This window comes from Megascapheus bottae, chromosome 1 (genome assembly GCF_031878675.1).
Source record: "Megascapheus bottae isolate mThoBot1 chromosome 1, mThoBot2.hap1, whole genome shotgun sequence".
Classification (NCBI taxonomy): Eukaryota; Metazoa; Chordata; class Mammalia; order Rodentia; family Geomyidae; genus Megascapheus; species Megascapheus bottae.
In genome coordinates this window covers 77,288,471-77,408,899 of record NC_143509.1, presented here as the reverse complement: position 1 = coordinate 77,408,899, position 120,429 = coordinate 77,288,471, and the positions used below count along the sequence as shown (strand labels likewise).

Here is a 120,429-nt window from a genome sequence, read left to right as displayed (position 1 = left end):
AGAGGCCTGTGAGCGCTGGATCGCCAGGCTTAGAAAACGAAATTCTGATGGACTGATTTGGCTGCGAGGGTGATCATCAAAACCTAGCTGGCAAGGATGGGTTAGGACAGCAATGTAGAGATTAGAACTATCGAAAGAAAGGAAGATCATTTAGATCAGCACTTTGTTTTTCTTCATGTGTTGATCGTGGGAAATATCAACAACCCCAAAAATGTTTTGGCACCAAGGTAATATATTAGATTCTATCATCTTCACGCAGCTGGTTGTGGTGTTTGCCTTAATTTTGGTCCTTAGACATACCCACCTTTGTGGCTGCCTCTGGAGTTAGCCGAAGAAAGATAAGATCACAGTGCAGACTAGGCTTTTTCCTAATTGCCAGTTGTTTGGCTTTTTTCAAAGCTTTGGTCTTATTATCTGCAAAAGAGGGGTAATCGTTTTCAGTGATGATTTTGATCATCACTGATCAAAACTGATTAGTCTGTGTCCAAGAGTGGTATTTATCGCCTAGTTGCTATTACCCATTCCCTGGCCAAATTAAATACCAATTGGGTTTGTGTGTGTGTGTGTGTGTGTGTGTGTGTGTGTGTGTGTGTGTGTGTGTGTGTGTGTGTGTGAAATTCAAAAGGGAGCCCATCTGTGAGCATTGATTTCCAGCTCTAGTGTTTTATGACTCTGTAATCATCTAGTTGGATGAAAGGTGATTTATATTAGAATTCACTATTTTCTGATAAGGAAAATTAGCTGGAAAATTCCCTTGTGCTTAGTCCATTCTATGTTCTTTATCTAGTGTAGGAATTCAGATAGACTAACAGTAGAAAATAATATCTATTCATATAGATACGGGATTCATATAGGTACGGGAGTTTTGCAACAATATGAGATGTGAAGATGGGGCTAGAAGGTGATAGCACATTATCACCCTGAGCTAGGCAGATTAGAAAGGAAAGGGAGTTTGCAGCTGTGGAAGGAAAGTTGGCGAATCCAGGCAGGGAAAAATGTGTGATTAACAAGCTTCTCCCACAATGACTTCTCTAGAAGTATCCTTCTGGGTACAGGAGATTCTTTGCTAGGAATAAATGTTATAGTTTGGATCTGGAATGTCCTTTAAGACTTGTGTATTTAAAAGCTTGGTTGCCAGTCTGTGTTGTTGATCGCAGAAACTTTGGAAGTAGGGATTGTGGTGGGTCATTGGGGCAGGCCTTTGAAGGGAATATGGAAATCCTTGCTCAATCTTTTGTCACTCTTGGCTTCACAAGGTCATGAGTGAACAGTTGTACTCCAGGACTCAATCCTGTTCCTGTTCTTCCAACAAGCAATCAGATTGCCATAATGTACTTTTCCATGGAGGCCCAAATCATTTAGGTTAAACGCCCAAAGACTAGCATATAATGAGCCCAAACTGATCTTTATTTCTTCCTTAGCTTGGTTTTCTCACATATTCTGTCATAATGAGAAAGATGGATAATACAATTATTTCCAACAGAGGAAAATTACTTTAGGCAATTAGGGGTAAGTAAAAAAACAAAAAACAAAAAGCAACAAAAAAACTTTGCTTCTTCTGAATTTCAGTTCCCTTTAGTTCAAATATCCCATATTTCAAAGTGGTATATGTTGGTGTGGCATATTCTAAGTCACTTCAGTTCATTGAAAAAAAAGTTGTTCAGCATATCTTTGGGTACTCCCTGTTTTAAATTTTCTTCTTTTGTTTATCTGGCTCATTAAAGTCAGTCTGCTTACTAGTATTCTCTTAACACTAAGTGATTCGAATGTAAATATTATATTCACTGAAAAATTTGTTTGGATCACATCAAACCAAAGAAACTTTAAGAACTGTATTTAATTACTAAATATTTAAATGCATGTTGGTCCTGATAGTTCAAATAAAAGCCCCAGTGGGAATCTCCTCATGTTGTAAGGATGATTTGAGAAATGACAAACTTTGATAACAAAATTTCCTATGAAGGAACAATGTCTCTAATTAAGAATCAGTAATATTTATAACAACATATCCCCAATACAAGCATAAAGTGATAAAGCATGAAGAAAGAGATGATAAGGAACTATGAGGTACTTAATGAAAAGAATATCTTGCTCTTCTAAAGACTTAGCTAAAGTGGCCTTGTTTTTGTTCACAAATGTATAGCACAATGTAAGCATCACTGTTAATAACTGTGGAATGTCAAAGTTAGGAAAAATATTAAATACCTAAAAATTAAATTTGATATATTCTTGCTTAAAAATTCCAGGTCTTTAATGGACATAACAAGTTAACTCTGTAGTAATGCCTATTTTGGGCTCAATATTAACATTGGTCAATCTCATTTGTTTGAAATTTGTTTTTAGTACAACTTTAAGTACCTAACTAAAATCTGTCAAAATTCACCTCTCTAATTCCTAATGCTATTCCTATTTCCTACCCACTTTTACTTTTATCACATCATCGTCAGGTAATAGATTGTGCATAACATTTAAGAAATAAAATTGTTTTCTACCTTTTCCTTCCTCCGATCAGCAGAATTTAATCTATGAGGGTAGAAACTTTTTATGCTTTGTTCTCAATTAAATTTCTCATGACCAGAAGAATGAATGGTCCATAGCTAGTAATAATTTCAACCCGGGAAAGTATGCCAAAATATGAAAAGTCAATATAAAATGAGTCTTGAGGATTGCTTTGCTTTCAGTCAATAGGATCCCCGGCCTTATGTATTTTATGTCAGTATTAGATATCTGAAGAAAAGCCTTATCCAGAATTAATCAGAATGATAGCAGCAAGACTCTTTTCATAATTCTTAATATATTAGTTTACTTGTGATAGAAGAGCCAAAAATTGAAGTCACTGATTGTTTATGGGGAGTCTAAGGTTGCATAAATTTTCAGATAGCTGTCTTCCCTAAATTGGCTCAGCATTCTGTACAGTTTTATTTTGTAGTTCTCATACAGTGTTATTTTGTAGTGTTCAAGTCCATTTATGTTAACACAACTACTATTACAAGAGATTATCCAGGACCTAAACCAGCTCTTAAATGCCTTCATCAAAGTGACATAAAACTCACATTTCTTTGGATGAAAAATTTGAATTGCAAACCTGGCTTGGAGATGTTAACTCATTGATCACAATCCTAGATAGTTGAAAAGTATGATTTGATTTGGGAGGATTGTGATTTGAGGCTGACTCAGACACAAAGTTAACAAGACTCCATTTCAACACACAAAAAATAGCAAGACGTTGGGCTAATCCTAGCTACTGTCAGGATTGAGGTCCAGACTGGATAGGCAAAAATGTGACAACCAATTTCAAAAATGAAACTCAAGGAAGAGAGCAAGTTCTGCCCACCAAGTGGCTTCAAAAATAATGGCAAACAACACATATCAAATATTGCATTATCCAAGAGTCAAAGTAATTAAATGTGTGACTCTATTGGCAGTAGAAAGATCTCATTACAAGGATATCAATGTATGTGAATTAATGCACCTTCTATCTGGCAAATCTCATGTAACCCTTTTATTAATTACAATAAAAATATAAATAAAAAAGAAAGATCTCATTACCATAGCTGGGAAATCTATGAATGAGATCAATATTATAATTTTGGAAAATTACTTGCGTTGAATATCGTTTCACAAATGCTTCTGTCACAAAAAGTAATAATCGAATACTCCCAGATAACATTTTTTAAAAAGAGAAGTGGGTAGAATTAGATCTTAAAAAATACACACAACAGGGCCTGGAATTTAGCCTAGTGGTAGAATGCTTGCCTACCATGCACGAGGACCCGGGTTCAATTCCTTGGTACCACATACACAGAAAAAAAAAAAGTCAGAAGTGGTGCTGTGGCTCAAGTGGTAGAGCTCTAGCTTTTTTTTTTTTCTTCTTTTTTTTTTTTTTTTTCCAGTCCTGGGCTTGAGCTCAGGGCCTGAGCACTGTCCTTGGACTTTCTCAAGGCTAGAGCTCTACCACTTGAGCCTCAGCACCACTTCCGGCTCCTTCTCTATGTATGTGGTACGGAGGAATCGAACCTGGGTCTTCATGCATGCTAGGCAAACACTTTAACCACTAGGCCAAACTCCCGGCCCCGAGCTCTAGCTTTGAGAACGTCAAGGACAGTGCTCAGGCCCTGAATTCATGGCCTAGAACTGGCAAAAAAAAAAAAAAAATACACACAGCAAGCAGGGAAGACTGGCCAGGGAGAAGAAAATTCTAAGGAATTTTAGAAAACATTAATGTTAAATATTTATGTTAAATTACATAAAAGAAAATTGATTTGGTAATGAAGAAAACAGAGATTACATGGAGAGTTCATTCTGAGTAGTTGAATGGGACTATAGCCCCAGCATATCAAAAGGATGAAAGAGTAAATGTCATCAGCAGTGTTTTTAAAGTTTGCAAATGACTTGTTTTAGAAAGTGGGTCATAAAGTCGAATTAGAAAAAAACATTATGAATCTGGTTTACAGTTAAGGCCTTCAACTGCCCTGCCTTCCCATCCCTCACCATGGAAATTGGAAGTAAGCATGACATGCATACATATTTATGCAACAAATGACATCACATTCTCTTTTATCAGGATTTGCATGTACTCAATCAGGAACTTTCCAAACACACACATGCTTGGGACAGATTATCCATGCAACATATGGAATGTACTTATCAAGTATTTCCTCTCAAAGTATATATTACAGCCAGTTAGTCAATGTCTCACACTTTTAAACTCAGATGTTTATATCTGAAAATACATAAGAGTGTTAGTTCTAAATAACCAATAAAAAGCTAGAAGTGGAGGCAGTGGCTCAAGTAACAGTGTTAACCATGAGTGGAAGCCTGAGGCCCTAAATTCAAGCCTCAGTACTCTCACACACAAAAATATATTATTCATGTGGCTATATTATGCCTGTTTAAAATATTTCAAAAGAATCACTTTCATAAATGCAAAATGCAAAAGTCCATTACTCATAATCTTTGTTTCTAAACGTCTAGGAACATACACATCAAAATGTTAACGGTTGGTTATGAGTGGTGATTGTGGAATATTCGTGTCATTTTTTTTTCCTGTCCTGAGCCTTTTATTTTGAGCCTGAGCTCTGTCACGGAGGTTTTGTGCTCAAGGCTAGAGCTCTACTTATGCTCCACTTACGCCTTTTTGTGGTTAATGGGAGATAACAACCTAATGGACTTTTCTGCCCAGACTGGCTTCAAACTGAGATCCTAAGATTTTAGCCTCCTGACTAACCAGGATTACAAGGCTTGAGCCACTGGCATCCAGCTATCTTGATTTTGCTGGTGTCACCCCATCCCTCACTCCCTCAATCTACAAAGAACTTATTTCTATAATGAAAAACCCCGACTACAAAAATCAAAATCACATATAGTAGTTTACATAACAAAAAACTCTCATTTGAATTATTGGGAAAATTAAGTGAAAGTTTCCGAGAAGTCTTTAATTTATAATTGCCTCTGTGTATTGTTGCTGAATTTTCCAGCTTGAGCCGGCCAGAACCCCCAACCCTGGCGCACAAACCGACCAACCAACAAAAAACCCACAAAACAAAACCCTTGCACAAGACGTGAGATTCCTGAATCTCAGTCGGAGGCATCGCAGACCAGATATAGCACGCCGCGCACGTAACGTGTTTATAGGGATAAAGACGGGGTTTGCAAGAAATTCTGGGTGCCTCCACTATCTCTGGACGCTACCGTTGCCTAGTTACTAGAACTACCTTTCCCTAGCTCCGCCTCCTATCTCCAGGCCACACCCTCTTTCCCATGTTCACCTTTCCGTCGGGGGTGGGACACGAGACACTCTTAACCAATCAGAGGCCAACAAATCAGAGTCTCAATCGATGATTGCAGGATGGAAATGTGGGCGGATCTTCGGTGGGGGGGCGGGTCTTCCGTGCTTCGGAGAGACGTCAGCACGTCGACGAGTGGGTTTTCTCTGGCAGAGATCAGCTAACGCCTTGCCGGGGTGTCACTGTCTCCATTCCCGGTGCCCCGGGGCAAGAGGGCGGTCGTTACCCTGGAGCTCGCGGGTTGACGTGGTTTGCGGGGCTCGGTACTCGCAGTGGTCACCTTCACCCCCTCCTGGCTTGTCCTCTGGGCCTCTGCGCCTCAGGGTGGCTCTGGGGGTAGGGAGGGGTCGCCCGGAGATCGGCCCGGGGGGGGGGAGCCTAGGGGCCGCTCCCCGCTCTGGGCTCTGATGGGAGGCGGCGGCGGCGGCGGCGGCGGCGGGTGGAGCGGCCTGGGATGTTCAGTCTGATGGCCAATTGCTGCAGCTGGTTCAAGCGGTGGCGGGAGCCCGTCAGGTAGGCTGGACCGGCGATGCTGACCCGGTCCCCGGGGTGGGGACGGCGCGCCCCGGCGTCGGGCGCGCTGTCTGGACTTGGGGAGCCGGGCCCAGAGTCTACCAGGCCGCAGGGGATGCTTTCCTTCCCCTCCGCTGGCTGGCCTCCCCCGGGGGAGGCGCCAGATGAAGCCTCCGGGTCTGGTTGAAGTCAGTTCTCAGCAACCGTGTTAGGTTTTAACTAGATTTCAAATTGCTTAAAAAGTTACGGAGTCCACGTGTGTGATTGAAAACCATTTGTCGTTCATTTTTCTTCCAAGACAATGGTAAGGGATCTCATCCCAGCTCTTTCCTTCGCTTCTCACTCTGTCTGCCTCTCGCTTGTCTGTCTGTCTGTCTGTCTGTCTGTCTGTCTGTCTGTCTGTCTGTCTCTCTCTCTCTCTCTCTCTCTCTCTCTCTCTCTCTCTCTCTCTCTCTCTCACACACACACACACACACACCCATTTTGTTGGTCTTGAAGTCTGGCTCTTACTGCTTAATAATTATAGGATTCAACCCAAGTCCCAACCCCGTTTTTCTCATATTAAATGAAGGTGATAATATGTACCCCAGCCTAAATGATGATAGTGGGGTTTTTTCCCCCTCTCTCTCCTTAATCTATAATTATCTTCAACTTTCATGTGGACTCTCAGATCTTCTAATTGAAAGGGTTGCTACTCAAATCTTTTAATTGAAAGGGTTGCTACTCAAAGTTTCATGTGACAAAGCTTTGTTGTTGACAATAACCTGTACCTGACATTGTGTTAGGAAGAAGTTAGTAAAAAACAAAAAACAAAAAAACAACATGATGTTAAAATTGAGATGCTTATATTATAGAGACATTATGAGTTGGTGACTCTTTGGAGATGTTGGCTTCCGCATAGTTATGCTCTAGTTAGGCCAAAGATTAAAAAGAGTAATAAATAAGTGTAATTTTAGCCATTGCCATAGAATGCTCTTTAAAGAGTGAATCTGAAAATGTGTTCAGGAATGAAATGTTTTGAACATAAATGTGTTTGGAAAATAAATTTGCATTAAATTATGCTATTGAAGTTATTTTTCCCTTAGAGTCTTTAGTTAGATGTTGTTTGAACATGTGTTCTCAAATTTGAGAATTGATGATTGTTAACACATTCTGAGATTAGTTTGCTAATTTGTCCAATCCATTTTACACTTGATCTTAACCAAAAGGCTGAGAAATTATCTACTATATTGTATATATTTCATAGTTACCCACCCCTCCTTACATTTCTGATTGAGCATATTATTCTAGAAGCTGGACTTTACTGACAATGCAGGAGTCAATGGTCAAATGTTGAGGCATAGTCTAGGTTAGAAGTCAGGACAAAGGTGCCAGCAACTCAGGAATCCAGCCAATTCTTAAACCATATTTTGTATTGTTAACTACAAGTCAGGACCTGAACCTAGGATTTTAAAGTATGTTAATTAATTTTGAATAGCTTAGAATTCTAGATGCACGGACAAGTGACTTTCTTCAATAGAAGCAGTGCAGTATATAATGCTGTCTTTTTGTTTAAGAGTACAATTATCAAGTCTGAAAATTTAACTTAAGTAACTTGCTGTTAATTAAAGTGCACAATGCAGAGTCTGAGTTTACTAGTGTCCTGACTAAAGTCTCCCCTTGTTGATCCAAGTCTCTTAAGATACCACACAGCATTTCTCATGTCCCTTTATTCTCCTTCAAATTGTCATGGATTAGGGGAGAATATGCAAACATGCAGTATTTTCCTTGTATTTTATAACTTTGAAACTTTGGGTAGTACGAATTAGTTCACTGTAAAATACCCCTCCATTTGTTTCCCCTTTATTTCTTTTCATTTGATTAGCATGTTTGAATTTTTCGGAGAATAGCACAGAGGCAACATGCTCTTCACAGCCTATCCTAGCAAGGGATTCATGACAGTGAGGCACTGACTCCTAAGGATGTTAACCTTGATCACTTAGTAAAGCTGGTGTTTGCCATGTTTCTCAATATAGGGTTGGAATCAAATAGACTGGAGGCTGATCCTAGCAATTCTAGTACCTCTTCTCTGTCCAGCTGTTTGCAGTTTCTACTTTGCATTTTTGAGATACATGCTATGTAGTAGTCACTCAGGAAAGGGACCTGATTCTGAGAGACAAGTGTAGATAAATGGCTTACTGTTGTTCACTCATGTTTTATATTTATCACTATGTAAACCTTCTTTAGTTTCTTTTTTAGTGAAAGAAGGAAAACTTATTTTCTTTACTTATATATATATATTAGAAAAAATGTTACATATACATATATACATAAGTATATATGCATACTTACATGTATGTATAAACATATGTTTCGTTTATTTGGTGGAAAACACATTTATTCTTTCCTAATGCTGAAGGCTAGCCTCTTTAACCAGTAGCAGACTCTGTAGTCTAGGCTGGCTCTGCTGTCACTTGTGGGCAATGAAAGCCCCAACCCTAGTTCTTAGACTTCTGTTCTGTTCTATGCTCTTTCTTTGTTTGGTATTCAACCACCTCTGAAATTTGAAAAACAATACATAGCTGAAATCAGATCACAGCAAGAACTTCTTGAATATAAGAATACATTTAAATAACCAAATAAGCATATATACAATATATCAGATAACAAGGTAAAAATACTGTAACAATATTCAATAACCAAGGGACAGCAAAAGAGATGAGAGATAAGGGGGGAAAACAAGATGAGGGGCGAGGGTGGAGGGAGAGAAATAGGGACCAAGACACGAGAAAGGGTATCAATGTTTGTGAAGTAATGCACCTTCTATCTGGTGAATATAATGTAACCCTTCTATTAATTACAATAAAAATATATGAACAAAGAATAAATTTAAACATAAATCTGCAAATGTATTACTCTGTTTTGCGATCAGAAATACAAGTGATTTTTCCATCAGTCTTTTTAGAGCTTCTCTTTTACGCTTTCGTACATCAATATCCAATGTAATTTAAGCAGTATTGAATATATCAGTTTCCTATTGTCGCATCACTATAAACTTGGTGACTTAAAATAATACAGATATATTATATTATAGTTACGAAATCAGAAACCTAAAATAGTTGTGCAGATTTGTATACTTTCTGGAAACTTTCCGGGGTGGGGAAGGATCAACTTTTCTTTGCCCTTTGCAACTTTGGGCTACTTGAGTTATTTTGCTCTTGGCTCTTTGAGCTCCCTCTTCTTGCTTAGATGGACCCTTGTGATTATATTGACTCCATGACGATAATCCAAGATCACCTTCTGATCTTGGATTCCTCAGTCATAGCTATAAAATTCCCTTTGCTGTGTTAGGTGACAAATGCACAGGTTAGAGAATGGATATCTTTTCATAGACCATTTTCTGTCTACCATACTGGATAATCTCTGACTTTCTGAAGCCACACCACCCTTTCTTCTTTGCTTCATTTATTAGCCCCAGTTCACACTGAATTATGGGCATTGTCACAGTTTTCCTCTCATGCTGGTATTTTTTACCTCCCTGTATTAAAAGACTCTTTAGTTTAACTGACCCTTTAGTTTAACTGTCTTATCATAGTAGTTGTTTGACTGATTGTTGATATGAGGTTTAAACTCTAGGCCATATAATTTCTAGGCAGGTGATCTACCATTTGAGCCACAATCCAAGCCTTTTGTGTTCAGTAGGTTCTTGAATTTCTTGTTTGGGCTTGTCTGGATCATAATCTTCCTCTTTACACTTTCCTTGTACCTGGCGTAGGCTAGGATAGATAGCTAGGATGAAAAATGTTAGTGTGTTCTGTCCTTGAAAGACTTAGAGATTGCTTCACTTGAGATTGGAGGTATCCCGTGAATAATTTAAAACATGATAAAAAATTGACATTTCTTCCTTCATTTTTCATTTGTCTCTTACAGTCCAAATAAATGGTAATTTTACCTGGGCCTGAAAAAATTCTTAAACCATAAGCTTTCCATAATCATGATTTCATGAATAGCCCTCTTAAGGAATATATTAAGGCCAACTTATTGAACATTTGTATTTGTATATTATATCCATGTGCCTGTCACTTGAGTTTTTATGAATGTTAACCTTTAGTATCACATTTTTCTATTTTAAGGCAATTACTAAGAAATCTTTGAAGTATTAGACACCTATACTTCTAACACTATTCCTCCCGAAGGTACCAAGAATTTGAACTAATTTCTTGCTCATTTATGCATATTTCTGCATATCTGTTCCCTTTATCAGGTCTTTATTTCTTCCATTTTGTTCCCTGTTACAAAGTCTAAATGAAGAGACCAAGATGTAATTAAGCAGTTGTGGATGAGTGTTTCCTGTACATCAGTGATCAGTGTGTCTTTTTCTTCTAGAAAAGCGTGTTTTTTTTTTTTCTCCCCATTGTTCAAATAACTTACTAGTGCTATTTTTTTTGGTCTAACTAAATGTACTAAATCTTGACCATTTATAGAAATTGCCAAGTCATTAACGTCCTAATTAATTAGCTGCACATACAGATTAGCAAGGATTATCTTATGTGCTGTATGCTGAACTGGAATGTTTTATGTTTCTTTCTGTCCCTCTAGTGCTTATTTATGCTAAGTAAGAATTGATGAATTGCAGGAGGAAAACAGAACTATACATTTTGCATTTCGTGCGAGCGCGCGCGCGTGTGTGTGTGTGTGTGTGTGTGTGTGTGTGTTAAGCCTCAGTTCTATCACTGTGCTATTTTCCAATGCTATGATTTACATTTCAGATATAAAACACATAGTAAGAAATTGACTTTGTGATGCCTTTGAAGTTGGACTGTCAAATGAAGTTTTGTCCCTTCAGACGTTATTAGTAATCAGTAACCTAGACTGTGATTGTTAAATACTGTTATGTTGAGCTCGTTGATGAGAATTTAAATGTCAGGAAGTAGTACATTTGTACAGTGATAGCACACTATAATTTATTGGTAAATTTTTTTGTTCTATCAGTTTCTCCTTTTTTTTCAGAATTATATCATAAAATAGTATTCCTATTCTTTGTTTTTGAAGCTATATGTTGTATTTGTGTTAGCATTTATAACATGTTATATGTTCTAACTATTTTCAGTAACAGGCTTTCATGCCTTAAGCTTTGTTTTTTTTTTTTTTTTGCCAGTCTTGGGCTTGGGCTCAGGGCCTGAGCACTGTCCTTGGACTTTCTCAGGGCTAGAGCTCTACCACTTGAGCCTCAGCACCAGTTCCGGCTTTTTTCATATGTATGTGGTACCGAGGAATTGAACCCGGGTCTTCGTGAATGCAAGGCAAGCACTCTACCACTAGGCCAAACTCCCTGGCCCTTAAGCTTTGTTTTTTAATGTTGATATTTTACCTTTTATGTGCAGAGTAGGATGTGGTGTTAGAAATACTTCTGTGTATTTAATTACATCAGGTAAAGTAAGGTTTTTGGTTGACAGATGAGAAATTTAGACTGTAGTTATTGAAATATTGCAATAGAGGAAAGTGACAAGAGAATGGGTAGATTGAATAGAATACATGTATGAACATGCCTGTAAATGCCTCAGTGCAACCCATCTGTATATAATTAGTATATGCAAATAAAGTTGGGAAAACAGAAAATACTGCAGAAGTTTCATTATAAACTCAGTATTCTCAATTGTGTGTGTGTGTGTGTGTGTGTGTATCATGGGGCTTGCATGTGGTCTGGGCACTGTCCCAGACATCACCTCAAGACTACAGCCCTACCCGAGCCTGGGGTGTCATCCCTGAGTTCTTTAGCTCAAGGCTTCTACCCTACCCATGAGCCAAGCTCCACTTTCCATTTTCAAGAGGTACTTGGAGATAAGAGTCTCAGAACCTTTTGTGCCCTGGTTGGCTTTGTACCTTGGTCCTCAGATCTCAGCTTCCAGAGTCGCTAGGATTATAGGCATGAGCCACTGTACCTGGCTCTCAAATCTTAGAATGCATACATTTCTGATATATTGATTTGTTTTTATAAAAAGTTTGGCTTATAAAAAGTGACCTTGAGAATTGATGCCCTAAGAGGGTATCTATCACTTTAGGAAACTGCTTATCACTACATTGACTTGAACAACAGAAATATTAATCACTGGACTGTACTAGTATTCACTTCATGAAGCAAATAACTAAAATAATATAAAACAGATTTTTGGGTCTCTTAATCCTTGGCTTTGATGCTTTTTTTTTCCTGAGAATTATTTTAGTTTGCTAAACCTTTTGGTTAATGATTACTTTGAATCCACAAGTACATAAACCTTTTCAGGACATTTCAACCAATTTTGATACAATATATATTTAGGATTTTAAGCTGGTACTAGGTGCTCACTCCTACAAACTAGTTACTGAAGAGGCTGAGAACTGAAGGATCACAGTTCTGGTCAATGGGCAGGAAAGGTTGCTAGATCCTGTCTTCAAAATTGCCAGAAAAAGCAGGGCTGAAACAAGGACTCAAGTGAGCAAGAGAGGCTGAAGCTGAATTTGAGCCATAGTACAAAAAAAAAAAAAAAAAAAGGTGCCTGGTGGCTCACATCTGTAATCCTAGCTATTCAGGAGGCTCAGATCTGAGCCATCAGATAGTTCGAAGCCATCACAGGTGGAAAAGTTTGTGAAACTCTTAGTTCCAATAAACAAGAAAAAGCCAGAAGTGGTACTGTAGTGTAGCTCAAGTGATAGAGTACCTCTAACAAAAGAAGTGCAGGGACAGCGCCCAGGCCCTGAATTTAAGCCCCAGGACTGGACAAAAAGAAAGAAAGAAGGAAGGAAGGAAGGAGGGAAGGAAGGAAATGGTCATATTAATTACATTTTTGTGTCAAACTGTTTTGAAGGAGCTGCCGCTGGCTTTGGACTTGTTTCTGTACATTTAAACCAAAAAAATGCCACAATCAGAATTGCACGCACCATGCAATTTCTGACCCTAGTTGATACACTTACTCATTACTAGATAATAATCCTTTTAGATACAACACCTAAATTGTAATTGTGGTGAATTGAGCTATGGGGAAAAATTCCAAATTATCTTTTTGAAGATGAGCTTTCCTCCCTAGGTATCTGATTGGATGTTTGAATGTAAACATCACACACATTGATTGCATACCACTAGAAATGCTCATATAAATTTGCTCCAGACGTGAGTAAAATTTAAGAGAAACAAAAATGTTTTGTTACTATAGCATAATGTTATTTAATATTTATGCAAACAATTTGTATTTCAACTTCCTCTAGACACTGCTCTGCTCCAGCTTCTTATCAATCCTTAAGCATCTTGGCTTGAGCCCTGCTTGCTTGGGCAGCAGTGAAGGTAAACGATAATGAGGTGACTTTAAGTAATTGTGACATGCTATATCAAGTCAAAAGCATTGCTGCTGCAGGGTTGAGGAAAGCTAAGAGCATTCAATTCTGAGGCAATTAATTTGAAGTGCTTATTTAATAAGATATTTGAAATAATGTTTTTGGACAGTATTCCCTGTGCACCTTAAGATAGCTTTGAACTCCTTCTTAGTATCCTGAGTGCTGTGATTATAAGGATATATGTACCACTCTGTCCATTGACCCAAGAAGATACTTAAATTTTTTTTATTTTTATTAAAATATTAACACTGATTTTTACGTCATATTTCAGATGTCAAGTTTAACAAACAAGTATTCAAGAATGGAATCTCTGTATGCAAGCATTGGCACATACATTTAAGAACAAAATTAAAATTAAGCTGAGAGTTTGTATGTCATATATACATATTGATCTATATCAGTATGTCTATAGAATAAATATCCATCAAAGATCCAAATGGCACAGAATATGGTTCCATCTTGGAGTTTGAAGTGGTCCCTGACTGCTAGCCAATATATCTGAATCAACATCTTACAATGAGAAGGGAACTAATTCTTCCAAGAGAGTATACATGGAAGCAAATTTCCTCTAAAGCCTCCAGAAAGAATTTATTGCAGCTAACAAAGTGACAGTGTGCACAGAGACTTCAACTGCATTGAGTCAGACTTCTGATCTTAGAACTATGATAATAGTATTATGTATACTATATATAGTATACTATATATTATATAGTATACTATATATTATATAATATACTATAGTACACTATATTATGGTAATATGTTAAGCATCATTGGAAACCTACACTGTCCATACCATTTTTATTTGATTATTAGATAGAATTTGATTGACAATTTAAGTAACACTGGCTTTTTGATGGTTAAGACAGAGAGCACAATCACCTGGTTCTCCTCAATCAGACACTCTTAAAACAGTTGCTCATTCAAAGTAAAAAAAAAAAAAAAAGAATAAATATCCATCATAGATTTATATGTCTGTATAGTTATATTTATATCTCCGTTCATGTTAGTGACTTTGAGTACCCAAGTCATCGCTCTTGTACTGTTTAGATCTAATATTCACATATTAAGGATATCATGCACCTTTTGTTCCTTTGGTCTTGGCTTATCACACTCAACATGATTTGCTCTAGTTTCATCCATTTCCTAGTGAATGCCATTATTTTATCTTGTCCGGTGGCTATGTAGAATTCCATTGTATATATGTGCCACATTTTTTTTTTGTATCTATTCATCTGTAGTGGAGCATCTGTGTTATCTCCATCGATTGGCTATTGTGAATAGTGCAATGATGAACATGGCTGTGCAGGTGTCCTTATCATATCCTGATCTGTGATTCTTAGGGTAGATGCCTAGGAGTGGTATGGCTGGGTTATAGGGAAGGTCTAGTTTTAATTTTTTGAGGAACCTCCAGACTTGCCTTCTAGAGTGACAGTAAGATACTTTTTAAGTTTACAAAAATTTCCAGTGTTTGATAGTGTTTATTTCTTTGCTTTTTGGAATTGGTTCTTATTGATGCTGTTTATTTAATCTCTCTCTCTCTTTTCTGCTCTAATGTTCAGAGTTTCCAAAGGTTATTGGAATTCTTTTCCCCCTGACTCTTCCTGTGTATTTCCTAGGCTAACACATTTCAGTTGTTAAAATTATTTTAACAGCCATCTAAGTGATTCATAAATTTACAATGACAACCAGTATCCCAGCAAATGAACTTAAACTGAACTCATGAATACTCTCCCTTAATCTTTTCTCAGCCCTTTTTGTATGGACTCCATGTCTTGAACTTTGTGTATAATAGAAGTTGGCTGACCACTCCCTTGTGCTATCTAAATTTTATTAAGTTATCTAAATTTTGCCACATTATTTTACTACTGAAATTTTTATATGTTAGGTAATGTGTCACTGGTCATACAGCTTTAAAAAATTTCAAGTTTGTGACTATAGACCAAGTCTCTGTGACACTTATTTGTGGCTATAAGAGTGCTCACTTTATGTTTACTTAGTACTGGTACAAAAACTCAATCTTTATAATACCACTGAGCCCCTTCTATCTCAGTCTTTCTGATTTAGTGTGCAACCTAGGACTCTGGGATACCTGTAATAGTAAAAGTGACATGATTAGTTTACACATCTTAGAAGGCCACCCTTTAAGTATTTGCTAACCCTGGTTCCTTAAGTGAGAGTAAGTCAAGACTTCCTTTCAGACTCAGTACATATATATCCAGTTACTTTTGTCTTCTTTTTGCTTAAGTCTTCTGTACTAACATCAACTTTTAAACACTGGATTTGCTAGTTCATAGGATATCTTTGAATGAGATGTTCATGATCTGGACTCCCTTTTTTGATTCATGCTGTCTTTGCCTTTCCCTTCCTTTGCAAAATTCTCAGTTAAGTACTTATCTCTGACATGGCCTTGTTTGAGAAGATTCTCTGACTACATCTAATGCTGGGCTGCATAATGTCCCCATTTTCTCTGTATCTTTATCCTTGTGCACAGGTAAATGAATACCTGTTATAGTTTCACCAGAGTTAATATTTATGTTTTAGTAACTCTCCATAAAGGATGAGCAGTTTGGGTTAGAGGTCATGTCTGATACATTTTTGTATCTATAATCACTGAGTTTTTGGTTGAGCAAATGATTGATATCATTGCTAGTATCCATTTTTCTAGACTCAACAGTGCTAAGAACACTGCCTTACTTTTTTTTTTTTTTTTTTTTTTTTGCCAGTCCTGGGCTTGAGCTCAGGGCCTGAGCACTGTCCTTGGATTTTTCTCAAGGCTAGAACTCTACCACTTGAGCCTCAGCACCACTTCTGGCTTTCTTCTATGTATGTGGTACCAAGGAATTGAACCCGGGTTTTCATGCATGCTAGACAAGCACTCTACCACTAGGCCAAACTCCCGGTCCCTTTTTAAATATAAGAGCTAATGTATTTGATCTATGATCATGAGAATAAAAGACAATCTTTTATCTCTCTTTGTCCTCTGGAACCTCAACTAAACTGTCACCAGTGAAATGTATCATATTAAAAAACTGTAAAGACATATACATCTTAACATTTGTTCATACATGTTATACATGTTCATTCATGTTTATATATCTTTTAAAATTATACAACTGTTTGAAAATTGCATAGATGTGATGGTGATTGCCTGTAACCCCTCTACTATTAGGGAAGGTGAGGCTACCAGATCATAGATTTGTTGCTTGCCTGGATTACTGATTTAGCCAGACCCTGTGGCCAGACTGGGCTACTTAGAAAATCCCTGTCTCAAAACAAACAAGCCAGGCAGGGTGAGTCATGCTTGTAAATCCCAACTATGTGGGGGGCTGAGATGGAAAGAATCATGGTTATGGCTGGTTTAGGCAAGAAAAACGGTTTGCAACACTCCATCTCCATATGAAAAGCTGGGGATAGTAGTATGCATCTAACCTTCCAGCTACATTTAAGATGCCTAAATGCATTCAGGCTAGCCTCAGCAGAAGGTGAAATCCTATATTAGAATAACCAGAGCAAAAAAGGCTGGAGGCAGTGTCTGAAGCCTACTTGCCTAGAAAGCCTGCCTACCAAGTATGAAGTTCTTAATTCAAATCCTAATGTTGCTAGAAAAGAAACCAAACCAAATGATAACAGTTTTATTCAATTTTAAATTTTTAAAAATATTAACATTTTGAATCTATTCCTTTTTTTTCTGGGGGGGGGGTTCGGTGGGGGAGTGGAGTTGGTTATGGGGCTTGAACACAGTCTCTGAGCACTTCAGCTCAAAGCTAGTGCTCTACCACTTTGAGCCACAGCACCTTCTGCTTTTCTGGTGGTCTCATGGATTTTCATGCCCTGGCTGGCTTTGAACTGCAGTTGTCAGATCTTAGCCTCCTGAGCAGCTAGGATTGCAGGCATGAGCCACTGGCACCTGGTTAAATCCAGTATTTTCAAAGAGTATATATTTAATTCTTATAAAGCATTACAGTAATAAATATTGTGGTTTTTATTTGTGCTGATGTTACATATTTAATCACCAAGTTTTTAATTATTCAAAGCCTTTTTTCAAGTATAAGTCATAATGTTAAAAATTTATTAGTAGTGGGGATAAAGTAAAAAAAAAAAGAATCCAAAGAGACTTATTTTTGCTTGTTTGAGCTTGATTATAATTTTTCAAAATAATTTTCGTCTTTGAAAACCTCAAGCACTTAAGGTATACCTAAGAATTTTGATAGCTTTAAAAGGAATGGTCAAGAATGACTGTGTACAGGCTCAGTGGTCGAGCACTTTCTTGCTTGCACAAGGCCCAGGCAGTGCTCAAAATACATAGTAGATATGAAGTATATGCTATATAGCAAGTAACAGAGTGGACCTAGAAATAGTTCTTTTCTTGTGAACTTTTATGAGATAAATAGATTTGTGAGTGGGATGCTCAGGCCTGTAATCCTTACTTCTCAGGAAGCTGAGGTATGAGGATCATGGTTCAAAGCCATCTGGGGTAGAAAAGTGAAACATAGCTCTAATTAAACCCTCAAAAACTGGAAGTGGAACTTTGGCTTAAAGTGGTAGAGTGCTAGCTTTGAGCAGAAGAAGAGTTCAGGACAGAGATAAAGCCCCCAGGTTCAAGCCCTATGACTGAGGGGAAAAAAAAAATACAAAAACAAAAGTGTGAGACACATTGAAAATCTGAGTCCTTGGCAGTATTCAATAACCTAGGACCGGACTCTACCACACACTTTCCTTTTCCTTATTTTCTATTTTCCTGATTGTATACTGTATAATTTTACTTTGTTTAGAAAAAAAAGGATGATAGTGTACAGCTATTTTTGTTTCAAATTTTCCTCCCTTTATTTTATTCATCATAGTCCCTCCCAGCATATGGCATATTTCTTTTTTAGAATAGATGCTCTTTAAATGTTGCTTGAATGAATGAATAAAGTTGTTTTTATTCTTTTCCAATACTAACTTGAAAAAGAAAGTGATTTCATTTTTTTTTTTTTTCAAAGAAAGGTGACTCTTGTGATGGTGGGACTTGATAATGCTGGTAAAACAGCAACTGCAAAAGGAATCCAAGGAGGTAAGCTGAGAGTACTTGTGCTTCTCTAACTCTTGAGTTATGCTCACTCATTTATGTTCAATTGCTATGTTAAACTGATAGGGTACAAATGGTCTATTCCATGACTATCTGTTCTCAACAAGTATAAACTCCAGTTATCCATACCAGCCTGTTATGTTCGCATTTAATAGCTGGCTGTTGATGCTGATGCACAGGGCTGGAGGTAATGCATCTGTGTTTTCGACAGCAGGAAGGAAAAACACAGGATGATAAACCCAACGCCTTCCAAGTTCTGTTGTTCTTCTAGGGTTAAGGATCCCCATCTTTACTTACATTTTCTGGGCCAGAATTTATTCATACTGATGTTCTACAGAAAAGAAATGGAAGGAAAGAGTATTGTTAATCTACAGAGCTGTTTGTGCATCTTAGTGGGTTTTTTTTTTCCTCTTTTTTTTAATCAGTCACTTATTTTTTCTGGGAGGAGTTTGAGCTCAGTACCACAATAATCACTTCCCTCGCCCATTTTGCTTTATTCTTCAGATAGGGTTTGTGCTTTTTCCTCCTCTCAGCCTAGGGCTACAATCTTCCTAAATACATGTATCTCCTGTGTAGCTGGGATTATAGGCATGCATCCACGAAAATTCATTGTTCCAAGAGGTCTTGCTTACTGTTAGGCAGGCTGACCTTAACCACAGGTGTCCTAGTATCTGTCTTTCTAGTAGCTGGAATTAGAAGTATATATCACTTTGCTTAGTGAAGATAGTTTTAATTTAATCATTTTTTGTACTATATAGTAGTGTCTATGGTAATAGTGAGCCAGGCATCTTAAGACTATCGTCTAGGACAAAACCCTAACTTTTATTTGTTCCTGAAAACTGATGGTGAAGGTAATAGATTTTGTACACTAAATAGTCAGAGATCTTCTATTTATTAATGCCTTGTAAAACTTATGGTTGGAGGAAAAGATTTAGTTATCACAGTCTCTGCTATGCAAACATTAGATGCAAATTACATAATATGTTCAGGATATTCCTCTGAATCTCTTTTGGATATATCTTCTAGGGAACTTTGTTGCATAGAAAACTCTGCCAAGCGATAGTGAATATTTGAGACATTGGAGCCAACTGCACACAATTCTGACAGGGTAGTGAGAAAGCAACCACAAACAGGCTAACAATTGAGTATAGCCATATTCCAAAAGCTGTTTATTTATGGATATTTAAATTTGAATTTCATGTAATTTTCATGTGTGTTGAAATATTTTTCTTGAAGTTTTTAATCATTTGAAAATATAAAGTATGTTCTTACCTTTTCAAATATGCAAAACGAAATAGTATTGACCTGCAGGCCTTGAAACTTCATTTAAATTTCTTCCCTTTTTCCATTCCTTCAAAAGCTTACATTCAAGAAAGCTCACACTTTAAATTTGCTAGTCAGACTCAGAATATTCTCTTTTTATTTGTCCCTTTCTTTGCTGTGTTATACTTCTGTGTTTGTCAGTTCCTTTTTCTGAGTCTAGAAAATGCCCAGGGCATTACATAATAAGGTAAAAGTCACAGTTATCCCCTCCTTTGAGCTTTCTGCCTGTTGTTATTGTTCTCCATCTCATATTTCTTCTTAATCTACCTTTATCTCAAGATTCTGGTTGTACAGAATGATTCCAAGTGTCCCAAAAGGATCCTTCTCATGCTTTTGTATTTTTGTGTCTGTTATTTTTATTCCTAGACTGAATAGTGACCGTATCTATAGTAGTTTCTCATGATGGAGACAGGATGGAACTAAGTAAACATAAAATCTGAGCATTTTTCTGTAACCACTGAGTCAGCAGGGTCTATTAATCTTTCATTGTTCTCTCTTATGCACTCTATTTTATTTTCATACCTCTGTGAGATTCTAATATAATTAATTTCAAGTCTAAATATTGTACCTTTTGTATCATTTGAAACAGAGCACCCTGAAGACGTAGCTCCTACTGTTGGATTTTCTAAAATTGACCTTAGACAAGGAAAATTTGAAGTTACTATCTTTGACTTAGGAGGAGGAAAAAGAATTCGGGGAATCTGGAAGAATTACTATGCTGAATCCTATGGTGTAATATTTGTTGTGGATTCCAGCGATGAAGAAAGAATGGAGGAGACAAAAGAGACAATGTCAGAAGTGCTAAGACATCCTAGGATATCAGGAAAACCTATATTGGTGTAAGTAACATTACTGGTATTGTAAACCCAGGGACAGCAGCATTAACCAATCAAGAAATTTATCTGTGACAAAGTACGGAATAAGCTAAATTGGTCATCCACTATTATAATAAAATGTTTTTGTGAGTTGCTGATTACACTGAGGATTTGTTTTAATGGTATCCATAGTGATAAAGAATTGAGGCTATACTTTAAAGAAGAGTTATAATTAGATCTTCTGGGTATTCACATACAATGACTGTTTTATTTAATGATTTACTTTGTATTTATTTTAACATTTCAAATAGTTTATTAACAAGGTTCTCTTTGAGAGAGAGAATTATCCGAGGCTAGCCGTGTGAAAGTGTGAGGTGCTATATCAAATGCATTCTAAAGCAAAAGGGATAGAAATGTGGCTTCACTTAATTCCCAGTGCCACAAAAGATGAAGAAGGAAAAAAAAAAGAGAAAAATACTGAAATTCAGATTTTTGTTTTCAGGTTTTTTTATTTTTTTTTTCTATTTGGAGAGTGCTTTTAAGGCCTTTTTTAATTGTTTAGTTTTCTACTGCTATATTTCTTTAGCAAGAAGTTACTTCTAGATATCCATATTTCGCATATGATATTTGTTACTTTCCTACAAGTCACATGCTTATATTATTTTGCCTCCATATCTGCATAATTTAAATATGACAAGACTTTTATTCTCATAGCATTTATGCATAATAATCACCAGATGGCGCTGTAGTTGTGAGACATGTTAAAGTGAAAGCTCAGGTTTTTTGTTTGTTTTTAAAAATATTTATTGTAAATGTGATGTACAGAGAGGTTACAGTTATATAAGTCAGATGTGAAGTACAGTTTTTGGACAGTGTTACCCATCTCTTGTATTTGTTTATTTAGTTATTTTTTTAAGTTGTGATGGTATTTTTATTTTCTTTTTTTCATATATTTTTTCTTGTAATTGATAGAAGGGTTACATTATATTCACCAGAGAGAAGATGCATTACTTCACAAACACTGATACCCTTTCTCGTGTCTTGGTCCCCATTTCCCTCCCCCCACCCCCACCCCTCATCTTGTTTTCCCCCTTCCCTATCCTATTTCAAATAACCAACTAAACATATGTACAATATATCAGATAACAAGATAAAATACTTTAACAATATAAAATAACCAAGGGACAGCAAAAGAAATGAGAGATAACATAGTACCTTAAGGACAGCAATCACTGATTATATGGTTTTTGTTTCTATATCCTGGAGGTCCTTTCATTTAGCATCATACAATATGGCCTTATGTATCTAGGTTTTGTTCTATTGTAAATCTCTGCTAGGAGAGCCCAAGGTTTCAACTGATTATGACAAATGAGGGAAACCATTGAGCCTATGTTCCTTTGAGTCTGGCTTACTTCACATAATATGATTTTTTCTAAGTCATTCCATTTCCTTAAAAATGGGGCAATGTCGTTCTTTCTGACAGCAGCATAGAATTGAATTGTGTGTAAATACCACATCTTGTTGATCCACTCATCAACTGAGGGGCATCTGGGTTGGTTCCATATCTTTGCTATGGTAAATAATACTGCAATGAACATTATTGTGCTAATGAATTTAGTATGTCCTTGTTTCTGGACGAGTGAGTAAATGCCAAGTACTGGAATTGCTGGGTCATAGGAGAGCTCTATGTTTAGTCTTGTGAGGAACTGCCATACTGCTTTCCATAGTGGTTGAAGAGTTTGCACACCCACCAACAGTGTAGTAGTTAGCCCTCCTGGCCACATCCCCACCAGCATTTGTTGTTATTAGATTTCTTGATCCTGACCATTCTAACTGGAGTGAGGTGGAATCTTAGAGTTGTTTTGATTTGCATTTCTTTTATGGTCAGAGATGTCAAGCATTTCTTCATATGTCTATAGGCCATTCTTATTTCTTCTTCAGAGAAGACTTTTTAAGTCTTTGGCCCATTTTTTAATGGGTTGTGTTTTGGGAGATTAGTTTTGAAGTGATTCAATTTTTTGAGCTGTTGGTATATATATTTTAGATATGAGGCCTTTGTCCATTGTATGGCTAGTGAAGATATTCTCTCACTCTCTATAGGCTTTCTATTTAGCTTGCTAGTTATGTCCTTTGCCATACAGAAGCTCTGCAGTTTAATGCAGTCCCACTTATCCAGACTTTCTCTGATTTGTTGTGTTTCTGGGACCTTATTAAGTTTCGACCTGTACCAAGGAGACCTAGTGTGTTTCTTATTCCTTCTTGTAAAGTTTTCAGTGTATCTGCCTTTACCTCCAGGTCTTTGATCCATTTGGAATTTCCAGGTTTTTTTCTAAGTATGTGGTACCAAGGAATTGAACCCTGGTCTTCATGCATGCTAGGCGCGCACTCTAGCACTAGGCCAAATTCCTGTCCTAGTTTATTTTTTTATGTTGCATTGACATACAATTAATTGAACACTCCCTATTTTGCTCTTTCCTCATTTTCTGACTCATTATGAAGGATCTATCTTTTAAAAAATTATGGGTAGGTGAAAAATTGTAAGTACTCTTTCTCAGTGTTTTAGGGAAACAGTAGTAAATAGAGTTTTAAAAAGGCAATTTGGAAGCTTTGATTGCAAATGCTAAAACTTTATTGCAGATTTCATTAGTAAAGCTTTACTTTAAAATTTTTGTGAGCTTAGTAGGGAAATTGGTTCATGTAATCAGTTCACATCTGAACTGAGTCTGAAGTAAAATGTTAATAGAGATACTTATGAAAGGTGAACTTTAATGAGTATCTGTCATTTGTGAAGTAAGGATATGTGCATCCTAATTAAAATTACCATTATTTTTTGCATTTATTTTTCTGTAGATATATTATTTCAATATTTATTGACCATCAGCTATATTCTACATATTATTCTGGTGAGAGGGATATTTTTGTGGAAACAAAAGGAATAAAAGTCATATGTGACCTCTAGAGTTTACTTACATTGTAGTGAGTGAGGTGCACAATATATGTATGCAATAAGTCATATCATACAATAGGTGATAAGTGGATTGCTCATATTGATAAACAGCATATTTATATGGAATAAGAATTATAAGGGCCGGGAGCATGGCCTAGTTGTAGTGTGCTCGTTTAGCATGCATGAATCCCTGGGAACCACATATACAAAAAAGCCAAAAGTGGTGCTGTGGCTAAAGTGGTAGGGTGCTAGTCTTGAACAAAAAGTATTCAAGGACAGTGCCCAGACCCTGTGTTCACGTCCCAGGACAGGCAAAAAAAAAGGAATTATTACCTGGACATCATTGATTTGCTTGTAATCTTAGAGAAAATGACTATCTTTTCCAAACATATAGTATGGCATTGGTATATACCCTTTATTGTATTAACATAAATTCCTTTTTAATATATAAAAAAAATTAGGATAAAGTTACTGCATTTTCTGTGTATATTATCATCATCGTGAAAATTTTGTCTCCCATTGTACAAATGTAGTAAATTCTTATTTAGTGTACTTGTCTACAAATAGTGAACCATCCCCTCATATCTAGGATGCATCTAATGTCACTGTGGTGGGTTAACTTTTTGTGTATTTTTGTTACTAGCTCCCGAAGTTTCTATAAATTTAGTGGGAAATGCTACAGGAAAAAATTATAACTTAGCAGTGATAGAATTATGTGAATGGAACTGTGAAATGAAGATACACAAACAAGGCATTGAAATATGGGATGTCTTTCACTTAAAAACTAGAGAAATTTCTAAAGTAGCTTCTTTATTTTGAACCACAACATGGGCAACAGCAACAGCACAGTTCCCTGCAAGGATTTCTTCTCTTGTATTTTACAGCAAGTCCAAATTTCTCTCTGGTGTTGTTAACATAATCTTTTGTACTGTTCACCATCATTTCAATGTTGTTGATAATCACTCCTTGTTCCTCCACTAAAAGAGAAATTTGAATGAAAAGATCTCGTAAATCTTTTATGTGATTCTCCAAATTAACAAGTTCTTTGTGTCTGAGTTCAATCTCTGAGAGTTGTGCTTTAGTGATACTGATTTCTGTCAGTAAGCTTTCATTAAAAACTTCCCATTTTCCTTGATGAAGCATATCATTTACTTCTTCCTCAGGCAGTTCTTTTCCAGCAACTTCAAGTTGACGGAATATAAATGTCTTGCATTTTTCTTGCTTTGCTGCTATTGTTTCATTGTAGATAAACATGGTTTGCTGAAAATGGTGGAACATGGCAGCATACTGAGATTTAAGTATCCTTGTGACCGCAGATGTTGGACCATTTTCAATCTCTGACTTTTTAAGTTCTTTAACTAAATTACCCAAACCTCTGTGAATGTTTTCTGCTTGGAATTTGATCTCCTTTGCCATGGTAGTGTCTCTCTTGAGTAGACTAAACCTTCTCATGGAAGCCACCAGACTTTTTTGTTGCTGTCCAAATCTTTCAACATCATCTGCAAACTTATTAATGTTCTCCTGCAGCTTTTGGATTTCATGTAGGTGCTTTTCAGCTACTGGTTCTCTGTCATAAACAACAGCTTGCTGCACTAATGCCCCTTGTTCCTCTGACTCTGTAGTCAATAACTGGTTGTTTGTAGAGAGTTCAATTTCTTTTGTTCTCTGCTTTAGTTCTTGAAGTCGGTCTTTCATCTTCACTTTTCCCCTAAGTAGAGAAAATGACTATATTAAACAAAGATAAATTGGGCATTTTCCCCTAGTAGCAGTTGGCCTCAGATAACTATGTCCTAGCCAAAGAAGGAGAAGAAAGAAGGAAGAAGAAGAAGAGGTGGAAGAGAATAAGGAAGAGGAGGAAGAAGAGGAGGAAGAGCAGCAGGAGGAGGAAGAACATGACAAAAAAAATCCTCCTGTGTTTGAAAAAGAAGCTTTAAAAAATAGGAAAATCATAGTGGTATGGTGACACAGGGCTATTACTTTAGGCAATAGGATCACCAGTACAAGCTTGAGGCTAGCCTGCACTACTCTGAAACTTTGTCTCCAAAATACAAATAAGAAATAACAATAATAGTCATTTTTTTAAGTTAGGGTGAGCAAAAATATTTCCTCATACAGAATAATGAAATAGGAAAAGTAATGTAAAATACATAAAGTAAGGTTGCTGTGACTTGAATGCAACAGAGAAAAGGACGTGATGGGGAAACTTCCCACAATAAGTTCTTTAGCATCTATATACTACCTGGGATGTTTTTCTTTAGTAAACAGTGCTTTAGGGCACACTTCCAATTTTTATGATTAACCTTTAGAACCGAAAGCACTTTTATTACTAAGGATGCTTTACCTGGCCATGTGATCTATGTAATGTTAAAAATACACTCATTTTAAAAAAAAAAAGTATAAAAGCTTTATTCAGACTTTACAGGAAAGGCACAGGCTTTTCTATCCCTGGTTAAAAATCTATCGACCTGCTTTGCAAACCCACTTCCACTGACTAGAAAACCATGGGAGTGACTAATAGGATACTAATAGGATACTTCCCTGAGGAAAAAAAAGCTTTCCATACTCTCAAAACTTTTATAGACATTAACCAATTAATTGATAAGTGAGATTGACCATTTTAAAAGTGAAAATTGAAGCAGAAGGTATTTTAAAGAATTTTCTACAGAGAGATTCATTGTCTGAATTAGAATTTGGGCCTTCCTAACAGCAGTTCAGAGATTCAACTCATGTAAGCATTCGAAAGGTCAGCTGTTCATCGAATAGTTTTCCAACTATAGCAAATGTATCCTTATTAAGTTTATTTTGTAAAAGTTCCAAGGTGCTGAACGCTCATCTATTGCTACCAATAATTAACAATCCAAAACAACCTAAATACAGAGGATTTTTTTGGTAGGCATTTTGAAACTGTAGACTATCTTAGGATCAGAGAATGTGGAAGTGGTAATAGCTAAAAGGCAGGCTAGGAGGAGAAACATCAAGCTCAGAAGTTTCCCAGTATAACCCCTTCCCTGCTCAAACAAATTTGCAACAGTAAGAAAAGAGTTTGTTTTCAAAACAGGACTTCGTACTTCCAGAAAATGGCCAGAAAAGTATAAAACAAGCAAAATAATACTACTGGTCTAATGTTGAAAAGACTGAAAATGAATGATTCCTTATTTTACCTAGCTAACTGATTTGAACACAGCTATCCACTGAAAGATTAATGATCTAGCATTATAGCTAATGTATATTATATAAAAAATAGGCTACATGGGGGGGTGGGGGGGAGGGTAATCGGTACCAAGACATGTGAAAGGGTATCAATGTATGTGAATTAATGCACCTTCTGTCTGGCAAATATCATGTAACCCTTTTATTAATTACAATAAAAAATATAAAAAAAATAGGCTACATATTTCGAGGTAGGGACAGAAGGTGGAAAAAATGGAAGAAAACAAAGGAAGAAGTAACATTGACCAAGAAGCATTATATTCATAACCTGACTTACGGAATTGTAACTCCCTTGTATAACTGCCTACCCATAGTAAATAATTTTGAAAGTTTAAGGACAAAAAAATATATACTCATTTTGCTAAATATGTGTATTCAGTTAAAACCAGTTCAGTGACAAGGTGAATTTTAAGCAATATAGGTAATTTTGAACTTAAATATTCTAATATGTCTAGATTACTATTATTTTACATTACATACATCTGAAAAGATGTCTTTGATTTTATTTTGCAGAGTTTTCTTAACACCTTTGCAAAGATAACCAGACTATTTTAGAACAATATATATATATATATATATATATCAGTTTGTATTCAGTGATGTCTTTTATGAACCTGAGTACATATTTATAAAATAGTCTTATTTTGAAAATGCTAATAATGTTAACATTAATCTAATCCTTATTGGTAATTATCCAGAAAATCGGGTCAATGAACATGATTTATATTTATATAAAATTATATGCACATTTGAGGGAAAGTTTTAATAATCTGCAACATTAAGCTTGGAAAACTTGTGAGAGGAAGATAGGTTAAAGGAATATTAGACAATATTGATAACACTGCCAAATGAAGTACTATGAAACTTGGTCAATATAAAACATGTATGTTTTCTAGAACAATAATTGTATACAGGTAATCAATTTTAACAATTTGTTCTGGGAAATAGAAAAAGTAGATATGAGTGATTCAAATTAAACTTTCTTTATTGCAGATAATAAAAATTTCTAAAGACAAAAATGAATAAAAACTCTTAATTGCTTAAGAAATATATATTGGGGTATATATATATTATATGTTTGCAAATATTTTGCCATATCCCTTTTTTTCTGTTATTGTACTATGTCAAATAAAATGTTTATATAGAAGCATTACCAGATTCTACCCAAGGATTAGCTTTGGATTTCACCGCAATTCAGGTCCTTTGGTTCCTTAGGTTAAAGAAAAAAATTAGATTGTGTCTAAAATGAGTTAAGAATTATTATATGTTGTACATATCATGTGAGTTTGATATTTTTATAAAATAACTAATGCTGTTCTACTTTTTTGTTTTGTGTACATTTACTTGATTAGCAAGATCATTTTTATTAAAACTTACATGACTTTTTAACTTATACTTCTTGATTAAACTAACTCACATATGTCAAAACCAACTTTTAAGTTTACTGTTAAAATATTTATAAAATTATAATTATTTTAGTATAAAATGGGATGTTTATTAAATTCAGAAATAATATCTCTTATAAGATAACTTACAAAGCATCTGACCTTATATAAGTTACATTTAAACAATGCAAACTTAAGTATTGTAATAATTTAATGCTTTGAAAACCTCCTCTTAAATTCTGTAACTTAAGTACTCCCAGTATTCTAGCTGAAACATTAAATAGGTAGTTGAGTCTTTTTATATTTTATACTAGTCCTCTTACAATATTTTTTTTCTTCAGATTAGTTAGTAGCCAATTCTGAAACCAGCAAGAAGGAACTCATTTAAATTATGTGGAAAACTGTCATAACTTCAAAGCTTAGGCTTTTGGGCATTGGCCAATGTAAAAAACATCTGAAGCAAGCCCACCATGATTAATTTTCCTGTAGAAGAAACGGATTGTAGTTTTTTTTTGAATTGTCTTTTATTGTCAGGGTGATATATAAAGGGGTTACAGTTACATTCTAATGCTTCCAAAATGGGAAGCCATTTCTTAAAGAAGTTAAAAATGATTTCTTTTAAAACCAATTAACAAAGAGCTCTACCACTAAATTCTTTTCAGTTTATCAGCACTACATACGGACAGAACAGCTATGTTGTGGCTCTTTCTAAATCTGAACAAATGAACTAGTCTTAGCTAAGCTGTGGAGCTACTTTTAACTTCCACAGTAAAACTAGATTTCTGTCTAGGGATGCCCCAATGTTAAATGTACAAAAAGAATAACTTACTTTTCTGTTTGTTCCTTTTGCTGTTTTTCCCGACCTGTGATGTTGGAGTCCTTTCTCTGAAAGAAAATCTGAGTGCCGGCTAATGAAATGCTTGATCAAAGTACTGAGATCTCTCTCTATGTTATAAGCTAATTTTTATGGTTCTCATATAGTTAATTGAAAGACAAATAGTGAAGTCAAATAAGTTAGAGATAAAGCATACTTTTGTTAGTCATATTAAATGAGAGCAGATTGCTTACTTCACACCTGGAGAATCTGGTTCTGCCTGTTAGACGCCAGTTCTTTAGATTAAAGAAAGATCATTTTCATTGGAGCTAGGTGGTAACCAGAAGCTTTTGTTAAACTGCGTACATCAAGTGTTTTGCATACTCTATAAATCCGGTTCTACATTATGTAAAATATATAATTTCAAAATTGTATTATATTTAAACAAATGTTACTTTTTCTGTAGATAAAAACACTTAAAATGTAGAATTTTTTAAATAAGAAATAGAAATAGGAAGACATTTGGTATTCTTTTAATTCATTTATGATTGGATCTGTCCTATTTTAGGAAACTCCTTCAGTCTCATAAAGTCACAGCATTTCAGAAGTAGAACAACCAGAAAAGACCTCATGATTTTAAACTTCCTGCCATACTTTTCTTTTTAACTACTATGTAACTTATGATTGTTTTATAATTTTTTAGCATAGAAAAACTAAAGGGTAGCAATGTCAAATGATGTGTTATGCTACTATAATAATCCAGAATCAGTATTACCAGGTAGAAATAAGTCTCATGGCTTTTCCTTCTTCAGCTGATTTTGAACTATGATCTTCAGCTCTCAGCCTCCTGAGTAGCTAAGATTATAGGCGTGAGCCACCAGCACCTGGCTGATTTTTTTTAAACTTAGTTTGATTTTTCATTTTGTTCCCTAGTTGTCTCTAATATGTATGTGTGTATACTTACATATATATATGCATGTACATAAGAAAACACACAAACATATACCATACATACTTAAGCTCAGTGCTATGTCAGGTAAAGTAGAAGTGCTTAGGTATGGTAAGTTGAGTGTTTATGTAGAAGTGTTCATACATTATTAGTAGCTTTAGTGTGGCCTGGTTTGTGGTTAATTGGATAAATACCCAGGAATAGAATTGCAGGGTCATAAAGAAGCTGTACATTGGATCTCTTGAGAAGCCTCTGGATTGCTTTGCAAAGTGGCTAAACAGTTTTACACTCCCCCCTCCCCCCTTAATGTAGTAGTGTTCCCTTTTGGCCACATACCCACCAGTTTCTTTTACTGTTAGTTTTCTTGATCATGGTCATTCTAACTGGGATGACCTGGATTTGCATTTCTTTTATGGCCAGAGATGTTGAGCATCTCTTTATGTGACTCTTGGCCATTCTTCTTCCTCTCAGTCTCTCTTTAAATCTTTAGCCCCATTTATCAACTGGGTTGCTGTTTCTTTGAGGATTTGTTTTTCTAGGGTTGAATTTTTTTTTTTAGCTCTAAGTATATTTTAGATATGTGGCCCTTGTCTGCTGAATAGCTAGTGATGATCTCCTGTTCTGTGGACTTTCTAATTATCTTGTTAGCGATGGCCTTTGCCATGCAGAAAATTAGAAATGGAGATGAACTAAAATATTATAAACTTATCATAAATGTTTGGCAGTTAAAACATAATATGGTTTGTATTCTAAGAAGATAAGATCAGGAGATAAGTATATTTACACCCTTTTTTTTTCCCAGAAGGAGATAGTTTTTATTTGTAAACTGTGGGAAGGAGCCTATTAGTTTTTCTGTTTGTAGCTTTTTATATTGACCTACTTTTTCCTCCTTCCTTTCTTCCCTGCTTCTCTCCCTTTACCTTTTCTTCCCTCACTCCCTTCCTGTGATCCTCTCCATCTATTTGCTGAGACACAGGATTTTGCCATGTAATTTAGAACTTGTAGTCTTCCTGTTTAGCTTCCAAGTATTGGGATTATAGGTGTGCCACTTTTCCTATAGTCTTTGCTTCCTTGACAATTCCTTTCTTTCCATAGGCTACTGTTTACAAACTTTATTTTAACAATAGGAAATAAGGAAAAATTAACTAGTATAAATAAATTCTAAAATAATTTTCTTCTATAATCAGTGGCTTTTACACTTTGGAATAAAAGAATATGGTCAGATTATTTTTAAGCTGCCATCTAATTACATATTGTTCTAAGACCACTTCATTTGTCTTCCTAGTTTGGCAAATAAACAAGACAAGGAAGGGGCTTTAGGAGAAGCTGATGTAATTGAATGTCTTTCTCTGGAGAAACTGGTCAATGAGCACAAATGCCTGTGTCAAATAGTAAGTAATTTTAAATTTTTTTCCTCTCCTTTTTTAAAAAACACTTTTATTGTAATTATTTTGGTTTTGTACAGAGGGGTTAACCATTTCATGTCAGGCAATGTATATGGGTTTCATTGGTGCTGCTTCTTCCTTCATTTTCTCTGAATTTCCCTATCCTGTCCCTGGCCCTGTGTTTAGTTTCCACATAATGTATGCTGAAAAGCATGATTGCATTTATTCACTCTTCTTTTCTCTTTGCATTCCACTTTGACCCCCCCCTCCAGAAAAATTAAAAAAAAATACAAGGAAAAGAAAATTACACCACCATCATCACCAACAGCAATGGCAACAACAAAACCCATGTTTTCATTTTCTGGAGTTGGTTTTGATGAATAGTATTTTAAATCCTCAGAGAAGTTACACCTGTGGCTTCTTCCCCTCAGAGTACCCTCCTTTAGTCTGACTGTTCATGTGCCTAGAGTCCTGTATAGGTTATCATGTCATTTTATTTTCAGTCTAGCTTCCACATAGGAGAGAAAACAGGTGGCATTTGTCTCTCTTGAGTTTGGACTACTTCCCTTAGCCTGATTTGTTCTAGGTCTGTCCATTTTCCTGCAATGACAATCGTATTCTTCCTGATGTATAAGTAAATTCCATTGTATGTATTCCACATTTTATCGATCTTTTCCACTTTTTTTAGATGTGTTCAAATAACTCTTTTTATAAAGGCGATAAGCAATTAGAAAATATAATTTTAAGATTTTCTTTTCCGCTCAAGGAATCATCCTCATTCTGTTCTGTTGGTATTAGTTAATAATTTAAGACTTGATTTTAGGACAGGTTAGTTCTGCTGTGAATTGTGGACATTAAGAAAGATAAGGTATAAATATACAATTTATAAAAAATTTTAGGAGAGTTACCATACAATTTTAAGGAAGAAGACAGGAGTAATTTTTTTCTAGCTTTATAATTCAATCTTTGGGGTGTGTGTGTGTGTGTGTGTGTGTGTGTGTGTGTGTTGATCCAGGGGCTTGAACCTCAGGCCTCTGTATTGACCATGAGCTTAATTGCTCAAGGCTAGCTAGCATTCCACCATTTGAGCCACCTCTTTGCTTTTGGCTTTTTGATAGTTAAGTGGAGATAAGAATCTTACTGACTTTGCTGTTTGGACTAGCTTAGAATCTACATTCTTATATTTCATTCCCTTGTGTGGCTAAGATTACAGGTATAGGTATTCTCTAGTACTCAGCTCTAAAAGTCTTTAAACTCTGAATTTATTGATGCTTACTGCTATAAACTCCTCAGCACAAGAAATTAAGACTTCCTTTATATTTTTATAAAACAGAATTTTATCCTTAAGTTAGTCTAATGTCATATTCCAATATACATTTAAATATTCTTGGTTTTAATACTTATGTCATAGTATCTCTTGTGCTTTACAGATAGTAACTGTCAAAAGTTTTTTTCCTTCCCAAGTTTTTCTCCCACTTCTGTCAGTTTTTTAACTTTTATATAGTACTAAAAGTTGTTTATCATAGTTGTTGCAAAGTTATTTTGTATGTTAGATAAACAAATGTTTCATATGACTCTTTGATTTTGATTTGTCAGTAATTTTTCCTAACGACTTTTTATTACATTTGTATTGAGAATTTTTAATCTTTGAGTTAAAATTTTGTTTTCAGGAACCTTGTTCAGCAGTTTTGGGATATGGAAAGAAAATTGATAAGTCCATCAAAAAAGGACTTTATTGGCTACTTCATATTATTGCAAAAGACTTTGATGCTTTGAATGAACGCATCCAAAAAGACACAACAGAGCAACGTGCTCTTGAGGAACAAGAGAAACGAGAAAGGGCTGAACGAGTGCAAAAATTACGAGAGGAAAGGTAGGTAACATAATTTTACATCACAGTTTACTTGAAGAGCAAAATACATAACATTTTAATGAATGATTTGCTAGTTTTATATATGATAAGTCTCTCTGCATGCTTAAAGCCATAATTCACTGGTTTTGAAAGTCTGAAAGAACAGGACTGTAGTGTCAGATTAAGACTTTGTGCACTTAGGGGCCACTGGTTGTGGGCACTGGAAGAGCTTCTCCTTGCTTACTCGTGACTGCTATCCAGGAAGAGCAGAGAGACTCCCACCAGCTGATCAGAAATAGGATCAACATCCATGCCCTCCTTACTGTGCTACTCAGTGCTTGAACTAAGTACTGGGTCTTTCACTGTTGGGGACCGACTGTGGGGTCAGTGACCTTGGACCTGACCTTGGACCTGACCTTGGACCTACACAACTGTATACACAAGGAAGTAACTCTTATCAGGATAACTTTAAGCAATGTCAATCAGTTCTTATCAGGATAACTTTAAGCAATGTCAATCAGTTCTTATCAGGATGACTTTAAGCAATGTTAATCCTTTCTCATTTATCCTATACGTGACTTGTTTACTATTTTGTATGAATGTAGCCTCTGGCAGTTCCCTAGTTTTAAGAAGAGTATTTAAGGTCGGAACTTAAAATAAACAGGACAGTCTTAGGTGGCAGTCTGGAGCACACAGCCTTCTTGGACTGCTGACTTGGGCTGTAGTCCTCCCGAACTCCATCTGTTTGTCTCTCTTTTAATTTTTCCTAGTCCTTGCCCCTATTTCAGGAATCCCAATCTGCGAACCCTGGTTTGCTGCCTGCTGGCCCTGGCATTTCACTGATATTTCCTCTATCTTGTACGGAGGTCTTCTACATACTCTATATGCCACGGTGTATGTAAGGATTAGTTCAGTCCAGAATACTTTAGTTCTTGCCAAGCAATGTAATAGAATTCTTTTGTGCCACTTTGTAATGCAGGAGTCACTTTTGCAGCAATACCCCATACTGCATTTAAAGCTTATAAGAATCATGTGTATTTTCCTGTACTTTGGACTTCTAGTCTGCTGTTGGCACAGGGTTTTTTTGGTTTTTTGGGGGGAGGGGCACTTTCAGGCTCACTTAGGTCTGAGGCTTAGGAACAAGCGAACATGAGTTGAAGTTGCCAATTACTTTATATTTTTCTTTGCATTGCCTTTCTACTCCATAATGTTTGAATTTCTCTTCACTTATTTATTAAGAGTAATTTAAATGCCATAAATCTATTGCAAACAGGTTCCTTAGGAATGATTCAACATCTTTTGTTTTTCAAAAAGAATTTCAATTTTTCTCCCTCAAACAATAGAGAACAAAGAGAGCGAGAGCAAGCTGAACTGGATGGAACTGTTGATCTGGCTGAGATGGACCAAGCACCAGTTCTTGTGAATCCTTTCCAGCCAATAGCATCTGTAATAATGGAGGTATGGCTTGTGGCAAATTTATATTTTCTTACTCTTAAATGATAATGTAACAATTTGGGAAAGGAAGGTGAGGAATTGTATCCAGAAGTAGACAGACAGAAGACATTGTTCAGTGAGATTATTCTAATGAAAGTGCAACTGAAAGACTGAATATTCACAGGTTTTTTTTGTTGTTGGTGGTGGTGTTTTTTTGCCAGTACTGGGCTTGAGCTCAGGACCTGAGCACTGTACTTGGGTTTTCTAAAGGCTAGAGATCTACCATTTGAGCCTCAGCACCAGTTCCAGCTTTTTTCTGTGTATGTGGGACTGAGGAATTGAACCCGGGTCTTCATGCATGCTAGGCAAGCAGTTTACCGCTATGCCAAACTCCCGGTCGTATTCACAGGTTTTTCTTCCTCTTATAACTTATCTTCTGAGGCTAAGGATGTAGCTCAATAATAAAATCAATTACTGGTATGTCTGACTTACGAAGAAATTAAGTGCTTATGTGTGTATATGTGTGTTTGTGTGAGTATAGGCATATGTGTATGTCTTCATTTTCATCTTTGGTTCATGCCTACAGTTTGCATGGCTTTCCTATAATTTTTCCCAGCAGCCATGCCCCTTCCCAGGCAGCCAGTCACCCTCCTGTGCAGGACTTCCCAAGCCTTCCTGCATTTTCTTGTACTTGCTGTGAAGTCAGGATTGCTGGTCTGCCCTTGAATTCTCTGCTCCTTGTCCTGTTATTCCCTTCTTTCAGCTGTCCATCAGCAAAGGTGGTAAACGTAGACATTTTGAAAGACCTTTTATACAAAGTTAGAAGGCAAAAATAAAAATAAAGCTATTTCTATGTGAGAAGTAAAATGCACACTGTTCAGTGTGTGAAAGTATGACTAGTTTTAGTGATAAAAATATGAAAAAATAAAAGAAGTTTTGTAACACAAATAATAGAGAAGTGGGCATTTGGCTACTGCAGTTCCCTAAATAGAAAAATAAACAAGTTAAGAAATCAAAACATGCTGAAATGAAATTCAAACAACCCTGTTAAAAGTATTATTTATTAGATAAGCTAGGCACCGGGGGCTCAAGCTTGTAATCCTAGTTACTCAGGAGGCTGAGATCTGAGGACTGCAATTTAAATCTAGCCCGGGCACAAAAGTCTGTGAGATTCTTTTTTCTTTTTTTTTTTTTTTTTTTTTTTGCCAGTCCTGGGTACTGAACTCAGGACTTAGAGAACCATCCTTGGGCTTTCTCAAGGCTAGACCCCTACCACTTGAACCACATCACCACTTCCAGCTTTTTCTGTATAGGTAGTACCTAAGAATTGAACCAAGGTCTTCATGCATGCTAGGTAAGCACTCTTTCACTAGGCTAAACTCCCAGCCAGATTCTTATTTCCAGTTAACTGCCAGAAAACTGGAAGTGGTGCTTTGACTCAAGTGGTAGAGTGCTAGCTTTGAGCTGAAGAGCTCAGGTCCAGCACCCAGGCCCAGAGCTCAAGCCCCATGACCACGACCACCACCAACAAAATAGTATTATTTATTCGTTTAGTGGCATTATAAAACAGTGATAATGAAATGCAGCTTTGAAGATGACTTAGAGAAATGTTACTCTTTTAACCCTTTGGGTCAAATCAACTAATTCAGTTATTCTCAAGGGAAGTTTGTGGTTGTATGTCACATTTGAAAACATCTGGACTAATCCAGAAGTTTAATTTTTGAAACTAATAAAAGTATACTTCTTATAATAGTAAATTTTTTGAAATTTCTTTGTTTATGGAAAAGGAATTCATAAAATAAGGTATGGTACAACTTTGAAATAATTGGTGAAGACTTTAACTGCTAAAACTTGTAGATCACTTATTACATATGAGGTACTATTCTAATCATATCACATAATTAACATTAGTTAACAAGAACTTATATTCTTATCTAAGAAATTTAATTACTGGAGATAGTTATACATTTATATATTATTGATAGTCTGTGCTTCTCTATCTGTGCAGATATGCCAAGAAAAGCCTCCTTGGACTAGTGATCACCTATAGGTTATGTAATTACTGATAATATTTGAGGGTTGTTTGTTTATTTGTTGATGTTGATACTGGAGCTTGAATTGCACTCACACTTATCTTTTTCACTCAAGAGTGGGATTTTACCAACTGAGCAACACCTCCACTTCTAGCATTTGCTGGTTTAATTGGACATATGAATCTCTGAGATTTGTTTGTAGGCTCGGCTTTGAACTTCAATCCTCGGATCTTGGTCTCTTGAGTATCTAGGTTATTAGAGAGCCAGCCATTGTTACCTGGATTGGTATTTTTTTCTGTATAATTTCTGTGCTTATCAGTATTTAGTAGCCATTATGTTCTAGTGACATAATCATTTGAACAGGATTTTCTTAGATTATTGAGTCTTAGAAATGATCTTAGGTATATCCTAATAATAAAGATTTCATTTCACTTTTGTTAGAATGAAAAACGGCTTGAAAAAGAAAAAAAGAAGAAAATACTGGTGAAGGATAGTGAGAGTAGTGATTGCCACCTGAAACATAAAGTGGAACATGAGCAAATAGAGTCAAAGAACCAGATTGGTGATAATATCCACAAAAACAATGAATCTGAAATAGTAGAAAATTGTAAGGAGGCAATAATACAACAGTTGGAGAATGAAGATGAGACAGATCAACAGTCTTCCGAATCAGGTAAGAAATCTCACTTATTTAAATAATAGGTATATACTAGTACTTCTATATACTAATATGTCATGAACTGTCACAAGCCCTTATCCTGCCTGGCTGTGAGAAGCACAGAAAAGGAGACCAGACTTTGGAGCTGGTTTTGGGGGGGGACCAGCGGGCCATGCCCCTTGCCAGCAAGAGACTTCCCCAAAAAAGGAGAGTAAGCGCAAGAAACAAGTTAATCTTCTTTGAAGTTATAGATACAGATACGGTGATACAATCTCAGGATGAGTGACTTCCTTATTTTAGGAAGGGGTAGGGGGCAGACAGCAAACAACCACAATCTGTTTAGGCCTTCACCTGAATTCAAGGTCCAAGGAAGTTTGGATTCTGATTAACTCACATTTAGGGTAGAATCTCAGGCCGCTGTAATTCTAGGAGCAGTTAATTTTTCTCGGGCCACTCCCAGTTTTCTGGGAGTCAGAGAATGGCATTCCCGTTCTCTTTATTAGGACCTCATGAGTTTAAGTTAGAATTTATAATTTTATTTTTTGTTCTCTTTTCATTTTAGAAATATATATTAAATTCTGCGTGTTTAGATTGTACATATATTGTATAATGATTCTATTTGAGTAATGTGTTAATAATTTGGGTCTCTTTGGTGCACAGTTCAGACTATCATATTTGAGCTTGTTTTATAGTGTTTCCTATTATAGAAGGCCACCTTTCCCCAATGATACAAAGTAACATTTTTATGTCTTGTAGATACCAGTAAAAAGAAAACTAAGAAACTAAGAATGAAAAGGACCCATCGTGTAGAACCAGTTAATACAGATGACTCTGTTCCTAAGAGTCCAGTACCACAACCACTGCCTCCTCCTGGTGAGTAAATTGACACTGATACTGAATGAAGAAATACTGTCTTAAGGAATACAGAAGAAAAGGGAAATAGATTATATATGTTTTATTTTAGTATTTTTTAATTACCTTGTGAATTTGTGAGAAAGTATCCTGCAGTATGTGTACTTTGTATAGTATTTGTCAACCTATGTTTGTTCTTTAGGAAAATGAAAACAGAAAAAAAAACAACAAAGGTGAAATCTACTTAGTAAACCTTACCCTGAAATTTCTAGACTATATTCAAGTTCTGTTTAAAATATTAATATTTAGGATACTGGAAGAAAATCAAGTTTCATGAATTGATGGCAAATGAGAATTTAAAACTAAATGTCATACTTTACCTATAACAGGTGCTCAGAAACACTTGATCAATACATGTCAGTGTCCTAAGAAATGATTGTAAAGCTTACAATGGTAATATTTTATGGACTTCTCAAAGACTCATTTTTAATATTCCTTTTAATAAGACATTTTTTAAGCTTTGCTACAGATTAAAATGGGCCCAAAGTTTATTTATGATGGTGATGAAGGAACACATATTTGTAACTAAAGGTGGATTAACTATTAAACAGATGTTAACAGCCTGTTTTGGAATAGGTTAAAATGGGCTCATGGCTATTTGGTACTGTTATTTGGTACATTTGAGTCAACGCTTCTTTATCAAGGGAGGAATCCTTTCAACAGAACTGAAGAGACATTTATTTAACAGTGCTTCTAAATGTTTTTCTTTTTCTTTAGTTGGCTGGGGAACCCCCAAAGTCACTAGACTTCCAAAACTTGAACCTCTTGGTGAAACCCGTCATAATGGTAATACAAAAGGATCAGTTTTCAAATATCATCTATGCATATTACATCCACTTCTCTTTACCTCATAACTGCAGCAAGCCTATTTTATTTTTGGAAGCATTTTACATCCATTACCATCCTTTTTTTGCTATACTTAGATTTTTTTTTCTAGTAGATTCAAGTATTTCTGCCTTATTTGCTGATTCTTATGTTATAATATCTCTGTTGATTATAATAGAATAATTCCTGCTTTATACCTGATTTATATGTGCTGGAGTATATTATCAATATAAATATTTGTAAAATAGAAACTTGAGCTTAAGTATGTGTATACATATATGTACGTATATGAATATATGTATATGCATACTTCTGTCTAAAAATACCTTCTAATAGAACTGGTAGTTTTTCTCTAACTGAATTCATAATTCAGTAAGCATCTATTTTTTGTTTGAAAATAGCTAAAAAATTCTAATAATAAGATCAGTAAGGTGGATATAGGAGAGAGCCTTACCTAGTGGAGAAGACGGTACTCCAGCTTACAGTAATGTTTATGACAGAACATTCTATGGTGCAGAATAATATATATATATATTATATATATATATATTTACTGTGCATGAACTGCAAGAGTTAGGGGGAAATCTCCTTAGAACTCGGTCTTCAAACGTTAAGGAGTCAGTAAGTGGAAGAAACAGACTTTTCAGTAGTAGGTACAACTATAATGTATTCTGGAAACTGGGGCAATAGTATTAGAAATTCCATGTCACCTTGGTCTACACAATGAGATTCTATCTCAGGAACAACCCCCCCCCCCCCACACACATATATGGTACAAGGTGAGGAGAACAGGCAGTACATGGTTTATTTGGACAATAGCATGCAATCACTTGCAATTAGAGTTTAAGTTCATGTGCATATAGTAAGCCAAAGACAGTTTTAAATTCCAGGACATGTTGAAATTCAAGATTTGAGATTGATGGAAAGGAATCTCATATATATGTTAAAATATCTGGACTTCTTTTCAGGAGATAATATTCATGTTAAGCTTATAAATTGTGTGAGTACATTTGATGCTTAGGAAAATGGTTCTTCACACAATGTGAAGTACAGACTTGATGATAGGTACAAACCTAAGTTCAGAATCCCAGTTAGGACACTGTTGTAATCAAAGTAATAAATAAGCACTGAAATTGTACTGATAGAGAAAAATGCACAAAGATATTTAAAGAGTTATTAGTAAAGTTAGATTAATCAAAATGTGGGTGGAGAAATACATAATTTTTGGCTCTAAGTCTAGCAAGGTTAGTGTTGTCTCTAAGATTAAAAATATGAGTAGGAAAAGGAACATAGGCTCAATGGTTTTCCTCATTTGTCATAATCAGTAGAAACCTTGGGCTCTCCTAGCAGAGATTTATAATAGAACAAAACCTAGATACATAAGGCCATATAGTATGACGCTAAATGAAAGGACATCCAGGATTTAGAAACAAAGGCTATATAACGAGTGATTGTTGTCCTTAATGTACTATGTTAACACTCATCTCTTTTGCTGTTCCTTGGTTAGCTCATATTGTTACAGTATTTCACTTTGTTATCTGATATATTGTATTATGCTTATTTGGTTATTTGAAAAAGGATAGGGAAGGGGGGAAAACAAGGTGAGGGGTGGGGATAGGGGGAGGGAAATGGGGACCAAGACATGAGAAAGACTATCCATGTTTGTGAAGTAAGCACCTTCTATCTGGTGAATATAATGTAACCTTTCTATTAATTATAATAAAAATATATGGACAAAGAAAAAAATGAAAAAAAATATGAGTAGGAAGGAAGTCCATTTTGGAGAGACATGAAGAAGTGTGTGATGTATCTGTCTGGAAAATTTGACAGGAAGTCCAACTAACATTGTGACACAGAGCAGAAGGGATTCAGGAAGGTGAGGAAGAGAAAATGAATAGGCAGGCTATTTTCTCAGTGATTATCACATAGCTAGAATACTTTGCCCGTAAAGAAAAGGAAATTGAGAAAATGCTAGTTTGCTGTGAGTGGGAGAATGTCTAGTGACATGCTAAGAATGGATGGTGCCTTCATGAGGCAGAGGAGAGACAAGCATCACAAAGACAATTGGTTCAAGAGTTTGAAGAATGATCTTGCCCCTCAGTTTTCTATATTTGCTCCTGATTTGTAAAAATAAGGTAAATTTAAGATCCCTGTGTTTCAGTGTTTTAGTTGACTTTTATTATTCATCAATTATATTACCTCCCCAGAACAGAGATACCCAAGATAACCTTTAAACATTTTATAATCTTTTTCTATTAATTTTATGTTAACATATACATAACTTGTATTTAAAAAATGTGTATTCAACTCTTGAAAAGCAAACAGGTGTAATAAAATTTTGTATTTTAATATAAGACACTGTAATGCTTTTTGGTTTATCAAAAGATGTTCCTCTCATATACTACTAAATACCTATTATATAAGTACATCTTCTTTTTCTTAATTTTGAACACATTTTTTGGTTTCTATGTCTAAATAGACAACAGACAAATACATGAGAAGCTAGAACATATAATTAAAAATCAACCCTAGTGTTAGCTTCTCAGTTAAAGTTTATTGAGTTGAAAAAAAAACTTGCTATAATTTTGTCAGGAATTTTTAAGGCAGAGTTGATTTTAGAAACTTACCTTGGTAAAGACTTGACTGTGTGTGTGTGTGCTTGCACAATTGTGGGTCATGAACGTACAGCTCCTGTGTGGGGGCTCTTGCCCTTAGCTTTTTGTTTTGTTTTGTTCTTTCTTCTCAAACTTGAATAGCACTCTATCAGTTGAGCTGCAGCTCTACTTATGAGTTTCATATAATTTTCTGCCTGGGCTGACTTCTAGTTACAATCGTCAGATCTCAGCCTCCCTGAATATATATGATTACAGGCATTAGCCACTGGAATCTGCCTTTGACTCTCCTTTTAAAATAGCATTATTCATTCAAAGCTTGCTTAGTGTAACAGATAAGACGGATGCATTCACAGACACGACATAAAAGAGAATACTGATTAGCTTTGTGGGCACACTCAGTCTGTATTCTGTTCATGTCATATATTACATGAAAAATGAATAAAAGTGTCAGAAACCTCAAATATACAAACTGAAATGTTTAAAGTTCTTTATTAAGATGTGTATTGGCAATTGAGTTAGTCATTTATTAAGTTCAACTTACATTAAATTTTACTTATATCCTCTGATGAAATCAATAACAAACCTTTTCATGGAACAGTTCAGTGTTTTGGCAAAGAAATAGTATAAAATCAGTGGCAGATATGAACCTAATGCATATGATCTATCTTTTCCTAAAATATTTTAATTTTATCAGAATACCTATCTGTATCTTCATTTTAATTATAGCAAGAATAGTAACTCATAATCCCATATGCCTATCATTATGCTTCATTTTAATTCTCTCACATTAGTTTATATCATGGGAATAATGTTTGCCCATTGTTTTTGATAATCCTGGACCTTGAACTCAGGGCCTGGGTACTCACCTTGGGATTTCTCAAGGCTAGCACTGTACTCCTTTAGCCAGACTACCATTTCTGGCTATTTTTGTATATGAGGTACCAAGGTTTTGTATATGAGGTGCCAGGTTTTCTTGCATACTATGCAAGCACTCTACCACTAGGCCACGCTCCTGGCCCCAGTGTTTTCCATTTGAGCATGATGATACTCTATACTCCACATTGCTAATAAATAGTAGAGTCCAGATTTGAACTTAGATCTGTAGGAGACCCATACTTTAGCTCATTGTGTTATTTTATTATGTTAGTATTTGTTGGGACATCATTGATGCTTACTAATTGCATGCAATTTTAATATGTTTAAGTGGTCCTGAATATCTAATGATTCTGGGATGATTTTAAGGTAATAGACTGGGAACTAATTACTTATTGATGATATATGTACCATTAAGCTTATAAGCCAATGTATGATATAAATAAAAACTTACTTTGAAGATAGACTATTTTGTGGAAAGTCTCTCCAAACCCGTAAACTATGTAGAAGCATTATTGTAACTTGTTTCTCCTAAACTACTTAACAGTAATCACCACTGACTGGTATGTACATGGTATGAACATAGTATGCAAAAATACAGATTTACCAATATCTTGGCCGAGGATTGTGTAGATTGAGAATATGTTTAGTCTGTTCTTATCTGATCATGTAATTAGAAACAAATATAGATGTATATGAGTGTGTTTGTGCCGTGCTTTATTAGGTCAAGTAGAATATACCCTGGCTGTGTGAATTTATTTACTTTTCTTGGTTTCTTATGTGTATTTTATTTTTATTTTATTTATTTATTTAGTTAGTTATTTTTGTTGTTGGTCATGGGGATTGAACTATGGGCCTGGGCGATGTCCCTGAGCTTCTCAGCTTAAGGCTTATGTTTATTTTTGTTTTCCTATTTTCCTCATCTATCATCTTACTTGACCAAACCTATCATTTTAACTTTTTTAACTTTTTTGGAAATGTTGGTTGGAACATAAGAAGCTCTATGAAAGAGTTTGACTAGCATAACGCTTTTGTATTTTTCGTTTCCTTCTTTATGTAGATTTCTATGGGAAGCCGCTGCCTCCACTGGCTGTACGACAGAGACCCAACAGTGATGCTCATGACGTGATTTCATAACCTGGTCATGTAGATTAGCTCTCTTAGCATTAAAAAAGGGGAACTGGAGCCTTCCTATTTCTAAAAGGAGAAAAACCCTGAACATTGATGACTGCGATAAATAAGTGACTTTAATATGAAGAAAATAGCCAAGACCCTGACCTTATAATTTCTTTCTCCATAATCGTCAGAGATAAAATAAGAAGGAAACAAAATAATAGATTGCACGAGCATTCAGATCAAGTTAGCAAGATTTAGTGTTGACATTCTGGTTTACACATCCTGCTAATGAGTATATTGCTAAAGGAAAACCTCCTCAGAGACAGAGACAATGGACTCAAAATACTTTATTTACTATTTAATAGTCTGTATTTCTATACAATAAACATTGTTTTTGTAAGATACAAATGAATGGAAGGGGATTCCTGGGGATTTGTAACTACATTTTTAACTATTTTTATATTTTTCTAAGCTTTTGTTTAATTACAGTCTTATTCATTTTGTACTTTTCTGCAAATCCTTTCTTTAAACTGTGTCTAGAATATAAAGTTGACTGATTGACAGACATAATCTGTACAAACAGGATATATTTATATGGCTTGAGGTATGTTTTGTGATAGCATTATTCTTGAAGTATCCATCTTCTTTTTGGCCTAATTTATTTTTGTAATAAAATTAAATTTTCACATCTTTATTTTACTAAACTATATGCACCAAAGATGACAGTTAAATTTTGTGGTTATTTTTCTTGTTTTCTTTGGTATTCTCCCATTAAGTAGACTTGAAAATACATTTTTTACCTATTTTTTAAAAACTCATTAAAATATTCATTAAAATTTATTAAAGGTAAATGTATAATGTTTTGGGGAACACTATCCTTAGCTCCAGTAGACCCCTGTTTCTAGAACCAGACACTTTCAGAGGTCATGGTGCTCTGGGCCACACCTTTATTTTGTCAGAAGCTTCAGTGACCTTCTTGTTCTTTTCTGACTTAACTTTCAAGGCAAAAGGCTTTAAAGGGTACTTACAGGTCCAGAGGTTTATATTTTTCAGCCAGTAGTTTGGACATTCAAATCAATAAGAATAAAAGCTCAAAATTGATTATAGAGAAAGTTTCTTAATTTTTCAGTTTAAAATAATAGCATTTCTTTTATACTTGAGTATCATTAGATTCTACTCATCTGTCTTCACACTTCTAGTTATTTTGAATAATGGCTTCATAATGTTACATTTTATTGAAAGCCTGACTTTATTTCAAGGATAAATAAAATTAGATAAACACAGTAATTATTAAGTCACCTTGCTAAATTTGGTACATCTAGTAACAAATTGACAATGTACAGGCTCTTGCATGAGTAAGTACATCTAAGACAGTTTAGCAAGGTTAAAATTTTACTTCAGAACATTGTACTTTATTCATATTTTTAAATAAACAGGCGACTTAATTCTATAGTCAATATGACACCAACTTTTGGAATTTATATGTGGAGCCTACCTATCACACTGATCAAGAAGCATCCCACTTCACATGCAAAATTCCTAATTATCTAAATTTTATAGGTGGTTGAAATGTGAGAAAAAACAAGAGGAAGACAGTATGCAGGTTTTGGACTGGATTTTAGGGACAAATTTGCTTATGTTTGGCTCCTGTAATATGAACATTTATTCATAAAAAACTAACATACATTTCCTATTTTTTAACATTTATCTGATTTGGAAGTAAAGATGTTGTACACTTCTTATACTATACAAATTTACTTTTCTGTGTGGTAATTACTGACATTATTTAATTTAAAAAGCTTTTGAATAGTATAAAATGGAATCAATGTTTTATATAGTCCTCTTGAAAATTAATTCCCTAAAATGTTCTAAAAATACTTTGAAAGATATTTTGTTAATCTAGGTTTTAACAATTAAATGTTTATTTTGTTACATCTTCTTAATCATTATGAATTACATTTTTCCACAATAAAATAATTTATTCCACTATATTGTTTCTCTTACATTTGATGGTTTTAAATGATTATGAGTTGTTTGTTGTTTTTTTTTTTAATGGTTTCAGAAAGACAATGCGGGTTTGACTGACTTTGGTTTCTTTAGGTTTGGCATAATTCCCAGCAAATGGAACAGTATCATTCTTTCTGATGGAATTATGAATTTCCATGTGGAATTATGAATTTCCATGACCTTTTTATTATTCGACTTCAAAGCTGCTATCCTAGGTCAAGGCGAGATCTAACTTTTCCTGCACCTTTCCTGAGGTGACCTGTTCATAGACTGGATGGAATCAGTTAAGTAGGCCCCTGAGCATAAGCCAGGGATGGTGAATAGCCCCGTGGCGATCAGGATGGTTTGTTGAGACCATGCACTAGGCAGATTGGTCCAGAACTCCCTCGGGTCTCTCCCGGAGTTCCCAGCAGGGCCACCAGCCTACCCTCCGCCCATCAGCACCCCTGCATCCGGGTCCCAAGCAACCCTGGCCTCACAGGCCCGGGAGAAGCCTCCCGCGGAACTGACGCGGGACCTGTCAATCTCAGCATTAGACTCCTCCCCCCGCAGGATGGGCTCGCGAAAAGCCAGGGGCTGTTCGCGCAATTGCGGAAGTCGGGCTGTTCTTCCTCCTTGTCGCGGTCATTTTCCTGTCGAGGCTCGTCGCAGTCTCGCTTGGACGCCGGTGCTGCGATAATGCTGAGTCGGGTGAGGCCCTAGGGCTCCGGCACGGCGAGTCTGACAGGGCCCGACGCGAGTCCGGCTGCCGCGCGGCGCGGGAGGGGCGGGCGTGGGGACTCCGCCTCGGGGCCGCCACTGGCGCCGCGCGCCGCTCGGGCCTGGCGGCTGAGCGCGCTGGAGGGGAGTCGTGTGCGCTCATTCTGCCTCCAGCGTCCTCGCGGGTCTCGGCCCCGGACTTTCCTGTCATCGCGCTCCCCTCAGCCCAGCCCGCCGACCCTTCGCAGCTTCCCCTAGTTCGAATCCGGCCTGCGGGCCTCGAGGGCGGGGAAGGGTGTTGGCTCCGGCCGCCGCGGGAGCCGGAGATCCCGGGACAGGGTTCATTACATTTTTCTTGGACCTAGAAACGCTTTTCGTTAAGGAATAAATGAAACAATTGCAAAGATTTCCAAGAAGAAACGAGGGTGACTTTTTTTCCTCTTAAATCAACTTTTTTATTTTGTAATAACCTTAGCCTTAAAGGAGGATTACAAAGATAGCAGTGTTCCCGTGGGTATTGTAAGAAGTTGCCTCTGGGTGGACCATCTGCGGTCTCTAAGTTAATTTTGTTTTAGTTGATAGAGTTTTACCATCAGTTTGAGAAACCCTGTAACATATAAGTAACACAATTTTGTTAATAGGCAATACACTGCTTCCTTAGCCAAATGTCAGTAATATCTTTTAAAATGTCCTTAAAAATGAGAAGACTATGATACCGTTGAAGTTCAATAAATTTGTACTATTATCATTGAGTGTGAGCATCTTTTTTCTTATTGTCTTAGCTGAAAACAAAATCAGAGGGGAAGCTTGCAAAACAGATTTGCAAAGTTGTGTTGGATCATTTTGAGAAACAGTATTCCAAAGAACTTGGAGATTCCTGGAATACAGTAAGGTTAGTATGATCTCTTAATACTCTGAGGGAACAGTGGGAGAGAGGATGTAGTATAACTTTGGGGACTGCAGTGAGGATAAACGGTAGACTCTCAACTTGAAAGCAGAATCTAATAGGAGATAGTTTGTACGATAGGCTAATGATAAGCAGAAGGAAAATTTGTGATAGCAAATTATGTCCTCTTGAACAATTGCTTGCTTTATGAAACAGATGCTCACTAAGTTTGAAAAGTTATGGCAAAAAATATCTTAAAACTTTGAGTAGTTTCTGAAATTTAAAAATGATGCAACAAGCTGGGCTGTGGTGGTCCACACCTGTCATCTTAGCCTCTCAGGAGGCTGAGAACTGAGCATCGTGCTTCAAAGCCAGCCCAGGCAAGAAAGCCTGTGAAACTCTTTATCTCCACTTAACCACCAGAAAACGAAGTAGCTCAATGGATCAAAACGGAGGAGCACTAGCCCCACAGCTGACCAAAGAAAAAGAAGACGAAGATGCAACAATAAGTCATGCTTTAATCAATAATAATTTATTCCCATATGTGTCTGTTGAACTTACATATATGCAAACATATTAATTATACAAATGATGCATGAAATTGAGCAATTCGACTTGTCTATTGAGTTTTCCTGTTCACAGGGTTACTGTATGGGTTTTTGACACCAACTATAGATGTACCCACTATCCTGCAAATAATAGGGCAATCTTAAATGTCTGGATTGGTTACTCTAGTTATAAGGAGAGAGAGTGGCGTGGTTGTAAATATGTGAACTTGTAATTTGATAAGTGCTAGAAATTGTTTTGTCAAAATGAGCAAAAGCGAGGTCTTAGTGACTTGAATGTTAACTTGGCAAATGAAAGCAGACATTCTAGGTAGAGCAAAGATATGAACTGTTGGAAAAGTTAGGAACAAACACAGCCCATTATTTCATAGGAGAAAAAGTTATAGATGTGGATCATGGTTCAGACAGTAGTCGTTTTACTTTGTCTCTTGAATTAACTCAAACTATTATGTACACAAAATAGCTTTAAGTAATTTTTAGAACAAAAACTAAGTCTTGGCAAATAAAGACAATAAAGCCTGACATAATTTAAGATAATTAAGCTTTTTAGGAAACATATGAAAAGGTAGTATATAGAGGGTTTTTATTTCACAGCTAGATTTTAGTATGAGTTATCTTCTGTCACAGAGAAGGAGGAATAGAAGTGTGTGATAAATTAATGAAGTTTTCAGTATGCAAAGATATATCCCCAAATCATATATCTTGAATGCTTACTATATGCCAGACAATTATATGCTAATTTATATGCTTTTTAGACACAATTTGTGAGAGTTGTTATTTATGAATATTAAAACCTGATGAATGTAACTGTAACCTCTCTATACATTATCTCGACACTAAAATTAAAAAAAAAAAAAGAATATTTAAGTTAACCTGACCACATTCACTTAGCTATTAAAGAGCAGAGCTGGGGCTTGTGCCTAAGTTCTCTATCTCAAGACTTCCCACCACTAACCCTTGTTCTGTGCTGCTGCTCTTACCTGGAATGTAAATAAAGCATACTTTGATGATTAAAGATTTCAAGAGATACTTTGTCTGTAGATTTTAAAGAAATTTGGCACCTCATACTCTAATCGGTTATTTTTGTATTTACTGTTCTCTGGCAGACTAATAAATTATTGTTTGACGCTAAACAAAATGATTGGTGAACCTCAAAGTCATTTAATTAGCTGTGCCATCTGCTTTATTCTGATTTTACGTTAATTGAAGTACATAAATGTGTCCTAAATTTGCTAAAAGCAAAGTAAAGGCTTTTTCAAAAAGCAATCCTTAAATAGAAGATAGCTTAGTTAATAAGAAACATTCCATATTTTTGTTTTGTAACCATTTATAAATTATGCTTTTTTTAAGTAAGTCTAGTTACAGAAGAACTTGTGTTTTATTATTTTTCCCTATCTAGATACTAATTCAGTAATTTTAGTAGTAAATTTTAGTATTTGTTTTAATTGCAGTGAGTCATGCCTTTTTAAATATCCTTTCTTGCCATTCAATCCTCTGAGAGACCCTTTAAAGTTCAAGTTTATCTGAGTTCAACTTTTCATTACTTGTTACCTGCCAGTTCTTTCTCAAATCCAAAGCAATACTTTAAACTTTGTTGTGTTATTGTGTGAAGTCATACAGTTCTTTCTAGGATCATTTCCCTATCTCCAAGTGTTCTAAGTATTACAATTAGTTGTTACACTCAGCAAATTGAAAAGCATAGCATTCTCCTTGCTTTGGAAATTTGCTTATGTTATCCCAAAAGTATTAATCTGATTATCTTTTTTCTTCCATGTTTTCACCACTGTTGCAATAAAAAAAACATAACAGGCCTTATTCAGATATAAATCCAACATTTCTCCTTTCCTTTGTGGGAGGTGATATCTAAGCCCTTGAAATGTGCCTGATAGTGTATCATGTTTACTGGACAGCTTGAGCCACACCTTATAGCTCAACAATGTGATTTGTCTGGAAAGTTACCACACATACCAGCTCAACCCTCCACAAGTATTGGAGAAAAAAAAGTATAGGATGGTTGACTATGTCTGCCTTTCTGGATCTCCATGAAAGTAGATTTCAGAGCTTATTGAGCATCTTTGAGTGGCAGTGCTCCCATGCATATTTTCATATATATTACTGTAAAGAAAAATGGGTCTTATCTGTGCTAGTTTGAACTCAGAAATTTGTGCTTATTATGCAACATTACCTCTTGAGCCATGCCTACACCTTATGTGCTTGTTCTATGGTAAATCATAGCCATCATTGTAAGTACAGCAGTTTTGTAGTCAAACTTTGAGAGTAGTCTAAGGGATTCCTCAATGGTATAGTTGGTGTGAGAAGCAAAAGAGGGTTATCATAGTGACTCCCAAATTATATAGTGTGACACAACACTGTTGTCTCCCCTATCAAATTTAAAAAACAAGGCTGTTGCTTCTGCGTGGTAATTTTATTTTTAATTCAGAATTCCTTTCTAACTTTATAGGCCTTACTTACTTCGGCCTTTATGATCTCTTATTGGCCATATTATAATAGCTGTAGTTTCCTACTTCCTACTTTTTATTTATTTATTTATTTATTTATTTATTTATTTATTTATTTTAACAACTGCTACACATATCAGGCAGTAATCTCATCACTAAAACTAGTAACAATTCTCTGTACAGCTCTTACTATTAATTTACTTGGGAACTCAGGCACTTAGCCATAGTGACAATGAATATGCTTGTGTTTTTTTTTATGGAAACTATGTATTCTATAGAAAGCAAATAAGCAAAACCATATAATGACCTGAGTTTGTGTATACAATGGGAAAATAATTGTATGATTAGATAATGTCACCAGACTTGTATAAGGTGGTATATTTATATAAGAGAGAAGTTAACTAGTATCTAAATTTCTATGTTGTCCTATATGTTGGCTTTCTGTACATTTACAAGTTTAATTTGTGAAAAACCCTTAAAAGTATTACTTTTGTGCTCCTTTTAAACTCATTGGTAAGAACAATTTCCACACTTATGGCAAGTCCATGCCATTTGTGCTGATATGAGAAGCCTGGGATCCAAAACTCGAGGGTGTACATACTTCCCAATTTTAGGGAGTTCTTTTTTTCTTTTTTAATTGTATTTTATTGTCAGGGTAACACATAAAGGGGTTACAGTTACATTTGTTAGGTAGTGGATAGATTACCACTTGAACATTGTTACCCCTTCTCATGTTGTTCTCCCACTTAACCTTCCCTCCTCCCTCCCAATGTCTTGTTTTTCCTCTTCTTAGGGATTTCTTTTTTTTTTTTTTTTTTTGCCAGTCCTGGGCTTGGGCTCAGGGCTTGAGCACTGTCCTTGGGTTTTCTCAAGACCAGCACTCTACCACTTAAGCCATAGCACCACTACTGGCTTTTTTCTATGTATGTGGTACCGAGGAATCGAACCCTGGTCTTCATTCATGCTAGGCAAGCACTCTACCACTAGGCCAAACTCCCGGCCCCCTTAGGGATTTCTTATATATTCTGTATTTTTAGTCTTTTGCTATCTTGACCAAAAACACAAAGTTCTTATTCAGAACTTCCTTGCTGGTTGGTGTACTGCAGATTAAAAAACTTGCACATAAATTTCTCTTGTATGTGTGATAAGGAAGAAACTTTGCCAAGGAAGAATAGGAAACCATCATCTCATCATTACAACTTCTGATGACTGAAAATAAAGTTGATTGAAAACATACTTTTGTGCATTTCCATGAATCCACTTATTTTTCCTAAACCAGACTGTTAAAATGATTGAGTGAGCACCCTCTAGTGGATAGTTGTAGTAGTTAACAAGGAACTCAGTTATACCAGTTCAGTTTAGCAATTTCTAGATGAAATGTATTTTGGTCTCCCCTTGATTTCTTTATAGGACTATATATCTCTTATCCATAAGAAAATCAGAGAAAATAAGAGAAAAGGGGAAAATAATGTCACAAAAATATTAAATGAAAATCACACAACCAAATGATGAGTTGCCAAATATCTATTTTTTAAGATTGTAATTTCCTAGATTTAAATTTTGTTAAATTTTGTTAAAATAATTATGCAGCTACAAGTGTAGTTCAGTGGTAGATTGCATGAATCCTAGATTAATCCGAGGCAAATAATAATATATTTATAAATAAAATAAATTTTATTTTATTCATAAATTTAATCTTATTAATTTACTCAGGAGCTTGGGCACTTGGTCATAGTGACAGAATATGATATTGCGATCCTATATAGCTGTGCGGTTAATACTGACTACTTTGCAAAAGTTCAGTGTTTATTTGTATAGTTCCCCTGTGTTACTGAACCATTTAGTTTTAGTTTTACCTTAATATTTGTATTTAGATGTGCCTAGTATATAGTTAAAATAAAAGGTACTTTACTTCACAAACATTGATACCCTTTCTAATGTCATAGTCCCCATTTCCCTTCCCCCACCCCCACCCCTCATTTTGTTTTACCCCCTTCCCTATCCTTCTTCAAATAACCAAGTAAACATATATACAATATATCAGATAACCAGGTGAAATACTGTAACAATATGAAACAACCAAGGGACAACAAGAGAGATATACATTAAGGACAACAATCAATCATTATATGGCTTTTGTTTCTATGTCCTGGATGTCCTTTCATTTAGCGTCATTCTATATGGCCTTATGTATCTAGGTTTTGCTCAGTTATAAATTTGCTAGGAGAGTGCAAGGTTTCTACTGATTATGACAAATGAGGGAAACCTTTGAGCCTATATTCCTTTGATTCTGGCTTACTTCACTTAATATGATTTTTTCTAAGTCTTTCCATTTTCTACAAATGGGGTGATGTCGTTCTGACAACAGCATAGAATTGCATTGTGTATGTATACCGCATCTTGTTGATCCACTCATCAACTGAGGGGTATCTGGGTTGGTTCCATATCTTTGCTATGGCAAATAGTGCTGCAATGAACACTGTTGTGCTAGTGGATTTAGTATGTCCTTGTTTCTGGATGATTGGGTAAATGCCAAGTAGTGGAATTGCTGGGTCGTAGGGGAGCTCTACGTTTAGACTTTTGAGGATCTGCCATACTGATTTCCATAGTGATTGAATAAGTTTGCACTCCCACCAACAATGTAGTGGTGATCCCTCCAAGCCACATCCCCTCTAGCATCTGTTGTTATTAGATTTCTTGGTCCTGATCATTCTAACTGGAGTGAGGTAGAATTTTGAGTTGTTTTGATTTGCATTTCTTTTGTGGCCAGAGATGTCTAGCATTTCTTCATGTTTCTACAGGTCATTCTTATTTCTTCAGAGAAGACTGTCTTTAAGTCTTTGGCCCATCTTTTAATGGGATAGTTGTTTCTTTGGAGATTAATTTGGGAGTGATTCAATTTTTTGAGCTGTTGATATATTTTAGATATGAGGCCTTTGTCTGTTGTATGGTTAGTGAAGATCTTCTCCTACTCTGTAGGCTTTCTATTTAGCTTGCTAGCTATGTCTTTTGCCATACAGAAGCTCTGCAGTTTAATGCAGTCCCACTTATCCAAACTTTCTCTGATTTGTTGTTTATTGGTCTTTATTAAGAAAGTTTTGACCTGTGCCAAGGAGACCTAGTGTATCTCCTATTCCTTCTGCTAAAGTTTTCAGTGTATCTGCTTTTACCTCGAGGTCTTTGATCCATTTGGAGTGAATCCTGGTGCAGAGTGACAAAGAAGCATCCAACTTTAGCTTGCTGCAGGTGCTTAACCAGTTCTGCCAGCAACACATGTTGAAGAGACTATCTTTCTTCCATATGGCTCCCTTATCAAAGATTAGGTGGCCATAGGTCTGTGGGTTATTATGTGGGTCCTTAGTTCTATTCCATTGGTCTTCAGGCCTTTTCTTGTGCCAGTACCAAGCTGTTTTGGCCACTATAGCTCTGTAATAGAGCCTAAAGTTTGGTATTGAAATTCCTCCTGCGCTGTTCTTTCTGCTAAGAAGTGTTTTTGCTATACGGGGTCTTTTATTATTATTCCATATGAAATTTCGGATTGCCTCTTCTGTTTCTTTAAAGAATGACATTGGGATATTGATGGGTATTGCATTGAATTTGTAAATAGCCCTTGGCAAGATTGTCATTTTCAGGGTGTTAATTCTTCCAATCCAGGAGCATGGGAGGTTTTTCCATTTCCTCAGTTCTGCTTTAATTTCCCTTTTCAGGGTTTTAAAATTTTCATTAAAAAGATCCTTTACATTCTTAGTTAATTCCTAGGTACTTTATTTCTTTTTGAGGGTATTGCAAAAGGAGTTGCTTTTCTGATTGTTTCCTTGTTCTCATTGTTGGCATATAGGAAGGCAGTTGATTTTTGAGGGTTTTTTTTTTTTTTTTTTGCCAGTCCTGAGCTTGAGCTCAGGGCTTGAGCACTGTCCTTGGACTTTCTAAAGGCTATCACTTGAGCCTCAGCACCACTTCCGGCTTTTTGCTAGGTATGTGGGGTACCAAGGAATCGAACCCAGGTCTTCATGTGCCGCAGACCGACTCAGCGGGATTGCGGAGAGACCAAGTCTGGATTCACAGGTCAGGAATGGATTCGGCGATGACAGACAGACACAAACGCAAGGGAGGTTTGAAATCTGCTGCGAAGTTTTACTTGTTGAGTGTGAGATTATATACAGTCAAAGTAGGAGTAGTTTCTTTCAGTTGGCATAAGGTCAAAAGATTACAATCACGTTTAAGAATGGTTACAGGGTACATTTTTCTGAGTAGAAAAGAAACTTCTCCCTTCATTCTAAGAAGCCATGGTTAATAAGTCAGACATTATGGTTAGGCGTCATCCGCCTTGGCATTAATCACTATTAGCTTTGTTTACCATCTGTTTTCTAGTTCTTCCTATGATTCTGTTTCTAAGTTAGTAATTATTACCCTGTGCCAGGAATTGTAAAACCTTAAACCTAAGAGTCCATTGTTGCTGTTCAGTTAGAGCACACCACGGTGCTCTAGCCCTTCTAATCCTTTCCCATGTGAATCATTAGGTACTTGTAACATTTACACAAGTAATGCAGACGCATTAAAGGCATATTCAGGTAAACTAACATTTATTACTAATTCAAAGATCATGTTTTCCATTTAGTTTCTAATTCTGTCTTATTATTAGTAGAGTGCATTGAGGTCATCAAGGCTGCTGTGGATGTGTTTGCGCCAGAGTAGCCGGGCATGCACTTTTAGTTCCTGGAGCATCTAGTCACTCAATCAATTGTTTAGGCCAGTGGCTGGCACAGAATATTGCTGCCATACCATCAACTATCAGAAATGAAAAGAGTGTTAAAAGAATCCCAGCACCCAGCATTATGAGCATTCCACGCATATGCCCCGGTCTCTGCCAGGAACCTCCAGGAGGCCTGATCACCATTGGTGCGAACCTCAGGACTGGCAGCCATTCAAGCTCTTTCTGCTCCATGCTGCACAGACTCCACTGGAGTGGATGTAGCATTCATGCATGCTAGGCAAGCACTCTACCACTAGGCCAAACTCCCGGCCCCTGAGGGTTGAGTTTTATACCCTGCTACCTTGCCAAAGTTTTGAATCAGCTCAAGCAACATGGGAGTAGAGTCTATAGGGTTCTTTAAATGTAGAATTATATCATCTGCAAAGAGGGAAAGCTTCACTTCCTCTTTCCCTGTTTGGATCCCCTTTATGCTTGCTTCTTGCCTTATTGCTCTGGCTAGGAATTCTATTACTATGTTAAAGAGGAGTGGAGAGAATGGGCATCCTTGTCTCATTCCTGATTTTAGAGGAAATGGCTTTAGCTTTTCGCCATTAAGTATGCTAGCTGTGGGTTTGTCATACATTGCCTTTATTATACTGAGGAATGTTACATGGATTCCTAGTTTCTCCAGAGCTTTCAGCATAATGGGGTGTTGGATCTTGTCAAATGCCTCTTTGCATCTATTGAGATAATCATGTGATTCTTGCCCTTGCTCCTGTTGATATGTTGAATTATATTGACTTCTGTATGTTGAACCAGCTTTGCTTCCCTGTGATGAATCCTGTTTTATCATAGTGTACAATTTTTTTGATGAGTTGCTGAAGACAGTTGGGCCATATTTTAGAATTTCTTTTCTTATTTTGTTCAGTTAGCATATTGAACATACAAAAATAAAGTGTTCCTACACTAGCAATCTTCTGATTAGCCTACCTCAAAGTAATATATAGAATTAACAACATTTGCTAAGAAATTTGAAAATGTAAATAAATGAAAATAAATAAATGAAAAAACAGTAGTTAGGATTGGAACGTTCGATGCATTTAGTATATCCATAATCTGATTACTCTATATACATTCATTATTGTATTTTTTATGAACTATAACTATACACAGTATTTATTAGCTATTAGAATAGCTTTTGAAGTTCTGAACAAGAAAAAAAACAAGCAGTGACTAGATGCTTGTACTGTTTGATAGTAAACATTTGAACATGCTTTTTATTAGGACACAATACAAATACAAAATTTATTAGCACACAATACAAATTGATTTTAAGGTACTTGATATAGGTCAATTGACTGCAGTCTTTATAAATTCAATTATATTTCTTAGGGTGGGAGTTTTTCCTAGCAGTAGAGTGCTTGCCATGCATACACGAAGATCTGAGTTCAATTCCTCAGTACCACATACAGAGAAAAAAGCCAGCAGTGGTGCTGAGGCTCAAGTGGTAGAGCTCTACCCTAAAGTAAACCCAAAGGACAGTGCTCATGCCTTGAGTCCAAGCCCAGAACTAGCAAAAAAAAATCAATTATATTTCTGACCAGTTCTCTTTTATGCATGACACTCAAACACTGGATAAATGTTTATCAAGTTTAGATAGTAAGACTGGGATACACATTCATAAGATTTAAAGTATGACTCATAGATTTTCCCATTGAGGTATTTTAAAGAAATAGTTTTATTAGAAAACATGTTCAAAATGTAGGTTTCAGGCACTGCTTCAAATTTACGAAATCAATAGCTTCAAGTAGGATTCAGTAGTCTTTTCTACAGATACTGATAAACTCTCAAGTTCTTACCCAGAAAAGTAGTTGAAACAGATATGCCAGGAATCTATTGTGATTGTGACCCTATCCTTAGTAGGCAAGAAGCAATGAATGGAAAAAGCACATATTGGAGCTAAATTGAAATTCACATGGCATGCATGAGTCACAGGTGTTACATTTTAATCCGGTCATCTCTTACCCAGGCAACTCCAGGGTGCACAGCAGCTGGAATTTATTTAATTGACCATGGTTAATGAGGCTCCTAAATAACTCAGCCAGAAAGGTCAGCTAGTAAATAAATTAAATGTTTCCTGCTGCATCATCTGTTAGTTGGTGTGAGCTTGATTGTCAAGAGATCTAATTGTCGGACCACATACAAATTAAAGCAGAGCTATTGGGGGCAAGGCTGCACCATCAGTCTATAAGTGATTTTTCAATCATCCTTGGATCTGTATCATCTGAGCCACTCATCACCTCATTAACTCTATTACTCTAGAGTTAACTGTAGTTAGCTTTTCATTCCTTTTATCCTTGGTGGGGGAAGAAACTTTAGTATTCATTCCTTCAAACGAATTTTTGTTATAAAATTTCCAGCCATAGTGTCTGGTTGTCTCTAAGCAAAACAATTCTTGTGCAAATAACAACAGACCAAAATCCATTTTGATAGACATATAGTTCAGATAGGTCCTTTAAAAATGTTTCCGCAAGATTTATTTTCTTCAGAGAGCTGAAACTGAGCAAATAAGGCATATCTTTCTTGTGTAGTATGTAAAGGGTCACATTCAGTAATCATAATATTTTAGTGTTGGAAATTCTCTTTTTAGAAGCCTCAGTGAATAAAATCAAATTTTAAAATCAAGACAGCATCGTAACAGTACTTGCTGGAGCTATTTATGGAGATGTTGGAGAGATTGAGCCTGACTAAAAATCACTGCAAATGAAGTATAAATCCAGGACTTCATTCATTCTATTACTATTTTTTCTCTTTCTGTGTCTAGAGATATTCTCATATCTCCAGCATTGTGGCAGCATGCTGTCCTCGTCAACAGATTCAGTTATCCTTCTGCACTGGAAGAGGAGTTACATTTGAAGGGCTATTATCCACTCATTGAAGGATCTTTTTCCTACCACCCTAAATCTATGAAATGTTACCTCAGTAGAACTCCTAGCCGAATGCCTTCAGAAAGACATCAAATTGGAAACCTGAAAAAATACTATCTTCTAAATGCTACTTCTCTTCTGCCAGTGCTGGCACTGGAATTAAAGGATGGAGAGGAGGTTTTGGACCTGTGTGCTGCTCCTGGAGGCAAATCAATAGCACTGCTGCAGTGTGCTTACCCAGGTAGTTGGTTTTCTTTCAGAACTTGACAGTGTTTTAATAACTATGTTTTAAATACTGTGAAAACATATGGCAAGAAATGTGAGGAAATTAGAAAGCCTGAAAACCAGGATGTTATGCTCAAGAGTAAAGATGTGACCTGAGGAAGTCAGTATAAACATCTTTTGGTCTGGACATGATGCTTCATACTCATAGTCTCAGCTCCTTGGAAGACAAAAGAGGGAGGATTTAGATTTAAAGCTGGTCTGAGTAAAAAGTGTGAGATTATTTGAAGGAAAGAAAAATGCATTAAAGGCACAGGACTGACTTGGCTTAAGTGGTAGAGTGACTTACTATCAAATTCAAAACCTTGGGGCAAGCCACAGTACTGAAAACAAACACAAACACTATTTCCAGATAGTATAAATGCAGACAAACCAATGATAAAGTTTTAAATTGTTGTTTACTTTTTGTTGTTGGAAATTGAGCTCTGAACCTTAAAAATCTTTCGCAGTATCATTGAAAGCAGAAAAATCAACATTCTTGTAGATTGTTTTATTAATAAGTGATACTATAAAAAGAACTAACCCAGATCTTTGGTTGAAAAGTTACTTCTAGATAAGGCAGATTTCAGTATCACTTCTGTCCGATTTTTATTAAATGGTCTTATTTTTTATAAGTGTAAATACTATTGTTAACACAGATAATAAGATACAAATGGTGGAAGCTCTGTTGTAGTGGCATCATCGGCTCTTTAATATCATTCAGAAATACAATGTTAAATTTTCAGGTATCCTTAAGCATTACTTCAATGACTATGAGAGCACACTTTAAATCCATTTTCCACTGTTGTCAAAAGCCAAAGATTTGAAGCCTGACAAAAGGCAGTGTTGTCTAATTGTTAGATTTATTCATTTTCTCAACCAAAACACCAGCATATTAAACCTCTGTCTCTCTCTCTGTCTCTCTTCCCTCCCCCTCCTCTTCCCTGGAAACCCCCCCCCCCCCAGCCTTATGCTCTAGGCTTTTTAAATTCAGTAAAGTTTGGAAGAGATCTGAAGAGATCTGATGATTGTCGCTCAAAGCCAGCCTGGGCAAGAAAGTCCACGAGACTCTTATATACAGTAAATCACTCAAAAACAGGAAGTGGCACTGTGGCTCAAAATGGTAGAGCCCTAGTCTTGAGCAAAATAAAAATAGCTCAGGTGTAGCGGCCCCAAGTTCAAGATCTATGACTGACAAAAAAATAGAAAGAAAAGACTCCAGATGATAGGAGACTTGCTTATGTTTGTAAAATTAGTGAATGACTATGTAAAAACAGATATTCCACTAGAGGTATTCTCTTCCTGTAGAAGATCATACCTGGAAATTCTTTTAAAACTACCCAAGCTTGCCATTCTCTTAGAACATCATTAGTAGTTATAGTCCCAAGTTTGAAGACTGTTAATTTATTTCTTCCTTTCAAAGCATTTACTACTGAAATATATATATAATATATATTTAATTATGAGAGATGTGAGTCCAATTGTACATTTTAGAGTACTAGTAAGAGCTCTTATTGAAAATTGCCATATGTTAGGATAAGAAATCAAAATAAACAAGATTGTTTTGTAAGGTTGTATTGTTATTGTTATAATTAAAGATGAATTTTATGGAATTGTGGATTATAGGAACATTTGTTTACACTTCCAGTCTTTGTATGTTTTTGACAGTACTTTTATACTGGCTATTAAAACTGTATACTTGATAATACTGGAAATATAATTTTTTTAGTATTATAGAAAGAGTGAAGGGAAATATCAAATTGGGTTTCATTTTAAAGAGAGTATTTTAATCCTAAATTGTCATCATTAGCAGGCTATAAATATTTTACACATCTGTAGAAGGGAAGTTGATTTGATTAGAAACTCAGAGGCAAACTGATATAATCTAGGAGTTTGAAGGGGGAATCTTCCTGTTCTTACATCAAGGGTAATGAACTACAGGCAGTGTTCCAAGTAAAGTAGTTTTTCCTCTAAGTAGGACTAATGATAATGGTTCACTAAGAAGTACAGATGTCTTCATGCTGATGCTTGGAGCGCAAAATTAGGTTAGCCACAGGGCTCAAATTTGGAATGCAGAAGCAATGCTAATCAAAGCTTTTATAAGCAAACTTAAAATGATGGCTACACTAGGAGTGAAGTTTATGCACCAAATTTCTTTAGATCATTATTGGCTGTTTTTCTGGACAGGGCTCATCGTGTTAAATGATCTTAGAGCTTATGGTTCAGGATGATTTGAAAAACAAATTAGTTCACTTTTCTGTTGGTCCAGCTGCTCCCACCTAATTGCACAGTGATAGACAGATCGTGTATGTGTGTGTGTGTGTGTGTGTGTGTGTGTGTGTGTGTGTGTGTGTGTTTATTCAGCTTTTAAAGTATCCTAATTGTAATGTTAAGAAACATACAGTTTTAATTCTAAATAGTAAATCATGAGATACTAACCAACGGTGAGTCAGCTTGATAAGAGTGGCTTGTTTGGCTTTCTTGTCTAAAGCACTTTTCCAGTAAACTTGTCCCTATCAGTAATAAGAATGTTTATTTGGTGCCTGGAGTTTGAAATCAGGGCCTGTAGGGTGTTCCTGAGCACCTTTTACTCAAGGCTAGCACCCTACCACGTGAGCCACAGCTCCACTTATAGCTCTTTGTAGCATTTAATTGGAAATAGGAGTCTTAAGGACTTTCCTGCTTGGGTTGGCTTTGAATGGTGGTCCTCAGATGTCAACCTCCTGAATAGATAGCTAAGATTATATGTGTAACCTGCAATACACAGCATAACAATTTTTCTTTTGTATGTGTGTAGTTACTTAGGTTTTGAACTTGTGGCCCTCCATTCTCACTTGGCTTTTTCACTCACAAGTGACACTCTAACATTTGATCCATGCCTTCATTTTCTTGCTGGGTAATTGAAGATAAGTCTCTCAAACATGTCATCCCAGACTGGCTTCACTCATCACACCTTCCTTTTTTTCATATATATTTTTATTGTAATTAATAGAAGGGTTACATTATTTTCACCAAGCATTACTTCACAAACATTGATCGCTTTCTCATGTTTTGGTCCCCATTTCCCTCCCCTCACCCCCGCCCCTCAACAGCCACCTTCTTGTAGCTCTCATTATAGTCATATGCCATAGTTGCCCAGCTAGCAATAACATTTCTTGACACCTGGTAAGCCTTTGGTGATAGAGAAAATTGGAGACTCCTTCCTTGAACTGCTTTTGTGCTCCTTCTTGCTACTTTTTTATCTCTAGTCTTCCCCCACCCCCCCACCATTCTACACTTAACCTTTCATTCACTTCCCCTGGTATCATCTTTTCATCCTTTGGGTTTTACCCCAAAAATCAACTTCCCTGAAAAAAAAATCTTCCTTCATTATTAGGTGAATCTTTTTTAATAATAATAAAAAACATAATAACTATGTTGGAATACACATGCAAGGGTCCATATTAATCATGTTGCATAAAATGTGCTTTTGAAAACGTGTTAGTCTGTTTCCAATATAGTTTTTCAATGTTTTATATCTTCATATAAAAATCTTCTAAATCCTAGAAATTAGAAAAGCATGGTATGAATACCATTAACTTCCACTTAACTCTATAATGGTGTAAATTAATGACTATTAACCATATTTTCATTCATGAAACTGAGACAAAGAGAAGTTAACTAAGCTACTTAAAAGGCAGTGGCAAGATCTGAATTATTTCTTCATTTTTTCAGATTCACCATGATACTCTGCTGCTGACTTGTAGATGAGTTAGAAACAGTAACCCAGAACATTAAAGTGGTTTTTATTCTCAAATATGTTTTAATCTAACGTCACCTAATATTTTAAAACAAAATGTTGCTTTTTGTGCTTTTGTGACATTATTTATAAGTAGCAGAGATAACCTTATCATTAGCCTTTACAGCTCTTTCATTACACAGATCAGTAATGTGTGAAGGGTCTAATACTTTAGAGTCCTAAGAGTAGGTGATTTCCTGTATTAGATTGCATAATTGTATGCTCTCTCTGCCTTTGTTTTATATTCCTAAATTTCCATGAAACAATGTAAATCAATGTGAAAGGTTTTCAGGTTATGGAAAATTCTTTCAAGGCCAAAAAAATAGCATCAGTGCTCAATTTATCTTTAAGCTTCCCACTTTCTCCTATATTTTGCCACCAAATATTTGAAGATTATTGATGAATTAGCAAGATTTTGTTTTCTTTAATATTACCTTATCTATAGCTGATTATTTTCTGCAGAAGGATTGATTCAGGTTTCCAGTTAGTCATACCATAGGAAACAGGAGCCTAATCACTTCTATAACCTCCAAGTATATATGGTATACACACATTATATTTTAGTATATATAGCACATATATAGTATATATATAGTATATATAGTATATTGTATATATTATGTATGTAGTATATATAGTATATTAATACATATATATAGTATACAATCATATATAGTTTATGAACAAGAAATCAGGCTGACCTGATCTGAACTGTGACTTTATAATTTAAAAAAACATGAAAATAAATGGCTACATATGAAAATAGGGACATTATATAATTGCTTTACTAAGGGTCTAAGTTCAATATTTAAAAATACAGAGCCTTATGCTTTATTATTATTTTGCTTCAATGTAAACTTTATTTAGAAAGGTCTTTGGTTAGTTAAACTTTTAACATATCAACCTAAACCTACAACATAATTTCAATGTCAAAATTAATTTCAACATCAAATATTCACCAAAATAAGGGGTGAATTTAATAAATTCCTTAAAAAGTCATTGAGGCTCTATGCATGGAAGCCTTTGATACATGGAGAGGAATAAAACAGGTAATTTTACTCATTCATTTATTTTAGATCCTACAGGTTTCATATCTCAGGTCTCAGCTACTGAGTAGCAAAGGTTACAGGCCACTAGTGCCTGGCTCTATTATGACCTTTTTTTTTTTTTTTTTTTTGGCAGTCATGTGCTTGAACTCAGGGCCTGGACACTGTTCCTGAGTTTTCTAGCTCAAGGCTAGTGCTGTACCACGTTGAACCACAATGGCATTTCCTCTATTATGACCTCTTACAGTAGGCTTTTTAACACTTCAGCTTCCTTTTAAATCCATCTTGAACTCGTATAACTTACAAGATTTCCATTTTAATGAAATTCCAAAGTTACCATCAGCTTTCTTTAGTTCTCTTCATTTATTGTTTTCCTCCTTTGCCTATACATTATCAAATCACCCGTCTTTGAACTCACTAATTTGTTCCATTCTGTTTGAACTATTCTGCTGTTGATACTTTCTGCAATAGCTAACATCTAATGATATACCACATCACTAAAGTTGTCTGTTAAATCATTTGTCTTTGCTTAAAGTTCATTAAGTTTCCCTAAAACAGCAAATTTTAACTTCACCTTTTCGAGCTGTCTATTAAATTATTACTTTGTCTTTGCTTGAAGTTCATTTAGTTTCCCTAAAACAGCAAATTTTAACTTCACCTTTTCGAGCTCACTGATATTAGTGGTTAATATCTTTATTTTATCCATTAGGTAAGATCATGATTCCTTGAAAGCTCTTGATGTCTTTGCCATAGTGTGCCCACTGCATAATTATTTATTTCAGTTGTCTTCATCTGCATTTGTGCTGATTTTTACAGAAACTAAACCTTATGCTTACTTATTCTGACTTTGTGGCCCTTTCTGGTAATTCAGTACTAGCTGGCACCCTAATTTCAGTTTTGCATAGAGCCAGGGCTTGTTTCTGCCTGGGGGATCTCTTACGCTCAATTATGTCCATATGCTCCATAGGTTTGATTTCTTTTCTAAGTAGGTTAATCTGTGCCATACGAGGTCAGGTTAGCACAAATGCCTCATCTATAGAAAGTGACTGATGATCAGGCACTGCCAGATTCTGCCTGACACAGAGCTATATCAGGATAGGCCTGGTCCCAGGCTCCTATTCAGTGACTTGATCCATACTGTCCTTTTAGTTCAAGTGGAAGAGTATTTTCTCTTTCTTGTCTGGGGATAAGGGTAAATAAAAAGAACAAACCCATGGCGACTAGTGCTGCAATCCTGACTCACACTCACAGCCCACACCTGCTGAGACTGGCATAACATAAGAACTGTCTGCTGCGAGGTGAGATTATGACCCAAGACTGCTATAATCAGGCACAGGTGATGCTGGCTAGGAATAAGTTTCCAATCAACTATGGTATTAAGGTATAGCCAGAGGTTTTGACCGTAGACACTAGCATGGGAAAAGCAAACTTTTAGAATCTGCTCAGTTTAAATTTCACTCAACTGGCACGACTAAGTTCTAAAGCAAAATCTTATGCTCAATTTTTTGTCTTTTCTTTTATACAAATTTTACTGTTTTGTATGTGTGTTGCCTAAAATTATGGGAGGGCTAATAAGATATTTTCTTATTTTCTTATGCTGATGCTCAAGAAAATGCTGTACTTGTACAGTGTTAAGGGTATGCATGAAACATATGTAAAAGTTGAAAGACATATACTGAAACGCAAGTACATCCATTAAGATTCAGGTTTGTATCTGTTACCAAACAGTTCTAAAGGCTCCATCAAGAAGCTCTGGGCTAAGGAGTGGCTACTTGATCTCTTCTTGGCAGTAAGCTTGAAGGCCAAATTGCTAGTCCCCAGAGAATGGAGTCTTGCTCCTCACCCTTTAGCTCAATTTACAGTAGACATCTTGGGCTACCTGGCTAAGAAAAGTGTAGATGCTCAGTCTCCAAATACTAGCCTGAGAACAGATATTGTGAAGCTCTGCCTTTGTTTCAGTGTGATGGGTGTGATTGTTTTGAATGTCTACATTTAATTTCTTCTCCCTCCTTCAAATGGGAGGCGTCTCTCCCCATGTCAGACTGCTTCCCGTTGAGGAAGGAACACCATGGAAAATCTTTCCTTTTTGCATCTTTCTTTATTATACTCAAACCAGACATTATAGCTTCTTACCTGGCTTCCTTAGCCCTTATAAAAAGGTATGCATATACCTATTCAAACAAGTATGACTGTAAATCAATCATGGTTCTTATGCAGCCACCAACTTCCTCCCAAAACCTGTATCAATAATCTTAAAAAACAAAACAAGAAACCCATGGAACATTCTAGGCACAAGAAGACTGGCACATTTTGAGAGCTAAGTATCTTTCCTGAGTCTTTCCAGTCCACAATTTTAACTCTGTCTCATATTGAGGAATGCAACACATTTACTTTCCTTCATTTAAAGTGAAGACATGCCATAGAAGAAACTACATTTAGAGGAGGATATATCTTCTTTTAATGGATTGTGCTTTAATGTGAGAATTGTATTTGACATATTGGCTGTGTAGCATATCTTTTGGATTACATAATAATAGATTTTCATCCCTCTCAATTAGACTGAATTAATCGAGTAGGAGAGCGTCTGGGAGGGTATGGAGGCATGACTATTATAAATGTTTTATTATGTGTACTTGTGTCAGTATTTCAGTTTTTAAAGCACAAGTTATTTGCCTTTAAGTAAAAATTTGGTCATTCTTAATGCCCATAATTAATTGACTTTTCTCTATATTTATATCTACATCCATATCTATATATTGCTGGAAAGCCAATTCTAACAATTCTATTGTTTTCATTTGAAATTTTTTATTTCTTCATATTTAGGTTATCTTCATTGTAATGAATATGATAGTCTGAGATTGAGATGGCTGAGACAGACACTAGAATCATTCATTCCACAACCTTTGATAAATGTAATTAAAGTGTCAGAATTAGATGGCAGAGAATTGGGACATGCTCAACCTGAAGCATTTGACAAGGTACTTTTATTACATTGTGACAAACTGATGGGCTCCCACTGATACCGCTGTTATGTTGCTTTTTAGTTGTTTTCCTTCTATTTGCTATAAAATTTCTCAGTATTTTGAGAAGAGTAAACTTTGATATAGTATTTTGATTAAGTAAACATAGAAACTATTTTCATTAGATGACCAGTATGGTTCAGAAGAAACAGTAACATTGAAGTTAGGGACTCTTGTATGTTTTCTGTTTCCTGGTACTTCAGAGTTGCATTGGTACCTACCTGTCAGTCTAGTGACATGAGGATACACAAGTAGCAGGATAGTAGTGTAGACCAGCTTGGCCATAAAGTGAAAATCTACCTCAAAATTATCCAAGGCAAAAAGGAAGTAGCAGCTGGGCACAGTGGCTCACACCTGTAATCCTAGCTATTAGGAGGCTGAGATCAGAGGATCTTGGTTCAAAGTCAGCCCAGGCTCTAAAGAATGTGAGACTCTTACCTCCAGTTAACCACTAGAAAACTGGAAGTGGAGCTGTGGCTCAAGGAGTAGGGCAGTAGCGTTAAGCTGAACAGCTCAGGGACAATGCCTAGGCCCAGGGAATAGAGTGATAGCCTTGAGCTGAAGCTCAGGGACTGTGCCCAGACCCAGAGTTCAAGCCTCACGACCAACAACAACAAAAAAAAAAGAAGCAGGGGCATGGTTCAAGTTGTAAAGAACCTGCCTTTCATGTGTGAGGCCCTGAGTTCAATCCTCAAGTACTTTCAAAAAGAAAAAAAAAGAATATCAACTGTCATCAGTAAACATTATTAGATTTTATTCCTCTCATCTTCTCCTCTTCTAACACAGCAAATAAACATACAAACCAAACCTGAACACGAAATTACATAGGGAAATCTGAAAACTAATAGTGAAGAAATGTCATACAGAAGAACTTACCATATTGTATTTGGGGTCCCAAATAAATGTCTTTACTTATTACTGTTTGTCAGGTGGCTTTTCTGTGCACTTTATGTCTAGAATATATTTACATCATCTGTCCTTTTCCCCTTTTAGGTATTAGTTGATGCACCATGTTCAAATGATCGGAGTTGGCTGTTCTCATCTGATTCTCAGAAGGCAGCCTATAGGATATATCAAAGGAAGAATTTGCCTCTGCTACAAATTGAACTCTTAAGGTGAGGACTACTAATACCAAAGCATGGTTTGAATTCTGATGTATTTGGTTAAGCCTGTTCAGTTCCCTAAACAGAAGGCTTTCTTCCATCTCAGTGTAGTGATTATTTCCCCTAAAGGCTAACTCAAAAACTTCTGTTCTCTTCCTTTTCAGTTTTCATGATGTAATGCTTCCATCTCCTCATCAAAATGCAGGCTCACTGCATTATGTTTTAATGGGCACCAAGAATTCCTCTGTGGTTCAAGGGTATTTTCTACCTGGGACCATTCCAAACCTAGGGTTTTCCCACTTTGTTCTTTCTTTCATCAGAAACTGAGCAGTCTTCATATAGAAGGAGTTTTGGATGTGTATTTTAGTAATTTTCCAGATGAATTAGCTACCTAGAAAGATATAACAAGTTGCTTGCATTTATTTTCTAAGAGTTTTCCAGAAATAAATCGGCTACCAAGGCATTAAGTTTCTTTCAAATCAGAGGTGTTTATGAACATTTTTGCTCTAAGTTTCAATTTTGACTTATGCTCTTTCCTATTGTCTTAATCTATTTTCCTTATTGCTATAACAAAATAACTAAGCCTGTGTATTTTGGTTTTTAATTAATAAGTTTATTTGAATCACATTTCTAGAGACATAAGAGATGGCACTAGCATCAGGTTAGTTGAAATTAGTGTCTCTGATGACATCACATTATGGGATAGTACTGCCGTGAGAATGGTGGATAGGTAACAAAGGTGTGGAGCACATGGCATGACAGGGAGCCAGAGAGGGATCAGGAGAGTTTTTGTTGTTGTTGTTGCTTTTGTGTGTGTGTATGTGTGTGCATGTGTATATGTGTCTTAGTTATGGGACTTAAACTCTGGGTGTGGGCTTTGTCCCTGAGCTTTTCAACTCAAGGCTAGTGCTCTACCATTTGAGTCACAGTGCTTTTCCAGTTTGCTGGTGGTTAATTGGAGATAAGAGTCTCATGGATTTTAGTGCCCAGGCTGGCTTTGAACCTCGATCCTCAGATCTCAGCCTCCTGAGTAACTAGGATTACAGGTATGAGTTATCTGCCTGCCCGGTAGGGGAAGATTGTGTGTGTGTGTGTGTGTGTGTGTGTGTGTGTGTATAATTATATATTATATATATACACACACAGAGAGAGAGAGAGAGAGAGAGAGAGAGAGAGAGAGAGAGAGAGAGAGAGAGAATCTATATACCAACTAGAATCCTAAGAGAACTATATTAATTCCTTTCCAGAGTTGTATCTAAGCACCTGTGTACGTGTTTTGTACCACCACTTAAAGATTCTCCATTGTTGGGAGTCAGTGGTTTACACTTGTAATTCTGGTGATTCAGAAGGTTGCCACCTAGGGCAGGAAAGTCTGTGAGGCTAAACTACTAAAAACCCCGAGAAGTAGAGTTGTGGCTCAAGTGTTATGAGTACTAGCCTTGAGCAAAAAGAAGCTCAGGAACAGTGGCTAGTCTCTGAGTTCAAGCTCTAGGACTGGCACACACACAAAAAGGATTCTACCTTGTCTGCACCACCATACAGGACCAAGCTTCCAGCATATGGATCTTTGGGTAATATGCTCAAATAATATTCAAATGATAAGTAAAGATGTTTATCAAAATTTCCCTGAAATATGTAAAAGTCAAGTGGTACCTTATTTCCATTTTCTCACTAATACATAGCAGTAAGCAAAAACATTATGTAAACATATGTAACCAACACTAATACTAGCCTTATTCTTATATCTGATCATGTACTGCTTGAATATGGTGGTTTTTTGTAGGATTTGCCAGATTTTTCTAATTATCTGTTATCGGGCGATTACTCCACTTGTTTGAAAGTTCTTAATATGTGCCTTTCATATACTGAAACTCTGAGGCATTTTGAAAACTGTCAAGCCACTTTCCTTTATTCCTTGTGGATTACTAATGTAGGTGCTTCAAAAATCACTTTTCTCATTTCCTTGATCTGGCTTGGTAATTAATTTCTGCTTCTCTGGACCTTGTTATATGCTATCATTTATACTTTTACAAAAGATAGTAAATCTTACTATGATTTAAATATTGTGGCCTCAGAGTTTCTTTTATAAGATGCTGATACTTCTTTTTTCGTAGAACTCATAAGAACAAGCCTTCCTCTTTCTTTCTACTTATTCATTACAAAGATTTTTGTGCTGGGCTTTAGTGGCTCATACCTGTAATCCTAGCTGAGAACTTCATTCAGCTTGGGCAAGAAATTCTGTGAGACTCATATTCACTAAACTATTCAGAAGTGGCACTGAGGCTCAAGTTGTAGAGCACTATCCTTGACTAGCTCAGTGAAAGAGCCCAGATATTGAGTTCAAGCTCCAGGGTCTACAACAACAAGAACAACAACAGCAAAGATTTTTATGTTTTATATTTTATTTACCACTTTTCTTTAGTTTTTTTTGTTGTTGTTGCTATTTCTTTCTTTCTTTTTTTTTTCCCAGTCCTGGGCTTGAGCTCAGGGCCTGAGCACTGTCCACTTGAACGTCAGCACCACTTCTGGCTTTTTTTATGTATGTGGTACCGAGGAATCGAACCCGGGTCTTCGTGCATGCTAGGCAAGCACTCAACCACTAAGCCAAACTCCCCGCCCCAGTTGTTGCTATTTCTTATTATTGCTTTTATTTTTGTTTTGTTTTATTTGAGACAATCTCATTGGGTACCCCAGATGGGCCAGTTTTTGGCCTCAATTTCCTGAGTGTTGGGATTACAGGCATGTACCACTACTTCCAGCTAACAGTGTATTTTTATTATACATAAAATATACAGAAATATTGCTTTTATAATAAAATCATTTAATACTCTTGAATCAGTAAGATCTCTTTGCAAAGCTAATTAATGGACTTAAGTTTGACTTAAATTTTTAAAACTTTCTGTCTTAACTTACAACTAAATAAATACAGAGAAATACATTTCAAACAGCTGCTACTATTACACATACATATATGTTTGTATATGTATGTGTATATATATATATGGCTGTAAAGAAAATACATATATGTATTCTCATTAAAGTATGTGAAATATTCAAGAGGATCAGTTTATGATATATTAACTTTCTTTTTTGTCCTTTAATAAGTCTAATTGGTCAGGTATACTGTAATTTCTTCTTATTGGTCAGGAGTACCATCATTCTTTACTAATATGGAGATGTAGAATTGAGTAATAAAATATTCAGTAATTGTTTGAATTATTTTCCAAAACTTGCTATATTATTTTAGACTCTGCTTTGTGTGACTTTGTTGCCTGCTTGTGCCCACTTAAAATCATTTTTTCTCTTAACATTTGTGACTATATACTTGTTTGGTTTTTTTTATTCCTTCTTTATAGATCCTTTCCTTGTATTCATCTTAATTTTCATTTAATCCATTTATCCTACAAAATTGAGAACAGAATATAAATTTAATCCCATCATTACATTCTGGAAATCCTAAAGTCATTCCCTCATTGCTTAGCAGGACTTTCAGCTATCATTTTGTTTTGGCTATTTTTTTTCTTTGTTGAACATATTCCAGGGTGTCCTGGAACTTGTGGTAATGTGTATAATATCCTATCACATTTGGTGAAAGGTAAGTCAAGCTGTCTTTTGATCTAGTTTACCCTAACTCTACTAATCTCATTCTTTTTATTTCATAGATTTTTTATTGTAATTAATAGAAGGGTTACATTATATCCACCAGATAGAAGGTGCATAACTTCACAAACATTGATACCCTTTCTCATGACATAGTCCCCATTTCTCTCCCACCCTCGCCTCGCTTATTTTGATTTCCCCCTTCCCTATCCAATTTCAAATAACCAATTAAGCACATATAAAATATATCAAATAAGAAGGTGAAATACTATAACAATATGAGATGCCCAAGGGATGGCAAAAGAGATGAGAGATAACATAGTACATTAAGGACAACAGTCACTCATTATATGACTTTTGTTTCCTTATCCTGGAGGTCCTTACATTTAGTGTTGTACTGTTAGGCCTAATATCTCTAGATTTTGTTCTATTGTAAATCTCTGCTAGGACAGCCCAAGGTTTCTACTGATTATGACAAATGAGGGAGACTATTGGGCCTATGTTCCTTTGAGTCTGGCTTACTTCACTTAATATGATTTTTTTTCTAAGTCTTTCCATTTCCTTACAAATGGGGTGATGTCGTTCTTTCTAACAGCAGCGTAGAATTCCATTGTGTACATGTACCACATCTTGTTGATCCATTCATCAACTAAGGGGCATCTGGGTTGGTTCCATATCTTTGCTCTGGTAAATAGTGCTGCAATGAACATCGATGTGCTAGTGGACTAATCTCATTCTTTATGGACTATTGAATTGCGGTCCATTTTATGAGCTCTGCCAATATGCTATTCAGCGTCTGAGTTCTAAAATCTCAGATGAAAGCATTTCCTATTTCTTTTACTTTAGAATTCGAATTATCCCTTTCTTGTGGCTAACTCTGCTGTATCTTCAGGAATCATTTCTGACATCTCTTTTTTTTATCCACAAATTTATCATGTGTTTTATTTCAATTTTTATTGTTCATTTGCAAAACCTATAAAAATGTTTGACTTCAAAATTGACCTTGTGTGGCAACATTCACAGGGCTGTTGAGAGGCTATTTTCAAACTCAGATAATATTCCTTCTTTTATAGTCTCTTTTCTTAACTATATAATTTGTAATGGCACCAGGCTCCCTGGTAATATTTATGTAACTTTTAATGTGCTTCCAAAAGTTTGTTGTGAAACCACCTGAACATTGTCAAGAATAAAATCAAGTGCCACATTCAAAAAAATAGTTAATTATAAAATGGAGTATTTAGTATTTACAGATATAGTTAAATTTATAGCAAAACTTAACCTTATGCTCAAGGTAATTAGGCATAGATGTAAAGCAATTTATGTCCTTTATGTTTATTACTATTGTTTTTTTTTTTACAAATATAAAGCATTCTTTTGATTTTAACATTTTTTCTCCCATTTAATATTTTTTTCTTAAGGTTCTGTTGCAGATCACTCATAGCATATGGATAGGCCAGAAATTGGGGAGGCCCGTCATAATAAATGTAGATTTTTCACATAATCACATGTGATTGGCAAAAGTCTTTATACAAGTCATCATCTTTTTTCTTAAGTGGCTGCTCTGCCATTCTTATCTCTGCTGTTTAGTCTGTGTAGAGGCTTTGGATAAACTTAAGACAGCTGAAACCAGCTGTCTGTGTGATAATGATGATAAAGGGGAAGGTGTGGGGCACACAATCTTACAGGTATAGAAAATGGTTTGATTTTTTTTGACACCTAAAATTCTTGGGGTTAAAAAGATAAAGGAAAAATGATAATACTAGACACAATCTCTTTTATCTCTTGCCCTTAACTTCCAAGTATGAAAAGCTCACAGTAATTTTTTCTCCATCAGAAATAACTACCATATCACTATATCATTTACAGACTTCAAATCTTCCTCACAAACTTATTATTTTAACAAAAGGCAATTCTTTTACTTCATAATAAGAGATAAAAAATTTAAATTTAAATGCACGAGAGACAAATTGATATGTATGAGCTTTACTCAAACTATAAATTATTGTTAGTTGATCCTTACCTATATTTTTGAAGAACAATCAGAAAGCAAGGAAGAATCATCTGATTTGACAAAGGATGGTAACCAAAATGGGAAAAAGGAATGGAAAGTATAGTCTAGAGACAAATAAGTGAGCCAGGTGTGGTAATACCTGTTTGTAATCCCATCACTAGAGAAGTTGAGACAAGAGGGGTGTCCAGTTTTAGGTCTCCTTAAGCTGATAGCTGGACCTTGTCTTAGGAAAAAAATTAGGCAATTAAATGAAAAATTTTGGTTAAGCTATGTTACTGAATACTAAACTTCTGTCTACATTTGGTTTTTGACAGAAAAGCTCTCTGTGGTTATGTATTTGTCTTACCAGAGATTCTTTGAAATTATATTAACTATACTTAATAGATAATAGAATTGGGCATTTTAGCTTTTGAAAAGACTGTAATCTCTGATCAAATATTTTATAACTAAATAATTAATTTGATTTTTTTTGTGAATATGACGTGTAAGTGAAAACTGAAAACTGATAATTTAGTAGAAACTTTTGTGTTATTTTTTAAATCTTTTTTCTTATGAGTTAGTAGAAATATTCATTTTAATTTTTTATCTTTTTTTCCTTATGATTTTTATCCCCTAAAATAAAAGGATCTGACCCAAGCTCACATAGTAGTATCCTCCAGTCCCAGATTCCTATATGCTGGGACTACAGATGTGCATTACCACTAATAGTTTATGTTACCGTTTTTTGTTTTGGAGTGTGTGTGTATGCTCATCCTGGGACTTGAAGATTTGAATTCTGGGAACTGTCCCTGAACTCTTTTGCTCAACGTTACGTTTTACCACTTAACCACAGTTACACTTCTGACTTTTTATGGTTAATTGGAGATAAGACTATCTTAGACAGATTTCTCCATGTCAACTAATTTGGAACTATTGTTCCCAAATCTGAGCTTCCTGAGTAGCTATCTAGAACTACAAGCATGAGACACTGTCTCCAGGCTGTTACTTTTTTTTTAAGAGGTGATAGGAGATGTATGCTATATTTGTTTTAATTTATTTTTGCTTTTTTTATTGTAATTAGTAAAAGGGTTACATGATATTTGCCAGATAGAAGGTGCATTAATTCACATACATTGATACCCTTTCACATGTCTTTGCTTATGTCTTTGAGATGTGGGGATTGGACACAAGGTGCTAAATGTGCTAGGTAAGAATTCTTCCACTAAAATACATCTTTTCCTATATTAATTTTTTCATTAACTTTCATTAATACAGGTGTCAGATTATACATAATCAAAAAGTAGTCATGAAGCCCTATTTTATAATAAAAGTAGTGATGACAGGAAAAAAAACCTCAAAGCATCTATGGAGCTTATCATACATTTAATAGAGACACTATAATTTATCCATACAAAAGTAAAAAATTAGTAACTCCATTTTAATTTGTAAAACATGAAGTTATAAAGTTACATAAAATTCTTTCACAGAAATGTCCCTCAAATTCTTTTCAGAATAGAAGAATGAAGAACAATTATTAATGGGATAATTGAACACAAACCAATTTTATCTATATTATACCATTTAGTCATATATTTCCTCAAAATTACTTGAGCCAATTATTTCTATTATATAATATACATAATGCATACAGTATAGTCAAATTAATTTTCTGAATTTACTCTTAAATATATTAAGAAAAATACACTAAAATGGCATACATGTTCTTTTTAGAAAATGGTTATAATATTTGTGCAAGTGAAGCTTACATGATTTTCAGTGAGAAAGCGCTAACTGAAGAGCATGATTTATTACAAAAATGTGGGTATCTTATTGAAGTAATGTATCATGTCATCCATTTTCTGGAAGAAAATCAATCACTTATAAAATACTGACCCCTTCTGATTTTCTTTTCTTACTACTTGACAAGTAAAATCCAATTTGTGAACTCATTGAAAAAGCAAGCTTAGATTATTGGGTAATGTTTTAAAGATTTGTATAAATCATCCAGATAACCATCCTTAAAAAGTAGTACTCTGACAGCAAGAATTGTATTTTAAAAGAAACATTTTAAAAATTACTGACATGTATTCTCTGATGCTCTGAAGCTGAGATGAAGGATATCGAGTGACTAGTTCATTGGCCCTTATCATATATCACCTAGTGACCAGAAATTTGATGTGTTTATATTGTACATACAATTTTGGAGTATATGGTTCTAGCAAAATGGAAGACTTCCACTACTATTTTAGCTTTATTTATAAAGTTCAAGTAAGACATTTAACATTGTGTATTGTTATCCAATATTGTTGTCAAGGTTTTGGAATCCAAAAAACAAAAGCCAACTGTTTTTGTTACTACTTAGAATGACAGTACTTTTCATACTCCACTTCTCTTTAAATTATTTCATTAGGGTTTATGAACAGGAATCAAAGGTTCTGAAATAAAATTGTATGCAGTTCACTTTTATTTTTTCCCCTTTTGATTTTTATGGTGAGTCATGGGGCTTTTACTTTGTCTGGGCTCTGTCCCTGAGCTCTTCAGCTCAAGGCTTATGGCCCTATCCCTGGGTCTGGGCATTGTCCCTGAGCTCTTTGGTTCAAGGCTACCAGCCTAGCCTTGAGCCAAGCCCCACTTCCCGTTTTCTAGAGGTTAACTGGAGATAAGCGTCTCAGGTCCTTTTGTGCCCCCCCCTCGCCCCCCCCCCCCTGCCTGGTTTTGAACTTTGATCCTCAGATCTCAGCCTCCTGAGTAGCTAGGATTACAGGCTTGAGCTGCCATGCCAGGCTCCCTTTTTTTTTTTTTTTTTTGCCAATCCTGGGCTTGGGCTCAGAGCCTGAGCACTGTCCTTGGACTTTCTCAAGGCTAGAGCTCTACCACTTGAGCCTCAGCACCACTTCCGGCTTTTTTCCTCGGTATGTGGTACCGAGGAATCGAACCTGGGTGTTCATGCATGCTAAGCAAGCACTCCTAGTCCCCGCTCCCTTTTTTTTTTTTTTTCTTGTATGTATATGGTACTTGTAGCTGCAGCAGGTGCTCAGATAGTATGTGGAGATTTAACGCTGAGCCCTTATGTCCTTCCTTTTAACAAGAATACAACAAAAAGTCAACATTGAATTTTATAACAAAAGGTTCTTAAGACATCCAAAGCTAATGATGAACAGGGTTGGTTTTGTCTTGTTTGATTTCATTACTGTTATTATTGGGTTTATCATCTCTGATTCATACTAACTTTTTAGGTTATGAACATGGCAAAATATCACTTGAACATAGTGATATATTCTTTAATTCCCATCACTCAGGTACAAGAATCTCAATCTTGAGGGTAGCTTGGACTACATAACAAGACCTTGCCTCGAAAAATTAAAAAAAAAAAAAATGGAGCTGTAGGGCCGGGAGTTTGGCCTAGAGGTAGAGTGCTTGCCTAGCATGCATGAAGACCGGGGTTCAATTCCTCGGTACCACATACATAGCAAAAAGCCGGAAGTGGTGCTGAGGCTCAAGTGGTAGAGTGCTAGCCTTGAGAAAGTCCAAGGACAGTGCTCAGGCCCTGAGCCCAAGCCCAGGACTGGCAAAAAAAAAAAAAAAAAAAAAATGGAGCTGTACTATCTGTATATGACATATTGCATTTCTTTATGTATATTTTATTGTTGTTTTGTTTTTTGCCTTTCTGTTTTGTTTTGTTTTTTTCAGCTATTCTTGGGATCAAACTCAGGCCATTATGCTTGTTAAGCAAATGTTCCATCTCTCATTCTTATATTTTAATTATGCCTTGGGCTATTATTTAATTTGAATAATTCATTTTATAACTGAAAATACCTGATACATACCTTAGCTACAGAAAGATTTTTAATTATGTAATGATATGACTTCCTTTATTTTGGAAACATTGCTTTATTCTACAAAAAAAAAATGGATACAATGAGACAAACACAGAAGAAAGCTAATTAAGAAGTATAGAACTTTTCCAGGTGAGTGAAGATTATCTAACTAAAGTTAGAATGTAATGGTTTTCAGAATAAGATGATACTGCTTCGCCACATCATTAACTCATCATTATTTACTCAATTTGTAAAATACCAGTGATGTTAACAGTTTATTTTTCCTTAATAACTTGTATATACCTTTTCATTCAGTTCATTCAAAATGAAACTGAAAAAAATAAAGTATTTAAAACATGGCCTTACTTATATTTTTCCATTAAATTTGTTTTCTAAGTAGTGATTACTAATGACTACTTTTTTACTTTTGGTTTGGAAAGTAGTAAGTGCTTCTTGTCAAATGACAACAATGTTCTCTTTCATGTTGTGGTCCTAGGGATTAACCCAGAAACCTGGGTATGCTAGGAAATTCTCTATCACTAAGCTACATTGGCTTTTTTGTTGTTGTTTTCAGTATTTTGAGACAGATTTACCAAATTGCCCAGGCTGATCTGACCTATGTGATTTTCTTGCCTTGGCAGGTGCCATCATTTCCAGAATTTTTTTTTGCATTCTTGACACTTATTGCTTTATTTTTTTCTTTTTCTTCCCTGATTTTTCTTTCTGCTAGCAAACATTGACTTTTATTTTATTTTATTTTATTTTATTATTGAGGTAATGTATGCAGGGATTACAGTTACATTCTCCAGATAGTAGGTGCTTTACTTCTCACACACATACCCTTCTCATGTTTCCTTCCTCCCACTCCCTCCCAATTATCTTGTTTTCCCCCCTTTTCTTTCCTATTTCAAATAAACACATATACAATATACCAGGTAACAAAATGAGATACAGTAACAATTAAAAAAAAGAGAAGAGAAATAACATAGTTCATTAAGAACAACAATCATAAAAGATAAACCTCTTGTTTCCATGTCCTAGAGATCCTTTCATTTAGTCTCATCCTATATGACCTTATATATCTAGGTTTTGCATTATTGTAATCCTATGCTAGAAGAGTCCTAGATGTGTACTAATTATTACAAATGAGGGAAACCATTGAGCCTATGTTCCTTTGGGTCTGTCTTACTTCACTTAGTATGTTTTTTCCCAAGTCTTTCCATTTCCTTCCAAATAGGGCAATGTCATTCTTTTTGATGGCAGCATAGGATTCCATTGTGTATAAATACCACATCTTCTTGATCTGTTCATCTACTGAGGGGCATCTGGGTTGTTTCCATATCTTTGCTATGGTAAATAGTGCTGCAGAACATTGTTGTGCTAGTGGCTTTCCTTGTTTCTGGACCATTGGGTAAATGTCAAGGAGTGAAATTGCTGGGTCATAGGGCAGCTCTACATTTAGTCTTTTGAAGATTCGCCGTAGTGCTTTCCATAGTGGTTGAATGAGTTTACACTCCCACCAGCAGTGTAATAGTGATCCCTCCTGGCCACATCCCTGCCAGCATCTGTTGTTATTAGATTTCTTGATCCTGGCTATTCTAACTGGAGTGAGATGAAATCTCAAAATTGTTTTCATTTGCATTTCCTTCATGCCCAGAAAAGTCGAGCATTTCTTCATGTGTCTATAGGCCATTCTTACTTCCTCTTCAGAGAAGTCCCTTTGACTTTCTAATCTAAAAGACTTCATCTAAAATTTCAAAACACAAGGTTTATCCATAATGTATATCAGGGGTCTCAGTGACTCTTCCATGAGAAAAGCTTTTCTGGTACTTGTTCCCATTCTGGCACTCCTTCAGGTATCTGAGTTTACCATGCTGTTGGCCTAAATGTAGTCACTAACATGCCTTGCTAAACTTTACAGGCTTTAAATTATCTTATAATCTGGCCACTGCAGGAGTCAAATGACTTCTTTCTTTAGGGGAAAATAGTCATTGTTTTTCTCTTAAGAGTTATTGAGGTCAGTGGTTTTCCAGTTCTGCTCTACAAAGACATACAGCATTGTTTGTGGAAACGTCTTGAGGGAATGTAAAAATGGCCTGTAAAGGCCCATAATCCACTCCAGAAAATTCAGCTATAGGCATGGTTACTATTTGGTGAAAAGTATAGTATTTAGTTTGATGTTTTTTTTTCCTTCAATTGCAAAAGGAAAAAAATCATTTACATGATTAATAGGCCATTTCCCATTCATAAGCATGCTTGTCATTGATCAAAGTCATAGTCAGCTTATTTTTTTAATTTTTATTTTCATTGTGTATTGAAGAGATTGTTTGATTGTAAACAAAGACCCTGCCTTGAAGTCAAGCAGGACTAATGGATCTGTTGCTCCTCTGCTAATTTGCTAATTTAATCAATAGAAAAATGAATTTATTATGTTCAGTTTTAACAGAGATCATATTATCCTTAACCCTTTCCATACTCATATTAATGAGTTCATTATTTTGGTGATATACTAAATTTGTGATCTCAAAGTGGAAACCCATAATAAGTATGTTGAAACTTATCATGACTTATCATCGTTTATAATCTATTTCATGGGAATCTAATGTCATTACTGTCAGTACTCCATTCAAAAATAACCCTCTTCAAGGTAAAAATGTAGTGCCAATAGAAAGAAGATAATTACCAGTGTGTTTTTTGTTTATTAGGCTGACAAAAGACTAGCTGCTGGGTATAGCATCTTTGAAAATAGCATGCTCAATCTTATTTCTTTATCTTGAATTTATAGAACTTCTTTGATAATAAACAGTTTGATATCTAGAATTTGATTACCTACTGTGAGCACAGTGAAGGGTACCCTCAAGGCTTGTAAAACGATACTTTTAAAACTGATGATAGCACTGGGTAGCTATCAGCCTAGAAATATCTATGTTTTAGATGCTTATAGTACCTGCAACTTAATTTCAAATCTGCATTTATTTGATAGATGGCACATGAGCTCCAACTTTTCACCTTAATGGTTTTTTTTGGTCATAGAACATAATCATGGTGGGGATTTTTTATTTGCTTTCTTGCTCAGACTGCTGTTTTCCAGCAGCAGCAGTAAAGTGATAGAAAGAGGGAAATGATGAGAAATGAGCATTAGAAAAGAAATAGGAACTACTTCAAAGCAACAAAATAGGAGAATTGCAAAGAAATACTAAAAGCTGCCTGTTTGAAAAAAAACTGGAATGGAAAAGGAAAGCAAAAAAAAAATCAACCAAATACTTTGGGGAAAAGAAAAAAAATGAAATGTAGAGAAATTAGATTTATGCTGTTGAGGAAAGGCAAAAAATAAATAAATAGAATAAAGAGTACAAGCCAAAGAGAGATTTGGAGCTTATAAAAGTTGTGAATGTATTTTTATAAGTTTTTGTGTTACAGTGATTAAAATATTGTGGTTGTTATATCAAATTAAGCCTTATATCTTTTTTTTTTTTTGCCAGTCCTGGGCTTGAGCTCAGGGCCGGAGTACTGTCCTTGGACTTTTCTCAAGGCTAGAGCTCTACCATTTGAGCCTCAGCACCACTTCTGGCTTTTTTCTATGTATATGGTACTGAGGAATTGAACCCAGGTCTTGGTGCATGCTAGGCAAGTACTCAACCACTAGGTCAAACTCCCGGCCCACCTTATATCTTTTTTAAAAGGCGTTATTTCCTTACACACACTTATTTTCCTTACCTCTGTTAGGTTTTATTTATTTATTTTTTGTTAAACAAAAAGAGGCAGTGTCACAGATAACTAGCATTTTTAAATGCCTTAATGATATTTTTGGGTATATCAGTTTTAAAATAGTGATGTTATAATCAACTTTGCTTACTAAAAGTTATAAACATGTACTATTTCATCATAAGAATACAGTTTCTTAAATAGTATCTCTCATTAGCAGGTATTTTAATTCCTGAATGAGTTCTTCATCTATGTTGTTAGTACAAAGTCAGATCTTTCTCATTTTTATGACATGATCATTAGGAAATGATTTATTTTAAAGTAGATATGGGGACTCATCTTTGGAAGCCTTAGGTTGGAAGCATCATGGCACAGCTTGGTCAGAAGACCGTGTATCAACCAATAAAAAGCTATTTACTGTGGTTATATCTGTCAACCCAACTGTGCAGGAAGTATCTGTAAAAGCATCTTCGTCTAGACTACCTAGCAAAGACAGTATTCAAAAGTACAGTGCTGGACATCTCTGGCCATACAAGAAATGCAAATCAAAACAACTTTGAAATTCTACCTCACTCCAGTTAGAATGGCCATTATCAAGAAATCCAATACCAACAGACGCTGTCTGGGCTATGTCCAGGAGGGATCACTTCTACACTGTTGGTGGGAGTATAAACTTTTTAACCACTGTGAAAAGCAGTTTGGCGGCTGTTCCTCAAAACTTGTGCACATAAGGTCATACAGGATGAGTCTAAACGAAATGAACTCTAGGTTAATGAAGCAAGAGGGTTATCTTTGTGATTGCTGTTCTTAATGTACTATGTGAAGTCTTTTCTCTTTCTTTTTCCACTTATGGTTAATCTCATGAGGTTACTGTATCTGAAGTTATTATATACTGGTATACTGTATATGCACCGTTTGTTTATTTGAAATAGGAAGGGGAAGGGGGAAAACAAGATGACTAGGAGGAGGAGAGGGAGAAAAAGGGGGACAAAAACATGAGAAGGGGTATCATGGATCGAGAAGTGATGTACCCACTACCTGACGAATGTAACTGAAACCCAACAATAAAATATAATAATAAAAAATCAAAATAAAATAAAAACAAACAAAAAAGGCTCCAATGGCTAAGAACCTTCCTATCAAGAGCAAGACCCTAAATTTAAAACCCAATATTGATGAATCAAATGTACTAACAAAATTTTTATTTTAAGACAAGCATTGTTGTATATGTTAGTAATTCCAGTACTTGGGATATTGAGAAAGGAGGATCTTGACTTCAAGGCCAGCCAGGCTTACATCATAAGACATTGTCAAAAATTAAACTAAAATCTTATTTTTTCTCTTTAAGTAAAGCTCTGCTTGATAGCATTAAAGTTGGAAGTGGAGATGTTTTTTACTCAAAATTATTACATTTTACTTTAAGATAAAAAATAGAATCCAATATATAATTTTTTATTATAAAGGTGATGTACAAAGGAGTTACAGTTATGTAAGGTAATGAGTACATTTCTTCTCATTTTTATCCCTCCCTCATTTTTCTTCCACATTCCTCCCCTCCAACACCTCCCTTCTCCCACCTCAGTTGCACAGTTTGCTTCCAACATAGTCTTGTGAGTAAGCATTGTTTCATTGGTTCATCATTTGTTCTTTTTCTCACCATTTTGTTATTCCTCTGTTTTACAATGGAAAATACTTTTCATGCTTCTTTAATTAAAATAGTATTAATTGATTTATCCATATAATACAAATGATAGATTTATCCATATAATGATGAACTGTAATCATAATATACCATTTTTGATAAATGTTAAAATTTCAAAATGAATGTATCTTATTTTGCTATGTATCCTTTATTTTACTTTAATAGCTTATTAACATATATTAAATATATAAAGGAGCTTTCATTTGATATTTCTATATGTGTATACAGTGATATTTCTGAAAATATATTACTTAGAAAAACATGCATGGTTTGGGGAAGAAACAGGAACACAGAGAAAACAATCTTACTATCATCAGAACCTGCTTAGTTCACTTATCATCTTTAAACCTCTAACTTTAATGATGTAAGTGGTCAGCAAAAATGCTGTTGGATTAATTCATGGAAGCAGAGGTGAGCTCAGGAAGGTAATCCAGAATTTAAAGAAACCAAAGAATGATCTTATGGTTTCTGGAGGAGATGTGGACATAGCTGCTCCCCTCCACTTCATGTCTTACTAGTGGGTGGGTAATGTGCCTGTGCACTAAGTTACATGTACATTTAAAGCAATTTTGACAATCACATAGACAATCTGAGATAAAGAATATCTTTATCACCCCAAAAGATTCCTAACACTCTTCTGCAGTTTACTCATCTCTCAAAGAATTTTTTATTATAGATTATTTTTAGGTCATTCTTAAAATTCATGAAAATGTAATCAAATAAAATCCTTTCTTTTTTATATATAGACTTTCACTGTGAGCCTGGTACTCTGGTTTTTATGGGGATGGAACCCAGGGATTCATATCCATGAGGCAGGTTAGGAAAGTATTCAGTAACAGAGCATCATACTCATATTGCCCTTAGAAGTTTGCTCATTTTTTATGCCTGTCCTGGGACTTGAATTCAAGGCTTGGGCACTGTCCTTGGGCTTTCTCAAGGCTAAAGCTCTATCACTTGAGCCACAGCACCACTTCCAGCTTTTTCTGTGTAGGTGGTACCGAGGAATTGAACCCAGAGTTTTGTGCATGCTACACAAGCACTCTACCACTAGGCCAAACTCTTGGCCCTAAGTTTGCTCATTTTTATTAGGTAAGATAGGAAAAGACTTTCATGAAGTCACAAAGCTTAGGAAGAATTCCAGAATCAAAAATATGTTAACATGAAGGCCAATATAAGGTTTGGATGTGTATTTATTTTCTCAGCAATCATCTCACCCAAATGTTTGTATTTCGTGTTTTTTTTGGGGGGGGGCAGTGACATGGAAAGAGTGGTGGCAGTATAGGGTTTCTCGGTTTGATTGCAGGGCTTGGAATTTGCTACACCAGTGCTTTATTACTCTTGGGCTACATCACCAACATTTTCTCAGTAATATTCTGAATACAGTGAATGTTTTCATTTACTTCTTGTATTTGTGGAAATAAAATTAATTATTAATAAAGTTAATTGCCAAGTAACTTGAGATTTGGTGTGAATTAGTTATTACTAGTAATTACCAAATTATCAAGATGATTTGGAATTTTCATGAACAATGAACTGCTTTTGAATTTCTGTTCATCTGAGTCTAGTTTTTTTTATAATTCTTTAAAACTGTCATTTAACTATCAATGTCCAAGGAAAACTTGCAATTTTTATCCCAGCATACTATATTTGCTTTTGTTTTCCTCTTCATTACTGCTGTAAGTAGCACTTTACAGATGAGGGTTTTATGTTGTAAAAGGTCAGGTAGCTAAGAGTTTCAGGTCACTGCTTCAGACCAATTAACTCCTAGTTTTTTTGTATTAAAAGTGCTTAAATGTATGTAATCTTTCTATACCTTCAATGACTATTTGGGATAATTGGGATGATAAAATGTATGCATGTGGTATCCTAGGTCTTATCGCCCCAGATTCTATACTTACTTTAGCAGTTGTACTGTTAGCTTCTGGATAACTAGCAGTGGTAAAGCTTGTAGCCCTTTTCCTTGAGTTGGATTAACATGGCAGTGTTTGTGTTGCATTAATTACCAGTGTAACTTCACACAAGTTGAGAGTTTATAACCCCAAATTTAACAAATTGAGTCACAATACATGTATATTTACCTCATGGTTTTCATAAAGACTGTTTGTGAAGTGTTCTTAAACACCAAATAAACATTAGGTAGTATTAATTAGGCTGATCACCTGTACTTGACTCACTTGACATAGTAATCAACAAGTTTTGGTTCCTGTACCAAATCTATATTCCCTTTTTTTGTTTGTTTGTTTCTTTTTTTTTTTTTTGCCAGTCCTGGGCTTGAGCTCAGGGCCTGAGCACTGTCCTTGGACTTTCTCAAGGCTAGAGTTCTACCACTTGAGCCTCAGCACCACTTCCAGCTTTTTTCTACGTATGTGGTACCAAGGAACCGAACCTGGGTCTTCATGCATGCTAGGCTAGCACTTTAACCACTAGGCCAAACTCCCGGCCCCTCTATATTCCCTTTTATCAGGAACATCCCATTCAAAAGACCAGATAGGAAATTTTCTCATGGCCTAATATGTGTGGTGCATCTAGTATCTTCCAGGGAGGGAGGCATTTTACCTTTTTAGTTTGGGACTTAGCTTAACTGTCTTTTGGCAGTGCCATGAAAAGAATACTAATAAGTTTCATCCAGTTTTGTACATTACTAACTTCTCTTTTCAATGTAAGTTGTAAGTGGCTTTGTAAAGTGGCTGATACAGTATAGAAATGTAGCCAAAGAATGCCAACCAGATGCAACTTCAGGTGCTGAGAAGCAATTTCACATGGCAACTGTTGCAGAACATTGACTTCTCTCTGAGAAGGACTGCCCCAGTTGGTGAAGGAATCCCCTTCTCCCCAAAGTCACTTCAGATAAAGAGATGTCATTTGGGAAGATAGAAATTCAGGAAACACTTGTAAAATACTTGCAAGAAACTGCTCAAAGAATTTCTTAGGGTGAGCTGTTATTAAATTAAATGGCAGACCTCAGTGTAATCACTCTTCCAATAAACTACATTTATTATCTTAAAAAAAAATAAGGCAGGGAGCATAGCCTAGTGGTGGAATGCTCACCTAGCATGCACAAAGCCCTGGGTTCGATTCCTCAGTACCACATACTCAGAAAAAGCCAAAACAATGCTGTGACTCAAGTCGGAGGGAGTTAGTCTTGAGCAAAAAGTGTCCAAGAACAGTTCCCAGGCACTTAGTTCATAGTTCAAGTCCCAGGAAAGTATAATAAAAATAATAATACCCTTATATAGAATCTAAGATATTAACTTAATATTCAGTGGTTAGATTGAACCAATTATAGCATCAAACTCTTTTTTTGTTTGTTTTTTGTTTTTTTTATTTATTTTTTTAGCATCAAACTCTTATACTTACTTAAAAAATTAAATTAGCTGTTACTTTGTTTTAAAGAGTCTATAATGCTAAACTTTCTAAGATGAGAGAGAAGGGATTTACAGTTTGGATTGCCTGTCTTTGTCCATGTCTACAGTTGACAGGGTGGCTCTGTTCCTTGACACTAAAAGGATAATAGGAAAACAGGAATAAAGATGTGGAGTTGACTTTTAAGAGTGGAGGCCTCTTTGATTCTTGCACTTCTGCACCGGATATGGTAGGTAAGACTGTACTGTAATTTCAAACGCATTTACAGGATGTCCTAAACAGAAGCTGTCTTTAAAAAAAAAAAATCTCCTAATTAGTCATGAGGAAATAATGAAAGAGAACATTATCACTTTTCTCTTTAGTCAAAAGATGGCAGTGTTGCTGTGCTGGATTGTTTTCTAAAACAAGAACTCAATCTTCAATTTAGAAAAGAGTTAAATTTAGTGATCTAATTAACACTGACCCTCCCAGCAGAATGCCAGATTATCTAATCAAGCACAAGAAGAATAGATCAGAAAAGGGGAATTTGTATTTTTAAATGTGTTAGGTACTTTTCATAACTATTTATAAAAATGACATTTTTTGAGACTTCCAGATTTGCTACAGAAAAAAAAGGCATCCTACATCACAAGTTAAATTTTGGTTCATTTGGCATTACTATCCCTTAGGAACTTTAATAACTATCAGGGTTCCAAGGCCTTTTAGTTTATGGTTTATTTATTTATTTTTTGGCTTTTTCAAGGTAATTGAATTTAAAGGCTTTTTTTTTTAACTTTCTTTGTTTACAAAAGATCTCTTTTTAATAGCTGGAAGCCTATATAACCAGATTGGGAATTGAAAGATCCTTGCTTGTTGTACTCCCCTTGTTTCTAAAGATTTTAAAAGTATTGAAAGTTTATTCTCTATGTTAAGTTTTCTCCTTTAAGAAGCTCTTTCAAAGACAGAAAACTTCAGTGCAAAGCAAAGCATTTCATTTGAGGAAATAGAGCATACTTCAAAAATTGACCTATTAATATAAACAGCCCTTTTTATTATTAAAAAAGAAACAAGCATAGTAAGGTCTAGTGGCTAGTTTCAGCAACTCTGGGGACAGAGATCAACTGGATGATCAGTTCAAGTCCCCTTCAGGCAATTAGTAAGACCCATCTGAACCAGTAAGTGTGTGGAGTTGTACATAGTTGTCATCATAGCTTTGTGGAAGGCCGTGGATAGGAACATCAAGGTCATTTTTTTGGGGGGGGGATGTAATCCTCTACCTGAAGCAAAAGGGGTTAGGGGTGTGTAGTTCAGTGCCTACATAACAAGTGAGAGGCTATGAATTCAAATGCCAACTGCTTTAACACAAACACACACACACACACACACACACACACACACACACACACACACACACAGACCTTATTGAGGTCAGTGTGGAGAAACACTGGCTACACCAACCCAAGCACAAAATAATCTCCTTACTATATATTAAAAAGTGGAGACACTGTGAATATCAGCATATACACTGCTTGTTGATGAGTTTGCCTATCGGATGTATTCAGTGTCCCCATAATATCAGAGTTAAATCTGGGCCCCATGCATGTTAACCAAATCCTCTTATCACTGAGGTACATAATCTCTGCTTTTTAGTGTAAAAAGTATTAAAGCTTTCAGTGGCTACTTATACATGAGTTATATTACAGAAAGCATTTTGTATCACTTTCCAATAAAACTCATTGAGTTTAAAATAGAAGCCCCAAATTTTTTCAAAAACACTTGGAGGTAGATGTATTTCAGAATTTAGATTTTGGAGGCTTAAAACTTAGCTCTGTGTATATTTTGTATGAGACAAACAATATAACCCCCGTCTCCACTATGGTCTAGACAGAAAAACTCTGCAATCAGATATTTAATATTTTTCAGCAAAATATAACTCTTATACCACATGAGATAAGCCAACTATAAATAGTGTTACTGGAGTTTAGGAGAGATTTTTGGACCAAATGAACCTATTACAAAGGCCTAGATTATCATTCAATTTAATACTATATCCTATAGGATTTTTGTAAATATAGACTACGTGTTGTTTTGTTAGTATGTAGTTGATTTATTAACTAGGTGGCTCAAGCATGGAATACATTTTATCCTATTCCATAGTTCACTAAAGACCACTAAAACCTTTGGAGCATTATATAGCCCCTATCTGCCATATAGGAATCAGTCTCTGGGATCTATTCTGACTGCTACCATTCCATTTTCTGTTAGTAGTTTGGGGTAAATAGCATTCCCTATTTATTATTATTATTATTATTATTATTATTATTATTATTATTTTGCCAGTCCTGGGGCTTTAACTCAGGGCCTGAGCACTGCCCGTTGGCTTTCTTCAAGGTTAGAGCTCTAGCACTTGAGCCACAGCACCACTTCTGGCTTTTCTATTCGTGTGGTACTAAGGAATTGAACCTGGATCTTCATGCATGCTAGGCAAGCACTCTACCACTAGGCCAAACTCCCAGCCCATTTTTTTTAATTGTAATGTATATAAGGGTTACAGTTACATTTGCCAGATAGTAGATGCATTAGTTCTCACACATTGATGCCCCCTTCTCATGTTTTGTCCCCATTTCTCTCCTCCACCCCTCCCAATCATCTTGTTTCCCCCCTTTCCTTTCCTGTTTCAAATAATCAAATAAACATATATACAATATACCAGGTAACAAAATGAGATATAGTAACAATATGAGATTAACCAAAGGGCAAAAAAGAAGAGAAATAACATAGTGCATTAAGAACAACAATCACACAAGATAAACCTCTTATTTCCATATCCTAGAGATCCTTTCATTTAGCTTCATCCTATATGACCTTATGTATCTAGGTTTTTGCACTATTGTAATTTTCTGCTAGGAGAGTCCTAGGTGTGTACTAATTATTAAAAATGAGGGAAACCGTTGAGCCTATGTTCCTTTGAGCTGGCTTACTTCACTTAATATGATTCTTTCCTTGTCCTTACAAAAGGGATGATGTCATTCTTTCTGAATGAAGCATAGAATTCCACTGTGTATAAATACCACATCTTCTTGATCCATTCATCTACTGAGGGGCATCTGGGTTGTTTCCATATCTTTGCTATGGTAAATAGTGCTGTGGTGAACATTGTTGTGCTAGTGGCTTTAGTATGTCCTTGTTTCTGGACGTTTGGGTAAATGTGAAGGAGTGGGATTGCGGGTCATAGGGGGCTCTATGTTTAGTCTTTTAAGGAACTACATTCCCTACTTTACACTATAATACCATTAATGATCAGCTGTATTTATCATAGCAGGGTTATTAGAATCTTTCAAATATCTCAAGTAGGGTTTAAATCTGATCAGCATTTTTGTGGGGGCATGGCAAGAGGACGTCTATTTTCACGGAGATGACAGAGTGATTCGACTGTGTGACAGTTCTGCTTCATTTAGAAGTACTTCTTCAGGTTTTTCAGGATAGTTTGATTTGTTTATTGAATAATATATGTACTATAAGACAAATATTTTGTGGACTCATTTGGAATTGAACATAGTAATTGGACTCCTGAGTATTAGAACTTCTTAGAAATGAACATTTGCTTCTCTTTATAGTTAGTCATAACATCTTTTTCTAACTTTTACTTATTTAAGTATGATTAGAAGGCATACCACTTGCCATTGTGATTTGAAAGCTCTACTACTTTGCTGCTCTTTAGTAGTGAGTAATGCTAGTCTTAATGCAACTTGTTTTTTAATAATTCTGGGCAAAAAACTGGCTACTGGTTATTCAGGTGAATAATACCTTATTTCTCAGGATCTTATTAAATCATGACACCTAGTGTTATTGAGAAGTCAGGGAGCTACTGCTCATTTCATGAAAGTTATCAGAGGATACTATTATACCAGTGTATGTCACTTTGCTAGTGGCTTAGTTTTCTTTCCTCTTAAGAAAAAGAGAAAATAACTGCATAGCACAGAAGTTAGACAAGATAGAGAATTATTTTTCTTATTAGAAGTCCCCAACATAATATCACTCTTTACTTCTCTAATCTTGCTTTGTCTTTTCATGTGGCAAATAGCACAACTTTGCCAGAATTTATTATTCAAATTGAATTCCTATAAGATTTTTACTTCAGAATTTTAAGCTTTTAAGACCAACTACAAAGTGTCTTTCCAACATGCATATTGATCTCATCTCTTCATACATATCCTATTATTTTACTGTCCTGTAGTATCCTTTTGATTATAACTTGGATGAAATCTGACATAATACATGCCTCCTGAGGATCATTTAAAAATTTATGTGGAATATTTAACAACAAATATATTCAGTACTTTACATATCTATCTATAACCTCTCAGTACATCACCCTGAAATTAAAATTAAATATAAATAAATAAATAAATTTCATGTAAAAATATATTTTCCTGGAATTAATATAGCTTGCTTTGGAAAATATATGATATATATAATATATACATATATGTACATATATACACATATAATTTATACATTTATAATTTATATATAATTTATACATTTATAATTTATATATAATTTATACATTGTTGTGATATATTTTACAGCATAAGGTAAATTTTGTTTTATATATTCATATTTATAAAAAAATATTCAAATTTGTGTTGATGCAATTTGAAATTTAAATATATGTGTGTGGATGTTTGGCAAACCTAAAAATAAATTATGTGGATTGACATGGAAATAGGAAATTCTTCTAGACAGTTTAAGTGACAGAGGTCTGCTAATTGAGGCACTTACATTCTAGGAAGATGTTACTTTTCATTTACTATATTGTAAAATATACACTTCTCAATTTTCATTGTGAACCAAGACCATTGGACTATTGTTGAATGTTCTGGCCATAATTAAAATTCAGTGTCTACTGACAGAGACATGGATACATAAATGTATTAAAGGTGAAGAAAAATCTGTGTGTGTATTTGTAAGTTTTAGCTATATTATAGGTAGTTTTACACTAATATAAAAACTATTGATGCTGGGCGTGGTGGCCCATACCTGTAATCCTAGCTACACAGGAAGAGGCTAAGATTAATGTTCAAAGCCAGCTTTAGCACATCAACAATCATTTGACTGGAATCTGTAACCTTTGCTTCCTAGGGCTCTGAATTAATCATAAAAAGAAGCCTTTGTATTGCAGCACACAATTTCCATGTTTAGAAATTAATGTAGGCATAAGCAGTTTTGCTGACTAATTTTAGAAAGATAATTTATGACTGTATAATGCAAACAAAGCAAAATAATCAGCTTACAATGGTAACATTATAGAAATTAATTTAAATTTGCATCATGTGAGGAACATATTGTTTGTAAATGATGAGACTTCAATTTACTTTTGTGTAATTTTAATGAGAAAAATATTGTGAGTACTTGGCTAAGTACTGGCTTTGCTAACTGTGAAAGTACGATTAAAATAGCCTTTTGAGTAGGAGCTTAAAGGTAACTGTACTCAAGTCCTGTCTGAGTACCTTACATAGATTTTTAAAAAAATACATACCTCTTTCTAAAGCCTGTAGAAAAGGATACAAAATGTATGCAGTTAAAAAATTGTTTAGCAAAATCTGCAGATGCCTTGAGTAGCATTATAAAATAGACATAGCTTTTTAATAAGTAGCCTTACTTGGGTTTATGCAATATAGTTGTAACTGTATCAAGCAGTTGATGTTCAGAATAATGCTTAATGTATAATAATTGTCACGAGTTTGTAATAGATGTTAGGAAAGTAAAATAAATGTTCTCACAGAGCTATAGTTCTTGGAATTTCTAAAGGATAATCCTTTTTTATCCTTTGCCAGCTCTCAACAGCAGCTCACATACCTTGGCTTTTCTTTTTGGGTAGCAATCAGATCATGACAGCCTTAACTTCTAACATTACTTCTCTTTTACTAACTCTTCTGCTTCACTTTCATCTATAAGAGTTCTTTTGATTACATCACAGTCACATAAGTAATCCAGGATAATCTTCCATGTCAAGATCTGTATTTTAGGCATATCTAGAAATACCTTTGGGCATGGAATACGCCATGTTTTACAGGTTCTAGAGATTGAGATTAACTTTTTAATACATGCTGGGGATTACAATGTATACATTACTATTTTTCTTATTATAGAAAGTTACTGCTATTTTATTTCTTGTTGAAAAGAACCTTTTCTTCCCCTGCATAGTTTATTTAGATGACAGTAAGATCTGAGAAGATACATATATAATAGTTTAGAAACCAGCAACAAACATTGATATGTACCTACCTCAGTGACAGACACTGCAAATACTTTCAGTCAATAAATGAAGGCATAAGATCTCTGGAAATTCTGCATTCTATAACATTTTAGTTATTTGGAATGTTAGGAAATAAAGATGTTTCCTAGGGAGGTTATCCTTAATATCAAAATTAGAAATAAATAAATAGATAATAAATTGAAGCCCAACTGATCTCTGTGGGGAAGTTCTGACATTAATCCTAGCCATTTCATCTATATTAACCTAGAACTAAATAATATAGTTTTTAATAAGAAATATAAATGAGCACCTAGTTGAAAAGTTTTCCTTGATGAGACAGCTAGTTCTAGTTATGTCTCTTCAGGTTTTTATAGGTCCTTCTCAACATTCCTTTACTGTCCTAACTTTAGACATTGACTACCAGCCTGTTGTTCACACTGATCTCACTTGTAGTGCCGGCATCCTGTATAGTCATTGTTAGACATTTCTTTCTCAATTGAGCCAGCTCTGACACTCAATATACATAGACCTACATCTCTTATTTTGTTAGTGATGGAACTTTTTAATTAGTAGCCTTTGCCTCTCTTCTCAGAAAATAAGAATATTTACATATGCATGCTGTATGATAATTTCTTTTGTCTTACTATAGCCAATACCTAATTGAAAGGAAATAATTACTTATTTTGGTTCATGGTTACATCCATAATACTTGGCTCTATTGATTGTGGGCTAATGATAAGGCAAAATTGAGGCAGAAATGTGTGGAAGAGGAACAGTCTCACCCCATGGCAGTCAGCCAGCAGAAGGATGGTACTGGGAACCAAGTAAAACTTTCAGTGGCAGGGACCTGACCCAATAGCCTACTCCTCCAGCTAGACTCTACCTCAGTTTCCACCACCTCTTACGATAATGCCACCAACAGAGGGCAATCATTCAACACATGAGCCAATGGGAAACATTTCACATTTCAACCACAGCATCCCATATCTCTCTCTCCTCTCCCAATTCTCAATAACTTAGAATAGTACTCTTTTCTTGACAGTGTTGATTTTAAGGTTGTATAATCGTCCTAAATTGCTACTAACATCAACTGATCAAGTAATTCTTCATATTGAAAACAAGTACCACTAAAGAGTATATTTTGTTTACGTCTGTAAATACTGTTCACTATTGAATAAAAAGTTTTCTTTTTGAGAGTGGAAGTGGTAGTACTCATGTCTCTAATCCCAGCTAGGAAGTAGAGGTAGAGAATCATGGTTCAGAGCCAGCCTCTGAACCATGCCCCACCCAACCCCTAAAAAAAAATTTGCAAGACCCTATTTCATTTGTTTTTCCAGTTATGGGGTTTGAACTCAGGGCCTGGGCACTGTCCTTGAGTTTTCTGAAGGCTAGCACTCTACCATTTGAGCCACAGCACCACTTCCAGCTATTTCTGTGTATGTGGTTCCAAGGAACCAAACCTAGCACTTTGTGTATGCTAGGTAAGTACTCTACCACTAGGTCAAACTCCCAGCTCCTGTCTTTGTTTTTGTTTTTTAATTGTATTTTATTGTTGGGGTAATGTATAGAAGGATTGTAGACACACTCATAAGGTAGTTATGTACATTATTTCTTTTTTTATATTTTTATTGTAATTAATAGGTTACATTATATTCACCAGATAGAAGGTGCATTACTCAACAATTATTGCTACCCCTTCTCATGTTTTTGTCCCCATTTCCCTCCCCTACCCCCTCCCTCTTCTTGTTTTCCTCCCTTCCCTATCGAATTTCAAATAAACATATATGGGCACATTATTTCTTGAACATTGTTCCCTCTCCCCACCCCTCCCAATCATCTTGTTTTTCCCCTTCCCTATTTCAAATAACAAATAAATATGTATATACAATATACCAGGTATATGACTACAGAACCATTAAAAACAGGACTTCTTTTTTTGGCTCAAATCAGGTAGAAGAATGCCCCACTCACTCTCATAATTGTTAGTAAATTTTCAGATTTTTTCCAATTTTTAGTCATTTCATTTATTTTCTTCTATTCCTCTCTTTTCTTTTCTGAAGACCTCCCAGTGGTTTTTCACTGGACCTCCTCCACAGCTGATGTTCTGAAACTTCACTCCCCCACCATTCTCCTTCATTGCATTTCCATTTTCCTAGAGGTAAAATATATCTTCAAGTTTCTGTAGTCCTATTTGACTACAAATGGATTCCACTTTAAATTGTTTCTTCTTGGGATCGGTAATATTCTACTTCACTGTTGCCAGCCTGGTTCCTGGACCCCTCAGTGACCCATTAATGGTGTCACATTTTTTTCCTTGTGGAGGCATTTAATGTCTTCTCTTTATTCTCCGGGGTTTTACATTTCACACTGCTGATTCTAAGATGGAGTTTTTCATTGTTCTCAGGATCTTCTACACTCATTTCTCTTAACACTGATCTCATTTCATACTACTAATCCCTGGTTCACCAGGCTCTATACCTCAGGCTCTTTTTCTTGACTCCTTCTCTGAGATATCTGCTTGGCCCACTCCCATGCAGCCTCAGATATTTTATTTAAATATCACTTTTGAAATAACATTCTGTTCTAACAGCCTAATTTAAATTGCAATCTTCCACTCTCTAAACACTCTTAATCTTCTTATCCTGTTTTAATTTTCTTCAGACTTATTACTAATTTGCATACCAAGATAAAATACCTGCAAACACATCCATGTGTATATTAATTGGTATGTGTTCATGTATAAATATATTTCATGTGTATATTAGTATGTGCCTGAATATATCTATAGTTTATATGTATATGCATGTATATATCTATATATCTGTTGTATATGTATGTGTAGATGTGTGTATGTATATATATATTGCATATATTTTGCTGTAGCCATGATAAAATACTACAGGCAGGGTTGCTAAATAAAAGCTTACTTTCCGGGCCAGGAAATTGGCCTAGTGGTAGTGTGCTTGCCTACCATGCACAAAGACCTGGGTTCAATTCCTCGGTACCACATACATAGAAAAAGCTGGAGGTGGTGCTGTGTGGCTCAAGTGGTAGCGCTCTAGCTTGGAGAAAGCCCAAGGACAGTGCTCAGGCCTTGAGTACAAGCCCCAGGTCTGGCAAGCAAAAAAAAAAAAAGTTTACTTTCCATTTTGGTTCAGTAGCCTTCAAGTTTGAGATAAAGATGTTGGCATATTCACTTCTTCTGAGGCCTTTTTCCAAAGCTTATAGGTAGCTTCTTTTTCCTATGTCTAAATGGTCTTTTCTCTGTAATTCTATCCTCATATTTCATCTTCGTATTTGAATATGAGGCATACTTGATTAGCGTCTACCATACTAAATGTATTTTAGCTTAATTACCTCTTTATATATCCTGTCTCTATTTATAATTAAATTCAGAAGTAGTGGGTACTTGGACTTGAAGCATGTGATGTGGATTTGTTTTTAATATTTTTTCAACTATACTTTTCTGACAAACTCTCTACAATGAAATCTTTGTGAAAGTAAAAGTATTTTTAAATTTTATTACTTATATTTTCTGTTGTTCATTTATATATATTCATATATATCAATGCCTAGAACAAAACCAAACATATAATAGATGTCCAGTAAGTAAGATTTTGCTAATCTCGTGAGTTCTTTAATTGAAGGCTCACAACTTTTCTTATTGCTGGAAAATTGTCACATTGTTTTATTATTTTAATTCCTCCTTTCCAAAACACTCTATATTATCTTTCTAATCCTGTTCCCTGACCTTTAGACCCACTTGATTGGTCTTAGCTTTTCATCTGTTGTTGCTTTTCTATCTTTAAAGAAATATTCCTTGAGTCCTTACTCTCAAGCACATCTACATATTAATAGTCTTGGTTCTGACAATTTTATGTATTAAATTTCCAAGAGCTTTCTTTTTGGTCTTATCTCATCATTTTTTTTTTTTTTTTTTGTGGGTCATAGGGCTTGAACATGGCCTGGGTGCTGTCCCTGATCTATTCAGCTCAAGGCTACCACCCTACCCCTGGCCTTGGGTGCTGTCTCTGAGCTCTTCAGTTCAAAGCTACCTCCCTTCCCTGGAGCCAAGCCCCATTTCCCATTTTCTAGAGGTTAATTGGAGATAAGTCTCAGGTTCTTTTGTGCCCTGGCTGGCTTTGAACCTTGATCCTCAGGATCCTCAGGTCTCAACCTCCTGAGTAGCTAGGATTAGAGGCCTGAGCCACCATAACCAGCTCATCTCATCACATTTTAATGTTATAGATGCTCTGTGTTTGATGGTATTTCTGCATTCATTGATCATATTTTTCCCTTTTCCCCAAATTTTCAGTTTGTTAATTGGTTACATTTTGTTGTTTGTTCTCTTACATATTGCTTACACATTTCTCTTAAGTATCTGGCAATGCTTAGTTTTACATTTTTATTTTATAATGAGAGACAATAGCATTAGAAGCTTACTTTAAGAGTGGGTCTTTCCCCTGATAGTGTAGTGTCTGGCTGTTGCTCTGGAGGATCCTTTCCAAGTAGAATGTAAATCCACAGTGTTTCGGGGACAACACATGTAGTGGCTGTCTTAGATTGTCTTACATAATTTATGTCTTTGGCTCAGATTAGAAATCTTCTAACTTTTTATATGGTAGCTTAATTTGGAATATATGGAATATGGAAGCAGTGATATTTTATGTATGTTTCAATTCATATCTTTATTTTCACTTCTACTCTCATTGATTCGAAGACAAATCTGTTATCCATGTTTGATGTCCTGTTCTTCTTAAAAATTAAAGCCATCAACCAAGGACATTCTCTGTTTTCTCCATCAATACTTAGCTGGTTATTAACATCCCTAGTCATCAGGAATGTTAGAAAAAAGAAAAAAATAGAAAAAACGAGTGTAAGGCTAGGAAGCAGCCAAGTGATTGCAATCTAAGTCATATTGAAGTTACTTTATAAAATGTTGCTGAGGTTTCTAGGTGGTGATGGGGATCTTTTCCCCAAAAGCATGAATCTAAAAGGATGTAAGATTGGGAGCTGTATGTGCCATCTTGTCCTCAAATAGATTTAGCTAACTATTTCCAGGCACTGACTGGGTACAGGGAAGTGATCTATTTTATGATTCTGGACTCATTCAGTCTTCAGGGACAGTTGTCAAGAATTTCATACATCTGTGATACCTTACCTTCCTTCCTTCCTCTGGTACACAATTAAAAAAAAATGAAGTCTTCATGATGAAAAGAAAGAGATAGTAACCAAGTCGTGATGCCATCATTTGTATCTTGAATTTAGTCATGCCATAAGCCAGTTCCTAAAGTTTTTCATTGTGTAAGGCATCCTGTATTTTCTTTAAGTATGTTTTGTTTTACATGCAAGTAGAAAGTCTTAAAAGACCCAGAAACTACCACTGCAAGTCTTGGAACCCCAAAGAAGGAAATCAAAGTTTACCATGTTTAATTTTCTTGCTGAAAAAAAATATCCAATCAAGTTTATTTATGGCATGGGAGCCCAAGCTTCAGACTTCTAAATATATATTATTGTCAAAAAAAAAAGTGTGCATTGTGCATTCTTCTTTGCCTTCAAACCCCTGGATTCCTTTTACTGTACCTAACTAATCTTCTCATTTTTGTGATTTTTACACAGGTCTGCAATTAGAGCATTGCGCCCTGGTGGAATACTTGTGTACTCTACATGTACACTTTCCAAAGCAGAGAATCAAGATGTAATCAGTGAAATTTTAAACTCCTACTGTAACATTGTGCCTGTGGACATTAGGGAAATGGCAAGAACTTATGCCCAACACTTCACATTTGCTCCCACTGAACATGAATATGGGTTCTTGGTGATTCCTGACAGGGGCAAAGCCTGGGGCCCAATGTATGTAGCCAAGTTGAAAAAAATAAAATAAAAAATGAAAAAAACAAGGAGATGCATTACTAAACCATGTTGATAGATAATTGTCTTTATTTTTCCTATCTCTCTACATGTTGCTTGGGAATCTTATTTAGTTAATGCTTTAATATTACAGAATGGTTGAAAAATTTTCAGGTGTTTTTTTTCCTGGAAATTATATTTCTAGCAATAATTTAAGGTAGCACAGATGGTGTTTGTTCTGTATAATAAATCTTCTGTCTTTTACATGGCATTTTTTGGTTATATTAATCAAAATACATGGTTTTCTGCATAAAATGTTTAGAGCTACACTCTATGATGTTGGTGCTTTGAGCCATTAAAATGCATATTTTCTGGCACCATACTGTTTTTCTCTTTATCAAATGTAGATTCATGTTTGTAAGAGCTGATTGGTATTCTGAGACTAACTTCTTAAGCAGCACAATTTCTAGTTCTAGCAAAATAGGTTTCTTATTTGCAAAGTTGTTTTCTGTTAAGGACTGTCGTCTGTTTACTGCAAAGGTCAGTGACTCTATTGACACCAGCTTTATTTCCCTCACTTTTTTTGTATTCACAAATACAAATTGAAAGGGTAAATTATGTTGAAAGGCCTTTAGAAAACAGACTCACAAGCACATGTTTGACTTTCAACATTCAGCTTGTAGAATAATGGAGTCTATCCAGAAGGCTATAAAGCAAGTACTTAAAATGAGAATGATTAATAACTGCAATAACTGAACTATATTTGGAGAGTTTTGTTACATAATTGCAGTCATAATGAGTACTACAGAGTCTGATTATCTTACAGTTGCAATCTGGAAGAGCTTTTTATTTGACTCCATTATAAAATGCTATAAGAGAATATGATGTCACCTATTAATGTACAGAGTAAGATACCTGATGAGAGTGGATTATACTTTTATCAAAATCCAATAGTAGTTACTAAGACAATAATAAAAAGGTAGCAATCAAAATATATGAAAGGCAACTTGAAATAACTTTTAAAAAAGATTAAATTTGGCTGAAGCTTAATGCTACGGTATTGTTTATTCTATTTAAAGACTTTTTGCTCGTTTTTTTTTTTTTTTTTTTTGCCATTCCTGGGGCTTGAACTCAGGGGCTGGGCACTCTCATTGGACACTTTTTTGCTTAAAGCTAGTGCTCTGCCTCTTGAGCCACAGTGCCACTTCCACCATTTTCTGAGTATGTGGTACCAAGTACTTTAACCCAGGACTTTGTTCATGGTAGGTGCTACCACTAGACTATATTCCCGGCCCTAATTATTAATTTTTTTTGAAGAAGACTAGGAATTTTTTTTTGTTTTGTGCCTTCCTTCTGCTAATAGCTTGTAAAAACATGTAAATGATGTGTTTAAAGTAAAGCTGGATATCTTGGACTCAGTCAAGCACATTTGGTTAACATGGGATTTTAATGATGATAAAAAGATTTTTGTTATTTTTTTCTTAGTTTGTGCTAACAAATCATGATTTTAATGGTTGAAATTCTACCTTATTCTAAAGGTTTAAATATACATAATAGTATATAATCATAGCATATGTAGTTGAAAGTCCTTTTATTTTTTCCCAACATATTTTCAAATTGGATTAGATTTTCCAATGACTACTATAATATATGTATCTGTATAAATACATATATAATATATTTTACACATATATTACCTTTATTATATACTGAAATATATGTTCATGTAAATATGTATATATTTCACACATATATTACCTTTATTATTAAAGTGATTTTAATGAAGCAAACATTGTTTTTTGAGCATTAAATAGCTGATTAAACCTCTCGTGTTATGTTGTTTGATCTTTCAAACTCTGGTAGTGAGTTTTATAACTTCTTATACAATATGAAACAAAAGTTCAGTGCTGTTTGAAACCAAGGCTACACTTGTAAATACCGAATAGAGTCAAGATTAATACTGGTTAACTCATCAGCCCCTCCTTTTTATAGTATGCTCTCTCATGAAGAATTGATTGTAAGGACTCCAGATTACCAACTGTCTTAATCCCTATTCGACATTGCTGTTTTTTTTTACTTTGATATAATTTTGTATTACTAGACAAAGGAAGGATTTCTTCAAAGTATTTTTGGGACATGTTCTAAATGAGTGCATCTTGTTATTGTAATACTAAAAAATACTAAATTACTAAAATACTAAATACTGAACTAAAGAATGGAAAAGTGAGGCAGCCTTAGAATGTCAGCTGAAAGCAAGGAATAATTGATATTATTTTCTGTAGCATTGAGTTACTTTCAGAATAGCTTTATAAAAATTTAAGTTAGATATTACCAACCCATTAACTTCTTTCTGCAATTAGCACACAAGACAGACACTAATTTCAGAAACATTATGAATAAATGTAATACCTTTAAATGTTTTGTACTAAATTTTTAAAACATAAGCTATTTTCTGATCTGGAATCAAGTGATGTCTGGTTCTTTACCATATATGTATATATATGCCTGTGTGGCCTTATACTTAGGGTTAAATATTACTTTCTTAGTATTGTGGAAAATATCTTTTTGTGCAGTGTAGGTATGTAAAAAAATAATAGCTGCCCAAATGCTTGCTACATCAATAAATGATCACAAACCTAATAGATCTTTATCCAGGTAGGCCTCTGGCCTGGGAGAGAAACATCAGATAATCTGCATAAACCAATGTAGCTCATCTGGAATACAAAGAGAAAACTGAAACCAATAGCAGCAATTTTATTAAATGCCAAGAACTCCTTTGATGTAATTGAATAGGAATACTTGTATTATATTATAGGTAAATTTTGCTTTAGGGGCAAATATAGCAGATAGCACAATTTATTTTCAACTATTTATATGGTTGAAATCAATTGTTTATCATTTCACTTTCCCTGCCTTATTGCTATATTGGGTGGGAAGTAAGAATGAAATCCATTGCTGAGATTACTTTTCAAGCTGATAGTGAAGATAGATTACCCAAGTCCCATGGGCATCAGCAATATGAAGGTTCACAAGTCAACTAATGTATGCTGGTAATTCTGCCGGTACTCATAATTCTTACCAGTATTTGTCTATCAGAATTTAGAATGGCTTCAGGCTGCAAAATCAGTGGAGAGAATTAGAAGTTGCACATTGGCAGAACAGTTTCTATTAATATTATTTAATGTGGCATTTAAAAATAAAATTTAAACTTCAGAAATGATTTAAAAATCTCATTAGAGGGTAATTAGTAATAGAGCAAACAAAACATTTAAAATGCATCTAATTCTGTGATATTTTTTCCAAAAATAGGTTCTACTAAATCTAACCTATTAACACTTAGTAGATCACGAGATTCTTTGAAATAATTAACTTTATTCTTATCTTCAACTCTTTTACAAATGGAGACATCTGCTTGCTAGACTAAGACCCCATAGTGATCTGAAGCCCTAGGAAAGATGCACTTCCTTAGAAAAATGACTGCCTCACCGGAAGCTACATATTGACCTCTGTCATGATTTCGATGGCTTGTTCAAAGGAATTTTCCATTACATCTTACTTGTAAAAGAGCCTGTGACATATGAATAATATACCACATAGCAGGATCAACGATGTCTCAAAACAGAGTCTACTGAGAAGTAAGGATCTTAGTTCCCAACTTTTAAAACAAAAATTGCATCTAATTACAAGAATTGACAAAATTCAGTGGGGATTAGGTATGATGAAAGGAAAAAGATGGATTGTTCTCACATTTGTTTGTGATTATTGTTATAAAGTGTATTCATTTGTTATACAAACAAGGTACTAACAAGGTACATGGATGTGAAGGGCAGAGAAATAAGAGGACTGGAGGACTTGGACTGACCTGAGCTAAGAAGGGTTACTCTGGATCATAGTGCCAACTCTAAAGGAATATGGTGTGACTATTAGTTCTGTGTGTTCTTTAGTCAAGAGTAGCTTGGTGCCCATTCCCTATTCAAATATTAGATCTTTCTGTTGAACTGATCATAAAATAACTGCAAATACTAACCATTACACACATTTGACAAATACCCAGAAATATTTATGGTAATTTTAACTACCTATGCTTTTCAATAAAATATTGCTTTGTCAGCTGGGCCCAGTGGTCTGCATCTGCACCTGTAGTTCTAGCTTTTGGGGAGGCGAAGGTAGGAGGATCATTTGGATCTTTAAATATCTGGGAATATATCCCCATTTATAATTAGTTATAATTTTGCTAGAGGACCTTTTGTTATTTTTTGCCATATATATATATATATTTCAAAATGTAGTGGTTTTAGTTTTGATACTCCTCTGTCTCAATAATATAGGCATGTTTAAGGCAGTGGTATATAGTTTTGCCATAATAAATTAAAAGAATAGGCCACTTAAAAATATTCATTTGTCTGAGCCAGGAGTTTGGCCTAGTGGTAGAGTGCTTGCCTAGCAGGCATGAACATCCAGGATCAATTCCTCAGTACCACATACATACATACATAGATAAGTCAGAAGTGGTGTTGTGGCTCAAGTAGTAGAGCACTAGTCTTGAGAAAGTCCAAGGACAGTGTTCAGTCCCTGAGTTCAAGCCCCAGGACTGGCACCAAAAAAAAAAAAAAAAGTATGCATTTGGCCAAGAGATTCAATTAAATACAAAACCCATTGTATCATAGGCATGCTCAGACATGCTCACAGTATAGAGAAATGTCAAACTGAAATAGGTTCAGTAATAAGGTTGAACATCAATGGACAAATCCATAATTGTCTTCTGGAGGATTTTTCAAACTTACAAGAAGTGTCCAAGGGCACAAAAGCAGGAAGGATGTATTAAAATAGAAAAGGAAATTGTACTTTAGCACATCAAGAACAGGAGGAAAAAAAAGCCAGATTAGCAAAGTAACACTTGCAGGAACTATATAAAAATCTCATATTCTCTCTCTCTCTCTCTCTCTCTCTCTCTCTCTCTCTCTCTCTCTCTCTCTCTCTCTCTCTCTCTCTCTCCCTCCCTCCTTCCCTCCCTCCCTCCGTTTCTCCCTCCCTCCGTTTCTCCCTCCCTCCCTTTCTCCCTCCCTCCCTTTCTCCCTCCCTCTCTTCTTTCTTTCTTTCTTTCTTTCTTTCTTTCTTTCTTTCTTTCTTTCTTTCCTTCCTTCCTTTCTTTCCTTCCTTCCTTCTTTCTTCTCTGCTTCTTTCTTTCTGTCTTTCTTTCTTTCCCAGTCCTAGGGCTTGAACTCAGAGCCTAGGCATTGTCCCTGAGCAACTTTTGCTCAAGGCTAGCTTTCTACCACTTGAGCCACAGCACCACTTCTAGTCTTTTCTGTTTATGTGATACTGAAGAATTGGACTGAGGGCTTCATTCATGCTAGGCAGGCACTCTACCACCAAGCCATATTCCCAGCCCCAAAAATATTCATAAACATGAGTTACATTTTTTGTAACATGAATATTATTGACACTATCTGGAACTACTGCTTTTAATTTGATGAAAGACCAAGATTTCCAGCTTTCTAAACTCAGGTTGCCCAATCTTTCTCACTCCCAGTTGCCCTGTAATAGAATCTTGCATTTTTGCCTAGACATCATATTTCTATCTTACCCCTCCCATCTATCTTTGATTTCAGGCAGACACTACCATAACCCATTTAATTGTTGAGATGGAGTCCTGACAACCTTTTCCTAGGACTAGTCTTGAATCTAATCTTCCCCCGAGTAGTGATATAACAGAAGTTGCATAAATTTCAAAATAAAATAGATTATTTTGACAAAAATAAATATATCTTGAATTTTTTTGGCAATTTTTTCTAGATATTTCCTGGTTGTGCCTTTCTTCATTGCATGATTTCTCATGTAATATTCCACTATTTTCCTATTTAAATTAGAGGAAAACCTTCAATTTTCTGCTGCTTGGAAACATAAAATAGAATTTATTTATTAAAATACATCTTTAAAAAGATGACTTGGCTTTTAATGTAGTAACAGAAATATCTTAATATTTAGAATATTTGGTGACAAGCTAGATGATGAAAACTGTACTGACATATTTTAATTAATTTATATTTTATTGTTGGGATAATGTATAGATGGATTACAGTTACAGTCATCAGGTAGTAGGTGCATTATTTCTCACACATTGATATGCCTTCTCATGTTTTTGTCCCCATTTCCCTCCCACCACCCCTCCAAAGTATCTTTTTTTCCCCCTTCCCTTTCCTATAAATAAATAAAAATATATACAAACTTAAAATAGCTTAAATTTTTATTAAAAGTAAATTCTCATTGGAAGCTCAGGTGAGAATTACATGAAAGCTCCTAAAGTTTGTTCCACTGTGCGTGAATGTTGTACTGGTCTCAGATTTTTGGTTAGGAAAACATGGGATTTTTCTCTAATGAGGAAGCCCCAGAGTGAATTCCAGGAGGAAAAGTAGCACATGGAAGCTTGAATAAAAACATAAATCATCTCTAGAACACAGTTCTTCCTTACAATCACTTTTTTAGACAGAGCCATTTTTCCTGTTCTATAGAAAGATTGTTTTAGTTTACAATAGAACTTTTTTTTGTGGGTCATGGGGCTTCAACTCGGCCTGGGCGCTGCCCCAGAGCTCTTCAGTTCAAGGCTACCACCCTCCCCTTGTGCCAAGCCCCATTTCCTGTTTTCTAGAGGTTAATTGAAGATAAGTCCCAGGTCCTTTTGTGCCTAGGCTCACTTTGAACCTTGATCTCAGATCTCAGCCTACTGAGTAGCTAGGATTATAGGCATGAGCCACCACACCCAGATACAATAGGATTTTTTTTCTTTTTTGAGAATAAAAGGGCTCACTATGAATAATTGAATCCAAATGACTACATAAAAAGCCTATCTGGACCTCATGGTCATCCTACATGTCATTCATACAGCAGAAAGGGAGAAATGGGGTGTGAACCAAACTCAACACATCAGGAGAATGCTTTTGTTTTTCTGGTGCACTTTCCTGAAGTATAACTCTAGAGAGGAGCTATTCACAGCAAAAACAAATACCTTTTGAATTACAAAAGAGCCACTTTCCCACTTACCTTCTTGAAATTTGAAGTATGAGTGTCTCTTTGTAATCAAAAGGTACTTCAAGGATTCTCTAATGACTTCAACTTGATATTATTCTTTATAGAGCTTTTGACAAGATCCCAGCTGGGATAACTAATAGTAAAGATGAATAGTCTTTGTTAAGGCAATAGATTTCAAACTTAAAAAATGTTTCTCCCATACCCTGTTCTCTACATAGCTTCTATGCCACATTTTAAGTATTCCTTCTACACTTCTTTTTTCCTCATATATATTTTATTGTAATTAATAGAAAGGTTACACTATATTCACCAGAGAGAAGATGCATTGCTTCACAAATATTGATACCTTTGCTCATGTCTTGGTCCCTATTTCGCTCCCCCACCCCAGGCCCTTATCTTGTTTTCCTCCCTTCCCTATCCGATTTCAAATTACTTCTTCTTTTTCTTTTTTTCTTTTCTCATATATTTTTTTCATATATTTTTTTGCATTTTTAATTGTAATTAGTAAAAGGGTTACATGATATTTGCCAGATAGAAGGTGCATTAATTCACGTACATTGATACCCTTTCACATGTCTTGGTACCCATTTCCCTTCCCCCCCACACCGCCACCCGTCTTGGTTTTCCCCCCCTTCCCTATCAAATTTCAAATAACCAAATACAAATAAATTCAATATATCAGATAACAAAGTGAGATACTATAACAATATGAGATAACCAAGGGTCTCATATATTTTTATTGTAATTAATAAAAGGGTTACATTATATTCACCAGATAGAAGATGCATTACTTCACAAATATTGATACCCTTTCTCATGTCTTGGTCCCCATTTCCCTACCCCCACTCCCACCCCTCATCTTGCTTCCCCCCTTCCCTATCCGATTTCAAATAACTAAATACACACACACACACACACACACACACACACACACACATATATATATATATATATCAGATAACAAGGTGAAATATTGTAACAATATGAGATAACCAAGGGACAGCACAAGAGATGAGTGATAACATAGTACATTAAGGACAACACTCACTCATTATATGGCTTTATCCTGGAGATCCTTTCATTTAGTGTCATTCTATATGGCCTTATGTATCTAGGTTTTGCTCTATTGTAAATCTTTTGTACTGATTATGACAAATAAAAGAAACCATTGAGACTATATTCCTTTAAGCTGGCTTATTTCACTTAATATGATTTTTTCTGTCTTTCCATTTCCTTGCAAATGGGGCAATGTCATTCTTTCTGACAGCAGCACAGAATTCCATTGTGTATAAATACCACATCTTGTTGATCCACTCATCAACTGAGGGACATCTGGTGGGTTCCATATCTTTGCTATGGTAAATAATGCTGCAATGAACATCGTTGTGCTAGTGGATTTAGTATGTCCTTGTTCCAGACAATTGGGTAAATGTCAAGGAGTGGAATTGCTGGGTCATAGGGGAGCTCTATGTTTAGTCTTTTGAGGAACTGCCATAATGCTTTCCATAGTGGTTGAATGAGTTTGCACTCCTGCTAACAGTGTAGTAGTGATCCCTCCTGGCCACATCCTCTCCAACATCTGTTGTTATTAGATTTCTTGATCCTTGCCATTCTAACTGGAATGAGGTGGAATCTTAGAGTTGTTTTGATTTTCATTTCTTTTATAGCCAGAGATGTTGAGCATTTTTTTTTTCATGTGTCTATAGGCCATTCTTATTTCAGAGAATACTCTCTTTAAGTCTTTGGCCCATCCCACTCTCTCTACTCCTCTTTAACATTGCATTAGAATTCCTTGCCAAAGCAATAAGACATAAAGGGATCAAAATAGAAAAAGAGGTAGTGAAACTTTCCCTTTTTGCAAATGACATGATTCTGTATTTTAAGGACCCTATAGACTCCACTCCCTATCTGCTTGAGCGATTCAAAACTTTGGCAAGGTAGCAGGGTATAAAATTAAACCCTCAAAAATCAACTGTCTTCTTCTATTCCAACAATGAGAGGAACGAGGCAACAATCAGGAAAGCAACTCCTTTCGCAATAGCCTCAAAGAAAATAAAGTACCTAGGAATTAACTTGACTAAGAATGTAAAAGACCTTTTTGATGAAAACTTTAAAACCCTGAAAAAGGAAATTAAAGCAGAACTGAGGAAATGGAAAAACCTCCCATGCTCCTCGATTGAAAGAATTAACATCGTGAAAATGGTATTCTTGCCAAGGGCTATCTACAAATTCAATGCAATACTCATCATTATCCCAATGTCATTCTTTAAAGAAATAGAAGAGGCAATCCAAAATTTCATATGGAATAATAAAAGACCCTGTATTGCAAAAACAATTCTTAGCAGAAAGAACAACGCAGGATGTATTTTGACACCAAACTTTAGACTCTTTTACAGAGCGATAGTGACCAAAACAGCTTGGTACGGGCACATGAACAGACCCGAAGACCAATGGAATAAAACTGAGGACCCAGATATTCACCCACAGACCTATGGCCACCTAATCTTTGATTTGGGAGCCAAAAAAATAGAATGGAAGAAAGACAGCCTCTTCAACAACTGGTGCTGGCAGAACTGGTTAAGCACCTGCAGAAAACTAAAGTTGGATCCTTCTTGGTCACCCTGCACCAGGGTTAACTCCAAATGGATCAATGGACCTGGAGGTAAAAGCAGATACACTGAAAACTTTACAAGAAGGAATAGGAGATACACTAGGTCTCCTTGGCACAGGTCGAAACTTTCTTAATAAGGTCCCAGAAACACAACAAATCAGAGAAAGACTGGATAAGTGGGACTGCATTAAACTACAGAGCTTCTATATGACAAAGGATATATCTAGCTAATTAACTAGAAAGCCTACAGAGTGGGAGAAGATCTTCACTAGCCATACAATGAACAAAGGCCTCTTATCTAAAATATATCCTCAGCTCAAAAATTTGAATTACTCCAAAACTAATCCCCACAGTTTTCTTTCTCTTAAAATCCCAAAACTGGGTTTAATTTTCTGATACTAGTATAGTTTGCCTTCATACAAGTGTTTGAGAATATGAGGGTACGTGTTTTCTTATAAAGGTTTAAATTCTCTGAACTCTCTATTAACTCCTTTCATATAATAAAGGTTTCCTGAATGTCTAATGAAATAATTTAGAATTCTTGGATATCAATAAATTAAGGTAGTCTAAAAAAATAGTTGATAGGATCAGAGAGAATTTGATATTCAGAACCTAAAGCTATAAAGTCAGAATGGAATGTTCAGGTTCCCTAACCTGTGGTTGTTATGGAAATGAGGTCAGGTAGTAAATCTGGGTATTATATTCTATTTCTATCACCTCCTAGTTTTTCAAACTTGGGAAATAATATAATCTCTTTAAACTCATGTTCCTCCCCTCTACACAAAAAATTCCTTACTTTCTCTACTTGACCAAACCCAAAATGTTCAGTACAGTCCCTGTTATATAAAAAGTAGGGAAGTGATCACATGGCAAGACAAGAAGTCTGACAGATTCAGGAATCCATGTTGTTATTTTATTTTTTTCATAATTATTCACTCACTCTCAGTTGAAGTAACTTATTCTGCAAGGCCAGCATTTCTCCAGGGGAAATGTATTCATGTCCTCATTCTTTACCACTAAACTCACCCAGTTTGAATCCCATACAGAAAAGAGGAATTAGTAGGCTTGAATATAAACTAGATATAGAGCAAAGGAAAAGGAAAACAAACAAACAGAAAACAATATCAAATGGGCCTAGTGGTAGAGTGCTCACCTAACATGCAGGAAGCCCTATGTTTGATACCACATTCCTCGGTACCACATGCATAGAAAAAGCTAGTTGTGGGACTGTGGCTCAAGTGACAGATGTAGCCTTGAGAAAGCCCAAGGACAGTGCCCAGGCCTCAGTTCAAACCTCAGGACAGGCAAAAAAAAAAAAAAACCTAAACAAACACAATAAGCCAACAGAAAATGACTGAGTTTCATGGGTGAATGATATTAAAAAATGATGGTAAACTAGAGATATGCTATATACAAAAAAGAGCATTGACTTCTTGGTTTTCATGTTTTCCATTATTATATCCACAAAATGGCCAACCCAAGACTTGAGTAATCATTGATTTCCAAGGAAAAAGGTTGGAGCTGGTAACTTTTCAGGTTCAATTATGATGACTGTGTTGCTGACCTTGGTTCCAGAGAAGTGAAGAGAGAAGCCCCAAGGACTCAAAAGGCATAATGAAGTCAAACCCTGGAAACTCATGCCTGTAATCCTAGCTCCACAGTAGGCTGAAACCCAGAAGATCACAATCCAAAGCCAGCCTGGGCAGAGAAGGTAGCAATTCCATTTTGGAACGCTGAGAAGTCATGAATCAAGTGGTAAAGAACCAGCAGTGTGAAAAGAAGCTAAGTGATCACAATGTCCTGAGCAGCAGCTTCTCTTTGTTTATTAAATATTTCAGTCCTGTTGCTTTGACCTCCTCCTAAAATGCTGGGCTTCTAGTCATGCAGCAGCATGTTCAGTCAAAACAGTCTTCTTTGTACTCATTTGCCTCTTACACAAGTTAATATTCTCTGGATAGTTAGAAACCTTACACATTTGTTATTGTAACATTCAGTAATCCTGATGGCATGCTGTTTCAAGCCAGTATGTGTGGTTCTGCAGTAACATTTCAGTAATTTCATATTTCCTAATTTTCAAAACTTTCAGAACTTTAATTGTTTCGGGTGAACTCTATAGGTTAGATAGTGATCTCCCTAAAACAGAAACTTAGTATTGCTTTTCTTTGGTATCTGGCACCCAACCATGATGTTGAACATAGTCTATGTTCAATAAATGCTTGTTGAATGAATAAATAGTGCCCGTGTGAAAGCACGATGATGGTGTCCAATTAACTTCATCTAAAAGCAGTAGTAAGGCTGGGAAGGTGGCTTAGTGGTATAGCACATGCTTAGCATGAATGAATTCCTGGGATCAATTCCTCAGTACCACATAAACAAAATAATAATAAGAAAACAATAATAAGAAAAGGTGCTTGACTCAGTCTTTCTGATTTTACTGTGCTTTTCTGACTTACTTCCAACGCAATCAGCCCTATGCTCATTTGCAAATACAATAGAAACCCTCCATCAAGAAATAAAGTTACTATTAACAGATTTTGTCTATTTCAAGACAATAACTCTTAATAAAGATTTAGGACTTCAGAAGGTGCTCATGGGAGGAGTGGTGGAAAGTACTAATCCTGACTCCCTGGTGTTCTGTCTGTTATGTATTTATTTCCCACTCAATGTATTCTGGGACTTTTAATTTTGTTTTATATGTATCCTAAAGGGAAAAAGAAAACACCAGGAATTTCAGATTTACTTGCGTGGTCTCTATAGAAAAGAGCTTATCAATGCTTAGCACTTTTCTAAATTTAATGCACAAATATATCTTATTTCAGGATATGTGCAATATCCTATGAATATTTATTTTCTTTTTTTCTAAGGGTGATGTCTCTCAACTTCTAGCACTGTCATAAATCTCTAGCACTGCCAGATTAAAATATCTCACAAGCTTTATGACTCTTAAGCCTAATATTACTAAGCAAATCCTTATGGTTGCTGAGGAGACATGCGTTATGCTGGGAGGCAGCCTCAGTGGTGAGTTACCTTGAGATTTAAGAAAAAAATGGTTGTCAACTGTGGAATACTCTTTAGGCTTTCTCTCTTAATTTCTTCCCTTCTCTTTCCCCCAGCTAGGTAAATGTGTATTTGTAGACCAGCAATCATAAAGTTCCTAGTTATTTTGTCAGGATTTTATCTAAACAAGTTTAAGAAGCTATATAAGTAGAAATACACCCTCATGGCTTCACTGGCTGCCTACCCTGAGCACATTCTGGCTTAATTCCTATCTTTAAAAAATCAAGAAGCCAGTCTTTTTTGTCTCCACATATAAAGTATTTATGTATTCAGAAATCAGCTTGACAAACTAAAGCTAAGTGTATTGGGAATAAACATTGTCTCTTTCTTTTATTCTCCTCCCAGTTGAGAAGTGAGTTATTGACTATGAAGAACTAAAATTGTTATTTAAAAAGAGGTGATGGGAAACCTGTGATACCTGTCAACATTTTGTATTGATCACAAACACCTTTCTACCAACTTTGTGTACTTTCAGGCTCTTGGGCTGGCCCAGTGTTTGCAGCTCCCAGATTTCCCTGATCTGGCTTTCCTGGGCATGAGACCGGCAGAGACAAGCAGTCCACAGCCCACATTGCCTGATTTAAAATGCACGCACTGTGGGTAGAAATTAAAATTAAAAGTAGTTCTTTTTTAAGCAGAAATGTCTTACTTTTCAAAGATGAGAACCTGAGTAATGACTCTGAAGAGAAGACTGGTGTCAAATTATGAGACTGTGTTTCGTGGGCTTATGGTGAATATAATATAAAAACAGATTTTTTTTTTTTGCCAATCCTGGGTTTGGGCTCAGGGCCTAAGCACTGTTCTTGGACTTTCTCAAGGCTAGAGCTCTATCACTTGAGCCTCAGGACCACTTCTGGCTTTTTTCTATGTATGTGGTACCAAGGGATAGAACCCAGGTCTTCATGCATGCTAGGCAAGCACGTTACCACTAAACCAAACTCCTGGTGGATTATTTTTTTTAAAAAAAAAACAAGCAAGATATGGCTTCAATTGCTTATTTGTCAAGCTAATATTGGCCTTCTGTTTTTACTTTTAAACCAGATTTTAGATAGATAGAGAGAGAGAGAGAGAGAGAAACACAGAGAGAGAGAGAGAGAAACACAGAGAGAGAGAGAGAGAGAGAGAGAGAGAGAGAGAGAGAGAGAGAAACACACACACACACAGAGAGAGAGAGAGAGAGAGAGAGAGAGAGAGAGAGAGAGAGAGAGAGAGAGAGAGAGAGAGAGAGAGAGCGGGAGAGAGAGAGAGAAGTTAGGTTGACTAACTCTATAGATCTATATAGATAATCTGTACAGATGGATGGATCTGGGTATATCTACTGCAATGTAGAAAGTCACAGTATGCCACACATACCACATAGTTTGATACATAAAACTATGTTCTGTAGGTGGTACATGTAACTGTTTAGCACTGTGTGAACATAGCACATGGTTATGGGTACCACACACAGTATGATATCAAGGACATAGATGTTTAATACTTAAAACTAGTCAAGTCCTCAATGACTAGACCTTTGCAGGAAATTTTGGACTATCCCATGGGACAGAACTATCTTCTGTTATAATGAATATTTTAATTTGTTTATTTTGGTCCTAGAAGAAAGTTGAAAAAGTGGCCTATAACCTTAAATGGAAAATAAATGTAGGTACTACAAACCTTTATAACTGTGGAAATGTGTAACTACTTTCTCTGTTTCTGGCATGCCATTTTAGCCACTGACCTATGTAGATATAAAAATAAGAATTATGAATTATCTAGTCTATGCCTACTGATAATCTTGAATATATTATCACATGTAAAATTTGCTGATGAGGTGGTTGTCGCATCTTCATCACAAAGGATGGGAATACGAAGAAGTTAGTTCACACATCTAAGGACTGGAAAAGCTAGAATTGGACCAGAGACTTTATTTTGGATTACTATTTCTTTACCAGTTTAATACAACCCTAAAGCTACTTCTAGCAGTATCTAAACATAATCACTAGGAATGTTAGTGACCTTAAACTGATTTCAGTATTTTTTGTAAGTCATGGGGTTTGTACTCAGCCTGGGCACTGTCACTGAGATCTTCAGCTCAAGGCTACCACCTTATCCTTGAGCCAGGACCAATTTCATGTTTTCTAGAAGAGGTTAATTGGAGATAAAAGTCTCAGGTCTTTTCGTGCCCAGGCTGGCTGGGAACCTTCATCCTCAGATCTCAGCTTTCTGAGTAGCTAGGATTACAGGTGTGAGCCACCACACACTGCTGATTTCAGTATTTTTAAGGTATAACATGATAACACAAGGCACTCTGAATCTCCAGAATTATCCAAGATTTCTCATAATCCCGTAGGATACATACATAGGATCTCTAAAATAATGGCCCTTAGCTCTTGCAAATTTTTGGTTCGCTACCTAGAAAGTTAGCTGCTTGATAAGACCGAAAAGTAGAAAGCTTAGAAGATAAGAAGACATTAAGAATGACATTTTTAGCCAGGCACTGGTGGCTCATGCCTATAATCCAAGCTACGCAAGAAACTGAGATCTGAGGACCATAGGTCAAAACCAGCAGGGCAAGAAAGTCTCTTTATCACCCATTAATTACAAAAACAAAAACAAAATAGTAAAACTGTGGCTCAAAGTAGAGCACTAGCCTTGAACAAAAGGTACTAACAAACTCAGGGACAGGCCAGCATTCAAATCCCAGGACTGGGGTACAAAAAGAATGAGATTGAGAGATGATAGAAATATACAAAATTATCATCAAAAATGATATGACAAAAATTTTAGCCATTTCACAGGTGTTCCAAATCTAAGCATCAAAGAAAGGTATACCTTCTTAAAAAGAGGGAACAAAGCCAAGCACTTCCCCTGTTTCTTTAAATGCCTACTCTAGTTTTCCATACTAAGAGTGGCTATGTCAAGTAGTGAAAGGTAGAAATAAAAATATAAAAGCACTTAGACCCAGATGCTATTCATATACACTCTCCTGAGATATCAGAATTCTTCTCTCTCTCAGTCCAAAATAAAACTAACGGTATCTAAATTCTCACAGCAGCAGTACCAAAGTAAATAGGTATATATTCTGAATGCTTAAAATATTTTCATGAAAATTAAACATAAAATGGCTATGTAAATGGGTGTAAGAAGAAAATTGAGGGGCCGGGAGTTTGACCTAGTGGTTAAAGTGCTTGCCTAGCATGCACGAAGACCCGGGTTCGATTCCTTGGTACCACATACATAGAAAAAAGCCAGAAGTGGTGCTGAGGCTCAAGTGGTAGAGCTCTAACCTTGAGAAAGTCCAAGGACAGGGCTCAGGCCCTGAGCTCAAGCTCAGGACTGGCAAAAAAAAAAAAAAAAAAAAGAAGAAGAAAATTGAACTGACGAGTTCTTCAAGATGATAATCTAATTTCCCCAAATTTACAAATTACCATATATTGTTATTTTTGTACCCACTATTCCCATTGTCCTTTGTTTTTTAAGTTCTTTTGCTGACTTATTTCTTGTGTCAGTTTTCCACAGTCAGCACCTTTCAAATTGGCTTAGATTTTTGCTACAGAAAATGCTGAAAAAAATCCCTCGCTGCTTGTGTGTGGCATGCACCCTACACAAAATATACCATACTTCATTTTCTTTTTGAACAATGCTTCTTACAAGTATGAAATTACAATGGGATTTGGAGAACTATTGAACGATGAATAAATGGTTCTTTGTGGGGGCATAAAGTAGCCTCTTTCCTATGAGCATTAACACTATATAAGACTTTGAACCTGATTTCAAAACAAGAGAACACAAATATAGGGAAGAGTGGGGTGGGGGTCAGGACAAATGGGAGATGTATTCAGAAAGAATCTTAATGAATCAACAAGGTAGTGAGCCAGACAATAAAGCTAATGGACATTAACAGAAGACTGCTGTCTAAAATGAGAAAGGTGATAACAAATCTCTGCTCAGAATATTGTGTTATATTCTGAATAGAACAGAGAATTGTGAGAGAAATAGAAAAAATGAAGCTATATTGAGAAAATGTATGATAGAGGAGCATTTTAGATCTAGGTGTAGAAAGCATGTTCAGATATTTAATGAGCACTGTGGACACAGATTCTTATTTTTAATTAAGTTTAAAAGTGTATTTAGAACCTACAGAAGGATAAATGTAGACTGAATCAAAAGTGTTAAAGAAATAACCGCTTTTGGGGGGAGGAATGTACTTGTGATGACTGGAGATATTGAAATTATAGAAATCCAATGGAGAGAAATGTGCATGGATACATCATCTTTTAGCACTCATACCTCTCAGAGCTGCTCATCTTCTAATATTTTTTGTCACTTACTATCCAGGGCTTGGATTAGACAAATGAACAAGGCCTCTTTGGAATGGTGATGGCTCAATGTTAGGAAATAGCAGCAAAAACAAGGATAAAGTCTTATTGCTGGACTCTTTCCCCCATCATTTAATTCATTAATTCATCATCTCAAGAAAGAACTAAGAAAACTCAGTATACAGTAAGAACTTGCCATTACATGAGGAGATGGTACTGCCTTTGATTGGTCTTGGTCCTCACAGCCCCCCCCCCCAAAAAAAATTAAGATGTTGGTAAACTTTTGAGTTGCTGTCCAGAGCTTGACAGTCAATCCTAATCAACCTTTCTAACATCTTATCCATAAAACAGGATCCAGCCAGTCTCCCTCCACATGGCTCCATGGCTCCACGATAAAGATACCCAGCACTCATGGACAGCTAATCATCCTAGCCCTGAAAGCAATCAGGCTGAGCAGAGGAAGACATCACAGGGTTTAGTAAAGGAAGTGGATTGTAATGAGCAGTTTGGATGAAGATGTGGAGGAGGCACTGCTGCAGATTGGTGATGATTTTATCCAGATTGTGGTAACAGCACCCTGCCAATTTTCACAGCATTACAAATCCTGCACCCTGAGGTGAAATATGTCCAGCTGCATCTAAAGTGCCAGAGGAAAATGTGGATCCCAGGATTTGGCTCCGAAGAAATCTGTCCCAACCAAAGAGCTCACACAAATACAAGCTCATAAACAGAGAACGGGATTGATCCAAAAGCAACCAAGAAATAACACAAAAAGGTCAGGGGAAAGATAGCAGTGTATCTGGAGATACCTGAGCTGAAATCTCAGCCATCTCATCCTTGGAATTTTCAAAAACAGAGACTAACATATTATTTTTTACTTAGCATTATTTTTAATGACTGAGATTACCTGTCAACAGAATAAAGTATCCAGTCATATGTCTGGTTCCTTTACCTTGTTGTCCCAAAGAGGAACATTTCATCTTCCAGAGAAAATTATTCATGTGCCTTGTTGTATCAGTAACTGACAATAGGAGAAAGCATTAAGGTGTTATTGGGTGAAACAATAGTACAGCAGAATATGTAGAGAGTTTCATCTTTCTCTTTTCTCTGGACTTTGTAAGGTCAGTGTTTCTATGAGTATTAATTTGATTGGTTTTCCAGAATAAAGAAGTTAATAATTGAAAAAAGAAATAGACCTTAAAGGCATTCTCTAAACCTGACCTAATGATTTGACTTTAAGAACTCTGAAAGGAATGCATGTAAGAGAATTAGGTTACAAAAATATTCAGCATACAAAACTATTTATAATAGTAAAAATAAGAAGGAATTCCATTTCAATTTAGCAAATATTTATTGAGCATCTGCTCTGAAACAGGTTTGGAGAAACAACTAGTGAAGCAATTTTCAGCTCTTATAGAGTTTATAGTCCATCAAGAAAGGATCAAAGCAAATATAAATATCATAAACAGAAAATTACCTAATTATCACTTATTAAAAGGTAGTTAAGAGGAAAATTAATAGTGGGGTAAAAAAATGGGGCTGGAAAGATATGGAAACAACCTAGATGCCCCTGAGTTGATGAGTAGATCAACAAGATATGGTATTTATACACAATAGAATTCTATGCAGCTGTCAGAAAGAATGACATAGTCCCATTTGTAAGGAAATGGAAAGACTTAGAAAAAATCATATTAAGTGAAGTAAGCCAGACTCAAAGGAACATAGGCTCAATGGTTTCCCTCATTTGTCATAATCAGTAGAAATCTTGGGCTCTCCTAGCAGAGATTCACAATAGAACAAAACCTACATACATAAGGCCATATAGTATGATGCTAAATGAAAGGACTTCCAGGTTATAGAAACACTAATAATAATAATAATAGAATCAACTGTCAAAATATTTTGTTTTTATTTTCCCCTTAGCTGTGTGTCTTATAACCTGGTGTATTCAGCATAGTACTGTAAGAAAAATAACAACAACAACCACAATAACAAAACCATCTGGAACACAGGCTTCAGTCCTGCTTTTGATACCACCAAGTCTCTTCTCTCTAGTTGCCTCTAATTCAAACCAAAATTAGAGAATGAGGTCTTCTGACCCCTTATCTTTTTACCTGTGTTTTTCTATAATCCTGGGGAAATTTTTATGTCTCATTCTAAAAAGCAAATGTGATTTTCAAATTATACATTGGAAAACCAGTATATTTATTTTTATTGTAGAAAATGATGTACAAAGTCAGATTTCGAGTGCACTTCTTTTCAAACATTGTCACCTCTTCCCCCATTTCCTTCCTTCCACACCCTTCTACCCCACAGATTATATAGTTCATTTTCTACATGGAGTCTAGTATTACTGCTGCCTTTGTGCACATCCCCCCAGCCCCACCCCCCCGGTTTATTAGCTTCTGGGAAAAATGAAGTAAGTGACAAGTAGACAATAATGTTTCAAATCTATATTGTTAGTACATATTCTCAACATAGCCAAATGTGAAAGCAACGAAGAATCCAATATTAACAAATTAAGAAGGTTTAACATAACACATGTTATGTTATGACTTTACTGGTTAGTTTTGAAATGCCATGACTTGAATAGAAATATAATTAATGGGAAAACTCCCTTGTAGTCTGACCATCTTTGGAGTCAGAAGTATGGCTGGTCTGGCTGGGAGTTTGGCATAGTGGTAGAATGCTTGCCTAGCATGGACGAAGACTGGGGTTGGATTCCTCGGTACCACATGCATAGAATAAAGCTGGAAGTGGTGCTGTGGCTCAAGTGGTCGACCTCAAGCCTTGAGAAAGTCCAAGGACAGTGCTCAGGCCCTGAGTTCAAGCCCCATGACTGGAAAAAAAAAAAGAATTGTGGCTAGGGAGAATGGAAGGAGAGTAAGAGAACCACCAAGCTGTCTCACGACAGCAGAGTAACATGGCTGCAGAGTCTACAGAACTCCCTGTATAACCAACATTCATTGCTCATCCCCACTATCCCCCAAGGCCCAGACTCATGGTCAGGCCTAGGAATCCTTGAAATCTGGAAGAAAAAGTGAAAGTGAAAAAAATTATCCTTTTTAATGTTTTCAAAGCTGGGCTCTACCAAGAACCAAAGCCTTATGGCCTTTTTTTTGTTTGTTTGTTTACTCCCTGGACCCTTCTTTGTTTAGAGTGGCTTTGCCTCTGTTTTCATCAAGAAACAGTTCATGACTCTAAAACCTATTGTGTTGTATTTCATTATTTTCCTGTTGTATTTTTTTTAGAGCAGAGAACTCTTAATCACTATAGAACTGATCACAGATTTTCTTCCCTGGGGTCAGTCCTAGGCCTTCAGAGGACAGGAATGATGCTTCCTTCAAAATTCCTGGCTAAGAAGGAATGAAAGTTACCTGAAGAGCCACTGGGATACCAAAGCTTCCCAACAACGATGTAACAAGCTACTTTGCTGTCCAAGAAAAGAAGCATCAAATGAATACGCAAATCAGCTTCATAATTCACAGATGGGCGTTATTAACAACGTGTACCATCTGGCAGCGTCCTTTTTCTGACTAATTTGTCTTGCTAACTAGGCTCTGTTATGGTCTGTGCTGCTGCGATGTGTGTGTGCTGTCAGTATGTATAGACGCCACATTTTCACATCACCGACTTTCAAAACACTTCTCAAAAAGTTTTCCTTCTCTAAGTTTCAGTAACCCATTCCTAGATACTGCCTCACTGCTACATAGTTATCTGCAGTCATCATCTTTATCTATGGGACCAGAAAATTGTCAAAGATTCTTAGTATAGAGAATGTATCTGGGTTCATGAAATAGGAAACACTGCAAAGATAAAAAAAAATCCAAGTTCCAAATAGCCAACAAAAGTATTATACCAATCTCTGTCTCACAATCACAAACTCATTGTTGTATATGAATTTTGTATACTTTCTGAAGTGGTTTGTACATGTCTGTTCTAAACAGCTGCTGTTCTAAAGATAGATACCATTAGCCATCCTTTTGTTACTGCTTAATATCCTCTTCAATTTTAATTGGCATAGGGAAATTACATCACAATCTGATAGGGATTAGTTTTTAGAATTGATTACATACAGTTTCAATGACTTTCTCATTATAGTTAGACCATTTATACTTACTAGAGACAATCTTGCCATTGACAGACTCTTTGAATTCAAGACCAGTGCTTACTTGGCTTGCTTGCTCACATCTGGTATTCTACTACTTAAGCCATGGCCTCAGTGTGATACTTTGCTGATTAATTTTAGATGGAATCTCATGAGCTTTTTTTGTCCAGGTTGGCTGGGAGCTGCTATCCTTTAGATCTCAGCCTCATGAGGAACTGTTAGGAAAAATAGATGAGAAAGGAAAAGGCCACACAGTCTCAATAGGCTACTTACTGTTTAGTGAGGCACAGCAGCAAGGTACGGAATGGAGGTTGTGCAAAGAGGTAGCGTTGGAGTTTAGGCTTTTATGGGGGTGAATCCTTCAGTTACTAGGATGCTTTCCAGATTGTCAAGTTGTTTTAAGCAATAATGGATAGACACCCAACTCCAGCCAACCTAAAGGAAACAATGGGCTCTACTGATCCAAACCACTTAGTAGAGAAGAAAAGAAAATTATATTAGGCATGACTATATCCAGATTTTCCTCACTGTTAAACTCTCTCTCTTCCTATGGGTTAACTTTCATCATTCCTATTGCTTTACAATGCTTTCTTCTGCTGGCAAAAAGGCTAGACAAGCCAATGACTAATCTATTCTGTAGGATATAGCTTATCATCTCTAAGGAAAACTACCAACACTTTTCCTCTCAGTGTTCATGGCATAATCCAATGAGAGGACTGCATTGGGCATTGCTTAGTCATTTAACTATCTGTGTACCAATCACAGTTCATAACGACAGAGTGTGTTCCCTTATCACACCTTCATCCACGTTTTATTTTTTGGATGGGAATGAGCCTATATTTGTCCTGGAGAGAGGAAGGATGAGTAAGTACTGTCATGAGAGTCAATATATGTATATGAACATTGGGCCAGATTACTTTAGGGTGGGTGGACCTGGAACAGACCAGGGGAAATTATGGAAGGGGAGGGAAGATAACTTGCATTTTAAACATACCTTCACTGTACTTGGTTTGATGTCCTATGGATAAAATCATTTATAGCATGTTTAACTCTTCCTTACCATAGACAAAAGTCTTTGATTATCTGGAGGCAATCCTAAATTGAAACATTTTTATGATTCATAGAGTATCTTATGCTTAAAGTTTGTATCAGAATGTAAATCATTCCAATAACATAAAATATTTTTCATCTATGCATTTCATCTATGCATATTTATGTTGCATACACTACAGCATAAATTCAAGAGGAACACAATCAATGGTAAGTAGTAAGGCAGATTGCAAAAGCAACATTTTAAAGAATAGTTTGCAGTTATTAGTAAACCTTCAAACCTTGCCAGCAAGTATCCCTTGCCATATATAAACTTATGAAACTTTCAAAACTGACATTTAGGCTACTGATTTCCTGGCACTATTCATTGATTAGGCTATGAAATTTTATTTTAAAACTATTGCTTTATAATGAAGGAGCTCGTTATTTTTCCATTGCAAGTATTTCATTGCCAACTGCTACCTACCATGTTGAGGAGGTAGGCAGCCTTTCATTTAAATGGTAGCAAAAAGGCTCCCTATGCTCTTCTGTTCGCGTTGGCCCCAATCCACTGTCCTTTCTTCTTCTTGCCAAAACAAACATTTTCCTCATCAGGCATACACTCTCAGTCCTTGGAACTTGAAGCTGCTATCAAGAGTCTACACATTAATCTATTCTGCCTTTGTTAGCAGATGCCACACTGGCTCTGGGCACTTA

General features: G+C 35.7%; 3 protein-coding genes and 1 pseudogene across 6 annotated transcripts; 3 read left to right on the top strand and 1 right to left on the bottom strand.

The window, feature by feature from the left end:
• The first annotated feature begins 6,197 nt into the window (after positions 1–6,197).
• Arl13b (ARF like GTPase 13B) lies at positions 6,198–45,505 on the top strand. 3 transcript variants are annotated; one of them, XM_090347667.1, is made up of 10 exons: positions 6,198–6,299; positions 18,632–18,702; positions 20,717–20,879; positions 31,446–31,551; positions 33,216–33,418; positions 34,741–34,855; positions 37,306–37,537; positions 38,279–38,395; positions 39,152–39,220; positions 43,808–45,505. In XM_090347667.1, exons 1-10 carry the CDS (start codon positions 6,241–6,243, stop codon positions 43,882–43,884), a joined length of 1,212 nt encoding a protein of 403 aa, XP_090203793.1. In that variant the 5' UTR covers positions 6,198–6,240; the 3' UTR covers positions 43,885–45,505. The 3 variants fall into 3 exon arrangements, with proteins under 3 accessions (XP_090203793.1, XP_090203775.1, XP_090203784.1); XM_090347649.1 differs by having other exon boundaries at positions 20,630–20,879; XM_090347658.1 differs by lacking the exon at positions 39,152–39,220 and having other exon boundaries at positions 20,630–20,879.
• Stx19 (syntaxin 19) lies at positions 24,613–29,297 on the bottom strand. The gene is made up of 2 exons (XM_090332992.1): positions 29,227–29,297; positions 24,613–25,510 (listed from the first exon to the last, which is right to left on the bottom strand). The coding sequence occupies exon 2, from the start codon at positions 25,495–25,497 to the stop codon at positions 24,613–24,615; it is 885 nt and encodes a 294-aa protein (XP_090189118.1). The 5' UTR covers positions 25,498–25,510; positions 29,227–29,297.
• Positions 45,506–46,478: 973 nt separating the features above from the next.
• Nsun3 (NOP2/Sun RNA methyltransferase 3) lies at positions 46,479–97,714 on the top strand. Of its 2 annotated transcripts, none has more exons than XM_090332982.1 (6): positions 46,479–46,560; positions 47,352–47,461; positions 57,998–58,341; positions 66,009–66,163; positions 67,199–67,320; positions 97,347–97,714. In XM_090332982.1, the coding sequence occupies exons 1-6, from the start codon at positions 46,549–46,551 to the stop codon at positions 97,609–97,611; spliced, it is 1,008 nt and encodes a 335-aa protein (XP_090189108.1). In that variant the 5' UTR covers positions 46,479–46,548; the 3' UTR covers positions 97,612–97,714. The 2 variants fall into 2 exon arrangements, with proteins under 2 accessions (XP_090189108.1, XP_090189100.1); XM_090332974.1 differs by having other exon boundaries at positions 57,998–58,344.
• Positions 97,715–107,651: 9,937 nt separating this feature from the next.
• On the top strand, positions 107,652–115,366 carry LOC150069500 (transcription initiation factor TFIID subunit 12 pseudogene; annotated as a pseudogene).
• Positions 115,367–120,429: the final 5,063 nt, after the last annotated feature.

Excerpts from the sequence above, each read along its gene's own strand:
- Arl13b (XM_090347649.1), top strand. The coding sequence starts at position 6,241 with ATGTTCAGTCTGATGGCCAATTGCTGCAGCTGGTTCAAGCGGTGGCGG. Across the intron at positions 6,300-18,631 it reads CGGTGGCGGGAGCCCGTCAG|AAAGGTGACTCTTGTGATGG; the intron begins GTAGGCTGGACC and ends TTTTTTTCAAAG. Across the intron at positions 34,856-37,305 it reads TAGCATCTGTAATAATGGAG|AATGAAAAACGGCTTGAAAA; the intron begins GTATGGCTTGTG and ends CACTTTTGTTAG.
- Stx19 (XM_090332992.1), bottom strand. The coding sequence starts at position 25,497 with ATGAAAGACCGACTTCAAGAACTAAAGCAGAGAACAAAAGAAATTGAA.
- Nsun3 (XM_090332974.1), top strand. Across the intron at positions 47,462-57,997 it reads GATTCCTGGAATACAGTAAG|AGATATTCTCATATCTCCAG; the intron begins GTTAGTATGATC and ends TTCTGTGTCTAG. Across the intron at positions 58,345-66,008 it reads GCAGTGTGCTTACCCAGGTA|GTTATCTTCATTGTAATGAA; the intron begins GTTGGTTTTCTT and ends CTTCATATTTAG.